This window comes from Sprattus sprattus (genome assembly GCF_963457725.1).
Source record: "Sprattus sprattus genome assembly, chromosome: 4".
Classification (NCBI taxonomy): domain Eukaryota; kingdom Metazoa; phylum Chordata; class Actinopteri; order Clupeiformes; family Clupeidae; genus Sprattus; species Sprattus sprattus.
The window spans coordinates 25,721,801-25,865,979 of NC_137923.1; the positions used below are offsets into that span (position 1 = coordinate 25,721,801).

Genomic DNA, 144,179 nt, shown 5'->3' on the forward strand with positions numbered 1-144,179 from the left:
GTACATCGAATGCCTAGAACAATTCTTTGCCGCAAATGAAGTGGAGGAAGATAAGTATGTGCCTGTTCTGCTCAGCGCGATGGGAGGAAAAGCATACAGCCTTCTTCGAAGCCTAACGGCTCCCGACAAACCCTCCGGTAAGAGCTATGACGAGATTGTGAAAGTAATGCAGACACATTTATCCCCCCAACCGCTTGAAATTGCAGAACGCTTTAGATTTCATAAACGGAACCAGACAAAAGATGAGACTATAATGGCATATGTTGCTGAGCTCAGAAGACTTTCTGAACATTGTAACTTTGGCGCTTACTTGGACATCACATTACGAGATCGATTAGTCTGTGGTACTAGACATGAAGGAATCCAGAAGAGACTATTAACGGAGGCTGCGCTTACGTTCAAAAGGGCATTGGAAATTGCGGTGTCGATGGAAACGGCTGCCAAAGACGCGCTAGAACTACAAGGTGGACTGAACTGAAAGCTTGAATCAGCTGGCCACGCGGGGAACAACGCGAAGGCAGTTAGATCAGGAAAAATGCTACAGGTGCGGTGGCTATGAAATGAGCTCTGTAGACAGTGTGGAAAAACAGGTCACATCCAAAGAGTGTGTCGTAGTGGAAAATACAACACTAAAGATAATCGCAGAGTAACCAGACGTGTGCACAATGTCACAGAAATGTCAGATAGTGAGAGCGAGGATGCATTAGCCAGTTTAGAACTACACAGTATGCATGGAAGAGATAAGCAGATGATCTGGCTCACTCTAAAAAATTAACGGACAAGAGATTAAAATGGAACTGGACACTGGCTCAGCTGTTTCAGTAATATCAGAAAAGGACTTTGACTCATTTTTCAGAAAATTAACATTGAAACCGACTTCCATCCTCCTCAAGACCTATACAGGGGAAAAAGTTGTCCCTATTGGGGTACTGTCTGTCCAAGTAGAACATAACAACCAGGAAGATGTGTTAGACCTGTATGTCCTAGAGAAAGGAGGTGCACCACTCTGGGGACGTGAGTGGCTGAGGAAGCTGAGACTTGATTGGAGCACCATAAAAAGCCTCAATGTTTTGTCCAAGGTACCATAGCCCACTGAGGCTGAGCTGGACAGGATACTGGATGAAGCAGCATAGGTGTTCATGGATGGAATCGGCACGCTGCAACACATCAAGGGAAAAATTACAGTGAAAGATGGCGTTCAAGCAACATTCCACAAGGCACGCCCTGTTCCCTATGCCATCCGGCCTCTTGTGGAGAAGGAACTGGACCGTCTGGAAGCCCAGGGGATACTTTCCAGAGTCGACTGGAGTCCTTGGGCGACCCCTGTGGTTCCTATCGTTAAGAAAAATGGCACAGTGAGACTTTGTGGTGACTTTAAAGTCACTGTCAACCCAGTACTTCAAGTGGAGCAATACCCACTACCGAGGATTGAAGACATTTTTGCATTTTTGATTGAAGACATTTTTGGGGGAAAGCGTTTTTCAAAAGTGGATTTAGCAGACGCATACCTCCAGATGGAAATGGAAGAGGACTCTAAGACATTTATGACCATTTCCATCAAGGGTCTATATCGCTACAACAGGCTTGTGTTTGGAGTGGCCTCTGCACCAGCAATGTGGCAACGAGCCATGGACCAGGTGTTACAAGGGGTACCAGGCACACAATGCTACCTCGATGACATCATCGTGACAGGAGGCACTGATAGTGAACTCTTAGAAAACCTGAGACAAGTCCTGAAGAGGCTACAAGAGTATGGACTACGAGCGAGGAGAGACAAATGTGAGTTTTTCAAATCCAGCGTCACATATTGTGGACACACCATTGATGTTAACGGGCTACACAAGTGTCAGGAGAAGGTCCAGGCAGTGTTAAAGGCTCCTCGACCCCAAGATGTTTCACAGCTGAGATCCTTTCTGGGGTTTGTGAACTATTATCACAGATTCTTGCCTAACCTGGCAACTGCGCTCCATTCGCTTAATCAGCTCCTCCAGACAGGACATAAATGGGAGTGGACTAAGGACTGTGAACGTGCATTCAACAACGCAAAGAACCTTGTGACATCACCCACAGTCCTAACCCACCACAACCCTTCTCTACCAGTAAAGCTGGCCTGTGATGCTTCAGCGTATGGCATCGGGGAAGTGATGTCTCACATTATGGATGATGGCAGTGAACGCCCAATAGCTTTTGCATCTCGATCCCTTACTAAGGCAGAGAAAAATTATGCCCAGATTGACAGAGGCATTGAGCTTGGTGTGGGGGGTAAAGCGTTTTAACCAGTATTTGTTTGGAAGAGAATTTACTCTCGTAACAGACCATCAGCCCCTCATGTCGATTTTCAGTCCCCAAAAGGGGGTTCCAGTGACAGCTGCTGCTCGTATGCAGCGCTAGGGATGCGCTAGGGATGCGGACCGGTTCTGGACTTGTAAAAACGTTTAGGTTCAGGTCCAGCGCTGGGCATTGTTTCTTGGAGGACATCAGTATAAGATAGAGTTCCGGAGGACTGGAGACCACGCTAACGCAGACGGATTGTCACGTTTGCCTCTGAATGATATCAACAACAAACAGGACGACTGCTGTGCACTGGATATGTTCACCCTAAGCCAGATCGAAAGCCCACCCATCACCGCTTAGATGGTACAGGCTGAGACTAGACGTGACAAGACATTGTCTCAAGTCTACCTGGCCACACAGGCTGGCTGGACTACAGCCCACAAAGACACCCTAGCTCCGTTCTACCAGCGTAGGAATGAACTTACCTTGAATACCGGCTGTGTTATGTGGGGAACAAGAGTCATCATACCAAGTAACCTCAGACCTAAGGTTTTGGAAGAACTGCACTCCGGCCATCTGGGGGTGGTGAAAATGAAGGCGCTAGCCAGGAGCTTTTGTGTGGTGCCCCGGAATTGACCAGGATGTGGAAAGCGTAGCCATGAAATGTTCTGGCTGCCAGCAGGTGCAAAATGAACCAGCACGTAGCCCACTTCACCTGTGGGAGTGGCCTGCCTCCCCATGGCAACGCATTCATGTGGATTTTGCAGGACCTTTCATGGGCACAAACTTCCTAGTAGTAGTGGATGCATGTTCCAAATGGCCAGAGGTTTTCACCATGAACTCCACCACAACAAACCAAACAATAACAGTGCTTCGAGAGCTCTTTGCCAGAACTGGAGTTCCACAGCAATTAGTCAGCGATAACGGGCCCCAATTCACGAGTGAGGACTTCCAAAGATTTCTGAGGAACAATGGGATCCGGCACATTACTTCAGCTCCCTGGCATCCAGCTACCAATGGCCAGGCAGAAAGGTTTGTTCAGACTTTGAAACAAGGCCTGAAGGCAATGAATGATGACCATATCAACCTACATCAAAAGCTGTGTAACCTCTTGTTCGCTTACAGAAATGCCACACATGCCACCACCAACCAGACACCAGCTATGTTGTTCCTGGGACGACGGCTTCGTTCACGATTGGATCTTCTCCAGCCAAACAGCAAACGCACTGTCCAAGACAGGCGAATAGGGCCAGTGACAGGAAACTTCGTCACTTCACCGTTGGACAGACTGTATTGGCTAGAAGTTACAGAGGAGATCACAAATGGGTCCCGGCCACAGTGAAAGAACGACACGGCCCTCTGTCTTACACTGTCGAAGTTGCATCAGGTGCTGTTTGGCGGCGCCATGTTGATCAGTTGAGAAGCTCTGGACTGACCTTAGAGGAAGACCTGTCCATGGTGTCCACCAGTGTTGAAAAAGGACGGCAGACTGCAGCACCTGAGTCTTCTGCAATGGACTGTCCATCAGTCTCTACTCCTGCGACGTCCACTGACACCAGTGCCCCAGGGGGTAACCAGATGGACGCGTCTGGTGAAGAGGAACGTTACCCCACCCGTGTCCATAGACCTCTGCAAAGACTGATAGAGGAATGACTTTACAGCTACCAAGATCATTTCTAATCTTTAATATTGAACAATGTTTATTACAGTTACTTAAGTAAAGTTTACAGTTACTTGTATTTATGTGTTGTTGACATTCAATTATTCAAAAATCTAGGAGGGCGGAATTGTAGTATTTTGAGCAGCCACATGATGGCACTATAGTATTGGAGTTCTGTTAGGATGTAGGATTAGTAATGCCTAGCTATGTGATTGCTCATGCCTGTTGTTACTTGGATTTCACGTGCAGTAAACATAGCCGCTGGCTTTCATGTCAACTGTCTCACATGCATATTCTTGTTCATTATGTACATAAATAACACCTATAGCCTTGTAAAAGTTAGGTTAACAAGTCAGTTGAGTATGAGCCGCATAACTTCTTATAATAAAAAAAAACCCGATCGTTTAAAAATAATAGTATTAGATAGGGATGCACTGATACCACTTTTTTTACAAACCGATACGAGTACGAGTATTTTTATTTGTGTACTTGCCGATACCGAGTACCGATACCGATACTTCCAAGATTTGGTTTCCATGAAAGATTTTATGTTATCCTCTGCAGGTTATGTCAAGCCTATAGTACAACATTAACAGAAGGCTATCCCAAGCCAAAAATAAACAGAGCTTTCTGGTTTAAACAAAAAAAAAAAAAAAGAGTCAATATCATCACATTAGACAAAATTTAAATATAGACAGATGGCAATTTAATTTGCTGCATAGTTAACAACACAGTCTGCTTAACAAAAAGTGAACAGAACTATCCTGGATGATAAGAACATGAGCACAGTTCAGTTACAAAAGGATCAACAACTCTCTTCCTCCCCTTCTCTCTCTCTCTCTCTGTCTGTGTGCGTGCGCGTTTTTTTCTTTTGAAAGACGTCAGTAAAGATTGGTTGCTTGGTCTCTTAAGCCACTGGCATGAGTGAACTATGTGTGCTTAGCACTATGGTGCGTCTTCAGATGTTTAATCAAATTGCTTGTGTCAAACGAAGTACTTTCCTTTCCGCCCCTCGACACTGTAACAGTGCAGGTCTTACACTGTGCCTTACTCCTGTCATCATTTATCTTAAAATGAGTCCAAATTGCTGTTAAGGCAGCACAACGGTATAGCGATTTCTTACTAGAGTTTAATGTTGACAATGAACTGGGCTACGTTCTTGCAGCCAAATTGACACTTGCCTGAAGTTTGACTGTGTTAGGGAAGTTGTTTGCAACCTAGCTATCACAATAACATTGCAAAGAAGTTAACGCAAAAGCACTTAATATTAGCATCAGGCGGAAAAACGAAAAAAAAAAACGTAATACTAGCATCAATGTCCAAGAGTGTTAAAACAACCTTGCTAACATCGCTAACGGGATGTCTTGCTAGCGGCTACTTGCTAGCGGGTGTTTATGACAAACTCAAGCCAACAAGATTCCTGAAAGACAAGACAGACGTCCTCTTTTACCCTCACATGTCCTCCTTTCGAGACCTAAATGCGTCCGGGTAAAAGAGGAGAAAACAAATACATTCCCGTCCCCGTCAATCAACCGTAGCAAATGGCAATAATATGTTATAGGCGCAGCGTCGCTAAAGACAGTAGGCTAGCCCCTACACTTTGCCTATGTAACAGCAGTTCTAAGTTAACTGCAAAACATAAAATAGCTGAAGATAGCACTTACCTTTACTGGAGGTCGTACGTGTTAAGTTTAAAATCTCTAGCGAAACCGTTAGCTTACGCAAGCGACCTCCACACATCGTATCCAAGCTGTTATTGAATTAATTTAAACTGCAAGTTCAACCTCAACTTATCTGTCTGCAATACCGCTCTCGGCCTCTATGCAACTCGCCGCTCTCACACCTGGCAGGCATAGACAGTAGAGGAGAAGAAAACACACGCGTGAAGACGCAACACTGGGTATCGGTTTTTGGTATCGGTAATTTAAAACGAGTACGAGTACGAGTATCTTAACGAAGTATCGACCCGATACCCGATACTGGTATCGGTATCGGTGCATCCCTAGTATTAGACAATAAAACATACATTTTTTTCTGTCCTGGTCAGATGACAAATTTTGACGCATGTATGATGTATACATTTCAATCTTTTTTAAACAACTAGAGATCGGAATGACTTAATCACTTCCGGTTTCTGTGCCTCATCAGCTAGGAACCTCACCGCACGTCACTGGTGTGTGGACCGGCACAGTAAGGTCAGTGATCTGAGGTGAGTGTGGACCCAAAAGTGGGATTATGCCTCATAATCTTCTCTATGCCCTCCAGACCACTGACTTTACTGTGCCTGACCAGCTCCAAGTAATTAGTTTAGATTATATTCAACTTTATTGTCATTGCACAGAGTACAAGTACTGAGACAACGAAGAGCAGTTATGCAGTTAAGCAGAAGTGCAAAAAAGCAATAACAGTGCTGAGTATGTGCATATGTATCTATAGTAAAGGTATTAATTATCCGACGGTGTGTTTTATCGGCAAACATTTGCGTTGTCATGTTAACCCAATATTAAACTAACCATATTGACCATTATTAAACTTAGTATTGTGATAGATGTTTGACACTGTCTGATAACTGATATAGCTACGCTAGTAACAATGCTGACTTTCATTAGCCTTTTCCAAACAGCTTCTCGCACTCAATGTCAAAGACAATAGCCAAGAGTACAAAGTGTGAGTAAAAAGATTGCTGTGTTTTTGCAGATGACAGCAGTAAGTTAGATGAGATGATTGTGGTTTCCTGTGTTTGCCTTTGTCTGCATTGTGGAGAGAGGTAACTGAAGTTAGCCCTACTTCAACAGCCTTTCTTTCGAGCCCACAAACGTTTCCATACAAACAGCCCTTTGCATGGCACGACACCACTCTGTGACCTCTATTTGGAGGATGATTGTGGCTGATGGAAACGGCAGATTCCGCCCGGACGGGTTGTCTAAACACCAGTGATAAACGAAATTGTCCACCAAGGATATTTTTAATATGGGAGTGGCAAAATATTCTACTTTGACAGGAAACATTGGAACCCGCTAATCATAAGCTATCCCTGCACAAGTCTGATTTATCTATCTGGCAAAAAGTATCACGTTGTGTTTTTTGGAAGAGTGGCGCATTATGCCTTAATTTCTCAAGGAAACAGGAGCAAACATGTGTTATGAGTTAATGCAATTAATCTAGTTTGGATATCCTCAAAGTAAACACATAACTTGGCAGGATTTTAAAAAAGTAAAAACAAAAAAAAATGCAAAGGTTAAACCCCATCTGGGAAGAGATTATAATTTGTCCGACTTGAATCAATTGTGTAAATATGCAATAATGATCTTGTAGTATCTATTTACAATGGCGATTCCCCCATTGAGGAAAGGGAGGAAGATCCTCCCTAAAAAAATTACAGAAGAAATTATAATAAAAATAAAGCATATTTATTAAATAATTGTTAGTATTTCATAGGTATTTGATAGGTTATTAGCGGTAAAAGTCTATTTTAGCACTTCTAAATCGCTAAACGGTCCGCTGAGGACCGTCCTCCCTAACCCCCTCATTGACTCCCATTATAAGCGCTCAAAACCTGGGCGAAGCGCGGGCTTCTCATTTTAACATTGAAGTGAATGGAGGAAAGGGAGGACGGTCCTCCCTTTGGGCGGGTCAGTTCGAAATGCTAGCCTGTCATCAAGCAGCCAATCAGCAACGCGGCATTCGTCGATGTGCCCAATCAGAATGAAGGGCAGAGCAACAGGTATTCGGAGAAGATGACAGTGCGGTGTTGTAGCTGATGAGAAGTGTTTCTAACGAACTGAAAGCTGTAAATCAAAAGAACCGGGGGACGGCTGGCGAGTCTTACTGAGAAGACGGCGTCGGAGTCCACGGTACACAGTGATTTGCACGGCGGGTTCAAGTGTATTGCTCTCTACTCTCTCCCTCCCCTCGTGTCTCCTCCCGTTAGCATTCTGCCACTTCATATTCTCCACAGTAGCACTGGGCTAAGAGTTAGCTACTGCTACGGCTAATCCTACCACCACCGCTACTGCCAAAGCTGCTGCTACAACTGAACCAAAGGTAACGATACGTGACTGACTTGCGTGAGTGAAATGGACACTTGACTGACTGGTGAATTGAGCAGCACGAACTTTATGGACAGTTACATTGCAGTGGATGGACTAAATGCCTTAAATAACATGTATTGAAGCTACTGTGATTTCATGTACTAGCCTATTTTGTTGGTTGAATTGAATGGTTAATGTGAAAAGTGATTCCCTGTGTTTTAAAAGAAAGGATTCCCTGTGTTTTAAGAGAAAGGTTTAGAAAGGATTCCCTGTGTTTTAAGAGAAAGGTTTAATTTGAAAGAAGCTATGTGATTTGTATTTGACTGAATTATTATTTTTATGATACTGCTGGGGAAAATAAGTTCTGTGTTTAGTTTAAATAAGTCTTTTATTTTTCCCGTTAAGGAAGTCTGGTCTATGGGAAGGGATGGGGTTATTGGGGTGACTACACAGCTAACACATCACCAATGTCTCGAACAAGACCCCCAGTGGTATGAGCATGTAATTGATACATTTGCCACCCAGAGATCCAGGAGACTTGATTACTTTTTCAAATAAATTCCAAATGCTTAGGCCTTTTAAAATACCTTAAATTCCACACAGCCCATTCAAATGTAAAAACATCATCTTCAAAAACATTTCTGCCACCTTTACTATATTTCAGTGTAAAAACAACCGACATGCCCACAACAACTTACACTTTTTATTAGGCCTACATCACTTTATTACAAACAATTCAACCCCTTTAACAGTGCCTCACCAAGCCCCGAAATACCAAGATAACCTCCAGGTCTCTCTCTCTCACCACCGCCCACCTCTTCACCACCTGTCCTCCCTCATTTTTATGACCAAAAGTCGCCACTGATTTACATATATAAGTCTAATTAGACTGACGGCAGGAACACATGCCAGCGACGTGAAACGCTTCCATTGCGTTGAGTGGGCGTGGCGTAGCATGTGGAAATGGCATAACAGACTGGACTAGTGAGCTAGTTAGCAGGCAAGCCAGCTAGTAGGCTATAGTCACTTGTCTTTATATCAAAACTGTCATTCTGTTAAAGTAAGCCCAGGATTAAATATCTAACATACCAGGAACAACAACAACCCCTTACAAGGCCATCCAAGCCTAAATGAAACGACCGAATCACGTTATAGTCCTGTAATTTTCAAACCGTCAGAGACAACACCAAACAATCTGATTGGCTGCAGCCGTCGAAAAATCGCTCCTCATTTGCATAGGATTAAACTTTCCCCAACTATTGTCGCTAGCTTCGCCCAAATCGCTGGTGTACATCAATGGATTGCCTCCCAACCAAAAATGAATGGGATTTTTGCAAATAAATATATATTTTTTTGGCTGCGACGGATTTCAGAGATTGCATTAAGGGTGGTCCTGGTGTTCAAATTCATCAACCTCAGCATCAAGATGCAAATCTGATTTAAATTTGACCGCCATCTAGGTAGTCACCCAAAAGTCAGCGTGCCACAGTTAAAAATGTTTTTGCCGAATGTACTTACTCAGACCCTCTTTTTCCCAAGACTCACCTGTTTGGTTTTCCTAGGATTCTGGATTACTGTTTGGTCCCAGAATAATTTGAAGTAAGAAAAGCCAAATAAATGATAACATTTTAGTCTAATTAATGACGAATACCACAGTTACCTGAAAATAACCTAATGCTGTCGCAGCTTAAAATCTTATTATTATTCCTTAGCATCACCACACAGTATAGCCTCTGCTATTGGGGAAAGTACTGAAAGTAAAAGAGAAACACATTGTGACTGCCTGCTGGCCTGTGCCGTTCTATGCATGTATTTAGCCCTCTGTTTGTGCCCTCTGGTCTCTGTGCAGTTGCTGATTGGAGGTGATGAGCCTTGATTGGGTGCACCTGGCACTCCATAAATACTCTGGCTCCTTTTCCTTCAGGAGAGATTCGACCTGCAGCAGACACTGCCTAAGCGGCTGTTCTTGGCCGAGCATTGGCGTGTTGTACTGTGCCTTTGTTTGTCTCTGACTTATCTCTGTTAGATGTGATTTGGAGTTGACGCAGACGTTTTGCTTTTGTGTCTGTTTGGATGATTGCACCGCTAGTGATTTAAATAAAAACCATCTTTGGACATGGTGAAACCTACTCCGTCCGCTATTTGTTATGTCACTTCAACCCCTAGTTGTGACACACATATAGAACTGTGAAGTGTGAGGCTGGGTGAAACAGTCCTAGTCAATTTATATTTGATACCATGGAAGGGGGTATGTTATTACTCCATTCAATGCATCACTCACAAATACAGTAGAATCTATGGGAGAATGCCTCTTCTGAGGGTTTCATAGCAAGATGCCGTCTTTGGACAGAACTGAGCAATGGCATGACTAACAAAGGTGACTGTGGTTTTCCAGTCACTTTACGCTCTCTTCCTGTTGTTCTGCATGGGTCTACAGTTTTCACAACTGCCTCTTCCTTTGACTGGGTGGGCACTCGTCTAGAGTCCTGTTGTTGCGGCTTAAGTATCACTATGTAGCCAACCAGTTCATTGTCTCTCCCTCACACAGGTGCGTTCCTATTTGTGTATTTTTAAATTCTCTTTAAAGTTATTTGAACAATGTTGACTAATGTCTGATGACTGAATGAAATATTTTATTCAAGAGTTATTAAGCAAAACACTGAAAACATTTATGTAGTTCTTTCTACATAATGTAGGACAACATAATGTAAGCAACAAAAAGACTTGAAATGGCTATTTTCAGTTTCTGAATTGGCACATGTTCGGTATTCTGTTTCACCATCAGAAAGATTAGAACTCACAAACAAACCACAGAGGGTGCCGTTTACAATCTAGGCTGCTGTCTCTGATGTCTGACCTCAGAGTAAATGACAAAATCAGCTATCTTATTTTTTCTTGGCTTGTGCCCCACAGTAGGAGGACTGAAGCATAAGTCAACTGAAGCATACATTAGATCCCCATCTTCATCCTGTAATAAACAAGAATAAATAAGACATGTTTAGTCATGATCAATGACACTTAAATAACCTATACACATTTTGCCTGAATATCTGTTCTTGCGTTTGCCCTAATCACAACGCAAATCAACACAACAATAGCTAGTGAAGTGGTAATTTAAGACATTAACACATATAACACAGGTATTGTACCTGTTTTCTGTTTCTTTTCACTGGCACACCAGTCCTGCTCAGTGGGAGCACATTTTCAGTTCCTGCAGACAAACATACAAATTTAAAAAATTATTAAAACATCATTAGTTTCATTTCTCTTTCGCAGTCTATGTGTGGGTGTGTGTGTGTGTGTGTGTGTGTGGCAGTCTACACAGGAAATGCAGATGTGTGAACTTGTGTGAGTTTGTGAGTGAGTAAATGAGCCCTTTGATGATCAAATACCTTTGGCAGTCTTGCGACAGAGGCAGTATACACAGGTCGAGGAGATGAGAGCAGATAGTAGCACACACACAAGACACAGGCTGCCCAACATCACCCAGCACTGACCACACTCCCAGGGAAACAGGTTAGAGGTAGTCGAAACATTCGGTGACACATATTCATCTATGACGAAGACACAAATGCAACACACCTTTCAACAAACAACCCGTAGATTACAGTTTTTCCTCAGTGGCTTTGGAACATTTCTCAGATCTGAAACCTCCACATCATCAAGTCACTTGTGGACATCATTTCTCATTATTTTGCACATTCATCCAAAAGGCGGTGTACAATCATCTGCTGTTTAGTCTTACCCCCAAAACATCTAGGGATCTATTAATTCGGTCATTACATGCCAACAGTTATCATTATGTGTCAACCATATGCTTCATCCCATGACAATAATGGGAAATACAATACTGTAAGCGTGCAGCACTATATCAAACAACAATATGTTTAGTCATATTTTCACCATTGGTCTTTATAGCAAACTAAATCTTACCTTTCTTAAAATCATCTATAGGGATCTCAGTCATAAGAATGACAGAAGGTTTGTAAGAGACAGCATGCCAAACTATATGTATGCGGTCATTTGGCTCAAAGTAAACGCTGTCAAGAAATGGTTTGTTGGCCTCAAAGGAATGCTAAGAACTGCTCCATCAATTTTGCTCTACACTTTATCCAAGGGCAAAAATGATATTCTGAATCATTTGATGGCACTAACATATTGATTGACATAGTTATTTACTTTTGACACATACATTAATCATTAAGAACAAGTTCTGTGCTTTTGAAAGTATTCCATATTGTGGTGCTGTTGTTTGTTCTGAGAAATTGACTCAAATGTACCAAAGAGACTGAAAACAAGTGCAAGAATCTGTTGAAAAAAAAAACTTTTTTACTTTTCATTTTTGATTATAATATAATATAATATTTTGTGTTGGTCTAAAAAGAGATTTTGTCAATCAGGCCTTTGCAAACTCTTCATTGTCTTGATTTTTCACTATCACATCATTTAATAATCAAATCAGTCTCAAACTATGTTGACTATGTACACTATGACTCACAAAATGTAAAGCATTTTGAACTGCATTCTGTGTATGAAAGGTGTTATACAAATAAAATGTATTATTGTTATTATTATTATACACTGTTGTTATGTACATAAATCTACATGGACTGAGTACATGCCCACCTGTAACAGAGACCCAAACAATATATTTGCTGAAGTTGTAGACTGGCTTCCATGATGTGAGTCCATGACGAGAAGTTTTGTCCTCTCCGGCACAGTAGTAAAGCCCCCGGTCGGATTCTGTGACTTTGTTGATCACTAGATCGTAAGAGTTATTCACAGCATTCCACACTGGAGTAAGGGGACTGACCGACCGATTAAAAACTTGATCCCTGTATACCTGGAGAGCTGAAATATTAATGGTTGTCTGCACATCTATTGAAAAGCTTTTGAACCACACAATGTCTTTTTGCATGACGCGATCACAGTACAAGATGACATTGTCTCCTGGTTTGACTCTTAGCTCCTCCATATCTATACTGGATGTCCTTTGCCAAACAAGGAAAACTGCACCTAAAGCAAAATGTATATTTACATAAACTGTAGATATAATACACACACACACACGAACAAACACACACACACACACAAGCGCACACACACACTTCTACATATAAATAAATATCATAAATCTACACAAATGTATGATGTGAATGAATGGATAAATGATGACTATTGTATTGTAACTAATAGTGACTCTCAGTATATGACATGGTTACAGCTGAATACATTTTCAATACCTTTAAGGTTCCTATGATTTTTTTTCTTTCAGGTAGTCAAGAACCATCTAATAGCATAATTTTATTCAAGGAAAAGTCAAACAGGTGAGTAAAATATTACTTACACAAGAATAGTATTGGTGAGCGATGCAGCCAATTCATCCTGAGCTAAAGGTGCCCTATACACAGTAGGAGATACCTCTGATTGAAATATCCAGGAAGATATATGAAGATCACCATGAATAGGAATCCGCACGATGATTGGTTTACATCAACGGAAACTATTTTTTTTTGGAAATGAAGGCCAAGGTAGGTGCCTGACGTCAGCAGCAGACATCAGATATTTTTCCTTGTAATTTTTTCTAAGACGTAAGACATGGGACAGAAATGAGCCTATGTATCTTCTATTTCACTGTGATTTTTTGTGTGATTTTGTGGATTTGTCTGACAATCGTTGATCGTTTTTCAGATAACAGTCATTGTTTGTGCCATTAGTTTCCTTTACTCCTGTGCTTGAGCTTTCTGGGTCAGAGACAGAGAGGCCTAGTTTCATACACACAAATACAGGCCTCTCTGCTTCAAAAAAACACTAGGAGGAAATGCAAGGTACCAAATAAATAACTCACTTTAGGGTGTGGAGCTGTACATTAATGAAAGTAATGTCCTATCCCTACTCTATGGGCAGATATTAAGCAAATTGATAGTTACTTTTTTATTTTACAAGATTAACAAAGAAACATCAGGGCCAAACAATAAACATAATTAACAAATTGACTGTTAAAGCAACATTATCTAAGAATTTTACCTCAAAATAACAGCAACAAAATCATTTTGGTGGTACACTGTCTCTGCCCCTGCCTCAGCACACCAAGTGTGCCTAGTATTGCACTATGTAACTTTGGCCCGAGACCTCTTGCAAGAACTACATAATGTTTTTTGGCACCACCTCATGCAAGAACAACTACATCCATCTGCTACCCTCTATGAGGAAGTTGGGGCAGTATCAGTGGCGGTTCTGCATGGAATTACGCCCCGGGCGATATCCCCTCCGAGCGCCCCCCCCCCCCCCCCCCCCCCCCCCTCAAGAAAAAATGAAATGTATCAATTGCACAAATCCTTCAATAGAACATTTGAATAACACACTTAAGAGAATTATTGCACACATAATTTACATTAATGTTAGCTAACCAGCCATCTGCAAGTTATGTTGTGCAAGTGCAACGCTTGCTAGTCTAGTGGTGTCAAAAGGAAATCTATGGTCTAACCAGCTAGCTATCGACCTGTTAATTATTAAGATTATACTAGTACTCTGTATGCTTTTCAATTGCACAACTCTTTCAATAGAGCATTTAAATAACACACTTTAGATAATCAATGCACACATCATGTGCATTAATGTTAGCTAACACCAGCTCTTTGCAAGTTATGTTGTGCAAGCACTCAAGATGCATTATAGTTAGTTGAGTTTGCTAATAGTGGCTAATGGGGTTTCGCTAACGCTTGCTAGTCTAGTGGTGTCAAAAGGAAATCTGTGGTCTAACCAGCTAGCTAATTATTAAGATTATACTAGTACTCTGTATGCTGTTACATTATGTTAGTTGTGGCTAGCGGGATTTCGCTAACACTTTAGCCTAGTGTCAGATGAATGAACATGTTCATACCCTATGGTCAAATCAGCTAGCTAACGCTAGCTAGCAAACAACTCAGTTGGTGCTCAACATTAGCTGGTTGCCTTACAGTAATAGGAATATTGGTTAAGCTACACTTGATAAAATAAAACACATTTTTACCTTGTCCACTCGAGCATCCTTCAATAGCTTTATCGATAATGTAATAGACTACTCTGTTAAAGATGTATTACATTTCCCTCGGGATGAATAAAGTATCTATCTGACTATCTATCTATCTACTCTGCTCACTATTACCTTCACCAGTTGGATAAATTGATGCAGTTAGTGGTCTCCTTCCACCAATTAACCTTGCCCTTGGTGACCACATAATCGTTCTGTATTACCTATTTTTATAAGCCATTTCACACAATTCAGAAAAACAAAAAGTATAGGGTAATTATAATGTTTATTGGGAGACCCAGAGCTGAACTGCCCGCCGCCCCCTCTCTCTTTCCCCCTTTCACCCAGGATTGCGCTTCACCTTCTTAGCGAGCAGGTGCGCCTGCAGCTGCAGGGGGCGCCAATTTGCCAATTCCTCACGCAGTGATATGATATATAGAAATAGAAAAGCGCTTCGCGGCCCAGATTATTATTACTATTTTTTTAAGTGCTCGTGCCGCCCCTCACGTGTCATGAAAAAGTGCCGCCCCGGGCGGCTGCCCGGGTCGCCCGTGCCTAAAACCGCCACTGGGCAGTATTCTCCAAGAATGTGTATGGGCTGAAAACACAAGCAGAATTTCAGCAAAACTAAAATAGTTGTTATTCTTTAGTTATGTCTTCAATGTCATAATAAAGTAAACTATGCAGTCATATTAATGCGAAATCTAGTGATATGACTCTACCTTATCAGGGCTCAGATACACATACGCGTTTTTGTAAAAACGCGACGCTAGGAATGCATTGATTCCTATGGTACGGGGCGCTTTGCGTGAAAGCGCGCCGTACCATAGGAATCAATGTATTTCCTAGCGTCGCGTTTTTACAAAAACGCGTATGTGTATCTGAGCCCTCACTCTACATGCTTCTTTGGATGCTGCCGTTGTCTTTGCCAGTTCAATATCTTTTCAACAAAAACATGTGTACACTGTCCATAAGGGGGTCTTTGAGGGCGATTTGTTTTTACAATGGTGGTGTAAAGGTGAGCTAATTCTCATGTAATGGGGCTTTAATCTTGGCTTTAAACTACAATCTTTGCTTGTATTAATACAATCTGTGGTATCTGTAGCATAAATTAGTGACAGATATGTTTAAAGAGGAGCCTTCTTATTGAGAAATGCTTTTAATGTAATAGGAATCTCTGCTTTGAAATGGTTTGGCTTAAATAACAGATGCAGAGGTAGAGGACACTTAATGACCTTGGGAGCATTTACTCATTTACACTTTCTGTTATGAGTACCACTGTTCAGAATATTTGCAACTGAACTATGACTTAACATTTTTGACTAAATAACTTAATAATGTTAATAATATTTGAAAATCAGATAGAAGTATTTTCCATGGCCTTAGTACAAGTAATGTGGTAGCAAAGTATAACGGTCGGTCACAACTTTATCATTACATTAAAAGTGCATAGACATGTACATTTTAGCCCATTCTCATTTTGGTTTAGTAGTTCAATTGTTAGTGGCCAGGAGAACATTGCTGAAACAGAAGCCTAGATGAGTTTGACCACCAGTGGGCAGCTTTGGGCGCTCATAGTCCAAGTGTATTTTAGGCAGAATATTCCTGAACAGTTGCTTTAGGGGTTGATATATGTTGAGAACTGTGAGAACAATATGCCATACTGGGGCCATTTTCCCACAGAGACAGTCAGATGCCTAAAAACAAAACACATACCAGCAAAGAAATAAAGCTTTGCAGAACCGGCATTAAAGTCAATCCTGAAAAGGAATATCTCATATTTATTCACTTTGATGTGTCATATTGAGTCCTGCGGCATCACAAAATGTTGCTGAATTGTCCTCACTCACAGTTTTCTTTGACGAGATATGGATCTTATTATAAACACATCTGTGGCTAGTGCATGTCCCCCCTACTTGACTGAAGGTGGCAGCAGAACACAGGTAATGATGTAAATGGGACCTGCTGGCCCCATGTGTGCATGTCATTGGGAAGTGAGTTGAACTACTGAATGCTCGTTAAAATTCAGTCTTCTGTGTGCTTTTTACTAAGAGTGAGGAATCATATGGAGCGGTGGACTTTCATGTAGCTGACATGTGGGTGTACGTCATGTCATATGACACATCATAGCTGTGGTTTTGTGTGATGCTCAGTTAAGTGAGTTTTGATTTCACAGACAGTCGGTTTTCTTTTTTGGTGTATGTATGTGTGTAACAGCTATGCGCTAGCAGTGCTAATTCTTTCACAGGTGAAACCTCCTTACAACCCCCCACCCCCGGTCCTGTCTTCTTCCTGGAGCCAAGCCAAGCCAAGCCTTCTCTCCTCCCTACCCCTTCCACCTCTCCTGCTTGCTGTGTGAACTCGCACCAGATCTGAGCGGTCACTCATCACGTCCCCCCTGGCAGGGCCCCGACTGTGACTCCTGACCTCACTACAGAGGGCTAAACAAACCTCCAGAGGCCCATGGTTCTCTCTCTCTTCTCTCGCTCTCTCTCTCTCTCTCTCTCTCTCTCTGTCTCTCTCTCTCTCACACACACACAGAAGAGAAGGAGAGATAGAGAACCCTTTTTGCACAGCACCCTTATACCTTATTCATTCACAAGAATAACTTTGTTCTGTTGTTGGATACCAATCAACTCCACGCAGAATCACCTTTGATCTGATCTATTCATTTAATTTTGTGCATGTTGCTACATAGTACATAGGCATGACACTGAGACATATGTCTGTGCATTGACTCTGCAACTGGCAGCCCTGTCAGCCAGACCCGTTTTAATGTAATTACTGATCCTGAATTTAACACTGTTTTACTGGACACCTAAAAGCTTGTTAAAAAGTGCAGTTATTAATATTATCCTATGATCAGGCTGTGATTAGTCTCTGTGTCAAGAACCCATGCTGTACTAGAGTTCAAATATACTGTCCAAAATCACACAGGAACCCATGCTGTACTAGAGTTCAAATATACTGTCCAACATCACACAAGAACCCATGCTGTGCTATAGTTCAAATATACTGTACTCAGAGATGGGCAAAAATACATCAAAATGTATTTTGATACAAAATACAAAATACCCCTCAAATAAATGTATCAAAATAAAATACAAAATACTGTTGCCAGAAAATGTAACAAAATACAATACATGTATTTTGTATTTTTAAAATACAGGAAATACTTTTTCTGAATTTTCAGTTCTCACAATTTGGTATAGCAGAACATTCAGGTTTGGGCTATTAAGTGGCGTAACGTAGTTACCACGCTACCAGGCTATTATGACGGGCCCTTGTCAGTGGTGTAAGGCAGTGGTTCCCAAACATTTGAGTCCTGTATCCTTTTTTTCATGTTTGTAACCGCCGCCACCACGCCCTTCCCCCCACACACATATTCCGCTCTGGTTAACCCAGTAAAAAAGGAAGAACTGTCACAGAATGTCAGTGTAACTAAGCAAAGTTATTAAAAAACAACAACTTGATTGATTTTGTATAAATATATTTTTGCAGGCAGCTGTTGTGTGACTTTCATGTTTTCACAAAACAGGGCTCTCATTGCAATCTCTATGGCTTCCGGGAGGGTTATCCCCCCGTGCTTTCGTCATATGTAATTGCGTATAAAGACATCATACGGCTTTGATCAAGTCACATTGTGTCAAGATGGCTAACGTTCAGTGCAACAACTCGATTCGCTCTTTGAAAGAACCTCATTTAAGTCGGTGTACTAATGGAGATAAATTGACAAGGATCAAGACAGCTTTCTAAATTTTCGACCACAGCCCTGTTTTGTGAAAAAAATGGATTTAATATGAGAGTCAATGAGAGAGATCTGGGGTGATTTCCTTTTCACCCCAAAAAGGGGCGGGCCATAAGAAGCACCACTTTTGGCAAATTGACTGATGCCTGATTTGACAATGACATTCAGAGGCAGATCAGATGGTCTAGTGGTAGAATCGGACAGAAAAAAAATCTCCTTCTGCCTAAACACTGGAGAAAGTAATTTGAATATTTTAAATACAAAATTACTCCACTCTAAAGTATTTTGTTACAAATTACATTCGATTTTTTATCTGCCCTATCAAATACAAATTACAAAATACTCAAAAGCAAATAAACTAGTATTTCAAATACAAGTAATTGAAATACTGCCCATGTCTGACTGTACTGAATGATCATACAAGAACCCATGCTTTACTAGAGTTCAAATATACTGTACTGAATGATCATACAAGAACCCATGCTGTACTAGAGTTCAAATATACTGTCCAAACTCACACAAGAACCCATGCTGTACTAGAATTAAAATATTCTGTACTGAATGATCATACAAGAACCCATGCTGGATTAGAGTCATACAAGAATGCAACAAAACAAGTACAGCCATGCCTATGCCAAGTTGACATACCATAATTGCTGGGACACAAATATCTCTCCACTATCAAGGCCATCAGAGATTTCTACTCCTCTCCTTTTTTTCACTTAAGCAAAGATTAAAATGATTACAGAGAGAAAAAGACGTGGACTGGTTGTACAGCACATAAAAATGAACTAATGTATCCACTAGACATCAGACTTCACCAACTTCAGCTGCACTCTTGAAGTTGCTTTGCATAGAATAGTTAGTATCAGCAGTAAGTGGCCATATGTGTGACCTCTTCAGCTTGGGTCGACCTCATAAAAGCCAGTTTTCAGAGAGAGCGCTTTTACAGTGACAGCCAATGCTCATTGTTTACAACGCTCTTTTGATGGGCTACAGATGCCCTGCCCTGTCCAGCTGAAAACACAGACAGATCTCCAGTTACTGCATTTGTCAAATAATTTTACAGTAAATCAATAAACATGAAAAAGAAAAAGAGTTCAACTTTACTTGAAAAAGCCTCATTATTTTATTACATGCGGGAAACAATGAAGGGACACTGGTTCAGATCAGGGCCTTAGGACTCCCCAAAATCTAATTTTCTGAGAGTCCCTGTTGCGTGGCGGCTAAAGTATGATTTGCAGTGAGTGATGGTGCACTGTCAGTTTTATCTTAACATGCCATGAGTGATTTACAGGAGTGTATCATACAGTTTCATTTGAGAGTGGCTGCTATATGTTCTGAAGCATGGCTGCTGTCTTTAGCATTTAGCACGGCTTTTGTTCTAGTAGTGGGTCACAAGAAGAAGACACTACTTAATCCTTTACTGTGTCTCAGGGGAATGAATCAAAACCTGGAATACAAAACCTGGTGGAGTAATTGTGGCTCACTGTCATCTAAAGCTTCTCAAATGTGCCAGCCTGCATGTGGATGTGAGAAACTATTGAGATGACCTTTTGACCATTCACACCCCCAAGGTCAAAGCCAGGCGTGCTTCCAGATGTTTCCAAGTCCATCTCAGCTTCTCACCAGGATAAACATAGCCACTACAGGTCACTGAATCAGCCCTTTCTGCCTCTCACCCCTGAGTATCATATTTAGATCTGAGCCAGTTTTGGGTGCTACGGCGACAGTGATTTTAGAGAGAAAAATACAAATAAAACCAGCCTGTGACCTTCATCAAGTGGTGATGCTAAATTGAAGCATTCTATATTTACATCATTGCAGCTAGCCCTGGACGTGTGGCATTCTAACAGAGAAGCGCCTCACAGGGCAGACTTAAATTTATCACGATGATCCTTATTATAAACTCTAGGGTTAGGAATGGGTGAACTACATCTAAGAACATAAAGAGTGTTGCTGTAATTGACTTGACTGGTCAGGGGTTGCTGAAGGCAAAACCTACTGTCAACCCTTACACCACAGCCACTTATAACTATTTATTCTTACACTCTCAACAGAGTCTCTTTGTCTACCACCTACTTACGTGTGTTTTTTTTAGTTAGAGAGGGGGGTCTACAGAATGATGAAAACCATTGAGTTACATTTTTGGTAGGTCAGATATATCTTTTCTTCCTCAGGAACATGTGGCTTCTTATCAGACTTCCTGGTCCAAGTTTAAGTTTTTTATATTGTGCAGTACTGCCAATCAGGTGAGTTTATATTTCACTGCCATCCAGTCTCAGATTGCTATTCTGATAGTCCAGTCACCTCCAAATATAATTTGTTTTTTTGTTTAGTTCATGACCTTATAAAATATATTTAATAACGAGTGTCCTGTGATCCTTCTTCAGTCATATTACTTTGGTTTATTTAACCTGTATAAATCAATGGGGCAATGCCTGAAATTAAGCAATAAAAGTCCAATTAGAAAGTTATTGGTATTTTGTGTTAGTAGTTTAATAATTTTGCCCTTGCCTGAATCCAGTAGCCTTTGTCTACTCAGGATGGAAAAAACATGGACCAGAAATTGCATTGTGCTTAATTGAGATACATTGCGTCCTTGCTTGAGTATTATAACAAGCATTGTATGTTTTATCTGTGGATCATGGGATTTTACACCAAGCAATTTAATGTTTGTTTATTTAATTTGTTATTTAATTTAATGTGGCTTACACTTACACTTACAGTGTCAGATCACAATGTTTTTTTGATCACTAGTCAGACCCCATGCTGCTGTGCATAGCAGTCACCGCAGCTCTTGAGGAAGTGTGGAACGCAATACTCTGGTTTGGCAGTCACATATTAGTTGATCTCATAGAATTTGCCAGTGTTCAGAGGTAAGGCAATAGTCCTGGGAAAACATCACTAGGAATTAACATCACCAAATACCCCAAATGATTTGTCTTTCTGTCTAGGAGCCACTCTGAGGAAGAGGTCAATGATGATGCACCAGCAAAAACAAAAAAAGAGAAGAAAATCAACACGGCCAGTAATAGTGCTGAGACTGACATGTAATGGCTGTTTGGCATCCATCTGCTGAAGGAACCCTTCTCAGATTCCACTCGAAGATTGAATACCACTGTGCACCATTTCTTGGGGGAGGTTAATAGACAGTTAGAGAGAACACAGCACGACCCCTGCCCTTAGTGCAGTTATTAGCGAAAGGAATAAGCTCTACTGCGTGACAAGACCTGCCTTACAAGTGCTGCTTTTCAACACCAACTAAGGGTATGCATTCGAGAACTCCATGAAGTGGGCTCACTTTTACCGAGAATGTATTCTGATGATCTCCTGCTATACAGCTGGTATAACAGTGTGCTAGCAGGAAGAGGTCATCGGTTCAAGACAGCACAAGTGCTGAACAATTGCCTGCTTTCACTTTCTGAAGCTGTTTTTCTTTGCTTTGCTTTGCGTGCCAGTTTAACAGAATGTTTAAAGCGAAGCTCCAGCATGGAATACAAAATGGTACAAAATAGAATCAAATTGCTTCAGTCCAGCTTTTTGCTAGTCTATGTCAGTGAACGGGGTCGCTTAAATGCTGGAGCTCAGAGAAGGGATCAGTGTGATTTTGTATACATAATCAGTTGATGACCAATAATGCTGACAGTTGATCACAGACCATAGCTGTTACCTTAAGTTTTAGGCTGTTGTAAAATCAAACAAAAGTCTAATATCCAAAGAGCACACAACCTTCCGTGTTGAGAAAGGCCTGTCCATTTATTTATCTTAAATTTATGTCAGTTGTTGGAGAGATTAAAGTAAAATTGGCCACCAATGGTAAATCTCTCATGTTTCAATGCATCAAACCCTATTCATGTTAAGTATCTCTTTACCTCACAAGCAATTCAAAGGCAGAACTGCCTAAGCAAACACATCTTGAGACAATTCTGTCTTTATGCTCCTCTGTGAGCCTCTGTCCTGGACATGTCATACTAGGAGAGGCATCTTCCACTTATCCCCGGTGGTCCCGTCACCTGTGAGGACAGGCCAGAGACCTCACTGCTGAGAGAGGATGCTATCATGGCACGTATGCTGAGTGAGGTGGCCCTGCAGTATGTGTGGCCTTCAGTACAGGACAGAGGAGTCTTCATGGACAAGGACTATGCATATACTTGTTATCTACATAATTCCCCCTCCCCCCCCCCCCCCCCCTCTCTCTCTATTTCCTCCTACATCTTAATTATCTTTCTGGCGTGAAAGAGTGAATGTTCTGACACATGTCATGGCAAATATGCGCAAACATATTTCTGCTCTTTTAGTTTGATTATGAATTTTTAGCTCAAAAATACAGTTGTTTCCACTGCTGGCAAATGTCATTCCGTTTATAACTCTTGTAATCTCCACGGCCACGGTTTTTAAATGTCTTAATGCTAGTTTATATAATACACTATCAAGCATTTCTACCAAATGCAAATCAAAAGTTTTCAAACATCCTAAGTATTCATTGGAGATTCTTTATTTTTTTGCTATGGCACAAAATCCCCAAAAATGAATTGACATTCAATAACAGAGTGTAGAGTAAAACAAATGGGAGCGGGCTCACCAAGAGGTATTTTCATTGGCCCTCCATTCAGTGTGATAGTGAACAGGAGAGGGAGGAGACGGGGTAAGTCTGTTTAATGGCTTGTCTGCTTCCTTGGCTCTGACGTGTGTTTGTGTGTAAAAGATTGGCTGCCTATTTGGCTGGCTTCTTAATAGCATAATGTGCTGCAGCTGACTTCATTCAAAAGAAAGTGGCAACTGTAAAAGAAAAAAAATCTCTTTTGCCTAAACATAAGTGTGATGCTGTAAATCATTTTGGTGTAATAAACATCGAAAAACTTGGCGAGGGAAACATGGCGAGTAGTCTTCAGAATAATCTTATGATGTTCTTTACAATGGGACTCAACGCAAATGATAACAAATCCATGAGGAGACAGCGTTTTTTAGAGGTTTTCTAGAGGTCCTAGGTTTGGTTTGTTCCTTCCTGGCTGAGAGTTTCCTGGATTTACGGCTCCAGTGCAGCCCCCAGCGCTGGCAGATGTTCAGGGCTCTTCGATCTCTATCTCAGGGCTGCACAAACACAAGCACAATATTTATCCGAACATTTACTCTGTGCACATTCCACCCCCACACTTGGGTGACTCCGTACCTCCTTCTCCTTCTTCTTTCCTCCCTTCCTCCTTGAGACTCATTCCCCTACCCTTGGAGGCCCTGGTCTAATCATCCCTGATCCAAATGGCCCAGCCGACCTTCAAAGACAAACAGTGACAGACGGAGCCATGGATCTTATCTGTGTTGGGAGGCCCAGATACATTATTCCGATGTCTAGGGTTCCTCTCTGAGAGGCTTGAGTATTTTTTTAATGTGTGGCCCCTCACTGAAGCATGCTGGTGTCTCTTCAGAAAGACCATTTTTTTTGCTGTTGCTTAAAAAAAAAACATCAGATCTGTTTTGTTTATTGGATAATCATCATGAACATAAAAAAGATGGATGGGACTGATTTTATTTGCAGTCCTTCATATTTGGACATCCTGTTACAATAGCCGCAGAGCGCAAGACAAAAAAAACCATCCTGATCCTGAAAAGTGTTACTCCTCCTCCTCCTTGCAATGTTACCCCCCTCCACACAGGCACACACACGCACAGACACACATACACACACACACACCACACACACACACACACACACACACATAAATCGAAACACATGCAACACCATAACACCGCTACACATAGATACAAAAGGGCTGCCACTCTGAGATCCTCCAGAGCCACCCCAGCATGCGGCGTGGCTCGGGCCCAGGCTGAGGCCCTGCCTTGTTGGCGAGTCCTTCGTGGCAGAGGTCATGCTCGCAGGAGGCCAAGGGGCTGGGAGGTGCCAGCAAAGGGAGGGGTAAAGCAGAAGCAGATGTGGACCGAGGGCCGAGCAGACCGGTGAAGGCCCGGCAAAGCCCAGGACCAAAGGGATGAGACTTTCCATCTGACTGCTCCAGCTGTTGCTTTAAATCGCTCCTAATTCAAAATGAAGTCCATCAGCAGGCTAACCCCTCCTCCCATGAGCAGCCCCAATAGCTGGAAGAAAATCAGCCACATAGAAGGTTTTTTTTCCCCCTTTTTGACAAATTATATTTGGTTTGCCATCAACATGATTTCTCAGCAGTTTAAAAAATAAGGAATTTACTTGATAATATAGGGTCCACGGCTAATATAGGGCTTCGCGTCGTGCCTAACAACTCCCTTACCTGTTCTAAAATCAGCGCAAAGCACGGCCTCTTGGGGCTTATTGCTTAATAATAGAATTAGAATAGAATAGAATAGCAGTGATTTCAGGCTAGACTCACATCAGCATGTGCAATCAGTGACGTCACGCCCATTGACTCAGGGTGAACACACGCCAACCAAACATAACATGACTAATACATTGATAAATACATAAATAAAATATTCAAAAAAATCTAATTTTACAATTACGTAAAAGAAAGGAATGAGTTTTCATGCATAGGCTACATGTTATCCCCTCAGACAGATCGAGACTCAGACATTTATTACTCCACACTGAACGTATTGTTCACGGATAAATCTAGTAATTAACTGATATGTATGGGAAAATGAAAAACAGGCATTAGTTGATTGCAGTTTATCATCTGTTGAAGTTGCAGTTTTTGTCAGATTCAGGCCCTGTCCACAGTTATTTACCCAGGTGAAATTGAAACTATAGCTTCATTTAGCCCTTCCGCCCTCACTAAAACAATTTTATCCATCACAGAAAATTATACTTTTAAAAAACACTCTCTCACACAGATGATTGCCACCGAGGTGATTTTTGAAAATGCCAGATTCATGTCGGTAGGTTAAATTGTTTGCGAGAACAGGGGCGCTGAGAGTTTAAGGAATGATGATGTATGTTTGCCATGACACTGGCGGAAGTTTGTGCTTGAGACATCACCAACAACAAACACTTGGCATTTTAACGATTTGGTGTGGACTTAGAAGATTTGGAAAACGGTATGAAAACTTTTTTCACATTAAATCTTCTTTTTCAAATGTAGTGTGGATGTAGCCTCAGTAAATTGCTCCACACAGTCACATGTTTCAGTGATTGCATTAAAAATAAAAAATACATTTTGTTCATGCTGTACAAGTCTCTGAGTATCTCCGGATCAACTTGGAACATCAAAAACTGTACATCAATCAGTAAATCAATAAAGAGAATAACTTTGGTTGTAAAATATTACATTTATAAAACCAAGAGCAATGTACTACTGCTGTCTCTGCTCTCCCTCAAAGACTCATGGTTTATGACTGGAAGAAGTAGCCTGACGTTGTCTGCTGGCATCTCGCCCATTGGAATATATGGAGTCGGGTTTAAAGATAAACAATAATAAGCCTGCACTTCCTGTTTCTGAGCCTAATTATATTTACCAAGGTGTCAAATTAGCTTTGCGGCTTCAGACAAGTCTAGTCTCAGCTTTCAGAAGCTGACAAAATGAGAGTCACATTTGATGAATTGTTTCACTGTTATACTGTATTCCCTTACCAAATATGTATCCACATGTTTAATCTTAAGCAGACTCATTCATTTAGAATAAGAATAGAATAGGAAGTTCCATGTGGTCAGAGTGTGTGTGTGTGTGTGTGTGTATGTGTGTGTGTGTGTGTGTGTGTGTGTGTGTGTGTGTGTATGTGACTATGCACTGTATCCAGTCTATGATTTTCTTTGCTAAACTGAGGGAGCTCAGACCACCATTTACGTCACAACGGTCAGGGTGTACTGCAACCAACTAACCTCATCCCTATCTGAACACTGACAGAGCCAAGTTTACACATGGCAATTTCTGCGCCCTGCATTTTAGGAGCACATCCAGATATCACAAAGCCATGATGAGATGAAAATGTGGACCCACTGAGCCTGCTAGGAAAGAGGTCCCACAGAAGAGTGACCATGATTGTTACATACAGCCACGAGCCCAGCACTGACTCGGATGAAAGGCAAGGATGTGACTATTTTAAGGCATTTGTGCCTGTCATTTTGCATACTAACAAATCATTTTCAAGTTTGTCTTCTTGTTTTCGTTGTCTTCAAGTTTCTCTGGCTATTGACTTACCAATACGTACCAATTCTTAGTAGTGGATATATAAGACAGAATAAATCTTGTTGCTAAATGTTTTATGTATAGCAAGGGGCTATGCGCGACCACCCTTTTAAAAAAACGAATCCATGCAAGACCTCATATTGGTCAGATTATGTATCACACTAACACATCCCTTTTCAAGTGGAGCACATTGCCCTGCTTTTCAGAACCAGAAAACCTCAGTGTGTGCTGCTAAAATCATTATTACACAGACATTTTCGTGGTACAAAGTATACCAAAATGTTGCAGCATTTAAAAGACTGCAATTATTTGTTCCAATGCTCTGCCAAATCCTCCCCCTACCACCCCCTTCACATTTCTTTTACTATGAATAGCAAAAACTGGTTATGGATTGACAAAAGCCATATGGTGAAATTCTAGCCAGATTCTAAACTTGCCCGTTGCTATCCAGGGAGATGTGGCGTTCTTGATTGAAACTGCTCTGGGTTTTGCTCCTGACCTCTGCTGTCACACAAGTGTTTAGAAAAGGAAGCCAGAGGGCCATGTGGATCGTGTAACAGTCTTATGCAGATCCATATCAAGGAAATGACTCACTCTAGTGTCAGTATAGGTCCCAGTTCTGGAGATATGGCAGAAAAGAAGAGAGCACTTTAGTACAGAGCCTATCACAAATGTTATTTTCAATTTGTATTTATTTTTTCACAAACACAAATAAGCAGCTGGATGTTGGAATGCAGCCTTATGTTTTATTTAAGATGTAGTTGACCACCAATGCTTACTCCCAGAAGCATGTCCTTCACCAAAGCATTGAAATCGCACTTTCCTTTTGAAAAAGCATTTTTTTTGTGTGTGCGTTAGCATCAGGTCTGAGGTGCTCAACAACAGAGACAAGAGAAAGAAGGAACCCATTGGGCGTATGCAGCATGTTGCCGTTCCCCCATCAAACACACCTCTGGACATTGTGTTTGACCTCTGAGAGGTTGTCCAAGTGGCAGCAGATGAAGGGCTCGGAGGGACTATGTTGTGCTGTGGTCATGTTGTGTTTTAGGAAACAGTGCAAATGCATTTTCTCAATATTTACATTTCCACCCTGTCCAAAACCCAGTTCAACCTTAGTTCACGGAGCACTCTGACAAGGTTAACAGGTGTCTCCTGACAAAATAAAAAGGCACTTGGCAGTGATGATGAATTGAGTAACGGCGGACCATGATGTAGAGGAAAGCAGACAGACAAGCTAACAGAGAGAGGGAAAGAGGCTGTGTCTTTTTTGGAGTCCTGTGAGGACAAAGCTGAAGTATTTTAGCTCACAAGTCAACCTCTACCCGTGACACTATATTCCGTGATGTTTTGGTGGAAGTAGTTCAACTGCAGCTCCTCTGGGCTTGGTAAAGTGTGTGTCATGCCACCTCGCCCTGTGTTGCATTTTTGGACTCCACACTGAAGTAAGCTCTGACAGTAATTTATGCATGGATGCTTTCAAGCTGGGACGTCATTTGGGTAAAAGCTGACAGGGAATGGCTGTGATGTAATTTAATGTCCACATGCACATTGTTCACTTCATCTGTCTGATCAGTGATGGCAGAGATGGCAGTGAGATTTTTACTCTGAAGTTCTGCATGTTACAGCCTTCACACACAGTAAACAGACACCTACTCCATTAACTCCAGTTGTCCAACAGAAAAACACAACAATCAAAAGAACAATAATGTTGCCATTAGCTGGGAAAGAGCAGAGCTTTTATTGGCTTGGATCAGTCATCACCTCCCCTGTGTGTGTGGTTGGGGGGGGGGGGGGGGCGCAGCATGGGAATGGAAAATGACATGGCGGAGCATGCAGTGTCTCCACACCACTCTGTGTGTGGGACGGGGAGCTGCTCCGCTTTTTCACTCTTTCTCACAAAGGCACCCAGTTGCCAGGGCTTTTCACGGTTATGGCACTCCAGACCAATGAAAACAATATGCCTGCACAGCCACGGAGAGGCAGGAAAATAAATGTTGCAGTTCCTCTGCCCTTCAGCTGGCCCGCCCTACCCCCACCCCTCCCCTCCTGAGAAGACGACGAGGGCAAAAGGGCCTACACTGTTCTCATGATTTCTTCACATAACACAGAATCATGTCAAGGGGGAAAAGGAAAAGAAACAAATTAAAAGGGAGAAGAGGAAAGGGTTCTGGTGAATAAATAAACTCCCTCCATCATTAAAATAAAGAAGTAGAAGAAAAAAAAAGGCAAAAAGGCCTCACCGCTCTCAGAGGTTTCATAGGTGTGGTGATGTGCCACTGGGTCAGATGTGTGTGTGTATTAGCCGGACATTCTTGGGATTTTTCAGATTGGGGAAATATAATTATTAACTAGTAGGATGGCATTCCTGCCACAAACCTTACTCACTGACACTGGCTTAATATAAACTAACATACCATGCAGGCCACAGAGTTTAAGAACATAGTTTACTCATGATGGCAGAAACAGACATTATTTACTTGTGTTTTTGTCTGCTGAACACACTGTGAGGTGTGTGTGCCTATGTGTCCTTCATGGGCCACTTAGTTGGCCACAAAACTAAAGGGAAACACAGTTGATTGATTTATTTAAAAGCACAAAAAAATGTAAACAAAATATTTATAATCCTAATACACTTTTTGTTGTTGACTTCGATTTTGTTATTGTTTGTTTGTTCAGTTGATGTCACTTTAAATGGAATAATTTTACACACCACTATTGTCAGTGGCTCAGGTGCTTGCACTGCTTGCACTGGTGACTCACAGCAAGAAGGCCATGGGTTCGAATCCCACATGGGGCGCTGTTGGCTCTGGGGGTCAGGTCCTCCCCAGACCTTCAGTGCTCAGGTGGAATATCTCCTGGGCCTTTCTGTGTGAAGTTTGCATGTTCTACCTTTGTTCACTTTCCTCAACTAAGAACCCCAACAGAAAAAACATGCAAAATAACAGAACTCATGTTCATCCCTGACCAAAGATTGACCGTTCACTTCACCTGGTCCCCGGGTGCTACAAGCTGCCCACTGCTCCTGGGGGTCCTTGAGGAAGGATGTTCCAGGATGGGAAAAAGCAGAATATAAATTCACTGCGACCTCAGGCCTGCCTGCGTGTTTGTGTGTGTCCTGTGTTGCCTCCATATATGCACGTGTGTGTTCCAGGGTGTTGTGTGTGCCATTAAAAACCTTCACATTCCTAATCCCTTTGGACCCCTTTGGCTGCCTTGTGCATTCTGTAAAGCATTTTGAATGTTGACAAGCAAAGCCAACTTTGATATCACTGTCAAAAACAATGTTTTGGCACGGCAGACAGGGCATGGTGATGGCAACAGAGAGATCTCCCTCTCTCTACCACAACAGCGTTTGCCCAGGCATGCTCACCTGAGCAACAAACAATGTCAACATTCTCCTGGTAAACAGGCACAGTGTGCTGTTCTGTTTCAGAGGTTCAACCCAGACAGACTTGTGTGAGGGCAGCAACTGAACTGATACTATATTAATGGAAGAAGTTCACTGCTGGGAGAGGACATCAAAACTTTGCTCTGTGAATTAGACCACCAAGTGAGGGTAGGGTGAAAGATGAAAGGTGAGAGGGTGAGAGGGAGAGGCGCAGGATGGTGGGGCCTGATCAGTAGCCTAGTGCTGCCTCAACTTTCCAGCATACGCTCAGACACCTGCCAACAGTGAGGGGAGTACACCATTTTCAGATGTTGCAAGGCTTCTGTAGTATTCCCGATGATCAAGCATAGAATCCCCCATAAGGAATCATGGTTGCAGTACATCTTTAGGTAACACTTTATTGATAATACCTTATACACAGTGTTTTTTTTCCCAAAGAGCATGTCGCAGCAATGAGTGAGAGTGAACCCCTAAACCTTTGTAATTTATTAAGGGATAGAGGGTCTCTTTCTGAGACAGTCTGCCGAGTCTCTACGGATGGAAAGAAAGCTTCTTTGCACAGATTATTGCCACCAACTTAATACCTTGGTTAAATGAATTACAGCTGCTTCATTAATGTGGGTTTAGACGGGGTAATAATGTTAATGAATCACATATTTTGCAACAGTAACCATTTCCCATTGGTTTGCCTTGCCAGTGGGAGCACATGGGAATAATCATGGCTGACGATGGCTCAGATCTGTAATGGGACAACACTGTGTACTGAGCAGCACATGCACAAAAAGCACAAGCCTCTCTGCTAGGTTTGCTGGAAAGACGTCTGCATGCACTTAAAATTCATCCCCCCGTCCGGTAGTAGGTTTGGAACAAGGCACTTTTTGAATGAAATGTTTCCATATTAAAAAGGGAAGTTCCTCATAAAGTGTCTCTCTCTCTCTTTCTCTCTCTCTCTCTCGCTCTCTCTCCAACACTACCTTTAGAGTGCGCATACAACCTTTTCTTTATGTCACCCTGAAAGAAAGAAATACAGAGAGAGAGAGTAACCCAGTCTTCCCCTTCTCTCTCTCTCTCTCCCTGTGTAACCACATCCTCATGCCACCAGACGATAGCTATGTTAAGTTGGCGGTGGGGCCCCCGGGGCTGTAGACCTGGTGGCCCATTTTGTGGTTCACCATCCTGCGCCTGAAGCTGGCCTTGCGCGTCTCCATGGCACCAGTGAGTCCAGAAAGAGTCTTGGGTCCTCTCTCAAGCCCCCTTTTGTTTCAGAGATGGAGTCGGGCCCACCACTGATTGCTCTCGGGGCAGGGCTGGCGGCTGAGGGAGGGTCCGGACGGAGCAGGCTTGACTGTGGTGTGAGGGCATTGTTTGGAGCAAACCGCTGGAGACGCACAGACAGACAGGCTGCAGCTTGAGCACTGTTGATGTGCTTATGTCTGACAAGGTCAGCAGTAAAATAGACTTTTTATTTTTATTTTTTTTATTCTAGGTCATGTGGGCCATTGACTTACTCCTCAGACCAGTGCATTGATTCAGGTTCAAAAGTAAACACGAGCAAAGACACAATGTTGTTTTGGAATGTTTTCGCTCTATATCTCTCTTTCTCACTCTCTCTTTCTCTCTTTCATTTTCTCCGTTTTGTGCATGCAGCATGCTTAGAGAGCATCTTTCTCTAACCACACATAAAATCATCAGACTCCATCAATATTTTTAGAGACCCAGCAAAGACAGGAAAAGCACAACTTTAAAAATAAGACCTTGAATTCATTAAAAGTGTATGAATGTGGCTTCAGGCTGTGTTAGTGTCATGGAGCTTTTAACGGCTGGTACGGGTGGCAGTTAAGAGGAGGAGTACGGTGAGGAAGAAAAGCGTGCTTTGTAGCGGCAAACACTCATGTAAAGGATACGGCTGTTTTCAGGGACCACAGCCATGTAGGAAATGAGCCAATGTTGTTTCCGCTGCTCATACTCTTTTTCCCATAAAGGCTTCCAGGTTTTTCAGGATGCCCAGAACATTAAGAGAGCAAGGGAAAAAGAGAGAGGCAATCGGAGGGAGAGAGAGAAAGAGAGAGAGAGAGAGGGGGAGGGAGAGAGAGGCAGGGGAAGAGCAAGAGAGAGGGGGATAGAGAGAGGAGGGGATAGATGCTATGAAAAGTGCTCTTAAGTGTACCTTTTTAAAGATGTTCTACTGGGTATGATTGTTGAATAAGTCAATATTGCAATCTTGTCTCCTAGGACCCATCGACTAAGACAAATGTTACTTTTGGTTCCTAATGGCCTATTTGGATGAAACCCATCAATGAGCCTTATATCCTGTAGGCTTATCTTTTTGCCCTATGATGCGGCTTCATGTTTGTCAACTTTGTGCCCGCTAAGGATTTAATTAAGCAACCACAGCATGAAACCTAGTCTCAGCCTACAGCCAAGAGGAGCACTTAATTGCCAAAATGCTTGATGTGCTGTGACATATTAAGTGTTTTCCAGCGCTGGTCTATAATTACATATATCATCAGGAAGTTTCCAGTGGTTCCAAGTTAACTCAGTTTGAGAAACACATGCCATTCAAGGCTCTTATCATGATTGTTGCCGTGTTTGTGGTTGTGTCACTAGCAAAATCACTAAACTGTTTTTTCAATTACAATGCTGTTTGTGTTACACACTGAGGTATGTATGCTGTAAGAACAATATGACAGCACAAGCATAGTGTCAACCAAACCAAAACAATCATACTGTTGATTTTTCCCCAATCTTACCTTTTGGTATTATAAGCATGTGACTGTTCCAGTAGGGGTTTAAAGAGACCTAAGGGAACAGTAGAATTTGATTTAAGATAAACAAACACGCAAGTGTTTTACAATTTCCAAGCTACCAAGGCCTGACGGAGTAGCAATACATTTGGCAATTGGCATAGTTGTAATGCTTTAAATGTGTAGGTTTAAAGTGATATGAAGGTCTAACAGGTCTTTGAAGTAATCAAATGTCTTTAAATGTCTTTTAATAATCAGAAATCATGGATACCACATATTGGAATAAGACTGGGAAACCCTCTGATCCGAGCAGTCATTTTACATCCATGACCAGGGTCCAGACTGAGATTTGAACTGGTTATGCAAGCATATTGCCAAGGTTCTGCAGTGGCTTTGTAAGCGCTGATGCGGTCTGGACAGACCAGTTTGGGCAGAGGAGTCCCTGCCCTGCCCACGAGCCTCATTAGACGTGCGAGTGGAGTGGCCCGGAGTTGATCTCTCTTACTGGTGTCAGTGCACAGACATTCTTTCACCCGCAGATCTAATCAGCCGGGGAAGTGGCACCTCCAGGTCTCCAGGGTCAGATAGCAACCTTTCCCCCCGGGGCCACCTCTGTCTGTGACCGTCACAGGGCCCTTATCCCACCATTCAACAGGGCTTTTCTTCTCTCTCTCTCTCTCTATCTTTCTCTATCTCTCTCTCTCGATCTTTCTTTCTGTCCCTCTCTCTTCCTCTCTCTTTCTGTCTCTCTCTTTCTCTCTCTCTCTCTCTCTATCTCTCTCTGTCTCTCTCTTTATGCTCTCTTTATGTTTTCTTGCTACTGCCTGCTTACGTTTTTCTTTTTTCTCTCTTTCTTTTTCAGACCTTTTGTGCACCCTGTTGATGAATTTCTTCTATTTCTCTCTATGTTAATTTAATAGATTTTTTTTTTTTAAATGTATTTAATCTTAGTAGTTTGAAGTTACAATCTGTCCACTTCTCCTGTCTTACAGTAACAAATGTGCTTCTCTTTGGCATACCCTTGACTGTCATGTGTCTCTGGTGGCACCCTCTAGCCTTGCCAGATATATATTGGATGTTACTGTAAATGTTTAACCAACTCATCTGCAGAATCCAGGTATTGATTTCTCAAAGCACATACATTTGATTTTACTGTATTAGACATAGAGCAAAAGAGAGATAGGGAGGGAGATCTAAAATCACCATCTCAAATCATCCAAATTATCATCTCAGTGGTCAGTGAGATGGTGGGTTGAGAGAGGGAGGGGCAGATAGAGGATAGAGAGAGAGAGGGAAATCCACCTCTGTAGCCTGGTCATTGATTTTGGACCAGAGCTGAATTGTTGTTTGTCTGTCTGGAGCTCTGGAGCCACCCTTCTGATTCAATAATCAGGCAGCTGCCCTCTCCTTCAAAGCCGCTAGCGCAGCTCAGTGTGGTCAAGGCTCTCAGATGATTACCTCCCAACACCCAACATCACCCCTCCTCTCAGCTGAGCTATCTGTCAAGCACACATTTAGCCAATCACCTGCTTTATTTGTGCACCTGTGTGGGAGCGAACACATTTTGTAAGGCAAACTGGTTTGTGCCTTTGCGACAGTATGACACAGTGTTGGGACTCAGATTGTGAGGAGGCCCAGTAGAGGGCGCTCTCCTCAGCAGTGAGGTATGGAGAGAAGTATAGCATCTCAGCCCACACTGCAGCCTTCATTTTCTGGACTTTTTTATCTGATCATTTGTGAAGCACTTTGAATTACCAATGTGTATGAATTGTGCTATATAAATAAACTTACCTTACCTTGCCTTCATAGGCTATGGGATAAGCTACAGACCTGCAGCTAGCTTGTTATCGTTTGTAATCACAAGTGCTATATTAGCTATAGCATCAAGCATACAGAGGCTGCTACTGTTCTAAAATAGTGCAGTTATTCGGGAATAAAGCGATATAGAATCCATAGATATAAGTGTGAAATACACACAGTTTTTTTAGTGGTTTTTGTGAAGCTGATCTCTCTACTAAGAAATTGAAAATGGCAAAGTGAGTGCCAGTAGACAGAGCTATAAACAGACCTTTTTTGCCTGGATTAGCAGAACATCAAAAATATTGATGTATTTGTGCAGGCCTCGTAAATTGGACAGAAGACATAAACATCGCTGTGGTAATTAATCCACAAAGAACCAGGGCTGGAGAGAGGTAAATAAATCAACACAAGATGTGTTTGTGTTGGGTTGGAAACAAATTGAAGGAATCCCGATGGAATGTGTGTCAAAAGGAGCCAACCAACTGACTGGCTCTCAATGGAAAAAATAGATGAAAAGGTCACTACAATGACCTTTGAATGGACACCGTCCTTGATCAGTTTTTGCTAATGATAAAAAGACTAAATAAATGTTGCTTGCATGTGTTTGTTTGTGTATGTCTGTATATGTGTGTGTGTGTGTGTGTGTGTGTGTGTGTGTGTGTGTGTGTGTGTGTGTGTATGTGTGTCTGTGGAGGTGTGTGCGTGTGCGTGTGTGTGTGTGCGTGTGTGTGTGTGCGTGTGTGTATGTGTCTGCCTGTTGTTGTCCCTATTCAATTCAGCATATAACCACATCTGACATGCATGACAGTAAGTGCTTGCTAATTACAGCTCAAATGTTGCAGGACAAGGTTCTGTGTCACCAGCTTCCCGGAACAATCCAGTGATTGTTGTGTGAGTTGATTAAGCAGACAGGGCAGGGCCGTTTCCCTCCAATTATCCCCATTTGCTGGAGCATTTTCATGCCTCCATGCCCATGACAGAAAGAGTGTGTGGGGGGAGGGGAGGGGGTGCAGAGGGACGAGGAGAGAAAAGGAAAAACCAAGAGGGAATTTTAAAGAACTCACTTGATGGACACTGTGTTTCGAGGACACATTTTGGCTCCTTGTTTCATCTTTGGTACGTTTGGCCTTGGAGTATGGTTCAGCTTTTCTGCTTTGTCAGCTGTGAACAGACAGTCATCTGTTTGTAGTCTGCTGCCAATGTTGAAATCACACAGGCTTATTGGAATTAGGGCTGGTTGACAGTTAGTTGATATTTACTTGATAACTGATAGAAAGTTGAGTTAGGTGAAAAGCATTTGATAGTTTGAAAGTTTTTATATTTATTAAAAACCCACTGATTGTAATTTTACTTAAAGCAACAGAGCTAAATAATCTTTCTAATTCAGTTACAATCTCTTACAAGACGCTGAAGACATTTTGTGACAAAGATGTTTTCTTCCATGATAAGCAATCATCTGATTCTCCACACAGAAACTATTGCATTCAGCCCCATAATCAGTTTGACCCCACTCTGAAAGGCTGGCCTTTTAGCTCCTGTTCGTTTGGTTTGACTCAGCCTAACGCCACAGACACTCGTCCCCTACCCCCACCAGGCCCTGCCTCTCTCTCTCCCTCCCTCTATTTGTCCTCTTGCTTAGACTGTCTCCCTCTTCATCTGTGTCTCTCTGTCCCTTCTGTTCTTCTTTCTCTGTCTCTCTTTCTCTGTCTTACTCTGTTCCCCCCTCCTCTCTCCGTGCTAGAGCTTGCCCTACCTACCACATCCACCATAGGTGTCCATTTCAGAATTTTCCTGCCTGTCTGGGTTGTGTGGTTGCCTTTTTTTAGGCGAGTGTGCCCTGTCCTCTTCTCCTCTCCTCGTCTGTTTGTTTTGCTGTGTTGTCAGATCTTTTTTGGACGATGTGCATAATTGGCACGGACAGCTATTTGGCCCGCTGAAGCAAAGGGCCAGGGCACTCTGTGTTCTGGTGCCTGCTTGCCCTAGGGCCTCCTGAGTGAGGGGTTATTGAAGTGGAAGTCCTGGTGGGAAGCAGGTTTAATTTAAAAAGCCTGTGTTCCTCTTGCGGGGCCTGTAATTATGTGATTTACAGCCAAAGGGGCTTTTTATCCCCCCCCCCCCCCCCCTTTTTCCCGCTCCAGTTTACCCACCTCAATTTTTGCAGTGACATCCTTAAATCTGCTGCTGGCCCAAATGAAAGAGAATCAAATGAGGAGACTGGAATGACAAAGGGGTGGGGTTGGGGGGGTGGTCAAAGGCGGTAGGTAGGTGGGTGGGTGTGGAGGTGGGGGGGTTAAAAAACATCACAGCTACTACCACTTAAGGGCTAAATATTTCCATCTGTTTCTTCTAATTTGTTATTTTTTCCTTCTTTCCTCTTCTTCCTATTCCTCATCCTCCTCTTCCTTGCTCCGTCCTTCCATGCTTACATTCGCCCGTTTTTTTACTGTTGTTGAGTTTGCGCACATGGAGGGGGTTGGGCTTCGCACGGCACCTCATGGAATTCAGCCAATCAGAGTATGCTTGTCTAGGTTTGCCTCTGGCCTGTGGCTCTTTGAGCTAACCGCTCCCGGTCCACAGATGGTCCCACCGTAATGATTTTTTCTTTACCCATTAGCTTTAATAGTTGTTTATGGCAGTGAAATACAGGAATGTGGCCCACTTAAGGCAGGCTGGGGATGGGACGGGGAGAGAGGGGTAGCAGGCAATAGCCCTGCTGCATTAGCTCCTCCGGCTGCTACTGGCCACATCAATATTGAGAGGTCTCATATTAGTCAGGTTAGGACTGACCAACAGCATGTACCACAGAAATGCATTAATGGCCTCCCTGCTCGTGTTTTACTCAGACACACTGTTGGTGGATGTGTCCACACACATCAAGAGGTGCAGGTCATTCTTCAAATGTGTACATTTCAGACAATGATACCTTACATCTGGTGGAATCCAAGCGACATGGAATTCCTTTGGACAGGTTGAGCAATGCACAAAATCCAACTCAGTCTTGCTGTCTCAGTTCACCACACTGAAAGTGAATTTAGTTAATTTAGCTTTAATTAGGTCTATAACTGCATGAATATGGATACTATGTTTCATGTTTAACCTGGACAGAGCACCAGAAAAACAAACCGACATTGAGGACCACATCCAGACGTGTTGTGAAAACTTATCCTTCCTGTATACAGCATCTACAGGCACTATTGGTAATACCTTGGCATGTCTCTAGGTCAGAGTAAACCCCCAGCAGAAGACTCTTTCAGCCCTCAATACTTTGTGAATATGGTGGTCTTCTCAGGCAGCCTTTTACTTCAGGTAACCCTTGAATATGGTGCTCTACTCAGGCAGCCTATTACTTCAGGTAACCTGTGGATATAGTGCTCTACTATTACTACCTATTTGTCATGTTTTGTAGTTTGGAAGGACATAAGTAGCACAAAAGGTTTGAAATGTATGATGCACTGGACTAACATGAAATGTATTAACTTTATTTATACATAACTTAACTTGTGCAAAACAACTAACAAGTTCCAGTGCAGCAGTTGAACAGGTGCCATCTAACGCCATTTGTACCCGAGGATGTGCCCGGCCCTGTGCCCTCGAGAGCAGGGACCTGCTGGAGGAGTCTCCGCCCGCCAAAGGCCCTAATGAACTCCAGGCGCACCGTAAAAGGACCGGGGGACTCTCTTGTGTACAGTTGGCGATGGCGTTAACACAAACCTCCTGTTCGAACCAAATAAAAAGGGGCCCATCTCAGAGACGCTTTATGGAGAATGCGGCAGGAACAGTCTCTGATTCATTCATCGAGAGAGCACGAGGAATGCTCTCGACTCATCCACTTCTGTCCTTTTGCCTGAGGGCTGCAGATGTTCTTGTTTGCCATTTCAAGTACATGCCAAAAAAATAAATAAATAAAACAGCACAATGACTAACTACAGCAAGAATGAGACAAAACAATCAAAAAGATACACATTTCACTGTGTTGAGAAAGACACGTTAACGTGAATACATCCCGTCTTTGTTGAATGACTAAGATCCCTGCTGAGAGGGCAGTCTGATAACTCAACACAACAGCCTCGAGTGTTTGAGTCGCGCTCAGGAAAGCAGACAAAACTGCAAACAGATGTCAGCTAACTGCGATGGACCTGTTTGTTTTTACATCGCAGCCCTTTGGCACACTGGTAACAAATGGAAAGCTGTATTCGTTTGCGGGGTAACCACAGTCATCCACCGACTGGGATGCCATGTTTGAAGATACACAGTAAAGCAGTGGCTGGCAGAGGTAATTGAATGTAATCTTATTAAATGACTTAACATACCTATGGGGAGAGTAGACTTTGTTCACATACATGCAATCTGATATTTGCCTATTTGAGAAATTGCCATCATTATATATGACAGTGAGTGAGTTTGTCAGCATCTTGCCAGTTTGTCAAAGTTTGTGAAATATGGTCAGACATTGTGTATTTATGTACACAAGGCTGGAGTGTAAATTCACCACGTCACACGTCTGCCTTCCCTCGCCTACCCTACCTTGAACAGCAGGCTCTGTTCAGGTGACGCACGCTTCCTGCTGTGGCTTTGAACTCTCAACTGTCACAGGAGCCTCGCTGCAGACAAATAACAGGGGCGAGGGCTCAGGGCCGACTCCTCCCTCCCAACCCCTGCCTCGGGCGCAGCCTAAGCCGGCCCTTTTTCTCTCCAGACAGCCTGGCACATATTTAATTATAGGCCTGGGCCCGTGCTTCACATTTAAATGGAGGGAAGAACTCAGTAAATGCAGCACAGAACAGGAGCCTCCAAATGGCAACTCCCACGCAGAGATACATCACCCTGACACACAACACGCCAAAAGCAGTCTACATGAAACGCTCCAGTACAAAACCTGACTTAATGCGGAGGAATAATCGAACTATATATTGTGTTTTTTTTATTAGATTTATCGCTTATGTACGACTATTGCTTCTGTACATGCTATTGATTTACTTACAAAATCACCTGGACAATTGCGCAAACACACTCTCTTATTCACATACACACACACACACACACACACACACACACACACACACACACACACACTCACACAAACACACACACTCACACACACACACAAATACAAATGCAAACACACAAACAAACACACACATACACACCCACCTGATGAAACACATTTTCTTTTTAAATGCAAGTCTATGCAATACATCTGCTAAACAATCCCATTGTCTCAGTTTATAAGGAGCAAGTTTTCGGAGTGTGAATGACAAGAAAAATCAGGAAGCAGAGGGTGTCAGCAGGAGCCAGGCTGTACCAAAGCAGACATGATCCTGTCACTGGGTTATTTGGGAAATGTGCTCACGATGCGTCGTGGAGACGCGTTTGTTACAACAAGCTGTCAGAGGAGAGGAGATGGATGGCCTTTTTAAGCATCCAGACAGAGACACTTGACTGAGAGGCTGTCACAGTTTCACCGAAACCTGCTTTTCTCTGAGAGGCCTGAGTGCTTCACTCGCATCCATCTCTTTCTCTTTCCCCAGCTGTCAAAATGCAGAAAGATGCCATGGAGACAACTTTTGTCCTCCTCAGACTTGGCGATTCATTTTTTAACTGTTGTCCACTGTCTGAAACAACATTGTTGACTTCCAGACAGAGAACAATGAAGGATTGAGTCAAAATACAATAAATCATGAATATTTAGGCCCAATGTCACATTTAAAGCCAAAAAAGGGGCACAAAATTACTATCCAAAAATACAGCATGCAGAATAGTTTTCCCTTTGTCCTGTCTAGAGTCTGTAACTTGCCTCTGAGATGAAGCACTGTAATCTTGGCCAGGCTTTGGAGATGACTTCAAACCTTGCAATCGGCCAACTCCATAATTAGACCCACAGAGCAGCCTGTTGTGAGGCTCTGTTGTGAAGTACAGAAGACTGGTCAGAAGCCCTATTTTGAAGGCTAAATTATACCTCCGCACTCAGGTAAATTTTCCTTCTTTTTTGCTTATCTTTGCAGAATCATTCATTTATATCTATCCAGCATTTTGTTTCAAACTTAGATTTGTTCAAAGGACATTGTGTAAAGGAAGTTGTGTAAAAACAATTGCTTCTTATAACTTAAATCCTTTTGTACACAGGTTTCTTTTATTTGAAGATTCACGGTATGCAGTATGCTTTTTTGTATGCGTTTGGTTCCAGGCAGCAAAAGTTTTGGTGATTTGAATGGTACGGCATACCACCAATATTTTCATTTTACTGTGGAATTATGACAATCTCTTCAAAAACACGAAAGAGGGAATAGCCTGGCGATAAATAAGAGCTTGGCGAATGCCCCAACCCCATACACGCTGAGATGTATATATGCAGACATTTTTTCTTGAGAGAAAAAAAATCCACCTTTAGACCGGGCTAATCCCATTAGTGTGCTGATAGAATCTTTTTCCTGTTTCACATGCCCAGTGACATTAAAACCAGCTGAATTCTTCGTGACCACAGGGCCCTGCTCTACAGGGTGACTGTGATTACCTACATCATCAGGACCAATTTCAACCTATGGTTAATGCACTTAATAAAGCACTCAAACACGAAGGGGGAAAAATAATGGATGACATTACGATAACAAAAAAGTCTCTTTCCTGGTCCAGGCAGAAAGATGGCTCTCCCTTAGCCCATACTTAGTGACTTCAAATCCACTTGGTGATATTGCTGCTTTTTCTTTAAAGCCACTTTGCTCGGAAAAAGGAATCATGTTTAATCTTCCCTGACCTCCTTTTGATCAAATGACTCCCTAAACAAATAAAGCAACAAGAAAGCCAAACACATCACGCCGGCTTACATACTTTGCCTTGGATCTGGGAGGCATTCCCCCTAACTCAAACCAAATGTGAAGAAATGAATGGGAATGTTTCAGTAAGGGATGTCCGACATCCGATAGCCCCTCTCGCAGAGTACATTCAATCGCCCATATCTGTGTGCACTTAGCATATCATTCGTACCCGTCATGAATTTTGCACAATGTTCTGTACTGTGTGTGTCACTTCTCCACGGCCCTTCTGATGCACAAACAGACTCCGGGGCTGTGAAGGAGAGGCTGAGGCCATCTGCTATGAGCTCTTGGCTGGCCGATCATACCAAAGCATTAACCCATTCCCCCATTCCCCCATTCCCCCATTCCCCAGTCCAACTGAGAACAGAGCGGAGCACTCTGCACAGAGGCACACACTCTACCCTGTCATTAAGTCCTCCACCACTGGAATCCACTTCAGCTCATGTGACTGGGAACTGCAATTTTATGTCCAGGGTGCATTTGTGTATGTATGTATGTATGTATGTATGTACGTATGTACGTATGTATTTATGTATGTATGTATGTATGTATGTATGTATGTATGTATGTATGTATGTATGTATGTATGTATGTATGTATGTATGTATGTCTGTATGTTTTATGCACATATTTACATGTACTGCTGAGCAGATGTGCTTGTGGTCATGGTATTGATATATATGTTTAAATCTATCTGAGTGTACAAACACTTTGTGCTCACATGCAAGCTCACGTGTGTGTTTGTGTGTGTGTGTGTGTGTGTGTGTGTGTGTGTGTGTGTGTGTGTGTGTGTGTGTGTGTGTGTGTGTGTGTGTGTGTGTGTGTGTGAGGCTGATTTTAAGCCGTAGGTAGAGGGCTTTATGTACAGTAATTATTGTGAGCATGACAGAACATGATAGGAGAGCATGTCATGTCATCTTCAGCTGGCCTCTGTGAAGGAGGAGTCTGCTTTGATCTTTCGCTGCACTTCTCCACCCCGCGCCTCAACACCCCCCGCTCCTAGAGATCACTAGAGCTGCCTGAAAACTGAGTTTTTAAGGGCCAAACTAACAGGCTTCCATAGTGAAAAAAAACATCCCTCCAAAACTATTCAGGCATCGCAGCTCTGCATTGTTGCTCTATAACTGGTTGTTTATGGAAAATGGAACATGGTTCAGCAACCCAAAATCTCACCAAAAATCAACATAACTGTGTCTTTTGAACCAACTTGTTTGTCAGTGATCGACTAATCATCTAATTGTTTGTCAGAAAATGGTTAAGTACCTTTTAACCCAGAGGGAGCTTGATGTGAGCTCACTGAGACGCTGAGACGTGTAGCGGCGTGGCGGATAACACAGGGGACTGTGCAGCTGCTGTCTGTGCTTCCTTAGGCGAGCCAGCCGACTCCGACACCAGCCGGTCTGAAAGAAAAGCCACAAAAGCATGGTGGAGTCCCAGCCTTAGCCGTGCGTGGTGAAGGAGGGGGAGTGGCGGGGGAAGGAAGGGAAGCGGGGGGGGGGGGGGGGGTCAGGCAGCTCTCTGCGCTGTTTTTACAGACACAGCTCCCAAAATGAGAGGGTTTTCTGACAGGCAGGGCCGGACAGGATGCCTTTACGAGTCGGAGCGTGGAGTTGTGGCCTGCTGGAGAGCTGTGGCTGGGCTGGGGGAGGCCCCTTTTGTAAACTGCGACATTGTTGCTCTTCTGCCGTGGTGAAGGCATCTGTTAAAGGACTGGAACGTGGTGCTTTGCCGTGGGGGCAGAGAGATGTGGCGCGGTGGCCATCTCTGTCATTTTCGTTCTTGCATTCAAGACTTTAATCTTCATCCCTTGAAAATTACAGCTGTGAAAATCACTCCCTTGCCGAACGCACAGGAAAGAAAATGAGTGGCCTCGCTAGAAGAGGGGACGAGCTCCTCTTCCCTGCCTGTCATTGTCCAGCCAGTTCGGCAAACATATAATTACAGCAGACATGTGATCATGGTACTATTTTTTTTTTTTTTAATTCCCATCTGTTGACAAGTTGTACAGTGAGGGAAATATAAAGTAAGTGTATACAGGACATGTAAATGTAAAATGACGATTGTCTCCATTTCTAACTACCACCACTCTGTTGCTCTGACTCAATGTACCAGCATGCCTTACATACATCATATAATTGTATAGTTACTTATTCAGTAATGTGTTTACTGTCTAACTCCCACAATTGTTTTAGCCTCTGTAACATCACTGTAATTACCATTAACTACATCCTTGAAATCGTGTCAAATCATCAAAGAATGATGCTGAAAGACAAGTCTCTGCTGGTCTCCCCATGTTTACCCTGTACACTTCCTCTCTTGTAATTCACTCTTGTAAATCTCTTGTAAGGCTCACATGGCTGACTGGAGCCAGATTATCTGTCTTTCTTTCTTTTTTTTTTAAAGATATTTTTCTCTTTATGGGCATCTTTCCCTCACTAACATCAGACTGACCATATCTCACCCAGATATAATCTGTTCTGATGTGAGGCTGTGCTCCGTGTCGCAGTAGCGCCATGGTCCACTCATACTCACACACCTCTGATCACCACACAGCTGAGTAGCTTCCAGGCCACACTGTTGCCACGGCCTGGACAGGTCAAACACAGACACACAAGCAAACACACACACACACACTGCCCCCAGTACCCTCACACAGGCAGACACCTTGGTTACCTCAGTTATGCCTTATGTTTGTTACTCAGCTTCACAGAGAACACACGTTGGACGCCATTACGGCTCTCTTGACCATGTTTGCTCTGTTTATACATTTGAGGCGTGAAAGTGACTGCTGAAGCCAGTGCAAGCACACGACATGGGCAGCGCAACATTGGCAACCAAATAATCGCTCTGATGACATTTGTGTCTTTCTGACAATTCAATCAGGAGCAGAGGGCAAGCCATATTCTTTCTGAAAGTAGCCTTTGTTTCTGAGGACACGACGATGCCAATCACGACCATGTTCCCTATTATCTCTGGCTGCCAAACACTGCTGTTATCTGTGCCCAGTGTTGTGTTTTGTTGTGCTGGTTCCCCCGGAGCGGCGCATCTGTCTGGCCCCGTGCAGCGCAGTGCAGCGGCTGTGGGTGAGAGAATGCTCCCTTTGCCCTTGAAGAGTGGAGTCGGCGTGTACTCATACAGTAATCCACATTCCTCACACTTCAAGTTCAAAGTGCACGCTCGCTCGGCTGATCAAGATTCGCCAGAGCCCAGGATTTTCAGGGAGTTCAGAGGCAGAGGCAGGGGGGCATAACGGCTTTACAGAGAGGGAGAGTGTGTCCCCCCCCTCCCCCCAAGAAAACGAGCTAATACCCCATACCCTACAGGCTCTTTCCCTCCATAGATCTCTCATGTGATCTGAGGACATAAGTGTGATAAGAACGAACATGTGTTTTGAGAACATGTCAGTGGGAGCACTGACAAGCCCCTTACTGTTCCAGTGCTGCATGGAAAAAACAAAAGTTGGTTTTGTCTCGTAGTTTCTTTAATACATCCTCTTTTTTTTGTCTTTGGTGGTTTTGGAATAAGCCCCAAGAAAGTTTTTTTTTCATTCCATTTAAAACTCTTTGAAATAAGTCAGCAAGTCAGGGCAGGCTTATATTCCATATGCTGCCGTATAGGCTAGAGAGGTTACTAAAGAGGAGAATGGCTCAAAGATGCTTTTACAATTACTTCTTAGTAGGGGCATGTTCCTCTGATGTATCCAAAAGCGTTAATACATCCGATAGCAAAAATCATATTAGGATGTACACTAATCTCAAAACTGGCAAATTACTCATCTACAAGTGCCAACAAGCCATGTATGAACCAAAGTGGAGTTGAGACCATGCTGAATGTACCTTTCTATTCAGCGAGTTGAAATGTGCAGACATAATCGTTAAATTACCAGAAAACCTTTCAGGCTTTTTTTTCTGTGTAAATTGCCTCCTATGCTGTCAGAACAGATTGTGAAACCACCATTTTCTACACTTAATTGTATCTTTCATCAGATGGGTCAAAAACAGCCTTGCTACACCGCCTCTTCACATGATGTTTATGCAAGCTGAAGCTCTATAGCTATATATATAAAGTTGCAATAAAATCAGGTTTTCTATCTTGGTTACACGTGGAAATGCAATTAATTTAGCTGTAATCGAGAGGGTCAGGCACAACATCAGTTTGTCAAGCTTTGATGTGAACCAGAGACCAATTCAATCTGTCCTTTTACTAGAGGGCAAATCCCATTGAAGCACTTAATGTGTATAACTGACAGAGAAAAGGAGAGAGCGAGCAAGAGAGAGAGGAAGAGAGAGAGAGAGATGGACAGACAAAACGCGCAAAGGAAAAAGTGAGCAAACAAGTTTAAAAAACACTCCTTGTGAAGCCGAGCTCCTGTGGCCTGGGGGAGGCTCTCTCCACTGTGAGTCAGAAGACGTGTAGTGCTACTGTAAAACAAGACATCAGTGTAATAGCTTCCACACTACTCCAGCATGCCCCACAGGGCCTCTAATGATTTCAAGGCTCCAGCAGGAGTGCATAGAGACAGTGTGTATGTAAATGAGAGCGTTTCTATCTGACGTGTGTGTGTGTGTGTGTGTGTGTGTGTATGAGAGAGAGAGAGAGAATGTCAGACTGCGAATAAGCAGATGCAGTTGGCAGAGGACCACCCTCTCGGCATGTTCAATATTTTTGAGTGAGCATAAGGGACACTCCCAAACTATTTTGAAAGCCAGCTAGCAGTTAGCCATGTCGTCATGGAAATTAATTACACGATGATGTGGGGGAGCGTGGTTATTGAAAGAAGAGGGAAAAGCTGCTGTGGGAAATGCAAAAAGCACTACAACAAACTCAAGCACTCGTCTCAGACGTATTATATATGTATATATATAAACACATACAGAAATCTTTGTGTAAAGATCAACTTGAAGATATTACACGGGAGTTGATGCACACATAGAAGCAACACATTTCCTCTCTCATGGAACTGGAGTTTTCTTTTGCCCTGCAGTCAGTCAGTGTCATTTTCCTAAAGCAAAACAACCCAGTTTTCTTTTTACAAAAGTGCAACTTTTTACATCTGTAATTAGGAAATCCTTCAGTGATTACAGAGGAAGATTCAGCTACTGTACAGTTGACTTCTATGCTTATGAGCCACAGCTCAGGCTCCTCCAGATCCAGCTTCTGTTTTCAAGTATAAAGTGCCTCTAAAAAGCTTTAACCGTATGGTTAAAATTTCCGGAAGTTCGAAGTTTTTTTTGTCCTTTTTTTTTTGTCTCTTTTTCAGAAAACCTAAAACAGCCACAGATGTAGAGAAGCTCCATCTCAGTCCAAGTGTAAAGAGGTCAGACAAACTCCATCTTGCCCCGGCCTCCGTATTTCCCCCAGTGCACCAGCGAGAGTAATCGCTCGCCAGCCAGCTCCGACGACTGCCTCATCTTGTCGCAGGTCAGGCAGCAGTTCTCGTGGCCCGTGACGGGCACCATGCACTCCAGGTCCAGCTTGGCCACGTGGCCCTTCTTGAGCTGGTGGCCATGAAAGCTGTAGTGCAAGCGCGACAGCATCTCGTGCCGCTGCTGCCGCAGGCGCCGGCTCTCGCTGCGCAGCATGCGGAGTGCCAGCACGATCAGCAGAACCAGGATGAGCCCGCCGGCAATGGGCACAGCGATCACCGCTGCCCGGAACCACACCTCCCGGCTGGAGGGCACCTCCTGGACGCGTGCTACTATATGACGGCCTCCACCTTCCGTCTGCTTGTTCCGGTCCCGCCGATCTGGAGGAGAAGAGAGGGAGGTGAGAATGAGAAAAAAAGACACACCGGGTTGTGGCTGGGGACCTTATGAGGACATGACACAACTTTACAAGCAAGAGAGGAAAGCGGGAGTGAGGAGGAGGAATGCAAAGCAGAGGAGGTGTAAAGAGATAAGAAAGGGAGAGAGGAGAGGAAGTATGAGTAGATGGGTCAGAAAGAGAGGAAGGAGACAAGGCAACGCTGCTAAGAAAAATGCAGTTCTGGCAGTGTGTGTGTGACCTTGATGTCACACTTGAAAATAGTAGATGAGAATGGAACCGCTGACCTGTAAAAATTCTACTGAGGTAGAACAAGTAAAAAAAACAGGTGTCCATTAGACTTTGTTCTATTCATTCTATTGCTCGTTTCCACCAAGGTCAACACCTCCATGTTATTTTCTTTTCATTGTTTTTTACAAAGGTGAAGAAAGGCCTCACATGCAAGATAAATGTGACTACGCAAGCGAGTTCAGAGCAAAAGGTATCCATACCTAAAGTTTCTCTCCTGCCGTAGGCCAGGTCTTGAAGGCCTCTGTAATTGCACATGTCCTCATGACAGCACTCTAGTGTGGAGGAACCCCGGCCAGATGAGTCCGAGGCTGTGTCTGAGCGACATGTGTCGTCTGAGTTCAGCAGGGGATTGCAGCAGCCGTGAGAGAGCAAGGAGCGAGGGCTGCTGGGGTCCAGACTCCGCGTGAAGCAGGCGTTCACCTCTGACTTGCACATGTAGCCAGTGGCCACACAGTGTGGAGCATCACAGTAGCACCTTATTTCTCCTGTGAAACAGAACGATGGATCTTTAAGGGAAATAATGATCTAGGCAGCACATAGTGAGTGAGTAGCTAATTAAAAATAACACAGTAACCATTTTATGAATAGACAAAGATACATCAGGAACACTGTGACTGTGTAGTAAAACCTTATTCCAAACAATCTAAAAACACATACTACACAGAAAACAGTACAAAAAAATCCATATTATTTGGAACAGGCTCTTCTTCAACAGCTTATGAAGGTTCTTCTGACTGGCAAGTATCTGCCAAGTCTCCTTTCTTTCTTCTCACTGACCATTTTAAAAGTATTACATGTATCTACGGACTCCCAGGATAGAAGTCAGATTTCTTGAAATGATGAATTTCTGCCATTTAAAGCCATAAAGAAGTCATATTTGAAAGGCATTCAGTTATATTTGTATACATTTTTTTTTCAGCATTAAGAAAGTGGATAAGCCATAGCACAGGGTATAGGCTGAATTAGGCTTCGCAGGCTTCGTACTTGACAGACCCCACAGCAACAACTATGCTGATATGCGCTCCAGGACAGAAATCCAGAGCGCAGAGAGTGGGATAAAAGGCCACTAGTTTTGTCAGCCTCCTTTTTTTGTAATTGTTTGTGTTAAACAGTGTTAAAAGCATGTCAACAAAACGATAGAGCGATAGATGTGGAGATAAAGCGGTTATGGTGTATCCAAGACGAACCTTTCGTCAGAAGAACAGCCATCGCACAAAGTTCCAGTTGTAACCACATGGAAACGATACTAAAATGCCGATCCATTTGTAAAAGGTTTTGTTTCCTTTATCCAAACTGTATGAGTACCTCACGGTGCTAAGATTTGTGTTGATTCACGCATACACAAAAACTTCCAAGACCAACTGATTATGGCATTTTACAATCATATCACATCGAAGCTGGAGAATCTGAGACTCGTCAACTTTTAGATCGTTGCAATGACCATCGCAGACGCTACAATGTAGTCATTTTCAATAGTTCAATGAGTAGTCCACAGCTTAGAGGCATTCATCTTCAGAATGGCCTTTTGATGTTCTCAAAGTCTGTTAGATTCACAACAGTAGCTCCGCAAACGTCCTGGTACTTCCGTGGCACTGGTGCAAAATAAGGACAGCTAGGTTGAGCGTAACGTCTGCGCATAGCCGACTTCAGAACCTGCTTGTCATACTCCCCGCCTTTCAAGAAATTCATTGGATTGTGCATACTTGCATTTGCATGAATGGGCCTGCCGTTTTCCGAATCTTGTTTCAATGCCCGAATGGAAATGTTATTCATTTTTCTTTTTTAATCCAAAAACCGACAACAATGACAAAAAAATAATAATAATCATATAATAGTAGTATAATAATAGTTAACACTTCGTTAATGATGCCACCTTGTTTAATCTATCAGCAGAATACCTACAAATAGCCACCAACACTATTTGACACGCAAGAATAAAATTGGCCACATACTTATTTTTTTTGTCCAACCAGTGTAATGTAACATTTGGTGTTCCTGAGCATAATGAATGGAGTCACTGGAAGAACTGTATCTATGATTAAGCTAAAAATAATACATTGTTTTAAAAAAAGCAGTTTACAGTTCCAGACATTTTTAGGAGTTTACAATCTCCAGATCTTGCGTAGTAAACATAATGTTTTCCACAGGGGGGCGTACGAGGCAAATTTTCGAAAGAAATGCCACGGAAGACAGATGCCGAGGGCAGGGTTTCCAACTTTAAAGATCGTCCCTTTATGGAACGTTTTCATAAGACATAATTCATTTTAGTAACATCTTTAGGTTGTGCCCCGAAAAACACAGGCAGTTCAGCATAACAAGTAAATATAAGGTTTAAATGATCATGTATCTGCAAAACCTTCAACACAGACCACTTGAGGCTCTATTGCAAAAAAGTAAAAAAAAAATTAAAAAAATTCAAGACTGACATTTGTTAGAATAGTCTTTTATTCTTATATACTTTAAGAAACCATATACAAAGCTATGCCCTTCTTCCCACCCTGTCAGTCTAATGCACTGTGGCTGGTGGGAGCTTGACATTACAGCACTCATCAGGCGAGAGAGAAAAACAGTGAGTGCAGTGACTACAGAAGACATGGACACGGAGCAGCCCCAAAGCCACACATTTCCACTACCGTATAATTTTGCTCATCATTTAGAAAAATCAGATTCGATTTTTCTGGAGACACCCACATTTTTTTTTTACTTCCAAGGAAAAGAAAAAAGTGCACAATATCTTTGATGTTCCATGCAAAGGCAGAGCTGTTTGGACCCACTACACCTCACCAACGCCGGTTGGTGCATGCTGATGACCTCACAAGGCTTGCTGTACCAAGGGCCAGGCAGCATTGTGTCTCCATCCTCAGCAGGCGCAGTTACACATGTGCAAATGCTTTTACAAAACCATCTCAGATCTGTTGGCTTCACAGATCCAACCTTTTCAGTTTGATTTGCTTCTTTTTTTTTATTAACTCAACATATGTTAGCAACTGTACATAAGGAATGAAACTTTGATTGGCCCCAAGGCAGTTCTCTGAAGCCTAGAAGTAAAAACAAACAAAAACAAAAAAAACAAAAGGTACAGTCGGGGCGGAATGAGAGAGCAGGGGCGGGCTGACTTGGGGTAACCAGTAGGGGGCAGAAGGCAGCTCACAAGCGTGTCGCTCCCTGGCTCTCGCGCAGGGTTCTGAGGAGGAGGGGTGGGCTGGCTGCTCTGGTGACACTGGGCTCAGGCCTCCGGATGGCTGCCGGTGGTCCTCTCGCTTTCTCTTGATTCTGCTTCCATATGGGGCCTCGATAGCCTCGAGCAGCAGATCGCCCCTACCGCAGGGTTCCACTGCTCAGAACAACTGAACAGCCCAGCTCACGGGCTCTGTGGGGGTGTGTGTGTGTGTGTGTGTGTGTGTGTGTGTGTGTGTGTGAGTGTGTGTGTGAGTGTGTGTCTAGGTGGTTTCTGTTGTCAGAGCCTGGTCTTGTAACCAACTCCCCTAGGCCCTTAAATCATGTAGGAGTTCTGATTCTTCATCTTATCCAGCTCCTTAATTTGTTGTCTTAAGAAGAGAATCCTGAAAAAAGTAGGATTTTATCAAATTCAAAATGTCTCAATAACTTAAAACAGTAGAAAGTATTCAGCATGTTTTCATGTGGTTTACCCAGGTGGGCCATTACTACATAGGGTGTCCCAATGGTCTCAGTAGTTCTTTTGCAACTGGATGGAGCCCTTACCTCTGTTCTCTGAGAGTGGCCTGGATCTCACACACACGCACTAAAGACCTGAGGTTCTTCAGCTCGGTGCAGATGTCCGACATGTGCAAGTTCCCCATGTTGTGGGCCTCCTCCCTCAGCCGTGAGGCCTGGAATGGCAACAGCAAAGTCACATCCAACGACTACTACTACTACTACTGTGACGACTACTACAACAAAGACTGCAACTGACAGGGAACACCACATGAACCTAAAAACAGTCACTCAGGTGAACTGCTCGTGGAACAAAAGTAAGGTCCAGTATTTAGCAGATGCTTTTATCCAAAGCGATTTACAAACCACCTGCAGTGGCTGAGAAACGCACCAGAGTCGGCCAATCGGAGGGCAGTGATGCTAACCACCAACACCCATTACATATATATTACAAGTCTTACCAATGCCAACACTATTAGCACAATTGACTAGAATTGTTACTTATAACTTGACTTTTGAGGCATTCTTCTTCTGGAGGCGAGTGCCTTTAACTGCCTGACCTGAGGCTGCCTCTCTTACCTGTTTCTCCACGTGTTCAGTAGGCCAGCCCTGCACGTGTCTGATGAGATTCTCGTTGAAGTGGGTCACCAGCGAAGGTGTGAACCCACTCTGAGGACGGCCAGGGGTTCCAGCAGAGGGTAGGGTGCTGCTGGGTAATGTACCAGTGCCACCACTGCACACTGACGCTCCACCAGCCACATGGTTGGAAGCCGGCGAAGTGCTGCCCTGACTACTGCAAGGGAAGTGGGACAAAAATATACATGATTTGCAGCATACTACACGTGGAAGACATGCCTGTGAAACAACTGCAATGCAAAAAGACAAAATACTGAATATGCTTAAAGCTGATCAATTTATAAAGGCATTCTGATTAGGATTGTTATTATTACTAACAAACGACAGGTAGTCCACCAAGATCCAAACACTGACACAAGTCAACGAGACAAGTCTAATACCTGCTGTTACCACAGGCCACCAATAGAGGGGGCTGAAATATAGCCTACCACTAATAATTCAATTTTTGTTGTATATGTTTACACTGTATTTTTTGTTTATAAAGTATATGAACCAAGAACAGTTTTTTAGTGTTTGAATTAAGATGTTATTTGAGAATTTCAAACCATATATACCACAATGATGTAGTATCACATTTTTACATATGATTAAAATATATACTTCTGTCGGTGCAGACGTGGATCCTCCAATTCCAGGGCTTTCTCGGCAGGGGTGAAGGCCTGTGGAGCGGCTGATCCTGGCTTCACGAGCGAAGCATTAATCTAATACCGGGAATGGAAAGACAGATCAAGCATGGATATGGAGACCAGTCTTGAGATGTAAGGTCTTCAAAAATACAACTTGATCCAACAGTGGAACACGCATGCCCACTCCGCCCACGCAGGAGGGCCAGGCCTCAAACATCCATTAACACTACAGGAAAAATATGCATCCAACAGGCTACTTGAGATTCAGTATCTGAACACTAACGGAGAGTGCCAGGGCTCAAACTGTTAAGGACTAGGCCATCTACTGTTACACCAAACCATCCAATCTGAGGCTTTTGATCACAGCCACGCATAATCTCTTGTTCCACTCTCCAGTCTGGCCAGCCCAGTTGGTGGTTTGGTAGAGATTGAGTGGGTTGTGGGACAATAGAAGAAAGGTTGTCTTGTTTTATACGAGTCAGAAACATTTTAAATCTGGTTCTTTAACAGTCTTTACATCTTTGTTACCATCAGGTATTATTGTAGATAGCTCTTCCACTTTAAGTTAAGTTATATTGCGAAGATAGCTACACATGGTAGACATGCAACTTAGCATTTTGCTTGCCGTATTGCAGCAATGTAGTGGTCACTGAACTACGGCCTGCCTTCCACAATTGGGCAGCCCCCAAAGCCCTTCATTGCCATTTTTCCCAGACAATTGGTGTCTCTCGGCACGGCTTTGCTCAGTTTTGCCTGTTGACCAAACACAGCTTTGATTTGCTTTTCCATACATCAGAGTTTCGCTTTAGGGCAGGGGTGGGCAATTATTTTCCCCAGGGGGCCAAATGAGCAACTGAAAATATTTTGGAGGGCCGGGCCAAAATGCCGAACTCAATTATGCATAATAAGAGTAAGAGTGTATGTTATTATTTGGCAATTCAAATGTGATGTTAGCTTTCAAAAATATAATTAATCAAATTGAATTTCCAAAATGATAAACAAAATGTAACATTTGACTCATTTTCATTCACAATAATAACAAAGGGCATTTTGAGTTTCATATACTTATGAAACAAGGATTTTCTTAGCTTTCTAAAGACATCAGATCATCTTTGTAGCCAAAATAAACAAGACAACAAGTCACTGATCTGTGTAACTGTGTAAAGGAAATTGTCCCAGTTTTGTTGCCTTTTTGACTTTATATGCCTACATCAGTGGTCCCCAAACTTTTTAGGCCTAAGACCACCAACCTTTGCCTTGGTGAAGGCAAGATCTACCTATTGAGGCGTTGAGTAAAAAAGACTGTCCAGACTCCAAACTGTACTTACAGCTTATCTTTGTATTAGGCCTTGTTGTAATTGAATTAAATCAAACACTTTGGTCCAGCTTTCAAATTGATGTGTCCAAGAACACATTTAACCAGGGGTTCTCAATTATATCAATTATCAATCCATCTCAAACTATAATTTTTCTAAATTATTTCCACAGCCCATATAGAACCACAGACAGCAATTATTTTTTTAGTTCAACGCTGAAACTATGTGGCAGATTTCATCTTCATATCCAATTTGAAATCTCTGTCTGTCTGCAATACCGCTTGCGGCCACTACGCAACTTTGGCGCTCTCAAACTTGCCATGCATACACAGTAATAGAAAGCGCACGCAGCATCTACCGTTTGGGCAAACCAACAGGTGTTTTTCGCCTGGAAGTCTCTAGATATCTGGCACCTTATTCAATTTCAAGTTCAATTTCAACACTTCAGCTGTGTTCAGAGATATTTTCTGACTATGGTATTCCGAAGTCCTTAAGAAAACAGTTTGAAAATGAAAATGATTTTTTTGTTAAAAAAAAAAAAAAAAAAAAATTCGAATTATCATCTAATCTTTCGCGGGCCGGTCAGAATCACCCGGAGGGCCGTATTTGGCCCGCGGGCCGTACAATGCCCAGGTATGCTTTAGGGTGTTTCTTTAAGTCGAAACAAAGAGCACAACCAGAGAGAGTGTAACTCAAATATGCAAAAGACATCAGATGGTAGATTGTACTGAATAGATCTCGTACAGTCATGAAAAGCCTACCACAGTACATTTACGACAGATTACAAAGATAATACATGAACTTGCTTCCTGGACACTTTGGGACTTTTTGCCCCTTAGTGGAAAAAAAAAATGAAAATGTTATTCCTGTGTCCTGGTCCTGTAGTTCTTACACAATTCAACATATTCTGTAACTGTATTAGTGACAAGTTTATTCATTCTTTTTACCGCCTGGTTTACTTGTATGTGAAAATGAGAAGTTTGGCCACCGTGGAAAGTTCAAGAACAATTAGGGATGCAAATTATCGATTAATTCATTAATCATTAGTTGATAATCTTATCGATCGACTTTCGATTAATTGATAAGCGGCGTTTTTCAACTGAGTTTCAGTGCTTCAATAGGGCCTTTAAAAATAGGCCCTATTATTATTATATTACATTACGATAATTCTATTCTATTCTATTATACATTCCTCAAGTAATTATGCATTAGGAAAAGAAAGCAGAAAAGTTTTTTTTATGGTATAACAAAATCCATTCATTAATTTAAAAAAAAAGAAATAAATTATGGACTGGCTCAGTTCTTGCATTTGAAACAGACATAAAACAAAAAAGAATAGAAGAAATTAAATAGAGCCAAAAAGAATATTATTGAGCCTATAGATTATGAAGAAACTGCATCTAGGCTATTACAAGCTAAATAGCCAACACAACTCTCTGAAGTTTAACTCGCGCTCACGGTAGTGAGGGATAGAGTAGTTACATTCTTAATGACAAGCCATCAGGCAAAGGTAAGCTAGCCCGCTAACGAGCTAGGTATCTAATCATTAAGCCTGAGTGAGCTAGTCCGCTATCAAGCTAAATAGCCAACTCAACTCTTACTTACTTACTTACTTACTTACTTACTTACTTACTTACTAACTCTCATGAGCCAAACTCGCGGGCACACGTTAGCGCGGGAGTAGACAGAGATATTCACATTCATAGCAAGGTGAGCTAGCCCGCTAACGAGCTAGGTAGCTAACTCTATGAAGTCTCAGTGAGCTAGCCCGCTAACGAGCTATTAGCTAACCTGAGTTTTAAGACTATAAGCCATAACTCGCGGCAGTAAGCGAGAGAAGGTATAATACAGTGTAGCTGTGATTTTAGGTTGACCAGGTGAACTGGTGGTGCCATGCAGGACAGCAGCATGCCTGGTGTTCAAATGATAACTGAGGGAGCTAGTGGAACTATTGTATTTCAATACCGCATTAAACAGAGAACATTTGTTTTCAACCGGTCTCTCGCGCTAGCGCCCTCTAGCGATTAATCGTGATTAATACATTTTGATCGAGCAACCTCTTAAATCGACAATTAATCTAAAGTCGATTAATCATTTGCATCCCTAAGAACAATAGTGCAATTCAACATCTTCTCCTGTGTATAACAAAACAAAAATGGTAATATAGCTATTCTTTATGAAGGCTTGTAGAACCTGATAATGTAATAATTTCCTGATAATGTAATAACCCTGATAATGTAATAAAAAATCCCTCATAAGTCCCTAAAAGATGTAATAAAACCTGATAATGTAATAATATCCCAATAATGTAATAAAGTGCATTTCCCAATAATGTAACAATCGCCATACCAATAATGTAATAAAATGTTACATTAATTGGAAGTTATTACATTATCAGGTTAGCCTCAATTTTGCAGAACCATAATGTAATAGATTCCTGATATTGTAAAAACTTTGGTCAGTGCTGAAATGTTGGGACACCAGTTATTCAGACCAAGTAGTGATGCTGTGTAGACAACCACCCACTATTGTTTTGCTCATATTGCCACACAAAATCAAAAGAGAATTTGATATAACTCAAATAGCGAAATGTCAGCTATTGATGATCAATGAGGACTTAGAAACTCAATGATCTATGTGCCCATTAGCTGCCGGTCTATAACATACCAAAATGTTCTTATTTTTTCTCTATTAGTTGATTACCACTGAATATCCCTTTCACCATTGTAAAAATTGTGCATTCGCAATCATATAAAATATACACTGTATCTGCTAATAGTGAAGCAGCAGGTCTCTGGACAGCTTCACTGTTTGGACCTCTGAAACTGGAGACCTGATGCTACAGCACCAACCAAAGTTATTACAATATCAGGTAATTATTACATTATCAGGTTCTGCCAAATTGAGGCTAACCTGCACTTTATTACATTATCGGGGTATTATTACATTATCAGGTTTTATTACATGTTTTAGGGACTTATGAAGGAATTTGTATTACATTATCGGGAGTTATTACATTATCGGGAAATTATTACATTATCAGGTTCTACAAGGCTATATACTGCCTTTCTAACAAGAGCCCAAGCTATGATCAAGTTTCAAGTATTGAATTGAGTGTCTGAACGGTCCTTTCCAAGGATGTCAGTCACACAGATGTTGACACGGCAGGCGGTCATCAAAATTGGCTTTACTTCAGCCCAACATGGTAGGATTCGCACACAGTAAGCAACATAAGAAACTAAGACTGGAGTGCTTTCAAAGTGCAAAGGGTGAAAGAGAGTTGGAGGCCTTGTGTATAATCTTACTTAAATAAGCAATAAGACCCAGGCCGTGGTTTGCGCTGATTTTAGAACAGGTAAGGGGAGTTGTTAGGCACTAATTCATTAAATAAAAACAATTCAATTTAAGAACCATAGTTTAATGATGAACCGTCATTCTTCCGCCACTACAAAATATAGTTCCTAAATAAATCGTTGCCACGCAACCCTTGAAGCAACGCAACAGCCAGAAGGAACACTTGCGCTACAGACAAAAAAGGGGTGCTTATATATTCACATTAATTTGTATATCGCCATTAATAGTGCAATTGTTGAAATAGTTTTCAAACGGGCTCCTCTTTGCTGGTGCAGCGACAGGGGTATCCTGATTTTGACGCTTCAGTGTCCCAGATGATGTTGCTCCACATGTGCATGAAATGCGCTATATGAATAAAATGGCCTTGCCTTGCCATTCGCTGCGCAGTAATATGGAATGTTATCATAGAATGTTATGAGGACAAACTGTAAGGTTATGCTGGATTTTACAACGGCTTTTAGCAAATCACAATCAAGGATTTGAACAATCAGTTTTAGAACACTATATAACACACGGCCTACTGAGACTGAGCTCTGAGAAATTAAATGTTATTGTTCATCCAGATGTCAATATTAGAACAATTAAGAAAAACTCGCTGCGTTTGGATGTTGGCTACTGCAAGAACCTGGAGCAACCTCGCTAACATCATAGAAATACAGCTATAGCAATATAGGGTAGTTAGTTACACGTAATGTGTAGCCTCGCTATCTTTGTGATAAAGCTTATGAGACTTGTGCAGAGCTTGTGAGACCACACTTGTCCACACGTAGCAGAAACGCTCCCTTGTGAGGATGCCTTTCCACTCACAGACACTTTTCTGTGCAATCGTATCGCAGGCACATGCGTGGTCTTTGAGAGCAATCAAACAAATGTCACGCCCAGAGTGGCTCACCTTCAGCTGGGAGGACAGCGCAGCGGTGCTCAGGTGGGGCTTCAGGGTGACTGCGTTGGTCTGAGGGGTGCTGACCCGTGGAGACACATAAGACCTTGGAGACGAGGCATCTGACGGCAGCGACATGGGGGACTGGGTTGATGTCTGGGCTGTTGATTAGGGCAGCAAGGAAAGAGAGAGAAAGAAAATCTTAAATCAAGATGGAACTCAGACTTAATTTAGTCAAAGCATACCGTCATGCAACAGTATGGCTGAATGTAACCACATTTACGCTGTGTCTTGTGAGAGCTGACAGAGGCCATCTTACACTGATTGACATAATGTGTTGAGTTAGTTACAAATGGAGCTCCAAAAGGCGAGTTTTCATAATGTTGCAGGGAAATATATAAGAAATGTTTCCTGGGTATGCTGCATTGTGTTCACATTAACATAGGAATACATTATGCCACATGATGCATTACCTATATGGATACAACCAAAATTTACGAACCATGGTCTCCATGTACTCTGACAGAGGCATGAGTAAATGCCTATGGCATAAGGTCTAGTGTTTTTCTTGCAAACGCGTGCCAGAGGCTGGGGAGGCGGAGTGGGAGTAAGTCGGACTGTGGCCATACCTTGTGTGGAGAGCTGCGCAGCTTGTGAAAGCAGAGTAGTGATGTTGAAAGCAGACGGTCCAGCAGTGAGAAGTTTATGAAGCATAGACTGTAAGGAAGCTTGTGTGACAGCGGCGGTGAGAACTAGAGGAAAACGAAACAAACACACACACACACACACACACATAAACAAATCAAGACACTCAAGACTCAGAGTCTTAAAGCAGCTCCTGACATGAAAAGCCATAAGGTAGCAGGGAGGACTGCAATTACCTTTGTTCAGAAAGAACTGGGGGTCTGCAAGACAATTCAAATTTGGCCATTCCCTTTTCTTGAAGTGATTTTTAGAATGTTAAAGAGAAAGCTAGTTCATTTAGGGTCAATTCCCTATACACAGTCTGTGAAATGACGCTCACATCCATGTTTGTTTCTCTTTCATTCCCATCAGACGATGTTTGGGCGCCAGCTATTACCAGTTGAGTCATCACCAGAGGGCAATAAATATAGTGCGGCCCGCTCCATTTTAGCATTGCTGGCTTAAGCGCGCCAGACTATGCAACCACTTTTAATTGAGAAGTTGACACCAAAACTAAAACAAACCTAAATGCATCCTGAGAAATTTCATCAAAATCGAAAAAACGAAAGCCTCCCCAGACGTGTCATCAGCTTAGAAACCACAAGAGTCGAGGTAACGGCGATGGCTCACAGGAGTCTGATGTACAGATTAGACGGCAAAAGTGTACACTTAGCTTTGCAAGTGACTCCGTCCCTTTGTTTCTGCCCGTATAACACCTGAGGGTGGAGAGATCAGGAGCAGCAGTCACAGGGAGAGCAGGATCACACAGTACTAGGAAGCTGCCCGGGGGGGCAGCAGAGAGCCAACCCTCAGGGAGGAAAGATCCCAATAGGGTGGAGACTGCTAATGCTAATGCTAATCCACTGCTCAAGACCAACCACAGAGGAAGGGTCAACAAGCCACCAAAAAAGCCATCTTCTCGTCCAGCACCCTCTCTGTAGCTTAGTTCCAGCTCCGGCTGTTCAATCGGAACTGAGAGTACCCCCCAACCCTTGGTTATCCCCCACCACCACACACTTTGGACCCTAACACCCTCAGGGCATCCGCAGAGGATATGACAGGATGTCAGGGGAAGGCCTCACCTTCGTTGAGCTTGGCCACATCCACGTTGCCATGGTTGAGGTGAAGCGTGGCCTGCAGGGCAGGCAGCAGCTGCCGGAGCAGAGCCGGGTCTTGCAGTAGGGCGGCGCTGGAGGACTGGAGGGCGGAGGACGAATGCATCGTGGTGCTGGAGGAGGTGGAGGCAGGAACTGAGGAGAAGGAGGTGGAGGAGGAGGTGGAGGCCCCTGAGGAGTTCATGCCCTGTGCAGCACTGGAGGAGGCAGATGAAGAGGAGGAGGTGGAGGAGGACTGTGATGAAGCTGGATGGCTGGTGGGGTTGTCCGCTGCAGCACTCTCTGGTGAGGGAAAAAATAACACAAATGTAGCATATATGATGAAGCAGAACAGAATCTGAACCTCTGCAGGCCAGCAATGACCATGTGATATTAACCAAGTGCATACAAGGGCACATCCATAACTTTGGCTGTGATTTCAATCAATTGGCCTTGGAGCAGACCGAAAACAGCATGCCATTATGCATCAGGCTTCTTTTCAGTATTGTGGAAAATTCGAAAGGGTATGTTCCAGCCTAAAAGGATTTATCAACAATCTCTGAAGGTGGACTACTACTAAGGCTGCTATATAGTCGTAAGAATTTTGCTGTGCTGAAGCAATTTGGTACATGCAATAATAAACACACTTTGACTTTGACTAATGTGTATTACTTTCCAATATTCAGTTCATTCTAGGAAGTGAATAATAGTTTGTGTAGATGCCCATTCTGAGGCTGGTTAGGGTTAGGGTCATGGCATGGCATGGCCATGGGCAGCAAGCATATAGCATAATGTTGATTCTCTCAAGTAATGCCCTCACAAAACATACCATCACACTAGTGACCACCAGATGTGGTACAAAGTCATTGATTGATTGAGGATTGAGGATTACCAGGTCCAAACTGAAGTCCAAGGGCCGTATTCTCCCAAGTGTGCAAGCAAAAAAAGCTACACACAGTTATTAAGTATGTGATTTGTGCACCATGAAGGCAACAACGCACTTTGGACAGAGCAAATGCATAATTTGGGTGTTTCTTATGTAAACACTATTTCATCTTTTTCAGATTTATTCTACCCTTGACTTGCGCACTTTTCAGCTACACACCTATTAGGGATGTAGTAAGGGAAGGCCACTAGGCCATCACCATATTGCAGCAGGCGTATTTCTACTGTTATTTATCTGTGGCTTTTGCAACATGTTTAGTGAATATGAGGCAGGCATGACTTTTCACAGATATATTCTTGTGTTGAATTTGAACATTTTGCAAAATGAGTCATGCACCTCCTTCAGGACAGCATTAAATAATTTTTGGCAAACCGGTTGTTGGGCTATTGCTCAAAAAGTGCTTCAAGCCTACCCCCACCTCAGGGGGTGCTAGCTTTCAGGGAGAAGGCGACCCAGGGACACAAACCCCATGTACAGCCACGTGGAGGTACAATCATGGCAAGTTTCATGTGAATTGTTGAAGTCTAAGTACATTACCACAAACAAATAAAAATAAAAAATAAAATAATAATAATTAAAAAAACTAAAAAAAAATAGTGACATACACTATATGACCAATGATGTTAATAATGATGACAGTCTATGCAAAAACAGCCATTTGGCAGGCATACATCTGTAGCCTATATGCCAAGTGCTTATCTGCTAACTGAAATAAGCCCCTCATTCCTCTTAAATGTCTTCAGACATGAAACAAATACTAATGGTCCTATAGCACTACAAGGCAAGGATCTTGATTCACAGTAAATATAGCAGCACTTACTGGTACTGGGGAAGGCGCTGGTGGCTGAAGCCTGCATGGCTTCTCGTCTGTAGTCCCGGTCTTTGGGAAAGCTGTTGACAGTTAGCATTGATTTAGAGGCTTCTTTCTGTCTCTGCCCCCTAAGTAAGTAATACCACACACAATACCCAATATTTAATATTAGCATTACCTTTACCAACCCAAAAGCTGAAACAGCTCCTAAATGATTTAATGTATCACTAAAAACCAAGGCCCTGCATGTATACTTGTAACACAATACTTCCCCTCTGCAAAGATAAGATCATCTGCTCCACTGCAAGTGCATAGCACCAGGTATGGCATGCACATGAACTTGTGACATACAAGCCTCACCTATAACCCGAAGTAACTCAAACGCTTGAGGAACCTGTAAAAGCAAAGAACCGCTTCATGCATCACCTCTCAACCCAATCCTTTGGTTTCTCCCATTGAGAGACCTCGGTTCTGCAGTTGTAGTAGTACTTCTTTCCAGAGGAGCTGATGTGCTCTGACCAGTCATCTGCAGGCTCGTGCGGCTGGGAGAGGGAAGGCAGGTTGCAGTTGACATGCAAGAACATCACAGAATACAGAATACACAGAAACCATCTCTGTTGTTCACCTTTCATCTGATGCAACTGCCTGCAAATGGGCACAGTTTACCCTGATCTTGACGGCATCAAAGGTAAATGAGAGCTTTAAAAAATATAGATTTTCTCTTGTTTTTACCAGTACCTGGTAGCAAGTAACATGTAACTACCGCCAGAAGGTGGCGGTAACACCTCTCAAAGCCGCTTTCCAACCGTCATTAAACAACAAAAGAAGAGCATGTTATAGACTATAGTTAGGAGAGTAGGGAAGAGACAAATCACTGATGGCCAAATTAATGTGGAATCAGGGGGGGAATCTGTAATGCTAAATATGGCGTATGTGTATCTGGAAGTCCTGCACTGTATTAGAAAGAGACATTCACATTGGTGGAACCGGCAATAACTGAGATTTCACTTCACCTGAATGTTTTGTATATTTCCACTGCTAACATAGCAATAGTCACGCCATGAAATAAGGTACATGTGCAGAGAGCAAGACAAGATGAAAGAATAAAGTATTTTTTTGCCAGAATCACAACTGGCCGTATTTTTTTGTCAGAATCACAACTGGCCGTCGGCTAAACCCTACTGTTGAGCGAAAATATCAACAACTTTGGCGAAACCTAAACTGAATTGCGGACTGCATCTTTAATAGCCCAATTCTCTGGAGTGGGAGTTAACTGTGTGCATGGTGTGAATAAAGGCAACTCAGAGGCTGCTTTAGATCAAACGATCAAACTTTTGAATCTCTCTTAAATAAGCACTTAGCTTGAATTAAAATAAAAGTTCAAACCCTTTTTTTGCACCTAAAACGGGCATTTATCCCCCTGAGAAAATCCATCCAGTTAAACTACACCTCATGAGGAGCAGGTTTGGGCCATACAAGGAGTCCTCCAGCCAAACTGAGCCGTTTTATCCCACTGCAAGATTTGAACTTGATAGGTGGAGTTTTTTTTCTGTGTAGACATCAATGCTTCTGATCCAAATATTATTCAAACTCCAGGCTGTTAAGTGCACAAACTCATCAGATTCAACAAGCACACGTCGGTGCAAACAACTTCAACAAATCATAGAAGGCTGTATACCCTTCAGTACAATAAAATCCCTTTAAGATCTCACACTGACTACATTTTGGAGTAATTGGAATCACACACCAAGAGGAGAGTCTGAGCTTATATGAGTTTTCCAGATAATGACTTTAAAGGCAGCCTGGGCCAAATAGCAGTGTCGTTACAGAACACTTGGCACGCTCACAGGACTAACCAGAGCTTTAGCTGGGATGGCATAGTCTGGAATATTCTGCCAGCCATGACGTCCATTATGCATCCACAGACCGGCAGCTAATACCGTTTTAGCCAAGAGACATAATTCACACCAGAGCCCCTACCATGTCTGAAGCTTTGCTTGTGTGGGAGTGAGAGTTTGATCCGTGGTGGCTGCTGTGGCTGACAGAGTTCTCCTGTGGAGAGCAGCTGGTTCCTGGAGCAAAAGGAAAAGCACAGAAGGATGCATTACGACATGCTGTGTCTCTTAGGAGCACCCTACAAGCTCAAGGCAGTCCCCAGTTCCAGTCCCCAACACAGGCCAGTACACAGGCATATTGGAGTAAATTGTAAAAGTTTATAGAACTTAATGACTTCTTAAAATGTATATTTTTGGTAACAGCGCTAGCAGCCTTAATAGTGTAGACTGGAGAGGCTGATGAACATTTTGGTATATGGGAAACATGTTTTCTATAGCTATACCCACTTACCGCCATCTCTTTCTCGTTGACGCTGTGTATGGACTGCTTTCGCCTTGCTAAGTGCTATAAGGTCGGTAGGTTTGCCGTCGGGACTGTCAGAGCGGCGGAACATTTTGCTAGGTGGGGTGGAATCTGATGCATCTCTTGTTTTCTCATGACGTTGGTCAGTGACTGGTTGGTTCTTCAATGGATATTTGTAGGTCTATAAATGCAAAGGAACATTCTGTAACAAACTGTTTTGTACTTTACCTTCACAAATTACCATATACCTACCACATTACCACGATGATGTAAAATATAGCGCAACTGCACAAGCATTACAACACAATAAATATGTTCTTCTCTGCACAACTCTTTAAGACAGCATGCACCTACATCTTGCTCTGTGCATACCAGAGAGTTGAGAATTGCATTAAGCAAAATGTTGACATGCTTTCAATGCTTTTAGGCCGACAACTAGAATCAGTGAACCAGTTTGTAATGTTCAGCCATATCTTTGAAAATGATTTGCTTACAAATACACAACTTCCAAATACCTTTTTAACAGGTGATGTTCAACCCATTAGCTAAGAGGGAGCTGTGCTGTTTCCTATTGTATGACCAGACTTCTAATTACTGGTTAAAGTCCCTGTGCTATGCCAGTAATTTGAGAAATGTCAAGTTTTTTTTCATCGCGCTGTCGTATTACATCGAGGCCTGTGTGTACGTCTAAAGCCTGCGCCCATACACCTACGTCAACTGGCTAGCTACGTAGCTCAACGATAACAGGAAAATCCAGTTAAATTGTGTTTATGGACTACTTAGTCAGCCATATCCATACGCTTACCTGGTAGGATTGAGAATCCCTTCGGTCACTGCACCTACAAAGTGGAAATAAAAGTTAATGGTTTGAGGAACACTTAACAAGCTTGCTAAGGTTAGCTGGCTAACTAGCAAGCTAGTTCTTAGCTAGTTAGCTGAAGAGCGAGCAAGCAGGAACTTAACCTGCTGTTTTAAAACCTTCCTAAATCCTGTTAGGTCAATCCGAAGATGTGACAATTAGGATCGAAGCAATTAATGTAAAAGAAATTACACAGCGTATTTGCAAACTCAGCGGGGGAAACCCAAATGTAAAGTATGAGTTGTTTACCCATCACTGAATCTCGGTGGTTTCCTTGCATGCATTACCATCAATGCCGTATTAATGTGTGCAGGCGTAGAGGTGAAAGAAGTACAACTATTCTGCTTGTCTTTAGTATATTCAGCAACTCGATGTGTGCCTTAATTTCACTAAAACAGACTGGGACTTCAGCAAGTGTCACTGCTTCGTTCCTTCGCTTCTCGGAAGTGCACGGTCCATCTCTCATTAGTCTATACACTGCACGACCTATCTATCGACATAGACGCTGTTTCCTCTTTGCAAATATCAGGCATGGGAAGTGGTGCCCCCTAATGGATTGAATCCATTGCAATAGAGTTCCTGCGCCTGTCGTCATAGTTGCTGGTCGCCTGCCGAAAAACGATGGGCGTAGCCATTTTGGCAGTAATCGCGTCAGTTATCTGACAGGCACTGACTGGCAGTCACGGCTTCAGTTGACTGTCCTTTAGCCGTTGGGAGTGATTAACCTATGTATGAAATTCAAAAAATATAAATTAAGGTTGAAAATCACAGCCACTTAGGTTGGGTACGTTCAAAAACACAAACTAGCAAATTACAGATGCACTGCAGTAGCTACCCAAGATAATAAACAAACATGCTAACGTGACACTGCCGTACCTAGTCAAGCTAATAAACAAGCAATGCTAACGTGACACTGTCTATCAAACTGGGATCATTTAATACTTACCCTTGCAGTGATGATGCCGAAGTTTTTGGATGCAAGACTCCACAGTCGAAGTTTTGTTACGAAGCCGGACTGACACCATTTATAAGCCTCCAAGCCTTTGTATGCTCTGAGGGAGTCCCCAGTATAAACTAAGGGAAAATTGAGCAGAGAGCTGTGGATGTCAGCGTAGTGCAAGTCAGGTATATATTCTTCGTTGTAGGATGTTATGCTCTTGAAAAGCACCCCAGGAGCGTTATATGGGTCACTTATATTTAATCTCTGTAATTTTGGCATCATCACTGCAAGGGTAAGAATTAAATTATCCCAGTTTGATAGACAGTGTCACGTTAGCATTGTTTGTTTATTAGCTTGACTAGGTACGGCAGTGTCACGTTAGCATGTTTGTTTATTATCTTGGGTAGCTACTACAGTGCATCTGTAACTTGCTAGTTTGTGTTTTTGAACGTACCCAACCTAAGTGGCTGTCATTTTCAACCTTAATTTATATTTAATTTATTTATTATTATTAGTTATATACGTATATTCGCTCGGTATGAACTCTTCAAGGCTGGCGCCGGTCGTAATGTTTACTGCCAAAATGGCGTCCGACGATCAAAAGTCACGTGACGCAGGAGCTCTATACCTCGTAGTAGCAGATTGTTGTTGTTTTTTAATCAATTTAGACCAAATCTGTACGTGCCACGTGCGTGTCGGATCGAATTAAACTAATCTGATAGGAATCTGTGAAATATGTTGGCTATCCTAATTTATAGACACCCCTGACAACGATATAAATTGCATAATAGTTCCTTTAGCCTATACTGGCCAACTAAATCTCAAATCTGTTTCAGATCTAGGAAGCCACGCACACATAGGCTACACACACGTGCACACTAATACAAAGCTTAAATAGGCTTCAAATAAATAAATACACGAAAACACAGACAATTACATAGATTTAACTAAAAAGTCACTTTTTTGTCATTACCTCATAGGGAAATGAGCTAAAGATATTATCATAGCCTATTATAATTTAAATTGTGTGTTTGTGAAGAAGTGTAAAATACATACAATTATTATATTTGGTGCAAAACGTGTTTCTGTTGGTGTGTGAAACAGAAACTGCACTCTGTCCAGTAGAGGGCATCAACCTTCCTGAGTTTTCAGACTTAGACACTCACTCAAGATTTTTGCTGACTGTAATTTAGTTTCACTTTGATGATGATTTTCCCCCTTGAAACCCTCATTCACTGTCACTGCTGTGAACATACACTGTTGTACAGTATCTGACTCATCTATAAGCACATTTACAGTTTTTCCCAATAGTTTTCAGGCATTTAGCGAATCATGGGTCAACTTCATCTAATGCTCACATCTTCTTTGCACAGCAAGAGTCTTCTCTGGCGAATGGGTTAACCATTTCTCATTGCTTTCACACAAATTTCTTTGAGTTTTAACACACTTTTCAAAACAGTTTACACACTTCTCAGAGAAAGACACAAAACCTAATTGAATAACCATGTCAACACATTGCAGACACTTTTAGCAGCCTACTGGCACTGTTCTCTATATTCTAAATATCTTCAGCACCTGTGTGAACTCTCTGTGCAAAACTAATCAAGCAGTTCTCAACCTCTAAAAAAGGGTCAATAGATCGAAGTTGATACTACAGTAAGCATGTATCGAATAGGCCACCAGGATGAGGACAAGGAAGAGGTTGTGGTAGAGGTAGAGGGGCCCCTGTCAGGAGATGTGGCATTCGTGTAAGATGCTCAAATGAAATTAGGGCAAAAGTCATTGATCTATAGTGAATCATGACCACCATGAGAGAGGCTGGTCAAAGGGTTCTTTCAAACCTGAGCTGTCATACTGTGGCATCAATTGTTTGTACGTTCAGCAATGACAATGACACTTTGCTGGCCTTCACAGTCAATATAATGTATTGTGTTTCACTGTATTTGCACTCTTGGCAACAACAATTTCTATACTTTTGGAAAGTATGTTGTCACAATACAATGTATACTGTAGTTTCACTAAAGTTTTTTACAACATATACAGTCGAATTTTGATTACTTTACGTAAATTTACAGTATTTACAGCCTATTGCACTATTTTAACAGAATCAACACACTGGCCCAAACTGGTGGCAGGGGGAGATTGTTCACTGCAGAACAGAGTTGACCTCATTTTGACGTACAGAATATACATGTATTGTGGAAAAAGGACTGCAACACTGTAAAAACCAGTAGAACAAATGTTACGTAATCATATACAGTATATCATCATGATATAGTGTTTAGCAATACAAAAACAGAAATACAAAATTTTACTGTATACAAATGTTCAGGTTTCGAATACTTTCTGACAGTATTCCTTCAGCAAGAGTGCTCAGTACAAAACCCAAATTGTAGTACGTTGTCAGTGGTAAAATAGTCAATACTGGGAGGGTGTTGCACAAAAGTTGAAGTGATGCTTTCATAGGTTGATATTGAAAGCTGTATTTTGAGTTTTGCTATCCATTGTTAAATAAATGAGAAAACATACATTTTCAATTGAGCACAAATTGTAGGTTTTGAAGGAATTGTTTGGATTTGATGGGTGTGTGATAAGTTTTTGAGAAGGTAGTGTCATTCTGCAACCATCATATAGTGTTTTGGTAATTTCAGCTTCAGTTAAGGGCTGTGTGTGAGCTGTTTTGAAAAAGTAAACAGTGAATGGAAAAATTCGCCAAAGCGATTGAGAAAAACTGTAAACATCACACTTTTTGCGAAACCATACACACAAGTGATTTGCAAAGCACTAAACACACTTTTATGCTTTAGACATAGACGTATATCAAGAGGTCAATTCCTTGCAATTCCAAAACACTCTGTTAAGTTACCACACCTATGAGCCGGTCAAATAAACACAGCCATCAAGTGCCCAATCACAACAAACAGGTTTAAGCACTATAAAAATGCAGCAGATGAGTAACTGTAATCTGTCTTCAACCAAAATGGAAGGAGTCAGAAGAAGAAGTGAGGGTGAGAGGGGGAATCCACAGAGAAGGAGAAGGAGGAAGAGGAAGAGGCCGAGGCCATGCCATGAGGCTGAGGTCAAGGTGGAAGTAGAGGAAGAGGAAGATCTGAAGCATGAGGGAAATGTGCTCAAAATGTATCAAATATTGTAAACTTGAAAGGAGGACAGGCCCATATTCACGCAAGAACAAGATAGAGAGATCATACTGTAAACATGCTTTTGGCAAATATGTAATGCTTTCATAATGAATAGAAAAAAAGTGTGAGGGGAGGAGGACAAGTAAACACCACGTTGACTCCTTTGGTTTATGTCCCTTTTACTGTGGTAGTGTATTTTGTTGTAGGCCTACAGTGCATTGTAGGCTGTATAAGGACAAAACGTAAACAAGTTGTATGGCCCTGAACATTGTGCTTTCTATTTGGTACAGTAACAGTACTGATTGCTCAATAGATTTTGACTGGTTGCAGGTTCATATCAAGGAAGAACAAGAGTGAGTTGTGAGTAGTGCAGGGTACAGTACTATAGGGGTACAAGAAGGAGAAAGAACCAACACAAATTAGAGCAAAGCAAAGTAGTAATTTCTGATACATTTGTATAGCTACTATGAGAGAGAACATGTTTTCATTCATCAAAAGTCAATGATAGATAAATATGAAATTTGTTTTGAGGTTAAAAAATGTTTTAATTCTCCCTGAGAACTATATGTTTTGAACAGTGTGTTTTCTATTTTTTTGGTGTATTGTTTACTGACTGATTGAAAGTGTATATAATTTTGAACACTTTGTTTATGATTTCACAGCAGTGTTGGATTTTGAGCACAGGTAAAACTGTTTTGAGGCGAAAGTTTCATTTTGCAAGAGGATTCAGAGGTTTTGTAAATAGTGCTTGAAGATGAGGTTTTGTGTTTAGAGTTCAGAGAAAATGAGTGACTGTTTCAAGAATGTGTTTTAGCAATTGTAAAAAACTGTAAATGAGCGTATAGATTTTACAAGAGTGTTTCATTTTGCAATGCATCTGATGTCATTGCTCATTGGGTGTGTGGTTGTGCTTATTGTGTGAGGAGATTGAAAAACAAAACCAAGCAGTCAAAATTGTGTGTATGCGATCGTAAAAAAACTGTAAACCGATACTTTTAAAACAAAAAATAGCAGGAAACTACGATTGACGACATTAAAGAAAAGGCTTTTTTATTGGCAAGGCAATTTTTTTTCTTCAAATTGAACAATATATTAACTGTTTAAGTTATACTATATAAATAAATACAAAACACTTGGCTTCAAACTACAGCTTCAAGCCTTTTAACTTCAAACTATGTACAATATATTAACTGTTAAAAACAGTTTACAGTACACTTAAATAAATATGAATACATACGAAACACTGTAGGCTACATACTCTGTGTACACACTACAGCTTCAAACTTCAGCAATTCTTTTGCAGAAATATGAGCATATTTGCCTTCGGAGTCAAAAATGTATTATTTTGTTTGCATTTATTTCATGAAATTTCACCATTTTCTTATTTGTTCATACCTATCTTTTTTATCTTGTTTATACTTAATCTTGATATTTGAACCCACTGGGTACGTGAATTAGTACTGCCCCTTTAAGAGACTAGGATTCGTTTTGCTGGCATCTGCGTTTAGTCTTCATTCTGCGGTCGCGGATCTGCCTGTGACTCTTGCCATCTCTCCCCCCTCTACACACAATTGTTTTGCTGCATTTGCTGCACGTCTTTTTTTAGTGCGAAATACAGCCACACTTTTGACTACTTACCTTTGCCATTTTCTCTGTTAAATTGATGGCTAGCTCTGTTTGTGTTTGCTCTATGAAATACTGCCTGCACTTCGCTGTCATACTCTTGATGTAATCACCAATGAGTGTGAGCGACACATGCCAAAGTTAACATTGGGAGATTGGGCAGCAGTTTTAAAAGTGCCCCACGAAATCTGCCTAGCCACCCAATAAAAAGTATTCATACAGATCTACGCCACCAACGTTACTGCACGTTACTACACGTTAGCTATAGCTAGTTTTGTACTGTTTTGGAACCAGCCTCCGTGTTTCATGTTGCAGCCTGGAATAATTCCTGTTTATAAGGCAACATGTTACATACGTTTTGTTCATGAAGCTGCATGAATTGTTGCTGTTATTAATTTCAATCGGCTCAGGAACCGAAAGGAAGCACCGAAATCTGCGTTGCATTTCGGTCCGGGTAGCTACCTGTTGTATTGGAACCAGTTCTCGGTACCCAACGTTTTGTATGTGTGTGGCTGACATGGCTGCCCAACGTGTTTTACTTAATGGGGTGTAGGCTACTCAGGGGCGGACTGGCAGCTATCGGGGATACCGGGGAAATCCCCTGTGGGCCGATGGGGTTTGGGGAGGTTCGTATTCACAGCACTATGTTAAGAATTAGAAACAAGTCTTCATGACCACAGATACTTGCCAAGTGCAAATAAGGAATCTGTTAGTTGCCTACTCCTTACTCCTTTGTATTAAATATTATTTTTAAAACACTTTACTTGAAGAGTGTGCAAAAAGCCTGATATGACATGTGCCATGAACATGAAGGAGCATTTATGAATGTTTATCACTGTCAGTGTTGCCAGGTGGGAAATGTAGGATTATCGTACGAGGGACATCAAATTATCGTATTTTGAGGGAAATGATCGTACACCCGTCATAATCAAACTAACAAGTCTATTGCAGGCATTGTTTTATAGATTGTTGTGTTGGCGGTAATATCTTTTCTTTCTCTGTGTGTTTTTGGATTTGCTGTGGTTTTTTAATACGGTTATTTCGGCCACCAGCTCTGTCTTGCAGCACCGGCAAAAAGCTTTGCTTTCCGAGCCTGCAACAGGTCTCAACCACCCGGCAAATTGGCTCTCCCACTTTCTATAAGTTTGTAGGCGCTTACTTCGACTCTGCCCCGCCGTTTTCTTAGCCTCTCCGTCTCCTTCTCCTCCAGATTCTCTCATTTTTTTCCATGGTTCTTCCAGACCACCTCTGCTTTCTTCGGCTCTGCTTCTTCTAATTTTCCTTTTTTTCATGGAGCGGGCGCAGTGGACTATTCAGCCAATCATTACCGTTGTTCTGAGGCAAGCTCGCATTTAGAAAAGCAGGATTGGCTTGAAACTTGTCACTTGTCAGATGCCGTCAGAAAAACCGACAGACAGTTGCGACAGGCTGATTACAACCGATAATAACCACACATTCACGGAATGGTCAAATTATCGTATATTTGGCCTTTTTTGGGATTATTGATCGTTTATCGTACAGACGGCAAAATTATGGTACACATACGATAATTACGGTACGCCTGGCAACACTGATCACTGTTGTCTTTTAGCCTGGATACCAGCCTGAACTCCGCCCACAACATTTTTGGTCTGGGAGATTCAGTCTGGACTTGAGCTAGTTGGGAGAGATTAAACGTCTCAGAAAAGTGATCTGAACAATCAAATTGTAAGGGCGGGCTTTATACATTGATGGACAGAATGACCAACCAACGCTTGAGTTGATTAGATAGATGGAATATACATCGAACAAAGATGGCGCCGTCTCGGGAGCTTAGTGGGACATATTTTATATGATTTAAGCTATCTAAACGACTTTTTTTTACGTCTACATTGACTCGGTTAGTTGTGTGTGTGCAACGCGAATGTTGCCGAGGATTGTAGGTCTTAACTGAAGCACTCTAGACCATTATTGATAGGTTATGCTAACGCGTAGACAAAAAAAACATTGAAACAAATAGTAGCTTCTAGCCTTGAGTGCTAATTAAGTAACGTGAGCAGGCATATCTCAACAGATATTGACAGCGCATTCATTTTGAAAGAGGAACAGAGAAACGCGATGAAGGCATTTGTCGATTGAAAAGATGTTTTTGCCGTTCTTCCTACGGGATCAGGTAAAAGTTTAATCTATCAGATGGTAATACTACGTTGCTCTGATTGGTTCTAGGTATCCAATTCAGCGAAGAGGAATTTCTTTCCTGGTTCGTTGAAAACACGCCCCATAATCACAGCCCAATGGTTCAGTTTCAGACTCATATTCTGACTAGAATTATGAGTATGACATCGTCAGGCTAGTTGTCATTAAGTGTCTGTTCATAAATTGTCATTTTGAATATCAATTTGACATTGTTTGGGATGTCTTTGATATAACGACTTGACATTAACCAAAGAAACATAACCTGTCATGAAATATGCCATGACAGGCCCAACTATCACACTAGCTTTGGCTTTATGTGATAACATTACATTAAACTGCCATTTGTGGTTTGTTTTGAAATTGGCATGTCAATTTCATCTTTGACCTCAACTACAGTGGTACAATTTGGACCATACATTATGATGTATTTAAGTTTTGTTACACTTTAAAGTTGTCATAAACCAATTCCCTTGACCCTGACCCAGTGCCTTTGACCCTCATTTTAGTCTTAGTGTTACCAAAATATGTCACCCTTGTAAGAAATGATAGAGGTTTCTTTGTTTCTGATGCAGCAATCTTTATTCCAATAATGTGCAGTGACGAAGCAGCCTTACTCCGGATTCAGCGGTGTAGGACTGAATAACAAGCATCCACAATTCTAGGCATATATACTGTTTTAAGACCACTCCTAGGCTTCTAATGTAAATGAGCTAGGCTTGTAATGCAAACAGGTCTGGCAACCTTTTGTGTTGTATATGATAATCTGGTTTCTCTGTCTGAGATGGTTCTCAATGGCTTCCCCCATTCCCATACTATGATTAATTGCAGTCACTCACACCTCAGTTTGTTTCCTGACCCCAGGTGTCTGAGGAAATCCAGTGTGGGGCCTTTTCCTTTGTGACCATGATAAGATAACCATTTTGGGTATTCCGCTGGCCAACTTCTGGTGGTCACAGCAGCTGCTTGATCATGAATCTTACACCCTCCAGCAAAGCAAAGAGTATAACATCTGAGGATGTGACCTCATCTGATTTGGAAGGGCTGATTCATTTGATTGACTTTAATGAAATGCCTCATGGCAACTGGGACAGAAGATTGGTTTTAATCATTGACAGGAAAACAACAGTACAAGAATAAAACATGTCTGTTAAAAGCCAATTCCATTGATCCACTGACTTTTTTTTTCTCTCCAGATGCATTCCACGAAGCGGGTCTCTGTATGGCCAGTGGGGCTCATAGCCGCCCGTTGGTACGAGCGTCCAGTGGTTCGCAATTGGAAAGTGGTGGGCTGGTACACAGGCTTTCATGGAAGGAGATTCGGCATAGACATGGCATAGTCATTTCCCAGTTCATGAGTACATGATCTGTAAACTGTTGAAAATTGGACAAAACATTTGTTTTGATTATTAATAAAAATCATAATATAGCCTACTGGATATTACTGGGAGAAATGACAAAACGGGAGGGGGTCGGGAAATTGGTCAGAAATGTGGAAGAAACAGGAGACTTGGCAGGTCTACTCATTAGTCCCTAGTTGTATGGTCTGAACACAACATGGCAGTTTCTTATCTCGAATATCATCAGTTTTAGACTGATGACAAGACTTCTCTGTAGACATCCTCTGGCAGATAATGTATTGTGTAAATGGGGAAAACTGTTTATTTGTCAACCTGTAAATAAATAAGCATTTTAAATTTCTGATAACAAAAGAAAGTTTAAGTAAAGTGCAGCAGGGAGGCTATTGTCTGACTGGACTGACTGGGAAGGATGTAGGCTGCATTTTAGCTCAATACAATTTCATCTGTGGCCTGACCAGACTCACAAAAAGATGTTTAGTATAGTGCTTGGTGTAAAGAGAAAAAAAACTGTGTCCTGTGGTCACAAGGAACGTACGTGAGGGTTTAGATATTGTGGTGAGAAAAAGTGAAACACTAACCAACGAAACACGTTTCATCAGTGTCCATAGGGTGTAAAAGACACAATGTGGTCACGTGTTCCTCTCTTCCATTGCGCGTTTGTGCTCGCTTGGACAATTTGGGTCAGTATTGATGATTAGCAACCAGGGCAGTGTTGTCTGTTACATTCAGTGGCTCATTTCTACTGACAGTGGCCTCTGTTTGCCTTTTCTGGTCCTCTTGAGGCTTGGTTAAGGCCTGAGTGGAAAGAAGCTCCCTATAAAATTCTCCTTTTCCGATGTGTAATATACCTCCATACCTGTGGTTGCAGAAGATTTGATTTGAAGATTTGAACAAGGAAAGATGAGTGTTTGAGAGGTGAAGCCTGTCCACCCTTCAGATGGAGAGTTGGTAAGTTCCTTCAGCTTGGAATCCTCTTATTTTCTTATTATAATTTTTTTATTTGAACATTGTTCACTTTGTAATTTAGTGTTAATTCAGTTCTTTATAAGTGCCATTGGTGAATTCACAGTTCTGAATTGAGAACTGCGGATTTTTCATCAAATTCTCTTTTTCCTGGATGTTGAATGGCTTTAATGTATTCTTCTCAATTGTTGTTCATAGTATTACAGTGGAAATTGAATAATCAAGTGGTGTAATGCAGCATCTACTCACGAAAATGTGCAATGTATTCATGTTGTTCATGTTAGATGTCTTATGGCCAGTATTTTAAACCCTATGACATTGTTTATTCACCAGATTTACTCTTCATATGTAGTTTAGAAGTATTTTTGCACACATCTTAATCTTAAACACTGGTGATGTCCAATAGGACTATGTCTATAAGTGCCAACATCATACGAATAATCCTGGCAACACATTTCACCACTAGGTGTCACAGACTCCCCATGTATTTAATGCTCAAAACAGCTCATAGGTAAAGTAGAGCTGAACAATTGCATATGAGTTAAATGACTGGAAATAGTTGAAAAATGGTTGTAATAACCATGTGTCATACATTAAAACCAATATGACAGTGATCACCCAGTATCCCTCATTAGCTCTACTAATAAACTCTCTATGTATTTATAGTATCTCTCTCTCTGTTCTCTCTCTGTTCTCTTTTACCAGTAACTGACACCTTATTATCATCCACTGCATTATTTGCATACAAAGGAGCATGCTGAGCCCACCCACCGCACAGGGAAGTGAGTAGGAGACGGGATATTGGACATGGATCATACATCACATTACAGTGGGTCAACATTTCAAGGCAGCAGCCCCAAAATGTGTGAATAGGCAGCATAGATAGTTGCTTGGCTGCCGTCTAACGTTGGTCTCGCTGTATCTCCTCGTAATCCATGTCCTCATTGGCTCTCAGTAGAGGTCATGCTGAAATGTGTTTCTGTATAATAGCAGCGCAGAAGCAGGTGGGCAGCAGCTGGATTTCAGCATGATGAGTTTTGGTTGGCCTGAGACAATGGTGTTCCATTCTTTAAAAAAAGGGGGACTGTGCGCGTATTTAGTACAAACTGCATTCAGGACTTGGCCTGCTTGGCTGAAGAGCTGCATCTGGTGATAACAGGGAAAGCAGAACTCACATATCTGGATGTGGATACACAGCAGAACTAACAAGAAAGTCATGTTATGAAAAGATAATCCTGACGGTGTTGTAATATTTGCTTATTTATTTATTTATTTATTAACCAGAGTATGGAATCTTTATTCAAGCTCCCACTTAGCGAAATGTAAGAGACTTGGAAGGATGAGATGAGTGGAGACAGAAATGCAGTAGACAGACACGGAGGGAAAGAGTGATCTGACGTCCAGGCCATGAAAACGGTCCTGCACACACATCTAACCCCCCCGGGGGTGGCGTTAACGCTGGTTATCAGATAGACTTTTACAGTGCAGGTTAACAAGAGGCTTTGTTACATTTGGAAGCTCTACAGCCGCCTTCCATTTTGTACGTCCTCTGAGACTTCCCCATAATCTCCACAGCCTCCAGCTCTGGTGTGTTTCTCCCTAAATTGAGTTTAATAATCCATTCAGTACAAGCTGGCAGCCAGACATCTGTGGACATTATCATCTCTCCAGTGTTTTTGAATGGTCCTCGTATGACTTAAAACACCAGAGAACTATTTAACTTGGTTCGGCATGAGCGAACTAGCAACATGCCGGAGGAATTCTGCATTAGTGACGGAACATATCAGAGAGGCGATGACATGGTATTGACAGTGAAAACGGCTGAGAATAAACAGAGCTCTGTGATACATACCCATATTCTTCTGCAGCAAGGAAATAGAAGCGCAGATTTTATAAAGGCGTTGTAGCAGACAACACTACCAACAGAGGATGACAGCAAAATGGTACCTCGTAATTTCACATTATATACTTTACTATTGAATTTCAAAGTAAGAGGTTTGCTTAGAAATGCATTACTTTGAGTGAAAAATTACATATTGAGTGTGGTCTAGAGAATTAGAGGTTTAGTTTCATTGCCATTACATTGATTGCATTGCCGTTATTGTTTAAGAGTTAAAGAGTTTGCTTGTGTGTATGGTGAGAGTTCTTATTTGTGTGTTTCATGCTTATCTGCAGGTGTGTGCAGGCTCCTCGCCTCTCTGCTGTATGGGCTGGAGTCTCATATGGATGACAGTGAGGACAGCAACTTCCTGCAGGACACACTTATGGGAAACACACTCCATCTGCTCATCAGGGTGACCTCTCAGTCTGTCCATTACTGAAATACTCTCTCTCACACACGCATGCATGCACACACGAATATACGTACAAACACACACATGCACACACTCTCTCTCTCTCACACACACACACACACACACACACACACACACACACACACACACACACACACACACACACACACACACACACTGTATACACATATATATGAGACATATGCTCACTCTCATAAAGGCACGTACAGGCACACAGATGGACAAAAACAGTCATAGGCTTGCATGTAAAAGAGAGCCCTTATTCAGTCCAAGTCAGGTTTTATGTCTGAACTCCAAAAGCAACAAAAAAAGACCTGCTCCTTTGCTTTCTCTCTCCTTCTTACTCTCTCTCAGTGTATTTTTTCCCTTTTCTTTCCACATGCAATCGGTAATAATTCTTTGTTGACAATTCATAATAACCTGATGGACACCTTCTGTGGAATGATGACATTCCTCAGTGACAGTCAAGTGTTTGGAAACGAGACTTCCAAAAATACAGCCGGGCGAGCACACCCAGTAGCATCATCTGCTGGCTGCCTGGGCTGATGGCTGAAACAAATGTTGTCTGGTGCTGCCTGCGCTGTAGTGCTGTGGGGGAATGTGTGTGTGTGTGGGAGGAGGGGGGGGGGGGGGGGGGCACAGAGGAGACACTGCTAGTAAGGGAAGGTTGAAAACAGGCAGAGGGGAATGTAGAAAGCTTGAGATATATAAAGATCCAGAGTGTCTCTATGGGATGTTGGTGTCTTCTGTGGTGAATGGGGTAGCCACGCTTCCTATCCTGTGGTGATGAGGCTATTCCTCGTGTTCTGTCCATGGCGTGAACCATGCACAACAGGGAGGATTGTGGGATTGGTGATAATCCTCAGAGCAGCCATAGAGCGAGCACCTGCTCCAAGGCATGATAGGAGAGCTAACGTCTGTTGCGTTGAGGGGAAAAACACATTTTAGAGTGCAAAACAAGTGGTGAAGTTATTTATGGTCACGCACTTCCAAATGTCTCCAAAATAGTTTGGTTTGAGATATTATGTCTACACACACAGACTCTTGTCCAAGAGATTTTACAAGTCACTTTGAGAAAACATGGATGCTTCTTAACTGAGCTCAGACCAATTTAAAATGGCATACTATAATGCTGTAAAGACAGCCATACTTATACAAGACTGCCTAATATATTTTATGATGTTTGTTTGTTTGTATAATGTTAGTTGTTTGATATGAGGGACTGAAGGAGAAGTGATGTTCAAGAGAAAATGGGTGATTTTGCAATAGTATTATTTAGAGTTATAGTGTAATACCAATTCAAGTAAAAAATAAAAAAGCTTTAAAACATTGTTGTGGTCAACATGCAGTGTACACTTTAATGCAAGTAAATCCTACCCTTATGGGCATTTTGTTTTTATTTTATAAGCATGTTGGATCCATAATGTTATTATTGTTCTTTTTCATTGCTGAGAAATTCCACAACTTCATTGTCACAGATGGGACACAGCCATTCCTATCTGATGGTGGAAAAACAGGATCAAATTCATTAGATTATCAAACAGTTGGATCTCCCAAAAAGTATTACTGAGGACGAATGAAATGGGATGAATTTCTCTGGACGGGCCATTATACGAGGTGCAAGACTTGGCAGATCCACGTGTATTAAGCAAGCGACACCGCCAACACAGACCGCTTTATGAGCACGGAGATGCAGGCTGGGCAGGAGGACCCAGACTGGGAGAGAGAGAACATAAGCCTAACTGTTCAAACGTATGGCTGCTCGGCTAGTAGCATGAACACTTAAAGAAAAAAAATACTGACATTGTCTCAACAAATCCAACTGTGATAAAATCCAACTTTTTTTATGAGGGCTCTCAGCTATGCAAGGGTCGTAAATATGATTACATATTTCTCATGGACTAATGTGATGCTGAGTTTTCTTTCCCCTCCGCTCCCCCTGTGTTGAGTGGCAGACAGATAGACGTACACACAGACAGCGCCCGGCCAGCCGGCCAGCCAGCCAGCCAGCCCCTGCTTCTCCTAAAGCAGCTTCTCTGTTATTCTTTTGACTGATTTAGCATGCCGGGACGTGCTCTGCTTGTCAAATCATCCGTCCTCGGCCCCGTGCCATGATGTATTACTCAGACAATACAGAGAGATTCTTGTTAACAGACACCACTGTGTCTGGGGTTTTGTGGGTTCATGGGTTCACTCGTCTATGCAGGGCAGTGCCCGCCACCTCCTCACTGGACCCATCACCCCCCATGCCCCAACACCCCCTGCATCTACCGATCAACTGATGCAGGGTTCAACCACCCCCTCTCTCTTTCAAAGTCTTCTTTATTTCTGCATCTATATCAAATCACCTCATCATCCACTGTCTTTTCCTCACTTATTCAACCTCTCTCTGTGTCTCTTTCTCTCTCACTTCTCTCTCTCTCTCTCTCCCTCTCTGTCTCTCTTTACACTCACAGGTCTATGAGAGACTGCTTCGCTTCGGAGCCCAGAGACTCAAACCCATCCAGGACAGTGCAGAGTGCCTGGCAGGCGAGGTTAGTGCTCCCTGGTGGATTCTCCTCCACCACCGCTCCCTCTCACAGGCTCCTGGAGGCGGCAGGTCGGTGTGTGGACGGACGGGGGCGGGGGATGAAAAGAGTATCCAGGGCGGTGGAGAGGAGTTGGCTGGAGTTTGAGGTTTCACTGCTCTAGCCCTCTGTTTGTGCTGTCAGGGATTATCAGTTAGGTCCCAGGACAGCAGCGTAGGATCAGCCTCACACAAAGGCAAGCTTGCGCACACACACACACACACACACACACACACATGCACACACACACACACACACACAGACATACAAATTTACAAGCAGACACACACTCATGTTAATGCAAATGTGAATGTGTACCCACACACATACATAAATGAAGATATACAAACGTAAAAAAGTATATATGTACTTACAGTTTATCCCTGCTGTCACACACACACACACACACACACACACACACACACACAATAACCATCACATGAAAATGTAGTCACGCACCATACGCTGATGACAGTCTCACCCCCCCCTTCGGTTAGAGTTTTTGGCGACTTTGGGGTATTGGAGTATGACCAAGAATGCACCACAAAAGTACAAATCCATGCTCTTCATCGCTTAGCCCGGCTCTGACTGTTCAGCTATAAAATGACAGGTCACAGTAATCTGTCCCTGGTGTGAGATCGAAATCATACAAAGCAGTACTCGTGGTAGGATGTATAGTGAGAACTCCAGTATTCATCTGATTCCTATTTAATCTTGTGAAAATAAGAAGGGCATCCAGTCCAGTTTCACTATAACCCATTCATTTGGACTATGAACATATGCCTGATAAATCTGTCTACCTTGGTTTGGGTGATTGCTATCAAAACAGGCCTTGTTTGTCTGTGCGTCCAAAAAAAAAAGTATTACCAGTATAATTTTGTGACGCTCACTCTTTCAGCATCAGTTTGGCGGACGCTCTCTTCCTGTCTACACCCAGACCACGGATTGTTTTTTTTCCTTTTAAAGAGATATCACTTTTCCAGCTCCCTGCAGAGTGAGACTAGGGAGGACATTTTTGAGCATTAAGCTGTTAAAAGCATTTCCCTCGCAGAGTTGGGTTTCCAGCGCAAGGAGCTAAATGTATGTTTAATGTCAGGTGAAGTGACACGACCGTCAGTGCTACTGCCATGGTTAGTGGCCACTGCTGCTGGAGGATGTTCAGCAGATGAGGGTTCCATTTTCCTCACAGGGAAGGGCTAGCCGCTCTTTGGGACTTAGTGCAGCTGCTGCTACCGCACCACCACAAACTAAATGTGTTTTTTTTTTTTAAGTCTCAGTTTATGATGGACATTATTGTTTGGGTTATTTCCAAAAATCTGGAACAGTTGACATTTGTGAGACATTTTAGGGGAAGAGTGATTGAATTTTGTTCAGCTTACTGGCACTGCGGCTCTCTTGGATCATATCCTAGTTATGAGCAACATATTTAACATCCATGTCTGATTTGAAGAAATTGCATTCAAAATGTCAACAATTGCTCTAGAGTATCGATGATTTGTTGTCCAGGGACCAGACTGAACCTAACAGTGCCAACCCACTACACAACTACTTTTCTTTGATTCTGGCTGAGTATATTGTAAGTTTTCTCTTATTTGTGTTATTACCAGTTGGCTGTAGAGCTAAGGGAGTCGTATGCCAGTCCAGAGGCTGCTGAGCTGTACTACCTGCTGTCCAAACCCCACCTTAAGGTAATGAATGACAATCACAGTCACGCATAATTTAAGCCTTATACACTGGCACACATTTGACTTAAATTTACATACAACTACATCCAGCTCTCCAACATCTAGCCAGGCTTTATGCCAGGCACATAACTGCTGTAGTAGGATGGTGATGTATTACTCATCTGACTTTTAACACCCAAATAAACCTTCCTTGATTATTGATCTCACATGCTACAGTAGAACAGTTGAACTTCTCCAAACCCTTTGTTAAAATGTGCTTTCTTGTAGTCCACTGTCTTTAGGCAATCAAGAAAAACTGTAATATAATTAGGTCCCCGTCACAGTCAAGCAGTGAATATGGACTTGAGCATTGACTGCATTAAGACTTGAAGACGAGGACTCTGACTTTTTTGTTAGCTTATTTGTATTAGGCCATAATTATATAGCATCAAATATTGACAGTTATCACTGTCAAGTATGTATTGCATTGTATGTATCAATTTGCCATTAGAAGCATTTAAAATTCAGATCAGATTTGCCATTGACGTGAGGTGATAAAGTCAACAAGCCATGGCAGTGTGATGTTCACTACACGTTAATGGCAATTATAACCCGGAGATGAGAAATACAGGAGCTTTTTTTTAAATGAAGAACACATTTCCTTTCTTTCGGATTAATCCATCTCATAGTTTGTTGATAATTTGGACTTGACTCGTTCTTTTCTTTAGTGATTCGGACTAGGACTCTGACACAAACACCGGGGGCTCGAGACTGGACTCAGACTCACAACACTGCATTCAAGAATGCATGCCTATAACTTGCATGCTGTTACTTAGCATATAGTTGATCTTAAATCAAACTTAACATATGCTAGTGGAGCTCATATCAAACTTAGCTAGTCTTTCATAGTCATCTTCATGCTGCCTGTGGACATCATTCACACAGAAAATATGTACTAACCAAAGTCCAGGTTTCGGTTTCAGTGGAGCAGATGAACTGAAAGGAAGTCTTTACTGGGCTCAACACTGTGAACGAGTTTGGATGGAATCCTCTGACAATTAAATATAATCAACTGAAACAAACAAGGGCTACATGAGTGCATGTTCAATATCTGCCCACCTGCCTATGTACCTAGATTATCCTGATTCAAAGCCACCCACAACACAGCAGCAAATGAAGGCACTCACTCTGTGATAGAGGGGCCTGTGGTTGGAACAGACACGGCCCATTTCTTGGGTGGAAAATCAATCAAGGTGTGATGTGTTTGTCTGGCTTCCCCTTTATGGCTCCCAGGCGAGGGAACAAATGTTCTCCCCATCAGAGTCATTAGCAAGGCTAATGTGCACAGTGATGAAACCATTCATTATGACTATTAAAAGGGCCGTTACACACTCCTAAAAGGAACAGTTGCCTAGCCCCCCACTCTTTTATAACCTTACTCTGTGCATCTGCAGAGCCGAAATGGTCCCGACCAATTACAGAGTCAAAACACAGAGTACCTCAATATTAGAATAACAGAAGATTGCTGATGATGAGGGTGTCTGCTATATGACAGGATTTATTTTGGACAGGTTTAATGATCTGTTGGCTCTTGGATCCTTTTCTCTTTGGCCCAGGAAGGTTTTTTTTATGGAGCATGATACTCATAAATCTCTGTTTGTTGTTTTGGAAATGTTAAAAATTCATAGAACCAGCTGAAATTAGTTCTCGAGGCTCCCAGACACTCATACATCAGGGCTTTGTCTTGTGTCTGATCGCTAATGTAGCCTATTATACGGTCTGAATCTTAATTGTACTCTCCCCACAGAGTCTGCTGTCTGTCCATGATTCTGTGGCACAGAAAAATTACGACCCTGAGCTTCCACCTCTGCCCGGCAACATTTGTGACGAAGAGGAAGACTCAGTGAAGATCGTTCGGCTTGTCAAAAAACAAGAGCCTCTGGTGAATGAAGTTCACACAGTACTCAAACATGATAGTCAGAGACTTTATTCCACATGCATTGGTGTTTTGACTGATTTACTCATGACTCTAGCAAGTTCCAAATATGCAAACGTGACCAGGGACTTTGCCATGTTTTTTTCCAAATTACGTGTGGTAGAGACGATCCAAACACACAAATTTGGCTGCGGCAAATCCTGAAAAAGTATAACCTTGAGGTGGGAAGTCTCTCCAATTCCAGGAAATCTCCTGTAATTAGGTACTAGTAATGATGTGTTGGGTTAAGGTGAGGGTCATGGAAATGAGCTGATTTTCAGCATGCTTTGTGAGAAGGAGGAGGAGAAGGAGTAAGAGGAGGAGGAGGAGGAGGAAGAGGAGGAGGGGAGCTCCCGCTGTAGTGGCTGGCCAGTGATTTCAGCCGGACATGTGGCAAGTGAGAGAGTGGAGAGGGGACATGAGACACGGGTCAGAGAAAGATCTGGATCACCTCTGTGCTCCGGAGTTTTCCGCTCAAATTTTCCATCCCTGACCAGCCAGGATATGCACTGATGCGTCATGTAGATATGGCACTGTGCACACAAATAGGTAATATTGGACAGAGGAGCAGGCAAATTATAAGCACTCCTTTATCATGCAAGCCAGAGAGACAAGGTTGATCCCACAGTGCAGTCCTCTCTATGCAATCCAAGCATGGCATTTGTCCCATTTTTAACGCAAAACTTATAAAGAGTTTTTTTTTTCTATTGTTTTTTTTTTTTTTTTTGCTTCAACTTGTTCCACTGTACATCTGGTGAGGATGGCTGAAGCAGATCCATTTGATTTCAGTTGATGATTTCCAAGGATGAAATGGAAAGTATGAAATGTCATCACAGAAATGTCAAGTTGGTTTGCATGGGACCAGGTTGCCTTGCTGTTTTCCTCTCTTTCTCTCTCTCTCTGTGGGATCTTCTTTCTTTCCCTCTCTTGTCTGCCTCTACCATTACTGTTATTCTTATGGACACAAACAGATCAGATGGATTTCCCGTATCTCTATGCAAATGGTTACAGATTTGGGCCAGACAAAAAAAGATAAAAATGCTTTTGCTGCATTTCTGCAAAGTTTATGCACTATGATATTTTATGTACATGAACTACGACCTCTGCTGTCTTCATTGGTAATCTATTACCCTCAACACAGTGTACTGTTACCTGTATGTCTTAGTACTTCACTGCGGCCCATTTTGAGAGTCTGCTACCCTTTTCCTTTGTCTGGAAAAGTCTTGCTGGACACACTGGTCATAATTTGTCATACACTCAGTGGCAAGTCGATCACCCGATACCTGGAGATATGGCTTCAATTCTCACCACGCAGAAGGGGCAGCGAGTGTGTGGAGTGTAACGCTCAGGGTCTAGAATAACAGCCAGGAGTGATTATGTGTTTGAAGGCCTACAGTAGTAATAGCCATCAGGCCTGCTGCCTCCCCATATGGATTCCATCACACTGGCCATGCCAGGCGCCGGTCATCTTACTGATGATGAGTAATTTCACTGCCACAGAAGAAAGGGCCCCAGACTCGGTCCTTGATTGTTCACTCTCCAAGCATGTCAGTCCAGCCAGAGACTATGCTGCGACGGAGAACCTTTGCTGAATTCTTTTGTGCGCCTCCTCACCCCTAACCCCCCCATTCGTAACAGGAAGTCAGGAAGTAAACAGGTGGCCCCCTGGGTGTGCCCCACGCAGGATGACTCAGGGGAAAGTGCATCCATACCCACTCTGGGTCCTGGTGGTGGTGGTGGGACCCAACCCTGTGATTAGTGTTGGGAAGCCATCTCGGCCGGTGCCTGTGGTTGAGGAGCCTTGAGGGTGTCTGTTTCTGGTGCTTGCCGGTAATTTAGTTATTTTCTTTCATTCAGGCACTTAGGCCTTAGTCTGGCACTTCATGTCTTCCTAAGCAGTGGGTCCCTGCTAATGGTGATGGTGCCTCCGCGAACCAGTTATTTAAGAGGCCCTTCCACCGCTGGTTGTGTCTCTTTCACTAGTGTTTGGACTGGAGCTTATTTTGGTATGGCGGTTGTTGACATGTGTTGACATGTGCAGTGGGCTTAACCTAAACTGTTGAAGTTGGACCAGCGAGACTGATTATGATGTGTTGATCAGTAGTGAGGCGGGCAAACAAGGAGCAGCTGGAGGCTGAAATCTGCGGGCGTGTTGAGTGCTAGTGTTTGTGTCGGACGATAGTTAATGTGATAAGCAAATGGTGTACCCTGATCAATTGGCATTAGGTACAGCAAAATAAGCAGTCTGATTCTTCGCTGTGGATGTATGCTGGATTCTGTCTGATATGAAATAAATCTGTTCCCTGACTTTTCAGAAGTGTTGAAACGTTAGTTCTTATTTGATTAAGACTGATATAATGTTTGACAGACGTTGTCAACAAACACGAAGGTGTTTTCAACAGTAAGGTCCTTTTCTTTCTCAACTGTATGCATCCTTGAGCAGTGTTCGGTGTGCCCTTGTCTCACAGTGGGCTAGAGCTAACTTGACAGCATTTTGATGAGCCAAAACCATTTTCTTTGTGTTCCCTGGATATCTGACACGTCCCACTTTCAGCTTAAACCCTTGCTGCCTCTGAAAAAACCTTTGCCAGTGCTGGAACAAATACCACATGGTTGTCATCAAACTAAATAAATGTGGTCTTTTGTTTGACACTGGAAAGGGGGAAATCAGTTGTCACATTTGAAGGTAACCTGACAATCCATTCCATGTTCATTCCATTTCTCTATGCCTGTGGTGATGTCTCATGCTGACTGGAAATGTGGAGTGTGCTGGGAAATATTTGGAAGCACTATGAACATATCACCTCTTCTCCAGGGTGCCACTATAAGGAGGGATGAATTCACTGGTGCTATCGTTGTGGCTCGAGTTATGAGGGGAGGAGCAGCAGATCGAAGTGGTAAGCAGACTTCACTCATAAAAGGATAATTACATAGTTACATAGTTACTGATACTCAGTTATTAGTACAGAACAGTTAACAAAAAGAATAGCAGCTTACCACACATATTTTGCTTTAAAGAATATTGCCAGTACAATTAAAGAAGACCTTTTATCAACTTGTTTCCTCCCTGGGGTTGAACTGACGACCCTTGGCCACACTAGCACACTGCTCTATGACTTAAGCCTCTAGAGGGTATCATCCCTGAAGATTTAAGAGAATATGGTGTCTTCCTCCAAATTAAAAGGACGTTTTTTTGGGAGTTCTCCTGTACTCCCAAGCAGTCTTTGCAGTTTTTTTGTTTTAGTGGAAACCTTAATCCACTGTCCAATCCTCCCTTCCCTCGGCTGGTCCAGTTCAGGTATGCATATTGTTGTGTGTTTATGTTGGAGTCTTATACTGTGTGTCTGATGAGGAGTCTCTTCATTGAAGGATTAATTCGTGAGGGAGATGAGCTCAGGGAAGTCAATGGCATTCCAGTGGAAGACAAGGACCTGGAAGACATTATCCCCATACTGGTACAGCAGCATAGAGCTATGCATTCTGTTTTCAAGTTCACATATGTGACTCGGCTAGTAGTGGTTAAGCAGTATGAGTGAAGAATATACGTCTTTGTGTGGTGAGTGTGTGTGTGTGTGTGTTTTTGTGTGTGTGTGTGTGTGTGTGTGTGTGTGTGTGTGTGTGTGGTTGTGTGTGTGTGTGTGTGTGTGTGTGTGTGTGTCTGTGTGTGTGTGTCTGTGGTGTGTGTGTGTGCAAAATTGCCACAGATCTGCTTCCTGTCTTTGTCTCTGTGCATAATGCAGGGTGAAACACAGATATGGCAAAATGAGAAATCTTTCTGGAAAGCTTTCGAGTCTCTTGTTTCCTTCTCCTGCAGGCTCAGGCGGATGGGGCCGTAACCTTTAAAGTGATACCAGGCTCCAAAGAAGAGCCAGCAGTCAATGACACCAAGGTACGCCCCCTTCAAACAGATTTAACTGTCTTTTCTTTTTATGGATGTTTAAGTGGCTGCATGTGTACAGTAATGTTCATATATGAACCCCATGTATAGTATGTGTAACACATGGTGTTTTGACATAAAAATGATCAGAAACCACAGCTACCCACTGTGCTGGGAGCAAGTTTATGGAATCAGTGACAAGGCAACTCTGTGCCAACGTTGGTGTGTGCCAGACCTTTGTCAGAGCTCTCTTTGACTACGATCCTGAAGATGACCCAGCGATCCCATGTCAACTGGCGGGTCTGGCATTTAAGAGGGGCGATGTCCTGCAGATCATGTGCCAGGAGGACGAGGTGTGGTGGCAGGCCAGGCACCATGGCTCAAACTCTCAAGCAGGGTTGATCCCATCCAGAGACCTTCAGGAGAGGCGAGTGTCCCATCGCACATCATCGTCTTTACACTCCCGCAAACAAACAAATACAAAAGGACACGTACACCGAGTGTTGTGCACACACCACAAGACTGGTTCTTAATATGTGGTGCCACCTTGTAATGGTTGTGTGTACATGATCCGCCAAGTCTGCAGCAAAACTCCTAACAGTCACGCTCCAATTGTTACCTGCAATATTTGGTTAGGAATTATTTTAACAATGACAGGAATTTTCTGTCCAGAAAGCTATTCCAGCACTTTCAAAGCTGCTAAACCTCCCTTTGCGAGTGTGTGTGTGTGTGTGTGAGAGAGAGACAACATCTGCCGAAATGAATCATCACATCAAATGATGGCACAGGTGCTGATGTGTGTTGGCCAGCATGGACTGCATGGAAACTGCCACAGCCCTCAAAGCCTCCATGATGTGCATTACAGACCTGTAGACTAAGAGCTCTTTCTTGGCAGACTGAACGCCTTCACTGCTCCCTGCACTAAGCTCTCAGCAGGTCGAATGTAGGATTTTGTGTCTGAGATGCTGTCTCTTTGTAAGGTTCAGTAAACCCAGAGCTGTAGGTTTTGAAGAGAGATGAATACTGTTCCCAGGTCAGATTGTTTGACTGTGTTGCACTGGTTCCCCTGTAGGAGAGTCACCCTCCAGAAGCCTGAAGCACTCTTCCACCCACGGAGAAGCTTGAGTCTTGGGCCAGGTAAATTCTGTGATGAAAAGCAGGACAAGAATGACATGAGACTGACCAGGTAGACTCCATCTTCTGTGATGACAAACAGGTGTCCTCTGGAACCATCGATAAAAATTGCTAAGCTATTTCATATGAAATGCGTAATTGATCACTATATTTTGTCTCTGTATAGCCAGTGGAGGAACAGCGGCAAGCTAAAGTTGTGCTGGGAGGACTGAGAAAACTGTTTGCTAAAACAGTTTTTTCTATACTTAATTTATAATCATATTAAAGCTGAATTGTACTGTGATGGAGTCTTAAGGCCCTTAACCCTTTTGACTGGCTCCGTTCTGGCTTATTTGTCTCACTTTCACGAGTGTCTGGAGTAAAGGCACTGATGGTCAAATGTTCTCTCGGAGCTTGAACCCAGTGTCCTCGAGAGTCAGGCAGACGCTGAGTAGCTGAGATGAGTCTGAGGGTGTTATATAGACTGTGCTTAAGCCGAAAGCGTCTCCTGAATCCCGTCCAGCAGTGGTGACCTGGTGGAGGTGAGGGAAGTGTGTGTAAAGTGCAGTGGTTCTGCTGGACACGTTAAAAAGTGTTTTACTGTGTGTGAACACATCCACCATGGGCTGCATCGTGGCCTGGCTACAGACGCGCTCAATATATTATAGAGTACTGGAGGATTGTGTTAAAGAAAGTGAAGTTATATAGCAGGTCTACCCACATAGCTGAGAATGTCAGAGATGTCTTTGTTTTGCCAACCAGTCTAGCAATTCAATAATCTATATGTATTTCATGATCCATGATCCCCAAACAGATGTCCTAATAGAGACCGAACAGAGGGATTTTACATTTGTAAAAATGTATATTCCATTCCTATACAGACTTTTGTTTTTCATAGATCAAACGCTATAGATTTATTCAAGGGCGTAACCATGGTATAGACATTGGGGGGGTCCAAATAAAAAATAAAAATGATGTGCATTGCCTACAATTCTATATTTATATATGAACATTCGCACATTTAGAACATAGTTTTTCGAGGACTACATTGACCACTTGAATTCACATCTAAAGGAATAGTGTAATATCTCTGAGATATTATGTTCTAAATGTGCGAATAGTAGGCCTAGATTAAAACTAATGTTGTAAGTCTAGTCTTACATTCAAATTTCACACCTGATCACCCGCATGTCCAGAGCATGTCCCTGTCTAGTCTGGCCAATGCTTTCAGCATGCCTGTCTTGTTACCACTTGTCATTTTATCAGAAGAACAGCAACTAACCTTCATGGCAGGGGCAAATCTAGGTTCCCATATTTTGGGTCGGCTAAGCTCCTAGATAAAACCTATTATTTTTCCTGTTACCCAGCAAAACTAGGGGGGTCAGGGGGTCAGGGGGCATGCTCCCCCATAAGATTTTTTTGAAAATATCCTTTTAAATAGTGTCCTCTAGTGGGTTTTAAAGAGAAATTAACACATTTATAACAATACAAATGTTGAAGACATCTGCTTAGAAAGGTGCTAATTATACTTTAGCATGATAGGGATTTGCAGCTCAAATGAGTAGGTTAACGTTGTAGGCTAGAGTTCACTAGCTAGTTATAGCTGGCGGAGCTATCGTAACGCGACCTATTATCCCGCGGGCCACCAAAAAATCCGCTTAACAAATATGTTTTTATCAATATAAATATGGTTTAATGAATCAACCTTACATATTTCAGAAGTGACAGGTGTGTAGAACATGCACGAAGTCTTGTTTGACTCTCAGCATGAACATTTCTTAACGTATTTTCCGATTTGTTTTGTACAGTCGCGAAATGGCAACAAAGTTGGCGACGACCTATTATCCCGCATTGATGTAAAATGCCGTTGGGAATCAAGCTCAACAAGAAAAAGAATTTACACCGAACGTCGCGAAATCAAAATTCTACTATTTGTATCAGGCTGGTTTGTACACGCAGTATTACAACACTATCTTATACACTTCAATACGCTGTATATGTGCCATTTTTGCTACAAAGCTAATTTAAATACCCTTTTTGGGCAGGGACTTAAGTTTTCCGAAATCTGCGATCCTGGATGACACCGAAATCAATACTAAGTAACGTGTACCAGCGCTTGCGGGATAATAGGTCGTGCGGGATAATAGGTCGGGCTACGATACTGAGTAGGCAGGATTCAAGAGAGCAATCTACCATTTGCTCGTGATGATTTAACAATTTAGTTTCTTTTACTATTTTAAACTTCATGTGCTTTACCTTTATATCCAGCATCTGGTTGTGGCAGCTTTAACCAGCTTGGGTCAGGTCTCCTAAGTCTGTTTACTAGACGTTATCACTGACTGCACGCTGGCGAGGCTCACTCACGACCAAATCCGTGCACTTGCCACAATAATCTCATACAGGCGGGAGTCCTGTGCTTCTCGGGACTATTTTATTTCTAACTCTTAAAATTAAACAAAATAAGTTCACTAAATCGGTTGCCAGGTGCCCCTGGTTTATGATCTATCATTTTATATTCTGATTTTAGGAGGCTACACGTTTTATCTGCTTACACATTAAGCTCGGTATCAACATCCTTACTGTCTGGAAAAGTGTTAGGTAACCATGACAACGCAGAACGACGCAAGGTGGATTCAAACTAATTCACACAAGTGAGGAGGGGGGAGTCACGGGAGACCGATCCATTGACAGGGTTCATAAAAGGAGAACAAATATTTAATATATTTTCTGTTGTATATTGGGGGGGACAGATTGGTACTTTCTCAGTATTGGGGGGGACACGTCCCCCCCAAAGAATGCGTGGTTACGCCCTTGGATTTATTTATCTATTTATAACAGTATCTCTTGTTAAGGTCATGAAGCTGCAGTTAGATTGACACAGCTTCTCACACCGTACCAAGCATTCTGCAACTTTTTTTTAATTAAAGTCGGTTTGTTTTATTTAGTCTTATTAAATGTTAGAAGATTGTATATCATGGCCCTAGTTTACTGAGCAGCAGAACAGACATGTGATTAAGGTCCTTGCTTTAATAATTGTGCGGTGTGTTTGAGGCAAAGCACGTACATCTGCAAACTTCCATTACTTCATTAATTTCAAGTATCCCTATCTATCATGTTGTAATGCCAACTAGCCAGTCAATCAACTAAAGTCTGTTTACTAATTTTAAACCTTCCCATCAGAATTGAGATGAATCTTCTTACTTAGAGGTAGTCTACAGTTGGACATATAATTGGACCTAGAAACAGATGGATAAAATTGGATCTTATCTGGAATATCTTAGCAGCCACCTCATCTTGAAAAGCCATTTCAGGACTGTTCAAAGTGACGTGGATTTCCCATAAAACCCCATCTGCCTGTTGGCTTGGAAGTAGAGTGACACCTGCCCGTAACTCAGGGCCCATCATATGGCGATGATGGAATGGGGTCACTTTACAGCCTCTCTTGTAGCACACACACACGCGCGCGCGTGCACACACACACACACACACACACACACACACACACACACACACACACACACACACACACACACACACACACACACACACACACACACACACACACACACACACACACACACACACATACTCACACCTCACATACTCACACACACACGCACTCATACACACACACACGCATTCACACACACACACACACACACACACACACACACACACACACACACACACACACTCACACACTCACGTTCTCTCTCTCTCTCTCTCTCTCTCTCACACACACACACACACACACACACACACACACACACACACACACACACACACACACACACACACACACACACACTTACTCACACTCACATTCTAAGACAGACATCTGTGGGTCAAGCTTGTGCCACATGTTCTGCTGGGGACTCCATCCTCTTGTGTCCCTAGAGCATAAGATACCCTTGTCCGTTTTATTATGTAGGTGATGACATATGGTTAAGCTGGTAGGGTCACCACTTGATTTCATGGACCACTAAATGGGTGCAAGCGTATCTACAGACACTTTATCACTCTCTGTTGATAGAACTGTTGTTAGAACTTTCTTGTAGAGGAACTGCTGTCTCAATAGAGCTTTCGAAATAAGGCCTGTCTGTGAAATAGTCAGGCGGTGGAAAGCAAAGATGAATATCTAACTTGGTGTCCCTCTCATTTCTGCATGCTGTACAGAAGAGTGTAGGGGTATGCAATCACTCTACATATCTATGTACATACAAATGTATTTATTTACTGTTTTTAACCCACAGTGCTGTGGCAAAATAGTAATATGTTTTCTTGTTTTCTCTTTGCTTTGCTCCCACAGAGGATGCAGACTATGGAGCCATATCCGGGATCCACATAGGTGAGAAGCACACCTCTCAACTCTCATTTGTCTCACTATAACTATGCTGTTTGGATGAAGTTCAGTAGAGGGACCTGTAATTCTGACAGATGTGGTTGGGGCTGCAGAGATGTAATCATGGCACAGGATTTAATGCCTCCTGATTGGGTGCTTTGTGCCGCCCCATTAGTAGTGAAGCACATCAGATGTAAAATGCGCTCATCTAGTCGCTGCTATGTGAGTGTAACAGAGGCTACAGAAGCTACTCCTACCGCCTGCTCCTCCTAGGCTTGGCACTCCCTGATGAGCTCAACATCAGGCTCCTCCTGTGGAGAGACACAATGGCAGAACATGCATAAATCCAAGCGCTGAATCCCAGGTCTCGGGAGAAGTAATGTGTCTCAGAGTTCAAGTTTTGAAGAAGGATTACTGAATTCTTCTGCACAAGATGAAAAGTCAGAGATTTATGGTATTTTAAAAAAGTGGAAAGCTGAATGGCGGAATGTGACGATGAAGCATGTAGTGGCATTAGTTGTTTTTTTGTGCAATCACCAGAATTCAACCGTAAATCTCCTCGGCAAAGACTCCTCAGAATTAAAAAATGAACCCAGGACAATGTCAAGATCAGGAGTCAAAAGTATTGTTGGATGTGAAAAGGTCACCAAAGAGGGTGGGGAGAGGAGGGGAGAGTAGAGGAGAGGAGAGGAGGGGTGGGGTGGGTTGTATTGAGAGGGGGAAACCTGGAAAAGGTATCAGCTCCCAAGTCCCAATAAGATCCAGACATGGAAAAACAGGGACACATTAAAAACAGGCTCTATTTACAAACCAGATTATTTAATCAGTATGCAATCCCACAGGCCAAGGGGAGCCAAGACACTAATGCATGGTCTAAACTCCAGATCATTTTCCTACTTCTCCAGATCCTTGGATGTTTTCAGTGTCAGGTAGCCGCAGCAAGCCTGCGTTAGCCGAGGCCAGTTATGGGGCAATCAAAAGGCTTCATTAAACAGATAATGGCTTTCCCAGGCAAGCTGATGCAATTTCAAACACTGCTCTTTTTTGATACTGGAGAATTTCTGTCAAACATTATTGTACATCGATTTCAGCCGAGATAGACCGATTCATTTCTGCTCTCTTAGTCAGGGAGCAAGATGAATCTGGGGCAGTGTGTGATTAACAGTTACCTCACAGGCTATGGCACGTATAAGTGCACTGGAGAATGCGGGAGCCAGGCTTCACAGGATGAGTCGCGGTTTTCCGCAGTTGCTACGGGAGCCTGCTCTAAATCAGCATTGATGATATGATCGGTATCAGATGGGTGGCCAGAATCTAGCATGAAGGATGTTTAACGTCTTTTCCTCATCATGTGTTCAGAGGAAAAGAGAGGGAGAGTAAAGGGAGCGAAAAGACAGACTTCTGCCAAATACTCAACACCCCACTGCGGGTTAACCCATAGAGGCCTTGCATGTGAACAGCTGCATTGCTGCGCTTGTAACTGACTGGTGGTGATTAAAGGGCAATGCTCTATTGTTGACAGAGCATCCTTCTCGGCCTGTGCTGACACATCATCTCCCTCTCAGCCACCTATCCGCGCTAAATCTGCTCTCACTGCACTGTTGATTTGTGGCGTGGCTTCTCTCCTCTGCCTCTGTATCGTGTTTCCCTTCTTATTACAGGCAGTACATGCTGTTTTCAAGCTAGCAAAACATGGGGAGGAGAAATACGGAGGCCAGAAGAGGCTGGAATTAATTTTATTATCTCCTTACCACCCGTGTTCTGTTAGCGGCCACCGTAACGCGTTGGCATGGTTTGTCTGTGCTGCCCTTGAATGCACGCCTCAGCAGCTGGATCCAGGGAGCAGAAAACTCCTTGTAGCGTGTAATGAGAAAAAGAGCCCCGTGCACGCTTTCTGCAGCTTGCATCCCCACGGTGGGCGTTTCTTGTTTTTTAACAAACGGGGGCGAGAGCGAGGTGGAGGTGCCCACATCATTACGCACAGACATGCTGGGTATCTCAGCTCCTGCTCCAGCTCCTGCTCCAGCTCGAGTGGCCACAGTGTGGGGTTTGAGTTTGCGATGCCGCAGCTAACCACACCACCTAACCACATCCATGTGCTGAGCGCTCGCCTTTCGCTTAGCTGACGCGTGAAAACGCCGAGCTCGCTTTCCGCCTGACTGCTCTGCAGGCAGGACGGCTGGCAGAGGGGGTCTGGTGGTCGGGCCTGATCCCTGTCATCGAGCGGCCCGCCGAAAAACGCTCCCATCCGCAGGGGTGGCTGATCTCAGATAAGACCCTGCCGTTGACAGTGGGGGCCCGCTTGTCGTCATCTCAGTGGCCCGTTGTCTCCCATCCCCCTCTTACTTTCCAAAGAGGAAGCAGAGGGACATGAGCAATCAGTGTTGCATGATCACTCAAATCATCCAGCTGCTTCTAGGGTCTGTGCGGAACCAGATATCCAGCTGTACTTCAGCTTTCATCTGTACCTCTAGCACATTGATGATAATGGTAATGTTGATGATGATGATGATGATGATGATGATGGCCTGAAGAGCTCCCCTCTGCCACACCATGCAGTGATCCTCTGGGTTGCCTGACTTACATGGGTAAACACGCTTGGGCCTCTGATAGACACAAGCGCAGTAGGAGGGGATGAGTCTCAGGGAGTTCCATGATAGACTGCGCCTACTAAAGTAGTAGAGTGTTTTGGGGCTCAACAGGTCTAGCCCATTTCCTCTGATATACAGTTCCTCTGGCAGAATGCCCATCAGGCTAAAGAGGCCACACACTTTTCAGCTCGGACATTCCTCCAAAGCAAAGCACAAACCGAACATTGTTATGGACATTTCCTTAAAGAGCGCTTTACACCCCTCTCTACCGTTATCCCGTCAGATATTATAATCCCATGACCTTCGAAAGGAGATTTGTCACCAATAAAAATGCAATACCTCAACAGCCAAGACAAGAAGAAAAAAGGCTCCCAACTGTCACACCAATCTGTCCAGATGAAATGAATTTGCAGGCCTTGGATTAATTATCTGAGTGTCAGGCCTGCCTTACTCCTGTTTGATTTATTTACACAGAAGCCGTCTGGCCACGGGGATGGTTATTACTCTCAGAGTAGAACTCGGCTGTCTGGAAGAGTTTAAGGGATTCTGGGAGATGTTTGGTGAGGCCCATCAAATGGCAATGTGCATTTCAGGCTACTGCAAATAAACTTGAATAAGAGCTTCCCCACGCATCTGCTTGTAAGGGAGAAGAACATACGGTGAATTCCAACCAGCACCTTTACAAAATTACTGACACGTTTGGTGTAATTAGTTAATAGCTAATCCTCTATGACCACCCACACTGTTGTTATGGTGCATTTGAATTTCTGCTTAAAAGTGTACTACTTGACTCAGTCCCAGTAACTTGTTATTAAATATTTCAGCTTATTTCATAACTCTGCTCGATCTTTCCAACCAAAATACCCAGTATTGGAGAGTCCATAATTAGCAAAGGTACACTCCATTGAATTCATACATTTGTAATAGTATGTTTGACATACAACGTGTTTTGTTTATATGCCTGGGCTGGACAGTCAAATCCACTTTATGGCTCTGGAAAGAACAAGAGCTTCATATAGTTGATTTCTGCCTTGCTCCATGCTCTAAGCCTGTGGTTTTGCTATGTTGTGGAAACTATTGAAACAATGTGACGTTTTTTCTCCTCCAGTTCAAACTCTCTGCCTCCTCAGAGCATACGGCAGCATTCTGGTGTCATTAATCATGGTGTTTAAGGCCAGAAGTGGAATATCAGGTGTCTTGTGTATGAGGGTATTAGTTAAAAGTTACATCTGTCACTGTGTTGAGGCCGTCTATCCCAGTCCAGGCTGCTGCCTCTCTTCACAGAAAGTAGGCCTTCTTGCTCAATTGTTGAGTTGACTTAGTACCATGTGTCTGTGGTAGACTACGTACCCTTAAACCCAGGAAAACTAATTGATGGTTACAGAGGCGAAAGGGAGGTGGGGGGATAAATGGGTCCACCTGGGATATACATCTAGTGCCTCCAACTGGAGTAAAATGTGCACCTCTAGTTGGTCATAAAACAAAGTGCTCTTGAGGATTTATACTGGGCTACGTAGACAGTGTACCAATTGATGACGCATTAGTACTGGGCCTGATGATCTCTCTGTCCCCTGAATATGAATTCTGAATGTGATGACACATGTGAATACATTGCCTTTTCCAGCTGGCCTCAGGAAGAGCTTCCGGCTGAGCAGGCGAAACAGCGAAAGCGACAAACAGTCAAGATGGAGGAAGTTCAGGAGACATCGCCATGGCCTGATTCCCACCTATCTGGAGGTTGTGCCCTACCGAAGGGGACTAGCAGACCCTCACCGCATGGTGCTGATGTTCGGTTAGTGTGAGAAGGCAAATTTCATCTTAATGGTAACACCGGTAGGGCTCCCGTTTTCCAGATTCCAACGTCCCCTCTTGCTGCCAAGTGAATTCTGAAAGAGCTCCATGTTCCCTATTCTCTGAAAAGGGATGGAAAGTGATGTATGAGTGAGCGAGCCGGAGGGAGTATGAGAGCCACAGCATTCCTCCAGGTCCCTCCAACAGAAGTACCTCACTGGACTCCCAATGTAAACGTACCCAATTAAATCTCCTGTCGCCAGTCCTAAAGTTAATAATGTCAATCAGCAGCGTGTGTACTTTGGAGAACACACAAGGGGCTTGCGTTTCATCCAGTGAGTGAGGCAGTGGTGAGGGAAAGGGATCTCTGCTCTGTGTATCTGCTTTCTCCACTGCACCGGGCAGCTCTTGTTTCTGAGGTCTGCTCAGTGTTCGCCTTAATGTCGTTGACGAAATGACCGCCCTCTTAACGAGGCAGGGCGACTGGGCATGCATGTACCCTCAAACCAGAGGGCACACTTGAAAAGCTACTTCATCGGTTCTTTAAGATCATTAAGGCTGTGAATAGAACCATTTCCACAGAAAGAACTAATTTCTGGCAAAGAAGGTTCTCATAGGTTACTCAAAAGAGTTCTTCACAGATAGAACATGCTATAAAACCTATAATCAAACCATACATCAGAGGATGCTTAGTATAACCTTCAAATGTTCTCATGTGAAGTCAAACCAAAAAACCCTTAAAGGTTCTAGTTGGCATTTATTTTTCATGGTGGGTCAAGTTATAGCTCTCATCAGTGCCCTGTCGACCGCAGGCCTTTTCCATGAACTCACTCTGCTGTTGTTTTGGTTTGAACTCATTGAAGTCCCCTGACTCCATAATCCATCAGGTCAGGGTATGGATTGATAATGAGCATGGTGAAAAGACTTTTGGCTGCCACTCTCACAAATAGTGTTGCGGGGCGGCATGATGACATGTACATTCAACATTTCTAAAGTGCTTTTAATGTTCATGCCACTCAGTGTACTTGACCATTCGTCATCATGTTGGTACTGTTTGAGTAAGTGAAGTGCCCCTTTTACTGTGTTCTGTCTTTCAGAATTCTGTCTTTAATACTGGAGGTAAATCAAAGTTGAAATGGTCTTGGAAAGATGCAGTAAAAGTACTGTAAGACACATTGAAATAAGGAAAAGTGAACAGCGAGAGAGAAGAGAGAAATGGTAACTGTGTTTCAGCAGAATCACTGTAAGGAAGTGTGAGTCATTTCTCTTCCTGGACAAGCTGCTCAACAGAGCCTTGACCATGGCAGAATCTTTAGGGAGAGCATCAGTTCTTGTAAAGAGCCATCATCTCTGCAGTATGAAAACCGGACCTGTCTGGAAAATCCATCCAAACACCTTGCTTTAGTCAATAGATTCCAACTGGTTTAATTATTGTGAATGATTGTATTTCTTGGGATATTTTGAATTGGAGATGGTATTATTCCAATGCCAGTATACATAATAACATATACCAGTAAATAAATACTACTTGACCAAATGTTTATAATGAGACATTATTTTCTTTTATTATCTCTATCGGTCTGGGTCTAGATGACCGGCTGCTCTATGTATGACTCTCTCTGTGTGCATGAGTGACTATATACAACTACTCCAACAAAATGCAACTCTCATATGACAAACTTATCAAGACACCAGTTAGGCCACTGAGCATGGAAAGCCAACTCATGATGTGGCATGCATATAAGTGACTGGCCTTCTAACGGCTCCTACCTCCATTCTCAATTAATTCAACTCAAAGCAGGAAGTTAATGTCAAGCAGTTTGATCAAAATATTGCCGCTTCTCTGAGGTGAGCCCACATGACGTCAAACGGGGAGCGATTAAGCTCCTCGTTTTTTTTTCCTTTTCATCTGTTCTCTCATTTGATGCCTGATTTGTTTCTTTTTGCCTGGGTGTCCTGTGAAACCCATTATCATTGAAAAGGAATACAGAACCCTGTGCGAATATGGAGTCCGGTGAAGCAGTTTTATGCATGATTAGAACGGCAGGCATCCCAGGCATCCCGGTCTGTATCAACAGTCTATTTCATAGTGCTGCATGCTGGGACTTCATACTTGTTGACTTTGACTCTTAAAGATGTTCCCGGAGAAGTAACCCTGTCCCCCTGCCGCTCAAAGACAGCAATGTTGGTTCGCTTGCTTTGATTCGATATCAGACAGACTGTTCATCTTGTGGAAATAATGATATGGCTTTTCCAGATAGCAGAGGCAGAGAGAGAGAGGGCAAGAGAGAGTGAGGCAGACAGAGAGAGAGGGAGAGGCAGGGAGGGAGAGAGTGTGGGGTGGGTTGGGGTGCCTGGCCAGGACAGAGACAGGGCTCTGTGTTTTTGGAGAGGCGCGGCAGACTGAAGCCACAGACTGAAATCAATACACCACTACCCCGTCAGCCTCGCACTCGCACCCCTCTGATGGGAAGCCCAGATGCCTGCTGGGAGAAAGGGCCGTTTCATGCCTCTGGACGCACCCAACACCGCCCTACACACACACACACACACACAGAGAATCCACGCAGAGATGAGCAGCCCGTGAGTGGGGCCTGTTGTCTGGCTCTGAGCTGTTGGTTACAGCAGTCCTCATGCATGGGCTCCAACCACCCAGAAACCCCAGCTTTGCTAAGGGCTTTGTTGACTGCGATCGGAGGTCCCCTTGATTGCACGGCTGTGAAATGGAAACAAACAATGTTTTATTAATGGACAAAGTGAAACACCATGTGCTCATAAATGGGAATGTCTGTGCGATTAAAGATGTACAATTAGGCATTGTGTACACAATGTACTGCTGCTCCTGTGGTGCTGAAGCCCTGACCTCGGCATGGCTAGAACTACTCAGCGCAGGAGATTTGGTGATTATTCTGTGCTAACAGTGTTTTAGAGAATGGCTGAAGTGGAACCCTATGTGTTTCACGATCGGGACGTTGGGCAAGTTGCGTGAGGTGATTGTTCCTCTTCTTCTCTTCCAAGACGAATGGAAAGAGTTCCTCAGCTCTTCAGTCCTTCAGAGGGTCTTGCCATCAAGCTAATTAACCGAGATTCTCCTCATGAATCTTCTTCAGATTTGGCAACAGTGGTACAGTAGGTAGAGAAGTCATTTAGTAATCAGAAGGTTGAGAGTTCGATTCCCTGTCGAAGCAAGACAGCAAGACACTGAAACCCTAATTGCTCCTGATGTGCAGTGTGCAATCAGTGTAAAAATATAAAATGTGTATACTTCCTTGTAAGTCGCTTCGGATAAAAATGAATTGAAATGAAATGACCTAGTGGTATGTTGTAAAACTGTAGTAATGCTGTTTGCCTGTCTTTCCTCAGGGCCCAGCGGAGTAGGGCTGAGCGAGCTGAAGAGGAAGCTGCTGCTGTCTGACCCTGAGCTCTACAGCGTCACTGTGCCACGTGAGCCCCCACTCCCCTCACTTACACACACGGAAGGTGACAGCCACAGGACACATACATGGAGCACCCATTCAACAGGAACCTAGTCTTAGTCAGTGACTTAACTAAAGGGGTTCATATAAATAGTGTAGGTAAATCAAAAAGTCAATCAGCGGGATGTTTATGTGATGGATAGTGAGAGAATAGAAGGAAGGAAGGACCGTATGAGGTAAAGAAAGAAAGAAAGTAGTGGGGTAGTGAGTGTGTTTTTTCACAGCTGGACTAACAGCACAGAGAGAGGTTTTCTCCTGGCTGGATAAGTGCCATTTTTCTGCCTGTGACTGGTCTACTACTTTCTCTCTCTCTCTCTCTCTCTCTCTCTCTCTCTCTCTCTCTCTCTCTATCTCTCCATCTCTCTCTCCCTCCCTCTCTTTCTCTCCTCCTCTGGAAGGCTTTAACTGACAGCTCGCTATATTTCTGAATGGATTCCAAGCATGAGCCCTGCAGCAAACAGACCAAACTTTGACTTCAGACTCTAACTTTACCTGACAGATGCATTTATGTGATTTATGCAGTTAAGCACACAGCACAAGGAGTGATAGGGAAGGTCAGTTGTTGTGATTTAGAGTCTCCCCCATTTGCCATACATGACAGCAACAGTTGATGACTGGAACCACTCTCCGTTTAGTAGATAAACCGTCGACTTTCAGCCAGAATTCCTATATTTTTCACGGTATGTCAGCAACATACTGTAGCTTATCCAACAGCAATATATGCCTGGACTCATTGATCTCTCGTGGCTCTCTCGTGGCACTTTATCCATGGCGGATGACATGTATGATGTTTAATGGCCACGATGCTCTGTCTCCCCTAGTGATATTGGCGTGTTGATGGGTTCAGTGCCTATATTTGAGATATCCCCTCCAGTCCGATTTATTGAGCTAAAGCACAGTTTTACTTCAGCCTGGGCTCAGGAAGTCAGTTTATCACATACCCATGAATACCACTGGCAAGCTTCAGAATCTATAGTGTATGCATACATTTGCACATGGGGTGTCTGACAGACTAGAAGAGAGAAGAAGAAAAAAATATATTAAAAAAATAATACTGGCCTGGCATCTCGCCCCCGCCCGGGGCACCGGTAAAAGTTTATAGCTTATTTTGGAGTATGCGGGGAGTGTGTGTGGATGATTAGGGGTGGGGTGTGTGACGGGCAGACCCTGTCCTTGTTAAACTAGGCCCTGGGCCCTCAGCATGCTTTCGCTGTGACTCAGTGCTGCTGTTAACACATGACTTTAACTGGGGCTCGTCCTGTGCCATGACCAACACATGCTACCACAGAGCCCAGCCTCAGTCTCCACTCAGACTCCACAGAGGGCTCCGCAACGTGCTTTTGAAGACTGGGTTTCACCTCCAGCCTCATGTGCCATGAACAGAATCAGTGTTTTATGACTTTACCCTATTAACCTTTTGTTTTCTTTCCTTTCTTTTCTTTCTTTCATTCTTTTTTCTGTCTGTCTGTCTGTCACAGACACCAGTCGCGAGCAGAGAAAGCACGAGAAAGAAGGAGTGGAGTACCACTTTGTCTCGAGGCATACATTTGAAAAAAACATCCTTAACCACAAGTAGGCACCACACAGCTAAACATTACATGGTTTCACCATAGTATGGCCACATTTTCCCGTCTGACTGATTGACTTGCACCAATCTTCTGTTTGAGTCCTCTAACAAGTTTTTCCTCCAGACTGAAAATATTGAAACCTTATGTGAAAACTACATGAAGTTCGGGAACGGCGAGAGACATCATCATTTGACTGAGCACCACCAATTTACAACATTGGCTTTACAACAACTTTGTCATACTGTTTTTGTTGGCTAACGTTGTTCATTCGTTTTTTAACTTTTGTATTATGTTATAATGCTGTCACGCAACTGACATGCACCCATAAACAAAAGACTTGATGGTTATTCAGATGTTATTTGTAAAAACCCTATGTTGTATTTATGTTACATCCCTTGGTCGAATTACTCTATTAAAACATGGACATTTTTAAATGTAGACTACTGGTAAATATGAATCATTTGCAAAAAGAAATATGCCATTTTTGTTTGTTTTCTCTCGCAATAGGAGACCTGGACAAAGGGTTTGGCAGCTACACTTAAATGTTAGAGCACACAGGTGGCTCCAATTTCTAGTGTAACAAAGAAGATTAGATAAAGCTGCGCTGTGCCAAAACGTCTGGAATGGTGTTCTCCTATGTTACAACATACTCAGAGTTATCCTGCTATCCTCCATGGCCAAGCCAAAGCTTTTTTTTAATAACAGCGGTTATTATCTCCAATGCTAAACCAGAACAGGAGATGAGAGAAGTAAGCTGTGGCATATTCAGCGATGGTTTGGGCCGCTTCCCATTTTCCTCTCCTTCAGCATGAACACATCTTCCCCAAGCCAGGACAGTTACCACTCTCGTGTGCCACATATACAGGGAGTGAGCAGGGGGGAGTGTGTCGGCTGACCACAGCTCAATTGGTTTCAGCTCACGCAGTGCATAGTGCATAATGCACTGGCCTCAGCTTCATCCGGGACTTAAAAGGGCTGTCTGTCAAGCGGGGGCTGCTCGTGGCCAAGCAAAAGTTTATGCAGGACTCTCCAAGATAATGAAGGAGATTTGGATAAGAAGTCCCTGAGTTACATCCATTGGTTATCGCCAGTAATCTACAGTTTTTCATGCAAGACATTGATTTTGATGGCCTGTTGCTAATGCCAACAATATCAACAAACCAATTACTCTCCCTCTCTCTCCCTGTCTGTTTCCCCCTTATCTCTCCGCCCCACTCTCTCTCTCTTTAAGGTTTATAGAATATGGTGAGCATGGTGGAAACTATTACGGAACAAGCCTGGAGTCGGTGCAAAGGGTGTTAGCGGAGGGCAAGGTGTGCCTGCTGGATGTGGAGCCTCAAGTAAGCAATGTATACGCTGAGTCTAACCTAAGACTTCAGGTCCACGCGGCCTGAGATATGACACTCTAGATTAGCCTCTGCATGCAACACTCTGTTTTCCTCAGCTGTCTACCTGTTTTTCACAAACGGGGAGGGAAGGATTGTGGGAGGAAGGAAGGATGGAGGGGGGGTTGAGAGGGGGAGAAGGGAGGAGAAGGAGGGGTTGAAGTGGGTATCTGGCATTAGAGTGCAAACAGCGCTACGTGTCATATTTGTTGACTTTGGAGCCCCGGCACTAATGGGCAGGAATTATGTCATTTTGGAACCAGTTGCATCTGTCAGCCCTCTTCCAAATGGCACGTTCCTCCCCAGCCCGATTATTTTTCATCAGGGTTGTAACATTTATAGAAAATGTCTCGCTATATTAACAAACACACTACACGGGCACCCGTGGCTGAAATGATGTGTGGCCGGCTGGCTGGCCTGGCCCAGTGGACCCGGAATGCCTCAGGGTAAATGATTCCATGCTGCAGCCGCCGCTGCTAAGTTACGTGCGAGCTGACAGTAAATTGGGTTCCCCCTGACACTGCCTCGCTGGTATGAGTTGCAAATGAGTTGTCCATTAAGTTGTGGGCCAGGGCAAATGTGCTGGGGGTGGGGGGGGGTGGTAGGGGTGCAGCCAATACAGTGTGGTCCTGGGAGGCAAGACTTTGTCTGCGACATTGTTTTATTAGTTGTCGGACAACATTTGTGTGGTGTGTGTGTGATTTGTGTTCAGTGCATGGGAGTAAATGCTGCCATGTTGTCCTCCTAGACTGTGGAGAAACTGTACACCAGGGAACTCAAACCGTATGTGGTGTTCCTGAAGCCGCCTCCAATAGAGAGCCTGCGTCTGAGCCGAAGGAAAACCAAAGTCATCTCAAGCAGAGATGAGAGGACGCAGACCAAAACCCTCACGGTAACCTGGAACCACACACACACACATGCATGTAGACACACAAAAAAGGAGAGGCGTGCATGGATACACACACATATATATATATCCTCATATATCTCTGCCATGCTACCTCACCCACACATATATATACTGTATATATATACAGCCGCGGAAAAAATTAAGAGACCACTTCAAAATTATCAGTTTCTCTGGTTTTACTATTTATTGGTATGTGTTAAAGTAAAATGTACATTTTAGTTTTATTCTATAACCTACTGGCAACATTCCTACCAAATTTCAAATAAAAATATTGTCATTTAGATCATTTATTTGCAGAAAAATGACAATTGGTCAAAATAGCAAAAAAGATGCAGTGTCTTCAGATCTCGAATAATGCAAAGAAAACAAGCTCATATTCATTTTTAAACTACACAATACTAATGCTTTAACTTAGGAAGAGTTCAGAAATCAATATTTGGTGGAATAACCTTGATTTAAAATCACAACTTTCATGTGTCTTGGCATGCTCTCCACCAGTCTTTCACATTGCCGTTGGGTGACTTTATGCTACTCCTGGCGCAAGAATTCAAGCAGCTCGGCTTCTTTTCATGGCTTGTGACCATCCATCTTCCTCTTGATCACATTTCAGAGTTTTTTTTATGGGATTCAGGTCTCGAAATTGGGCTGGCCATGACAGGGTCCTGATCTGGTGATACTCCATCCACACCTTTACTGGCCTGGCTGTGTGGCATGGAGCATTGCCCTGCTGGAAAAAACACTTCTCAGAGTTGGGGAACATTGTCAGAGCAAAAGGAAGCAAGTTTTTCTTCCGGGACAACGTTGTACTTTGCCTGGCTGAGGTTTGTAAAAGACCATAAGGATTGAACCAAAGCGGACTGGAGGGTCTCCTAGTTCGTCTTCTCTGATGAGTCCAATTTCACAGTAGGTGCAAGACTCTGTGGCTTGTAGGCCTCTTCAGGTCTCCGTCTAACCATCAGACGACCATGTGTTGGGCAAAGCTGAAAATTGGACTCATCAGAGAAGACGAACTAGGAGACCTTCCAGTCCGCTTTGGTTCAATCCTTATGGTCTTTTACAAACCTCAGCCAGGCAAAGTACAACGTTGTCCTGGAAGAAAAACTTGCTTCCTTTTGCTCTGACAATGTTCCCCAACTCTGAGAAGTGTTTTTCCAGCAGGGCAATGCTCCATGCCACACAGCCAGGCCAGTAAAGGTGTGGATGGAGTATCACCAGATCAGGACCCTGTCATGGCCAGCCCAATTTCGAGACCTGAATCCCATAAAAAAAACTCTGAAATGTGATCAAGAGGAAGATGGATGGTCACAAGCCATGAAAAGAAGCCGAGCTGCTTGAATTCTTGCGCCAGGAGTAGCATAAAGTCACCCAACGGCAATGTGAAAGACTGGTGGAGAGCATGCCAAGACACATGAAAGTTGTGATTTTAAATCAAGGTTATTCCACCAAATATTGATTTCTGAACTCTTCCTAAGTTAAAGCATTAGTATTGTGTAGTTTAAAAATGAATATGAGCTTGTTTTCTTTGCATTATTCGAGATCTGAAGACACTGCATCTTTTTTGCTATTTTGACCAATTGTCATTTTTCTGCAAATAAATGATCTAAATGACAATATTTTTATTTGAAATTTGGTAGGAATGTTGCCAGTAGGTTATAGAACAAAACTAAAATGTACATTTTACTTTAACACATACCAATAAATAGTAAAACCAGAGAAACTGATAATTTTGAAGTGGTCTCTTAATTTTTTCCGCGGCTGTATATATATATATATATGTGTGTGGGTGAGGTAGCATGGCAGAGATAATACATAAATATATATATACGTGTATGTATACATATATATATATTATGGCATGCCGTTCAGGAAATTAACATTTGAATATATATATATAAAACTCTGAATATATATACAAAAGTCTGAATATTTATACAAAAGTCTGAATATATTTACAAAACTCTGAATATATATACAAAAGACTGGATATATATATACAAAAGTCTGAATATATATACAAAACTCTGAATATATATACAAAAGTCTGAATATATATACAAAACTCTGAATATATATACAAAACTCTGAATATATATACAAAAGTCTGAATATATATACAAAACTCTGAATATATATATACAAAAGTCTGAATATATATACAAAACTCTGAATATATATACAAAACTCTGAATATGTATACAAAACTCTGAATATATATACAAAACGAAGTCTGAATATATATACAAAACGAAGTCTGAATATATATACAAAACTCTGAACTCTGAAGCGCTCAATCGGTCTTTGTCCGCCATATTGGATTGAGCGTTTCCTATTAAATCAATGGTACCAAAATGTTTATAATTACGTATTTTCTGCTTCATGAAATACTGTATTTCTGTTATATTGTTCAATTTTGACATTGATTTCTCACTAGAAATGCAATAATAACACGTTTATTTTACACCGTTTGACTTCACCCAGGATATTTTTAGAGGCAATTTCTCCATTCACTTGACTGGGGTCTTGTCAAAACCTTCGTTCTTCCTTGTCTTCTGCTTCATGAAATACTGTTTTTCTGTTATATGGCTAAAATTGATTAAACATTGATTTCTCGCTAAAAATGCAATAATAATAACACGTTCATTTTGCATCGTTTGACTTAACGAAGGACATTTTTACGTTTAAATGGGATAGCCTACATCGTATCCTCTCGTCACATGATCAAATAGGGACTTGACATTGGACAAAAAATTATTACCCAGAAATCCTCATTGCATATACCAATGAAAATAAGACATTATTCATTGAATTGAATAGGTTTTTTTTTAATAGTTTCCATAGTTTATGTAGGATAAGCATATAATTGTGTTATAGATTGCTACTGACCATTTCCCTTCTACAAAATAATACTGACCATGACCTAGATAGGTTGGCCATTCCAAGGGTATAAATAACATAAGGTACTTCATTAAATTACAACGTATTACAACTAACCATTGGTCGCGGGTGTCTTTCCAAATATCTCCTCTGACATACTCGCAGACATGACATTTTGTGAAGCACCCGACGAGGCAAAATCCCGGACGATTTGGGAATCCCTGCCGGACGCATTTTTTAGGTCTCAAAAAGAGGGCATGCCCGAAAAAGAGCACGTCTGGTCACCCTACCATATGAACAGAAAAACAGTATTTCATGAAGCAGAAAACAAGGAATTACGAAGGTTTTGACAAGACCCCAGTCAAATCAATGGGGAACCTGCCTCTAAAAATATCCTTCGTGAAGTCAAACGGTGTAAAATAAACGTGTTATTATTGCATTTCTAGTGAGAAATCAATGTCAAAATTGAACAAAATAACAGAAAAACAGAGTTTCATGAAGCAGAAAATACGTAATCACAAACATTTTGGTACCATTGATTTAATAGGAAGCGCTCAATCCAATATGGCGGACAAAGACGGATTGAGCGCTTCAGAGTTCAGAGTTTTGTATATATATTCAGACCTCGTTTTGTATATATATTCAGACTTTGTTTTGTATATATATATTCAGACTTCGTTTTGTATATATATTCAGACTTTTGTATATATATTCAGAGTTTTGTATATATATTCAGAGTTTTGTATATATATTCAGACTTTTGTATATATATATTCAGAGTTTTGTATATATATTCAGACTTTTGTATATATATTCAGACTTCTGTATATATATTCAGAGTATTGTATATATATTCAGACTTTTGTATATATATATCCAGACTTTTGTATATATATTCAGACTTTTGTATATATATTCAGAGTTTTGTATATATATTCAGACTTTTGTATATATATATTCAAATGTTAATTTCCTGAACGGCATGCCATAATATATATATATATATATGTATATACATGTATATGTATGTATATATACTGTGTATATACAGGTGCATCTCAATATATTAGAATATCATCGAAAAGTTGATTTATTTCAGTAATTCTATTCAAAAAGTGAAACTCATATTTTATATAGATTCATGTCACACAGACTGATATATTTCAAGTGATTATTTCTTTTAAATTTGATGATTATAACTGACAGCTTATGAAAACCCAAAATTCAGTATCTCAGAAAATTAGAATATTACTGTAGGCCGATAGAAAAAAGGATTTTTAACACAGAAATGTTGGACTACTAAAAAGTATGAACATGTACAGCACTCAATACTTGGTTGGGGCTCCTTTTGCATGAATTGCTGCAGCAATGCAGCGTGGCATGAAGGCAATCAGTCTGTGGCACTGCTGAGGTGTTATGGAAGACCAGATTGCTCTGATAGTGGCCTTCAGCTCTTCTGTGTGTTTGGGTCTGTTGTCTCGCATCTTCCTTTTCACAATACCCTATAGAATCTCTATGGGTTTTAGGTCAGGCGAGTTTTTCTGGCCAATCAAGCACAGGGATACCATGGTCCTTAAACCAGGTACTGGTATCTTTTGAAGTGTGTGCAGGTGCCAAGTCCTGATGGAAAATGAAATCTGCATCCCCATAAAGCTGGTCAGCAGAGAGAAGCACAAAGTGCTCTAGAACTTTCTGGTAGATGGCTGCGCTGACCTTGGACCACACAGTGGACTAACACCAGCAGATGACATGGCACCCCAAACCATCACTGACTGTGGACACTTTACACTGGACCTCAAGCAACTTGGATTCTGTTCCTCACCTCTCTTCCTCCAGACTCCGGGACCTTGATTTGCAAATTAAATGCAAAATGTACTTTCATCTGAAAAGAGAACTTTGGACCACTGAGCAACAGTGCAGTCCTTTTTGTCCTTAGCCCAGGTGAGACGCCTCTGACGTTGTCTCTGGTTCAAGAGTGGCTTGACACAGGAATGCGACAAATGAAGTCCATGTTCTGGATACATCTGTGCGTGTAGGCTCTTGAAGCACTGACTCCAGCTGCAGTCCACTCCTTGTGAATCTCCCTTGAATGGGCTTTGTTTCACAATCCTCTCAAAGATGTCGTTATCCCTGTTGCTTGTGCACCTTTTTCTACCAAATTGTTTCCTTCCATTCAACTTCCCATTAATGTGCTTGGATACAGCACTCTGTGAACAGCATGCTTCTTTAGCAATGACCTTTTGTGTCTTACCCTTCTTGTGCAGGGTGTCAGCAGTCTTCCCCATGATTGTGTAGCCTACTGAACTAGACTGAGAGACCATTTAAAGGCTCAGGAAGCCTTTGCCATTGTTTTGAGTTAATTAGCTGATTAGAGTGTGACACCAATGGTCATCAATATGGAACTTTTTCACAATATTCTAATTTTCTGAGATACTGAATTTTGGGTTTTCATTAGCTGGCAGTTATAATAATGAAAATTAAAAGAAAAAAACACTTTAAATAGATCAGTCTGTGTGTAAACAATCTATATAATATATGAGTTTCACTTTTTGAATAGAATTACTGAAATAAATCAACTTTTCGATGATATTCTAATTTTTTGAGATGCACCTGTATATATATATGTGTATATATATATATTTATGTATTATCTCTGCCATGCTACCTCACCCACACATACAATACACATGCACACACACACACACACACACACACACACACACACACACACACACACACACACACACACACAAACACAAACATACAGAGGGCATGCTTTCAGGTGTTTTTTACCCACCGGTGATGTTTGAGGTCATGTATCCTGACCATCCCTCAGCTCTTCTTGACGTTTAATACGCCAGAGGTGACAGAGGTCAGTGCTAGCACAGCTCCAGGGTGGCCTCCAGGTGCTCCCCTCCCAAAACAGTCCCCAGAGAGGGCTACCCCCCTGCCCGTGAGTCTTGGGTGTTGGTGGGTAACTCCATGCACTCCCATCTGTGTCCGCTCTCTGACTGTGACTATGAACCACCTCATTGACCCCCGGGCCTTATAAACTCTGCCCGGTATGCTGTAGAGAAGGTACGAGCTGTGCTTTGGCCGCCGGACCATGCACACCTGAAACAGGTTTGCCTCATAAACGGGACAGGGTCATCCCTTGCACACATGGATACTGTTTGGTGAACTGTTGGAGTGTCCCCCACAGTGTGTGAGACTCTGCCTATTTCCTTGGCAAAGGCCATTAGACTGCATCAAGACCATGGATTTAACCATCCACGTGTCATATGTACTGCTGTGATTATGGAACTGCTTTTATTGCCTTGCAAAGCTTTTATTTTGCAATTACCTAAATGAGAACAATATGTCTCACAGGGTCAAGTCTTTTTAATGACTCATAAAGACGGCACTGTCAGGTTTCTGCACCTCGCATGGCACAGGCTGAGGAAATGCTGTCCAGTTAAATGTGGTTGTGAGTTCCCCAATCGTTTTTTAAAGTGCGGGAGAACGCCTGTATTATATGGTTTGAATTACAAACGGGTACCTGTGTGAAGGGCACCTGTTTGAGTCCTCTTTAGTATATCAGACTTTACAGCATTGGAAATGAAATGCATAGTTTAGCTGTTGATTTATAGTGAGTTTTTTTGGTCTGGCCAGTCATTTTGTTGACTGGCAGGCAATCCCGAGTCATAAGAACTGAGACAGACATTTTTATGCAAAGTAGCATGCACTCCATGCTTCACTCGCCATTCAGAAACAGCAGGGTGTCAGTACAGATCATAATTGTGTCAAGTGTTTTATAGCTGTTATGTGAATTACAGGGTTTAAGGGAACTCTAATATGTTTCCCAGGAGGAGGACTTTGAAGACATGATCGCCTCTGCCCACGCTATGGAAAGCCAGTATGGACACCTGGTTGAGGAGGTGATTGTCAACGATGACCTGGCTTTGGCTTTCACCGAGCTGAAAAATGCACTGAGAAAGATCGAGAAGGATCCCCAGTGGATCCCTGCAGTGTGGGCACAGGACTAAAGGAGAGGACAGAAGATGTAGTCTAATCGCTGATCAAAGTGTGTGTTGTGATTTTCAGAGATTTATGACTGAATTAAAAACTGTACGATAACTCAAGTGATGTTTTAACAATGAGTTGAACACAGTCTTAAAATGAACCTTCCAGAAGGGACGTTGAGTGTGTTCCTTCGAAGGACTTTAGACAGTTTCATGTGTTTTTGAAAAATCCTTGGTCTCCAGCCTCTAAATAAAATGCCTGTGTGCTTCCTCACAGTCTGTGTCATACCTGATGCTGAGGCCATATTTTCTCCCCTGTGTTCCTCAGGTCTCTGTGTAATGTTGTGGTCCATGTTTTGACATTAAAAGCTTGCAGGCTTTGGCACTCCCTGACGAGATGTGTTCTCAATTTGAGGCGTAAGTGGGTTGAAGCGGGGTCTCTCTGATCCTCCTTAACCTCGCGCAGGAGGAATGAGCTCAGGGATGAGGGCGCTGAAACGTGTCCAGGTACACAAACTCGCCACACATTTCCTTCCATCATACAGCATCAGAAATAAATGGGCTTTGGCCTCACATTCACTCCTAATGACTGGCCTGGCCAAAGATTTATGTGTCGTCTCACCCTGAGAAACCTGGTGCTTGGATCGAGATTCTGACAGAGTGAGCTGTAAGTCAAGTCCTGAAAGGGGCAGATAACATCAAATCATCGTCGCTTTTTTTAATGTCATCTGGCACTTTTTTTTATCCGTATCAGAGAGCCAACGGTGTTAGATGCTCTCTTTATGTCTGCAGAGAAAGTTTATTTTGATCTGAAAGAGAGAAGCGAACTCTGAAAGGAAGTAGGAGAGGAAGAGCGTTTTTGGAAGGTTAAGGCAGGAGCTTCCACAGAAGCCAAGAGGAAATAGAGTTTATTTCTCCAGCACTCAGTATATTAAAGGGGAATTACAGAGCGACAGGAGAATTTCTGGGGTGACCTTGGCCAGAAACTAGGGCACTGTTAAGGAAGGGAAACCCCACGCATATCTGAATTTCACCTCCTTGGGAGAGTACAAGAGAAAATCTTTAAACATTTTCTATTTGTGTAGTGGACATTTTTTAGCATGTGTCCTCTCCAAAACACATTAGAGCTCGTCCGGGAAAGTTCACAGTACAGTTCACAGGGCTAAAATCAGCTCCTTTTTCCTTTCCTCTTCCGTAATTTCATTTTACAAAGTCAAATGTCTCTTCAATCTGTTTGATTGCTGAAAATATAGTCCCTATAGGAAGAGAGGGATGCTGCTCCAGTACTCTAGTCCAAGTTTCCAAACACCTGCAAAATCACATGCAGCTTATCCATACTGTAGGGTCGATCCTGATCCCATCCAAAATGTCAATGTCTGTCAGCCGAGTTGTTTTTCTTTTTCCCTTCTTAGTAATTGATTTACAGCAATGGGAAGAGAAAGACAGAGCGAGAGAGAGAGAGAGAGAGAGAGATTGACAAAGTATCTGGGAGAGATGTGTATGGTATTCTCCATGTATGGCTTGGAGGCGGAGAAGCCCCATGCTTAGTGATTTTAACAAGAGGTCAGGCTCCCTCACGAGTGATGTCATCCCCAATAAAGGGCTATCTGAGCAGCGAGTCGGGAGAGTGTCGAGCAGAGGAGGCAGCTCTGCACGGACTGGGTCACAGGTCCGGATGATATATGGCCTGGCTAGACTGGAGAGGGCCGGTGAGTGGGTGGAAGAGCTCTGCAGGTTGGAGAGAAATTGGTCTTAAAGTGTTTGTTTGCAGTGCTGCCAGTTGACTCTTAGTGTTGTGGTGGTGGTGTTGTGGCCAACAAGCAGGCACCAAATTGATGTAACTGCTCAAACAGGTGAATAATTTGCAAACAGCTGTAGGTATTGGTACACACAGAAATATCCATATTCTCTCCAAAAACAGGGTGTGGGTCTGAGTTCAATAAAGATGCCCCCCTTTCTCCCCCCCCCCCCCCACCACCAACTCAAGCTGATGTGCTTCTCTATCCTAGCTCTTAAGGTTCAGGACCAGTACCTTACTTCTTCCAAATGTTCAGTTGAAGCTATTGTCATCCTCTCATCCTGCTCCCTCAACAGAGCCCGTTCAACTGCAGCAGTATATTCTGGGAACAGGACATGAGGACGGGGGGGGATTTGAAACAGAGAGATCTTTTCAGAAACAGAAATTGGTCAGTTATTTTTTATGAAAAAGACTGGGACTGGGAAAAGAGGCTACTCATGAAGGTCATATCTTAAATAAAATAAGTGCAGTTGTTTATCCATCTCTCCATGGGGCAAACCTCGCAGCATTTTCTAGAAATGGCTGTGCTCTGTAGTAACTTTTAATAGGCCACAAAATGTCCAAAAATGTTTTCCTATGCTAAATATTTGACTATGTGGATGGTTGAGGCGTATTAAGTTGGATCTGAACAGTCATTTATTCATATAAAGTTATGGCACTTTGAGTTTACAAAAGAATTTACTCAGCAGTGTGCCACGCCAGATTTCCAGTTTTTACACAATGATTTGTTCATGTTGTCTAACAAAAAACACATATGAATCGTAAGTCATGGCTTTTTATAAAGACAGAGAAATCTGAATTAAAATAATAAGGGGAGGAAAGTTTGCTTACCACCAGCCTCCAGTTACAAGGCCAAGTATGAGTGGCGCAGAGACACAGGGCTTTTTGTGCAGCCGAAGGGTTTTATTTAGATCTATGCAGAGCCCCGCTCCACCTCACAGTATTTCTGCTGGCTCAAGGTTGAAAAGCTTAAACAATGATGAACACTAGAACTCCTCTGACTTGCTAGAAAGCTGTGGGTAGATTCCAGAGGTGGTTCCTATGCAGTTCTGAACGTCTCAGAATGTTCTGTCTGTTCTGACAGCAATTACATTTCTTGTCATCCAAATTTGAGTCTATGTTGAGATTACTGGTGTAAGCAGGTGCCTGCCTGTTTTTATTTCATCCACTGTAGGCCTGATGTGTTGGCTGGAGAAATACAATCTCTTTCCTCAAAAAGTATAGTATAGGCCATAACTGCAGTCACCTAGGCAGCCTCTCTCTTGGCAGAAGGCAACAAGCTTAAAGTGTGTGATGATTCAGACAGCTGGAGTGCTTTAATGAAGTGTTATTTATGGGGGCATGAAGTGCAGAAGTCCCACTAAGGGAGCGGAATCTCCAAATCACAACAGATCCAGAATGGGAAGACCCTCTGTGGCACGGCCCTGTTCAGGCCAGATGAGAGCTCAGCGTTGGGCCTCTCCAGTGGTGTAGTGGTCCCTGGAGAAGTGTATACTCTTCATTTTTTTAAGCAACCCATACAGCACAGGATAAACGCCCTGTTTTGAGTAGTGGGTATACACAATGCTGACTGAAAAAGAAGTGGGTATACTCCGTATACCTGCGTATACCCTGCACTGCACCACTGGGCCTCTCCACTGACAAGAGCAAAGGCTTGAGGCTAGAGTGGTCCACGGCGCAGCATCTGTTCCGACGCGGCAAACAGTGATCAATATTCCACACATGCATTTCTGATGAATGAGTCACCAGAGTGTCCTAGTTGTGTGAGGGGAAATAATCTGTCATTAAGTGAATCATTATTATGGCGGGTCATACGGCTCTCTCTCTCTCTCTCTCTCACACACACACACACACACACACACACACACACACACCAACTCCGCAGTGGAACTGAACTAGGAACATCAAAACGGATGCTAACATGAGTGAACAAAACATATGGTCAAATAAATCCTGTTGAATTAGACTACTATGCTGTGATCCTTGTGTACTACCACATGGCCCCTCCACAAAGCCGCTGTGAGTATTCTTCTTTTTTTAGTGCCATAAAGTATTTCACCCTCCGCTGGTGAATAAGAGAACTGCACCCATTTTTCTGTACTCTGCTTTCCTGAACAGGTCAAGAAAAACCAGCTGGGCCACACTTTTAAGCAAGAGTACTCTCACCTCTCTTCTCTCTCTCTCCTTAACAGACACAGCATTGTTCTTAGTCTTGCGCCAGCCTCCGCATTGCCAGCGGTGGTTTTTGTCTCCTTCTTTGCGAGTAATATTGAACAATAACACAGAAATATGCTCATCAATCACCCTCCTCCAAATCACTCCTGCAGACGGGTGCGGAGTGATCAGTGGCTCTCAACATGTCCACTCGCATTTCACCTCCTCCATCCAGTACCTCGCAATACCACAGGAACAAACATTTCTTTTCTCTCTCAGTTTTCTGTTCTTTTTCACGTATCCTCAGTCTGTGATTTATGGCGATTTCCGATCAGGTCTTATTAATGCCGAACTTCCAGGGTAGCATGTGTGTGCCTGTGCTTTTTATGGGGCAGAACTGGAGGGAGTGTAAAGGGCTTGGGAGACCTGCTGTTCACCTCTGACCACAGTGCTCACCGGGGCCTTTAGCTCCTGGCATGGGGACTACAGGAATGTGTTTTTCTTACTGTACCTCAGGACCTGCCCCTGTGCACTGTATGTGCCGTGTGCATTCACTGCTGCTGGTGTGAATGACCATAGTGGGTGTATCAACAGCAGGACTTTGCTCCCGGTTGACAGATGATGGAACCAAGTTGTTTTGAGAGAAAAGCCGTATAGGAATATGTTGAAAGAAGAGTAGTTTGTATATGATACATATTGCAAATAGTTGCTGTATAGTGGTATATATGTAGCTATGTTTTTTATTTTTGTTTTTTATTCAGGGGTAAGAAAAAAGCAGGTACCCAGCAACACATAGGAAAAATAGCTCATAGTTTCCACAAGAACATTATTAATTCCTTTCAGTTTATGACAGAAATTTCCATCATAATGGCTTGTTTTTGATATTGAACAGCAACAACACAAAAACACAAATAGGAACACTGGAGAACTTAACTGGGAAAAGCTAAATATGAGTCAGTTGAACTTGACTGTTCCTGACACTTTTACTGCACATTTATTGTTATGACCTGCTTTCGTTGTTATTTATCCATCACCCCTTTGCCAGCTACTTCATGAAATCATGCACAGAGCTACAGGGAGAAGACAGCAGGGATGGTTATTAGTCAATAGCACAATATGAGACTTTGACTCTGGCACTGAGAACATCCCAGAGCAGCCAACCAGGTCATAGGTGGTCTCGAAACCCCTAAAATCTGCATGGAAGGAGAAGAGGTGGACTCTGAGAGTCGGAGATCCTCCCTGGCAGCACAGACACTCAAAGATAAATGGGACAGCTTCACAGAGAAGACCAAAATAGGTCCAGGTCAACCATGACTAGTCCAAACAAACTGAGTTGTGTGTGTGTGTGTGTGTGTGTGTGTGTGTGTGTGTGTGTGTGTGTGTGTGTGTGTGTGTGTGTGTGTGTGTGTGTGTGTGTGTGTGTGTGTGTGTGTGTGTGTGTGTGTGTGTGTGTGTGAGTGTGTGTGTGTGTGTGTGTGTGTGTGTGTGTGTGTGTGTTTGTGTGTGTATGTGTGTGTGTTTTAAAATAGTTGCAAGGTTGCAATTAGGTCCCTTTTTAAATAAAATGTCCCCCTTATGATTCTATTTATGTTCACAAGTTTATTGCCAAGTTAACAGCCTTCTATTTTAGGCATATCCTTTCCTGTGAACTTTGTAACTGCGCCTTTGGCCGTTGCAGACTTACACTTCAGAGGTTTTTCCAAACACCCAACATTTTGTGGTAGTGTTTTAATTAACAGGGAACAAAGAGATGCTTTTAGAATATTTCCTCTGAATATGCCATAGGTTGGTTGCTGTACGTGCTTTCAAAAAAGCCCAAACTTATGAGGTGAGAGCTCACAGGTGGAGTAACACTGAAACTGGCATCAGACTGCAGCCCTCTGTGACCATCACATACCTGCCACTTCCAAAGGCTGCTTGCCAGACATACAAAACCTCTGTGTCTGTTCACTTGATGTCATGTCAAGAGATTTCTGCTTTTAGTGCAGTCCATTCCTTGCAGTCTAAGTGCAGTTCTCTAAGGAGGTGCGACTCCTAGCATGACTTCAGTGTTTTTTGGACCTCGAGGAACTCCCATCATGGTGATTTAAGGATGTTTATTTTCCTATGCAAGGAAAGGGTTAGTGGCCATCTGGACTGATCCTCACTTGGGCATTAATTCACGCCGCCCTGTTAACAAAATGGTGCGGCCCGTGTTTACACTGCGCATCAGGAGCTTGGGAAGTTGCTGAGGCTTGCCAAGACTGGAGCAGGAGTTTTTCATGTGTGAGGACTGCAATAATTTAGCCAATCAGGGTTTGATACCTACACTGAAATCAGAGGGTGTGAAATCCCCATGCAGTCCCAAGTAGAGGTGGAAAAATAAACTTGTTTCAGTTTTAACACATGTTGTATAAATGGTAGATTTCTTTGCAGGATTGTAGAGATGGAAAATCAAGAGAAACAAATCCACTTGAAATGAAGGCCAGTGAGATGAATGTGTAGTTTTTAATTTGGTCTGTCACAAGCTCCATGGATGTCTGGGTTGAACGCATGCAGCATGAAAGTTCTTCCTTAAGAAATGTTGACATTTCAATATACATTGTACAATATACATTACATTCACTGAATGTTACTATTAAATATAAATTAATGAATGACTGTAATCTAATTAATTAATTAGATTTACATTGGTCATCTATTGTGTTAATCCCCAAATTGCCTACAGTTAATCAATTCAACTTGGCAATTTAATTATAATGATTTAGAAGTACAGCGTTGGTATCCATTTGAACAGTTTTTGGGACCTCAGCATGGCTAGAATGTCTCTCCACCAATTCATCTCCAGAAACATTTAGCCATGACATGAGAACACCTGTGAAAGACACAAGTTAATATGGCGGCCCCCCTCTGGTTTGGTGCACGGCTGCTGATGTGTCCCACATACACAGCATCAGCTGCAGCAGCACCACCATGTTGAGGTGACAGCTGTGTCACACATGTGGGGGCCAGTGACACACTAAACACAGTGACTCATCGGGGACGTCCCCCAGAGAACTCTAATTCCACTGATGCCATCATTAGGGCCAGCGTGACCCATTATGCCCCATTAACATCCACTCACCTCTTCTTTGTCACGCTACCACAGGAGGGAGAAATAGCACCGATGTCATTAACAGCTGCAATTATCACAGTGGACTTTTCCCAACATTTTACTTGAAAGCGTGACAGATCATTAACCAAGGCCTACCCTCTGGTGTATCAGCAATCAATGAATATAATGAGGAGGAACTGTTTTTTGGGAGGGCTGTCTCAGTCCTGTGCATAATAGAGTCAATTAGGTGTGAATGCCGTAAAATTGGCCATCACCTGGATTAACGAAAGTCGTGGGACCCAAGCCTGGCGGAGAGAAGTTAATGTTCTACAACACAGAACACACTCAGACGTAGAATGTCAGGCCTCTGGCCAGGGCTGGCCAGGCGGGTGGGGATGACCGAACTGTTGCCTGTCAAATTAGATTAGCACCCGCAGGATCATAGGAGTCTGAAGTGGTGTTTACAGCACATACGGTGACGCTAAAGCCCATGTCAGCGGAGTGATGAAGTCATTGAGAAAGTCTCATAAGAACACAGTCAGGGCATATCATCAGTGATCACCCTCCCCAACAAACATGACCCAGTGGATGAAGCCTGTGAAGCATGAAGAAAGCCACGGTGCAAACAGAGCACAGGATGCAGGTTGTGCATGGCGGAGGGTGTGTGTGCTGGGGGAAAGGCACATGGAGGGCAAACAGCGCTTGGATGGCGAGACTGGGCAGTGAGGGGGGCATATGGGAGCGATTTGTTAAGTTAATGATGCATTTGCGTGACATGGTGATTGATGACAAAGTCATAATTGTATGATAGAGGCACTACAGTATTTTAACACCCGCAGAGTTTCACAGCAGATGTGGCACAGAGCAGCACAGCTTGTTCACGCAGCTATCGATCAAGGACAATTCAGCCAGGGTGTTTGGAGCAGCACTCCGGGCTCTTCTGACGGGACTGAACATGAGCTTCAAACGGGGGAGTGAGAGAATGTCAAAGTGAGAGGGAACTTTGTTTTATTTTGTTTTTCAGTGGAACACTAAGGATGGATTGCCTATTAATGACCAGAGTTTCAAATTATTACATACAGACCTGCAAAAACTGCAGGGAAAAGGTCATGCCATTGTCAAGGCCTTAAGTGTATATGTACCATTTTCCAATTTCCATGTGACGTACAGCAACCAGCCTATGGCATATTCCCATTTTCCAATAAAGAGTTCACAAATCTCACTCTAAATTAATACAAAATATTTAATGGAAAATGTAAGTATAGCGTAGAGTTATAATCCTTGTGCAGATTATGGTGGATGGATTTCCCTGAGGATTCAATAAACATATTGTTGTAGTTGCAGGTTTTTACAATAGTACCTTTAGTGTATGTCATGTTTGGGACTGAAAAACTCAGTGGCTTCAGACCAAAAGTCAAGTGACATTTGGACACTCTGCACAGTCTGTGCTGCCAGGAACAGTAACAGTGAATCAAAACACAGTCGTATAAATTAACTGTACAGCAGAGAGTTCTGAAGGCGCCCTCTGAAATAACAATTTCACAAAAAAAAAATTATAATGATCCCAAATAAAAATCCCTTCCTTGTGTTTACTCTAGTTAAGAAGTCCTAAGCCCCTATTTAAAAGAGCATCTTATTCGTATTGGAAAACATGGCCATTTCATTTCACAGAGCGCAGGCCGGTCCATGGTAACGTCTGTCCCGGGCTGTTTTTAAGAGCTACTATGAAGAAGTGGGCATGCCATTTTGCCAGGATGGTTGCACTGACATGCAAAAGGGTTTCAAAACATCATCAAGTCACTGGGTCCGGTTATACTTAAAGGTCCCGAAAGCTCATGAAACTGCTGGAGGAGACAAACCCCAAACTTTCTTTGATGGCCCTGATGTCTGTGTTGGTACACGAGGTCATATCTGCTGAAAGGCTTCAGAAGGCGGGGTCATTTTATTTTTTTCCGACGCATGACCACTGAGTCATGGGTGGAGGCTCTGAAAGGACAGAGTGACTTCCAGTATCATAAAATTAAAAAAGTGGGAATTGTCTGATAGCTTGTATGAGCTTATTTCAATAACATACCACTTCAATAGAGCGTCAGCCAACCCTTATTTAAATGTTTAATTAATTCCATAAACAGCCTCTATTCCTTTCATGCCTGCCTTTCTCAGAGGTCGGTATGTGGATATGCTGCACTATGTCTAATGTCAGACATCACTTTTAGATTAGAGAGCAAACACGGTCACTAACCACCAAACACCACCGCACTGAGCAACTACTAACTTGTCCTAAAGTAGTCAGCTCTCCTTTTCCAATGCTTTAGTACTCGTCCCAATTTCTGAAGATCCTTTACATGGGCATGGCACTCTGCTATTTCCATATACTGAAGAAGACCCTTCGCAAGGTGGGTCAAAAGGGAAAAATAAAACATTCTGACAATTTGCTTTTGGTGCCATTAATCTTGTGGTGTAGTTCCTGTTTGGTGGTGGGTGTGCTGCTGAGGACCGGGACAGCTGTGCTGCTCCTGAGGTGAGAAATGAGATGAGCCACTGAAATGAGGTTTGGACCCTGCGGAGTTAGCCACCAACAAAAACCCTGGACCGAATTAAATCTGTCCCACTTAGTGTCCTTACCCTCAATACCTCAATAGACATGCCAGAAGAACCTTTTCATGGAAGGAGTGGGTCAAAAAATTAACACAGACCACTTCTCTGTGATATCATGCGTAGGCTAGACTGGTGATTATTTTGGGTAATGTGTTCAGCACGAACACAGATTTATTGGTTTAAAAAAAAGCAAGGAAAGAAAAGAGCAAGGAACAACAACTTCAATCCACTTTCTTTTGTCTTTTGCAGAAAGAGATTAAATCTAACGATGTGTTTGGGGTCCCTCAAGTCAATGAACTAAACAGCATGCACGGATGACAGCATGCATGCTAGACCCCACAGAGATCAGTAATCCTTGATTGACTTGTTAAAAAGGCTGAAAATACATGACGTAAAGGCCCATCCTAATGGAACTTAATATTCCGTTAGTCATGGAGACATTTTGATTAGAGATTGTTTCAGTGATTACAACAGCAGACAAGGTTTCTTGGTTGAACACATGGAAATCATATTGGTCTTGTCATGTAGCTGGCATGATACTTTTGTTTATTTCATACAGTATCTCAAGTCTTCTACACTTTAACTCATTAGAACAAAAACCATGAGCTACTCAGACACCATGGAAAAAACATCAAAGTGCCTCTAAGTAACGATGCCTTAGCTTCCAGTGAAACTGATGTATGTGCTTACTTGTTTAACACCTGGTGGAAGTGAAAAATCTGCAGCGCTTAATCAAAATGATGCCTCATGGGTTAGAGCTGTGCAGCTGTTGTGTAATTTCATTTGACGTTTCTTTTACACTATTTTTGTAGCTCAAGGACAAATACAATACAATGGGATTACTAAAATAAAGAAGGCAGAGCATCCAGCAGAATCACGCAGTGGGGCTGAGCATAATTGTATTTCTCTGACACAAATGGTACCAATATTTAATATGTCAATGCCAATTTGCCTAACATATGTATGTCTAAACCAATGACAAGCTAATCCGTATGTTTGGCAAACGCCATGAAGAAATGTGATAGGCCCAGGCGTGCTGGTTATTTAGATAAGACATGTGGATTTGGTTAAGAGTTAGTGAGCAGCTGATGACGCTTCTTCTGTAGACTTTATGAGAGAGAGAGAGAGAGACAGACAAAGAGAGAGAGACAGAGAGAGAACAATATTTGACTGACTCAGAGTGTGTCAAAGATAAATCAAGTTAAGCGTATGACAACTAACTGCGATCAAACTGTGACTAAAACCCTCATCAAAAAATACATTATATTCCCCTTTAAGCTCATTTTATTGTCTGCCATATTTCTGGCAAACATGTTTGTGGTTAATACCTTTGAATAAGTGTTGCTGCTGAGATCTCATGTTGTCCTAAATCCACTCAGGTTTATAGGCAACAAAAGGACTTAGCTTCATCTAAAAGGGCTTTTTGTCACATCTAGAAGACATCCACACCATGTGTTTCAGTATGGAATCTGGATTGTAATGAACAGGTATTAATGTCATTAAGATATTAACAATTTCAGCTCATCCAGATATTTAGGATATCTCTAAGAGTTATTATCTTCTATTCCATTTTCAGATGCGGGAGCTTAATGGTGGGCTGTATACATGGTATTTCAAGGTGAGACAGTTGATCAGTTTTCAAGGGAGTGTTTTTGAGAATGTCTGTTGAATCTGGATGAATGGTGTCCTTGTCTGAGAGAATCAAAGGAAAGACACAGACCACATGATTAATGGTTTCCTTACTCTGTGCAAACATATTCAGGTCTATCAAAACAGGCTTGGATTTCCAAAAACAAGAAGGGAAATCAACAGTTGCCCATCATGCGGAACACTTTTCAATTTCAAGCATTGCACCAATGCAAACAGACTTAACCCGAATCTTTTCCTGAAATTATCTCCTGAGCAAGAGCATAGACTGTGCATGGTTAATGTCAACAAGTGCTATGGCCAGTTGATCGCAGAGGGAGGATAATTTATTATGGTGTGTGGTTTGTTATATGCCTCAACCACAGTGGAATTGATGGAGTTTAAGGTGTTGTATGGGGACTTTAAATGCTATAGCTGAAATACAAAGGATCTCTGACACAGGCAAGTCTGTAGACTGGCTAGAATTATGATTAGACTTACAAGTGCGTCAAGAGGACATCGTAGATGAAGGACTATCAGTTCTTACACCACATGCCATTATTTAATTGATAGACTGAACTCTCTGAGCACAACACTCTACTTCGGCAGTGACTGTTTAACCGGTAAGGGGGAAGACAAACACTACAGTTATCACTTTAAGTATTAAAAAGGAATACATGCAGGCAGAAAGACATACATACAGTATGTTTTAGATACATCGTAGATACATATTTGCTCTCAGTCAGAGCGAATAACAATGTTGTGAAAGTAAAATTTCGAACAATGCCTGCTATTTTCATCTGCACTTAACTCCCTCGCCGAGCTGTTGGAGCCGAGCTGGGCTGATGCTGTACCGAGATAAAAAATACTATTCATAAAGCAAGACTGGGATGAATTGTCCCTGCTGAACGGCAAACGCTCCCCTGAGCTGCAGGTCTATGGCTGAACTCCAGCGACCTAACAGCCAGACATACAGTAGCTCCGCGATACTCGACTTTCTCACCTGCGCCGAGGAACAGGCATTCATCATTCCCATGTAAATTCAGGGGCTGCTCATTTTCGCTGGGAAACATGAGATGGACACCGTATTCATTTTCCGGGGCGCATTACCACCATCGTTATGTTGAATAAAGTAGGGGGACTGTCGAAGATTGCACAGCACACGCACACCAACATTCTGTCTTCACAGAGGGAGGATGTTCAAAGGGGGTCAGACTGCGCGCTAGGACTCAGTCCGTGACAGGATTACATTCAGCTCTTTCTTCAAGATAGATGAACAGAAGCCCATGCTGTGAACTACCGTGATTATCTTGGAGTACCAATCTTGAAGGATTCTATGGGTTGTGCCAATTTAACTTTTGTTCTGATGAATTTTCAACGTTTGTGAACTCAAGGTAAATGTTGATACACTTTTATTTAGGCACTGGGCGTGTTACATCTGTTTGCTCTCAGTTTGACGTATGCACGCATAGATCATTTTTAAAATATTCTTTAAATGTTCAAAATAGTACTTTATAATGCGTAAATGGTCTAATTACCTCCCTCTTCCGTAGGCTCGCCACCTGGACTGTGACGCACAACTTTGCATCTTATAAAAAAGGCTTAGTATTGTAATATAAAAATGAGTGCGGTGATTTTCAATACATTTGATAACCATATTATGTTTGAAAAGAATGCTAAAGAGGTGGAGATGAAGAGCCTGAACTATTTGGAAGTTATCGAAGGACAGCATTCAGATTTGTTGTCAAATCACAAAGTTATTGATGACGAGCCTTCTGTCAAGCACAGGAAGAGTGGGTATGTAATGGATGCTTTTGTCACTATAAATATGTTGTCAGACAGCCAAAAAGAATAGAATGACAGAATTATGTGTGTTTGTGCTTTTCATTTGGCATGTTGGAACTGGTATCAGACCATGCGGCTGATTACATTTTTACAATTAACTTGATAGAATTGCAGTTTATGTTTTCATTTAATTACATTAGAGAAGTATTGTGTGTGTGTGTGTGTGTGTGTGTGTGTGTGTGTGTGTGTGTGTGTGTGTGTGTGTGTGTGTGTGTGTGTGTGTGTGTGTGTGTGTGTGTGTCTGTGTGTGTGTGTGTGTGTCTGTGTGTATATTCTCATGTGTTTCTTCATGCTTATGTCAAAAAGGGTGACTAATGTTTGGTCTAACGCTTTGCCAAACAGAAACTTTACATCAGTTTACAGTTTCAGTAGTGCTTTGGGAGGGTATAAAAGAGCAAGCAGACTAATGATTCAGCCAGCGGAATATTTCTCTAGGTGGGCATACATTAATATAAATGGATATATGTGCCAAATGCTTTACATGAAAGTAAATGGTCTTCAGGCTGTACATACAGATCAGCATTACAAGGTAAATATTGGCAGAGTGTGACCCCTTGGCTAGCCAGAGGTGGAAGGGAATGTGTTGCATTTACATAGCATTGTGTTGCAGTCAGAGCACCAAATATCATAGCAATGTAGAGAGCTAGCTCCACAGTGACCTCTGCTGATCATGTAGGGTTAGGGTTAGCATATAGAGGCAAAGCCATGCTTAAGCAGCTCCTGAAGAAAAAAAAACCCTGACAAATCTTTCAACAAAATGATAGCAAATGCTTGTGCAGAACAAGTCTGGAAGCACGGGTAATCATGATTATTGAAGCAGGCAAGATAAGGCAGTGACATTTTGCAAGTGATTTGTGAAAATTGTGACAGTCCAATGAGCCTTCTTCGCTGCCCACAGGTCACGGTCTGGTGCGGGGAAGGTTCGGCACAAGCGGCAGGCTCTCCAGGACATGGCCCGTCCTCTCAAACAGTGGCTCTACAAGCACAGAGACAACCCTTACCCCACCAAAACAGAGAAGATCCTACTGGCCCTGGGGTCCCATATGACTCTTGTGCAGGTTGGTTGGGATGTAGGACATGGGAATATGGTCGCATCTTAGCACCTTTGAGCACACCTCTGTGGAGTGTGTGTTACACAGGATGAACCATTTGGTGGTTCCTGGCAGCAAGCTTATGGTTCATTCTCAACTTTTCTGAGAAAAATAAATAAATAAATAATGGAATCTTTACGGGGCTAAAGGGTGAACCATAGGTATCGTGTTTTCTTTGGAGATACTTTTAAAACTTGGGTTGTAAATGAATGGCCTTACAGCATTTGTAACAGTGTATGGCCAGGATGCTTTGTTCAGTGCGTCCTGTGCCATGTCTTTCAAGGTGCACAGTAATTGAGTTTATGATATGTTTCAAAGGTGTCTAACTGGTTTGCTAATGCACGACGAAGGCTGAAGAACACAGTTAGACAGCCTGACCTTAGCTGGGCTCTACGCATCAAACTATACAACAAATATGTGCAGGGCAACGCCGAAAGACTCAGCATCAGCAGTGACGACACAAACTCCGAAGGTAGTGTGTGTGTGTGTGTGTGTGTGTGTGTTTGTGTGTGCGCATGTGTATGTGTGTGGGGGTGTGTTTGTGAGGGAGTGGGTGTGTGGGTGTGTTTATCAGGGTTCCCACGGGTCATGGAATTTCATAAAAGTTTTTTCAGACCTGGAAAGTCATGGAATTTTACCATTTTGCATGCACAGTCCTGGAATATCATGGAATTTTCTTAACAGTTGTGTAGAAGCAAAACTCGTGTGCATTTTGTTGCTTTACTTTTTAGTTTTGTGTACAACTTTGTTTCATACACTTTGCAAATCTGACGGAATATGCACAGTAAAGTTAGTGGTTTGATGAACATCAATTTAAAAGTTGATGTTAGCAAACCACCAATCATGGACTGTTGTCTTTTTTAGCCAGCTATACGGTCTGGTGTTTAGCCAGCTATACGGTCTGGTGTGTTCATGAACGCTTCGACAGTGCTTCAGTGGTGACGTTGGTGGTGTCAGTCACAAATATTGGCATTGGTTTTGTTTGGCAAATCTCAAATTTCAGCCAAGAAGGGTGGTTGTTTTTGACATTTAAAGTTAAGTTTTACATATCTGGTTGTGTAAAGCTTCGTATAGGCAAAGAACTGCTCTAGGGGTGAATATAATCTTCAGTTTTTACACTTTTTAACATTTCTTTTTACGGAAGTGGTCATGGAAATTCAGTTTTTTGGGTCTGGAAAGTCATGGAAAATCATGGAATTTTATATTTGACTTTGAGTGGGAACCCTGGTTTATGTATGTGTGACTTTGCATGTGCATTGGTTGAATGAACTTGTACAACTGTGTGCATGTGTGTGTGTGTGCCTGCACTGTCATTTTATGAACTGCCTGAAGATTACCCTGCCCTGTCCTGCCTTCAGATGGTGAGAATGCCTCCCGGATGCCGTCTGGTGATGGAGAGTTCAGCCGACCATCGTACCAAAGCGTTATCCAACAGGACAGGCGGGCGAAGGGGGCGGGGCTCAGGACTGACTCCGCCCTTTGTGATGATTATGTCTCCCCCCCCAAATACAAAAGCAGCTTGCTAAACCGTTACCTGAACGACTCCCTACACCATGTCATGGCCTCAGACAAAGTCATGGACTCCCGACGGAGGAACCACTCAGGATCCTTTAGCTCCAACGAGTATGACGATGACCTCCTCCTGCCCTCATTGTCTGAAGTTGAGGCCAACCGTGTCTACAGAGCTGGTAAGAGCCTTTGGTCCACATATATGGTTGTTTTTATCTCTCGGAGGATTCTGGGAGTTCAATGACAGTGACGTTGCTGCTGCATGCCTTTGGACACACTGAGTTGGTTAGAAATGGCGGGCTCACGGCCTCAGTTGCTGTGTTGCTGTTTGAATGTGGAAAGTTGCTCAACAGACCAGTGTATAGGAACACCTGCTGATGTTTGACGCCCGCTAGAGCCCCATTTTGCCAAAGTAATTGGTCTAATTTATCGTTTACATAATTTTCACCCTAGCGACTTAACATGTTCTTCTGTCTGTTGGTTTTGTATATTTGCCATCATGGAACTGCCCTCTTTAGAGACAATTAAGGAATGCCTGAGAATACTATTTTCCACTGCCAGGTATAAGCTGCAAATGGTTTGAATCACCACCGCCTCCTGTACCAGTAGGCCAGGGTTAGCAAGTCAGGCAGAAAAGGAAAAAGAGACTACAGTTGTAAGTGGCAGGTACCTGCTTAACGCAAAGACTTGTCATTAATAATTTGGACATTTTGAATGAAATGACTCACATTGGTGCCTAATGTATCTATAATTCTATACTTAATGGGTATATACACACAATGTTTACCCGAAAGGTACAAATTACAATAGGTAGAAAATACTAATGTATGGTTAATATATTAGGAAATGATATAATAGTATACACCAATGTTTTTATTATTATGAAGGGTTTTTTTAAACATTGAGAGAATATATTGATTTTGGAGGACATATTGTATTGAGAATATATTTAACTCACTATAAACAACACTTCAGTGTATTCTACTCAGACATACATAATAGTTCTTACTGTAACTAGAATGCGTTTCGTGATCGAACTGCGAGAGTGTGCTTGCTCTGTTTTTCTCTCATGTTTGCTTGTTTATTGTGAAAGGGTCTAGTGTGTTCGTTGGCATAAAAAGTTAGTCTTCTCTTATAAACCTAGTTAGTACATCTGATTAGAGCTAGCAACCATGCATTGCAGATTAAGGGGTCCCCTATCAGTGTTCATTTTGGCAGCTATTTTAGATTCAGTCTTAAGACAAAAATGCATATTAGTTTTAGTCACATTTAGTCATAGTTATCCTTCTTAGTTTCAGTCTAGTTTTCGAAAACTGAGCACACTACAATACTATTACTAACCATTTCACATTTACAGACATAAACCTATAGACATGACACAAAACATCTTCCAAAGACTTTATTATCTCAGCTGCATTATTCAGTAGCACAAAGTAGCCTATTACATTCATATTTACTTCATGTAACCCTGCCATAGCGATACAACACCTTTTTGACAGCCTATATAGCCTAATTGCAAAATTAAATATATAAAAAAATACTACACTGAAATAACGCAAACAAAGTGAATCTACAGTGAGCCAACGCTCGTCCACTGACAGTGTGGAAGAATGACAGCGACGCGAGCCAGGCTACATTCCAAGATTACGTTACTAGAAATGTCACTTTACATGAGCTTTGTTCATAAGCCATGCAGTCCATAAAATAGGAATACTCTGTGTACTAACACAGTATAGTAAGACCGGTCATATGTTCAGAGAGCTTTCTAGCAACCAACAAGTTACAAGTAGGATAAACATCCTAGCGAAATCTGCGTTGTCGACAGACCATCGTTTTGACTGGAGTTTTGATGTGCTTGCTAGCACCAAGTGGATTACCTCATCTACAATACATATGGGCTTGGACTCAAATCACTAGTAGGCCTACTTCACGATCTTCTATGGTTACCAGCAGATAAGGTAAATAATAATCGCCATATTTGCTTTAATGTTTTATAGAGTAAGAGGCTGTGTAGGCTAACTCTCTATTGAAAGACACTGACCGGCGCATCAACACAAACTAGGCTCTGTGAGTCAAATTAGCGTAGCTAATCAGAAATGTTGTAGATGCCAGAGTTGGCAACTATGGCTCAGATTTAGGTTGTTATCCATCAACATTCATTTTACAACTTACATTAGTTTCGTTGTCATTCGACTCGAAAATCTCTGGCTCAATTTGGCAAAGCACTACTTCTCCCTTCAGGGTAAACATACGTGGACGTTTCGGTGCTGTCATTTTGCCGATCTGGCTGGCTGAGGTAATCGAGTGATTAGAGAAGGCTACAAAGTGGAATACTAAGCAGTTTGTAGCGGGAAATATTGAGAGTGAAATGTAACAAATTATACTGTATAATTACCAATGTCACAAATAGCTTAGCGGTAATATGAATAGCTTAAATGGGATGGCTACATTAGCCAGCTAGTTAGGAGAATCTCCGCTCTCTTTCTCTTATACCATCCTGTTCTGCAGCGAAGGCACATCACGTAATAACGACGTGATCATTTCTCAAAATAGTTAAATACAAATATATAGCTTTTAAGATAAAAATATGTTCAATAAGGCTTAAAGAATTAAATCAGGTGTGTAGATGAAGTTCAGCAACAGCTTTTCTAGTGTTTATATCCATGATTGTATGCTGGTCGTCGCTGGCCGTCAACGGCCGTTACAGGAGAATACAGAGCTTCGCCTTAGTGGGTGACGTCACAATGGCTCAACCTTTCACCATGTTAGTCAATGAGAGAAAAAGGTGATGAAAAAGAGGAATAAAAAAGGAGTGGCAAGGAGTACCGCCACGAAAAGTCATAGCGGCTTGCACCGGATCGAGCCGGACATTTCGGTGTTTGAATGGCGTCTCTATCTCAAACGGGCGAGGAGTAGTTAGCTGCAAGAAAAACGGGGAGAATAAATAAAGAAAACTTGACGATAACAATACTGTGCTTCCCTTCGGGCAAGCACACTAATAAATAAAGAAAACTTGACGATAACAATACTGTGCTTCCCTTCGGGCAAGCACACTAATTACGATTAAAAGTACGGCTGTAGGAAATCGTGGGGAATATTACTTTTAGAAACATTTGGCCCCTTCAGAATTATACATTTCTATGTAAGATGGTCACTTATGTGTAAATATTTCTCAACTACTGTAAATGAGAAGAGGCAAAGACAGACATACTTAATAATGAGTTTGTTTGATGCCTGGCTGACTTGACACATCAAGCAAAGCAGTATTGTCTTGTTAAGCATTTAAAGCTTTCTTGTTTGTGGTATTTCCCTTGTTACTACATATAGTAAAATCATAATTATTTCTCCTGGCACTCACAGATGCTGACAGCGAACGTCTTATCATTAAGTCTTGATCTAAATTACACGGACTACTGACAAGAGAGTCAAGAGTGGCACTGCTAAGAAATGTGTTAAATTAATACTTCTATTTAGCTGGGCCACAGAGACTCGTATGCAGCATTCATATTCGGTTGCTGTCTGGCAGTTATTGAGACCTGGAGTATTTTTGCCGTTGCACTTAACCTGCTGAAAATTTCATCATCCTGGAATGTCAGTGGAAACATTTTACTCAAAGCAGAGTGGAACTATGGCACAGGAGAACTATGAAAACTTTCACACTGTTTACTCCAAGCATTTACTCTACCCCAGAGTAAAAGAACCATAAAGAGACTTTCCATAGATCTGGGACAGCTAATGTGTTTCGTTGTGCAAGCATATATGAAATTAGGGCTGACACCACACAGACACATAGTTTCCTGTGTAGCATTTGGGCATGGAAATAAAACATTTTTTTTAAAAAGGATGTTGGAGATGAACAGGAAAGAGTGGATTCTTCACATTTCCCAGCTACAAATGGATCAGCTCATGCATGAGACCGGTCCATTTGAAGGCAGTTCTCCAAATTCACTGGCAAGAAAAGTGAGAAAAGTACATTAAAAATCAATGCTGCCATGTTATCTTCAATGTGTCCACCCTAGTTTGGACCGAGGCTCAGTTATGATCTTTTCTTCATAGGCTACTACTGTCTGCGGAGAACAAGAGGGGCACTGACAGGACTTAAGAGAAAGAGTAAACCTTGAGGTGCAGAAAGCCATTTAGGGTCATTAGAGCACTCAGGGGAGGCAACCTGAGACCTCGCAATATGGCCAGTGTTTAGTTAAGGCAATAGGGTGTGAAACTAAAGGCCAGGTCAGGTTTTGTGTGTGTGTACGTGTGTGTACGCACGTGTGTGTGTGTGTGTGTGTGTGTGTGTGTGTGTGTGTGTGTGTGTGTGTGTGTGTGTGTGTGTGTGTGTGTGTTTGTGTGTGTGTGTGTGTGTGTGTGTGTGTGTGTGTGTGTGTGTGTGTGTGTAGTGTGTGTGTGTGTGTGTGTGTGTGTGTGTGTGTGTGTTGGATCGCATTCAGAGGCATTCCTACTGTACCACTATTACCACTGTCAAAATGCACTGTTTTTAAGCTGCTTTCTAACAAGGGCCTTTGTAGAGGCACTGGAGATTGCCTGAGACTAATAAAGCATTTTATTAATGTTAATTTATTCAGTTAAATATTCATTAAATGAAATCAACGAACTTGAGGGAGAGAGGAATGTTTTTAATCTTAAAAAATGAAGAGGAAGTTTATTATCTTTTAAAAAAAAAATGATCTTCCCCTTTCCCAAATATTTCCCCCTGAAAGTAAAGTGTGTCCGAAGTGCCACAGAGCTACAGCTAGTTTGATCTGTGAGACATTCAGTAGCTCATAGAAGCAAATGGTAAATTATTTATTAATGGTTCACAGTAGTTCTTGGCAGGACAGATGTTTTAAGAATCTGCCTTGAATGTATTTCAGGCGAAGTATATTGAAAACTCTGTTTTGTTATGTATTAGTTTCCAGTTTTTCTCCCTATGGTTCCCTAAAGATATTTTCCTCTCCACCAATCTGGATCGCTCTCAAAAGAGTGCAGAGCTCTGAAAATCAAGGAGCTTAGTGTAGCCTGGCCCCCTAATTGTATATGTGCCAAAGAGGGGGCTCAGAACTGTTAGTCTTGCGTGGCAGTGCATATGCATTTTACCCACACTCTTTGAAAGATCTTGTGGTAACAAAAAGGTAGAGATTTAAGGTAAAGCCAGTAACTCTGTCTTAAGTGTTTTAACTGGTGGCCCAGTTACATCACTCACGCTGACCTTAGAGCAGCCTGTCTAAGCTTTAAAGCAGGAGCAAGTCACAAGTGCATGCAGATTTCTCAACAATGCTCAACATATATTGTATATGTTAGAATACATTGAAGTATCATGAAATTATTCCTTATGAAATTCTAGGTATTGAATCATTCCCAATTCAATAATTCAGAGCTTTAGTCAATTTTAGCAGCTTTACCTTAATGAACACAAGAACATAAATGCAGAACTTTTAGCAGAACACAAAAAACTGTATTTACCCTTGTTACAGTGCGATCCATTCAAACGTCTTTGTAATTGTTGTCAGTTGAAGGAGGTGGTGGGGAAATAATGTTGTTAAAGTGTTTTCTTACTTTCTTACTATAATTTTGCAACACTAAAATTAGGTTCTCTATATATACAGTATATATATAAATTCTGTGTGTGTGTGTGTGTGTGTGTGTGTGTTTGTGTGTGCGTGTGTGCGTGTGTGCATTTCATATGTAAGGCAACCAGGAGACTTGGATGTGCATTATATGTAGGCTATATTGTCTTGCTGTATATATGTATACATACATATGCATTTAGAATTGTAAGTGTGCAAGTGTGCGTGAGTTCCACTGTAGAGCCAAGGAGAAAAGTGTGCCAGCCTTGGCTGGACTCGGTAGCTCCCGCCAAAATAAATGCAATTATGTTTCTCCAGTGCTTTTGAGACGGAAAAATGATATCTGCAATGTGTCAGCATCACGGGCGTTTTGTTCCAGCGCTACACAGCTCATTTGCATCCCTTAAGTTATTACATTTTTCTTCGAGCAGAACTATTTTCAACTCGGAGTCCTTTGAGCGCTGTAAAATGTCACCAGTGAGATGCGCTCGGAGACTAACTGTCCCTATTTTTCCCTGCTGTGTAGTTGTTCAGGAATTATCATGACGTAAGACACAGGCACCTGACATTAGCTGTTAAAAGCCATTCTGGGGCCGTTCGGGTTTGACGGCTGAAATAACTGAACCGTTAATGTGAATTGATTGCATTATACTTTGAAATTTTCTGCGAGTGGTTTCTTTCTTAATGAATAGGATGTCTTCCCTAATAAAAGCTTACACATGAGACAGAAGACATTTTCAAGTAGAATTCAAATGGCCATGCAGTGAATTTAATGTTAAACTCTTCTGTTTCCTTCACAGAGCCATTGGACTGCAGCTCAAACAAATGTGACAGGTGAGAAAGTACATTGTGTGTGTCATGCCCTTTTAGTTTAGAAGCAAAAACCAGAGGTCCTCTCCTATGTTTGCTAATTAGCACATTTCTTTATTCAGGGGGTAGAACACATAAAATCAGTTGGAGAAGTGCAAGTGTGGATAGTGAGGATTTATTATTTATTATTTCTTAGTTCCTATCATTTGAACATGCGTGTGATGTCAAACTGGTGCTTCACTAACAGCCTCTTCTCCCATTTTCTCCCCATGGCAGTTATAAGCGAAAGGAGGGTGGGAGAGGGAAAGACGAGACGTACTGGAAGGAGATCCACGCTGCCATGGCCTTGACAAACATGGCTACCCAGGGGAAAGAAGGAGGGACGGCAGCCACAGGGACAACCAGTTGTATCATCCAGAAGTCCTCCCATATAGCCGAAATAAAGACTGTCAAAATGGTGCCCCAACACTAGCTCAACTGTGCCCTCATTGAACAGTCCTTGTGGCGAGAAGAGAATGAGAGGGAAAAAGAAAGAAAGAAAGGATTTTTTTCTGTTCCACAAAAAAGGTCTTTACAAAAGGGATTCTTACAGAAAATGAGAGACAATTCCCTTGGTTCTTTTGATATGATTGAGACAATTTTCAGAGAGACATGACTTCCTCAGTTCCTCAAATATGGATCTGTTATGTTACCAACTACAGTGTTTTTATGAAAAGCAATAATTGTATGCTTGACATGCATTGCATTCACTGGCGTGCCTTTCCATGACAGAGCTCAGAAAGATGAAGAAGTTTCTTGTAATTTTTGTTCGTTCATTTGGTCATCTGAAGTTTTAATCATCAGTGTCATTGAACCTTAAAGCACAACGGCTGTCTAGTCGGAGTCGGATTTTCGTCTGCAAAACCATTTCTTTTTAATCTAATGGTCATTCATCATACATGGACACGAAACCTCATGTCTGTGGTCGGAAAATGTAATATATTCTTTGAATGTTCACCATTTCCATAAGTTATATGACATTCAGTGTTGGTACAGTAGACTCTGGATTTTTGTCCTGTGATGAAATGCGTAAGACATTTTCAAGTTTCATCTTTTGCATAAAACCAATGTTTTTGTAAGTGTTCCTGTTGTGGATAGATTAAATTGTGTTCATGTCAGATTCATTTCTTTACGTACTTTGATGTTGCAATATTCATCAGTATACATCACTGTTAACATGTCTTTGCCTATCTGCATGAATACCGCTCTGGAAATCACCACTAACCACATGTTGCTTTTATAACTACTGCTCCTCTCCAAAGAAAGTTGAGCGATCTCCGAGAATGACAACTTTGTCTCTCCTAAGTGTGTCACATAATGGGGACTGGAGTGTTCCATTTTGGACATTGTCACTGTCATTTGGTCTGGGCTTTAATATGGCTTCTGTTCCTTCGAGATTTCACTCCTGTCACCGTTAGCCACTTTTTCCATAGAAAACAATTGTCCTCAATTTACACCGCTAGCCTTGCTTGTGTAAGAACGTGTTCCCACAAGACTTGCCACTGGAGAGAAACCAGTGTTGTGGATGGTTGCATGGAAAGGGCTAATTATTTCCACTTTAAATTTAGTTACATGTAATGTGGAAAATAGAGAGTGTGCAGGACATTTTGAGTGGTAATCTAGGAAAAAGCCACATCCAATCTGATAAACTACTCATACTGAAACAGTTAGACCCCGCTACATCTCAGCAACACACCGACGCTGGAATGGCCTGGTCCGCCTTGAGTTCTGAACCACGACTCCAGCTAGGCATTTCCATCTGGTGTTAATAATAATAATGGATTATATTTGTATAGCACACTTTAACATACAAAGAGGTCTCAAGGTGCTTAAAAGAAGTGTTACAGATCATCTGCATCTGAGCAACACATTGCTGGCATGGCCTGGTGCACCATCGACCGGACTTAAAGCTATTTCCATCTGATGTTACAGATAACAGATATCAGGTTCTTTGCAGTAAAAGGCCCTTCCATATGCTCATCTAAGGGAAGTCATCCAAGGGCAGTCTCCAAGAGATAAACTGGGTGGAAAAAAATCGTCACACCAGATCTGACTATACTCAACATCTCCTTGTCATCTGTTTTTACAGGACACTTTGTGCTGGTGTTCACATTGTCTTCAGAAGACAAAACATTGAGCTTTACTCTGATTGACCCCCTACTATACTGATAGTATGCAGCAACTCCAACCATTCACAACCCTGTCAGTGATCATGTACCTGGACCTGAAGAAAAGTTAGCACTGGAAGTCATCAACCTCAATTACCATGCTGCTAAGGCATACACAGTACAGTCATGTCCAGTCATAATCTCAAAACACTCTGAGAGGCGTTACCCTTTTTATAATAACAAACACCACCTCTGGGGTCAGCTGATATAATGCACAGGCCTATGACTCAAACAGTAATCTAAGCACACAAAAGTCAGGATATAAAGGGAGAGGCAGTGAAGCATACATGCATGCATGCCATGAGGACATGGCTGTGCAGATATGATTTTGCTGACATAGAACATCACACTGTCACATTGGTTCAGGCCCTGGGCTCTGTAAATCGCCTTGAGACAAATGTGTTGTTTTTGTGCTATATAAATTAAATTAAATTGAATTGAATGTTCTGATTTACACATAAATGTCTGTATATGGTATATCATGTGTAGTCTTTATGCAGACTAAAGAGTGTTAGGCTTTTGTGTAATCACATTGGACTCATGACCCTGCCTACGCTGGCAGCATTCCTTCGGCTACATGGAATTTAACAACACAATTTCATACAAAAACATATATCCATATCACATACATTCATCCATCTCTGGAGTGGACTAGAGAATGTCCTAGAGTGTAGGCTAGTAAGTGAACTGATTACGGAGGGAAAAAAATATTTAAGATACGAGTGAAAACTTTGGAACAGAGAAATTACAGATTGATAATTTTGTACATGTTAAAGGGAAGTTCACTCAGGAAGACATACAGATCAATTTCATGAACATTTTGGGTGTCTAACAAAGACAAGATCGGGCTCCCGAAAACATAAATAAGCTCAGCTGTGTTATAAGAGACAGGAGGTCTACCATAATATCACATTTATTTTCTTAAGGCTAACATCATCTAATCACCGTCTTATTAACATTCTGTAAATAATCAATGGCCGTGGAACTCCTCCAACATAAACTCTAGGAGGGATACCAGCTTTGACTGACTTATTCTACCCTCATTTAACAAAACAGACAACTGTAATGGGTATGTTTTCATTCTGTCGAGAAATGAAATATGAAATCTGGGGGATCTCTCTTTGATGAACAGAATGACAGATGACCTTCAGAAGGAGACAGCTGGGTGGGTGCGCTCGTGAGCAGCCTGTGGTGCACCACACATGACTTCAATAACAGAGGGCTTACTGGAACATGAATAGCTGTACTCATGTCATATTTATTTCTCTAGTATGGCCCGGTTTAGGGTCACCCCTGAACTTGTTAGCCCAGTAAAATGATACTGGACACAGCATGGGGTTCTTCTGTCAATCGAAAACAAAAAATGGTTGTGAATGAAATGGACTAGATCCCACTCAAGTCCAGAGCGTGTACTGGACACACCTACAGTGCCCTCCACAAATATTGGCACCCCTAGTGAATATGAGTCTTTGCTGTTAATCCTCTTGGTTTTTCACTCAAAATATTCACAAAAATCTTACCTTTTCATTGAAGTGAAATTATATATATAAAAAAAAACATTGACATTAAATAAATATTTTTCCCCAAAACATGTGTGCCACAATTATTGGCACCCCTTAATGGAATGTTTTTTTGCAGCCTCCATTTGCCAAGATAATAGCTCTGAGTCTTCTCCTATAATGCGTGATGAGGTTAGTGAACACATGGCACGGGATCTGAGACCATTCCTACATGCAGTATCTCTTCAGATCCTTCAGAATCTGAGGTCAACGTTTGTAGACTTGGCTACAGCTCATCCCACAGATTTTCTATGGGGTTTAGGTCAGGGGACTGATGGCCATGGCAAAACCTTTATTCTGTGGTTGTTGAACCATTTTTGTGTTGATTTTGAGGTGTGCCTAGGATCATCGTCCTGCTGGAAGGTCCAACCACAGCCCATTTTAAGGCTTACTGGAGGGGTTGTTAGGTTTTCATTTAATATCTGCTGGTATTTGATGGAGTTCATGATATGTATTCTAACAAGATGTCCAGGGCCTTTGGAAGAAAAACAGCCCCACAACATCAAAGATCCGCCACCATACCTCACATTGGGTATGGGGTGCTTTTCTATATGGCTATCTTTCTGTCTACGCCAAACCCACCTTTGATGTTTGTTGCCAAAAAGCTTTATTTTGGTCTCATCTGACCACATAACTCGGTCCCATTGAAAGTCTGACTTACATTTGGCAAACTGTAGGCACTTTATTTGTTGTTGATTGACAGCAGAGGCTTTCTTCTGGCAACCCTCCAAAACAACTTGTGGTGAGGTGGCGTCTGATGGTAGTTTTGGAGACTTTCTGACCCCTAGACTCAACTAACCTCTACAATTCTCCAGCTGTGATCCTTGGAGATTATTTTGCCAGTAGAACCATCTCCCTCACGGTGCGTGGGGTCAATGTACAGACACGTCCTCTTCCAGGCTCATTTTTTTTATTGTATCTTTATTGAGGCCAACAGGTTTCAAACATTGTAGGATACTTTTCGTTTTACATAGTTTCTCTTATGATTTACAGGTGCCTGATAAATAGGAAAAACAAAACACAATAAAAAGGGAAAAAAAGGACAAATACAAAAATATAACTACAAGGATTTTTCATCTGTGTCACTACCTCATATCAATAAGTTTTCTTTCCAGGCCCATTTTTTTATTTTAACAATAAGAACAGTTCAAACAAGGGGGAGTTTCACTATGCCTCTCTGAGAGAGATTAAATAAAAAGAAAAAGAAAAAGGACAAGCATATATACAGTACCTTGCATAAGTATTTACCCCCTTGGATGTTTTACCTTTTTATGGCTTTTATAAATCAGTCATGGTCAATATAAGTTGGCTTTTTGGACAAAAAAAATCACAAAATAGCTCTCTTTAATGTCAAAGTGAAAACAGATTTCTACACAGTTATGTAAATTAAATAAAAATATGTAATGAAAATAAGTGATTGCATAAGTATTCACCCCCTCGCCAGTATGAAGTTAGTACTGGGCAATCCCAGAAGATATGAAAGTGATTGGCGTCATTTGCTCCACAGGTCCTCCAGGCTGATTTTTAACATCTCCTGTCGCTTTAAACTTTTTAATTATTTCCATGATAGTGGAAATGGGTATTTTCAACTGTTTAGAGATTTTCTTGTGTCCATTTCTTGATTTGTGCAGCTCAACAACTTTTCGTCGCAAATCGTCATTGTGTTATTTGGGTCTTTCTCATAGTGATGAATGACTAATGGAATTTGACCTGTGTCACCTCATATTTGTACGCCAGTCATGGTTGAGCTCATAAGAGTTCCTTATCAACTTAAAAATGCAAAATATGACTTGAAATATACTTCAGTTAAATTTTAATTAAAGATTTTTCTAGGGGTGCCAATAATTGTGTTTTGAGGAAAAATATTTATTAATGTCAACAGTTTTTTTTTTCTTTCAATAATTTTACTTCAACGAAAAGGTAAGATTTTTGTGAATATTTTGAGTGAAAAACCAAGAGGATTAACAGCAGACATATTTTTGTATAGCATGTTTAGCTCATATTCATCTGGGTTGCCAATATTTGTGGAGGGCACTGTATATTAAATGTGAATGAATCAGTGTAGCTATCGACAGTATTTTATCTGTTAGGTCAGCGTTAACCATAGGAGATTGTTTCTCTTTTTTCTAAAAAGACAAACGAAAAAGAAAAGTGTTCTCTGACTGTGCCTTGTCAGAAATGAAAGGTCTGGAAAGAATTATAAGCATGAACAGGGATGGCACTGTTTGTTATGTTAGTAACTGAATAGTGTTTTTCGAACCTTCACATAAAAAGCAGCCCAAAAGGTTCAACAGCACAGCAACTAATCGCCAAGCTATTTTCAGGCATCTTAGGGATGAAGAGTTGCATTACATATCACTTATCATGAAACAGCATACAACAATATCCAACAGTACCAAGAGTAATTACAACTACCTGGTGAACATCAACATGTTTTATTGCAAAGTAAAAGAGCTGATTTAGTGTTCCCGCACACAGTCTTACATCTGACAAGCCACACCCAAATACAGGAATGGTTCAATCAATACCTTTTTTTTTTTTTTTATGGACCAAGGCAAAGTATTACAGCATTGGCCAGAAAACCAGCAATTACAATTGCCTCCATTTTTGTCCAAACTGCTCAGTGAGGCAAAAGACAGATCAATAATCTGTTTTAACAGGGAAAAACTAATATCACCTCACTTATCTACTTCCTCGATCTACCACCTTTCTGATGCATGCGGATTCTGCTGAATAACAAAAGAAAAGTGGCCCAAGTGATACACAGATTATCATGTCACAGTCAGATATTAAGGCATAATTGTTTTCAAGAGTCAAGTATGGATGGAGACAATTCAAACAATAAAGGTCACCAACAGAGAATATTGCTTTAAGCAGGATTTGCAAATGAGCAAAAACAACTACATTCAAATTATTTTCTCTTAACTCAACAGATTAAAGTGATATTATGCCAATTTATGGAGTATGAATTAAGTATGAGATGTGGAGACCTATACCCTACGACAAGGAAGGCTTTTGTTGTGAACACAAATATTTGGATGCTTGCCTTCTTCCATAAAACTGTACGCTTGGGGCATGAGCTCTGAAGTCCAATGTCTTTCCCTATATGGCCTGCCAGAGGTATTTTTTGTCATACTTTATCTACAGTTCCTTGTCAAGCAGAGCAAGAAATGAGAAGTTTCAAAACAAACACTGTTGGAAGAAAAAAATGCTTTAGATCTGACATAAGAGGCATGCTCGGCAAAATCCAAGTGGCTCGTTCTTAAAGCCGAATACAAGACAGCAGGTTTCTGTGATTGCTTAGAAAAGTAGTGCTGATTATAACACCTACTGATTAAAAGTCCAGAGAGAACAGGCAAAGTACACAGACATAAGGCAATGCCTTCCAATGCTGAGAGAAGCAATGATAAGCAATACATAAAAAGGATGAAAAGCAGGTTCTATTATAGTCAATGAGTACATATATCTCTGCAGTAATGTCAGCTGACCTAAAGATTCCTGTCTACTGCCTCCCCATCCCCTCTTATTGGCCTCTGGACTGGATGGTAAAGGCTGCATGTAGAAGAGACACAGGAGATGAACCCACCGCGCTGTCCACAGGTGATATTGCAGACACAGAAAGTGAACTGCAACTACATTGTACATGATATATTTAAGATTGAGCATCCCACAGGATCATGGAATAACAAGAAGCCTTGTTTTGTTTTTAAATAACACAGATAAAAGAGAAAGTACATTAGACACGGCCCATACAACATGATGTGCAAGGTGTAGAGTGTGCAAACAGTTGAGTCCCTCTGCACTAAGCTTCTGAGGGAGCGGACCCTCTCGACTCGCTGAAGGGGAAGGAGGGAGCAGAGAGGCTACGCGCGTTCCGTCTTAGTTGTCTTTTTTTGGGTGGAGGTGGGGGCTGGCTAGTGGTTAGAGGACAGAGCAGTACCCCCCGCAGCTGCCCCCGCCCCCGCCGGCGTGCTGGCCCTGGTCCAGGCGCACGCCTTGGCTCTGCACGCTGCTCTCCCACAGGCCCGGGGTCTGCAGGATCTTCTCCACCAGCTCCTCGAAGGCACACTGTACGCCGTCACATGTCTTAGCACTTGCCTCTGAAGAAAGAGAGAGAAGGATGAAGATGAAGAAGGATAAACAGACACTCATGTACCTGAATGTATATTTGTGGGGACAGAGAGTAAGAGGGGTACACGTTTCATCCTACCAACTTGAACATGAGCATACGGCACGTTTGTGAGATGAGGGAATGGACATGACCTTCCGAAGTGAGGGAATAGACATGACACTCCAAACTGAGGGAATGGACTAAAACTACTGGAAGTTAGCTCTTGGCCGCACACTGATGAAAATGCAAGCAGTTGAAATGAATGTAAATGTGGAACTGTTATATCTGACTATATTCGGAAAAAGAGCCTTGACTCTGCACTGACGCGCTGACTGAGACTTCAGGAAAGAGTGTGAACAAACAGACATATGTAATGCAAAAAGTAAATAAGGGATGAGGCATGATGACAAACTCTGTGAAAGGAAACATTAATGTTGTGTGACAACACGACAGCTCATGTCAGGGCTGGCCGTTTAAACATGACAATGGAAAAAGAGGGCATGCAGCAAAACAATGTAATGACTGGTTTTAACTAGCATGTAATCAGCGCTCAGCTCTAAACTTGGAGTCTAGGCAGGCGTATACTTATTTGCCCTTAAATAACTGAGACCTGTGATTATTTTTTATCCATGAGCCATTAATCAACTTACATGAAAACACTTTTTTTTTAAACAAGCAAGGAACAATCTTTTAAAAAACAGAATTCCTTCTGCACATGCAATGCGCTTCCTGAAAGGACACACTCACCTATAAACAGCATTGAATGCTTCCGTGCAAACTTAAGGCCTTCATTTCTGTCAACTTCCCGATTGTCCTAAGACCAAAAAAAAAAAAGGGGAGTCACGATCATAGAAGTGTCCCACAGTATATGATGTCCAAACTTACTTTACTTCGAAGGGACATAGTAAAAAGCTAAAACAATGGAACATACCTTATCTATCTTGTTCCCAACAAGCATTTTCACAAGGTCATTACGTGTACAGTACGTCTCCAGTTCATTTAGCCAGTTTTCCAGTCGGGTGAAAGTGTCCCGCTTTGAAACATCATACACTACGAGAGAGAAGGCAACTACAGTGAGACCTCAGAAAACATTAGGAATTCTTCTAGTTTGATGTCAGACTAAATATGGTTGAACAGAAAGTCAGAGAGAGTGCGAGTAGCAGTGCAGGTCTGCTGGCTGGCATCAAATATGCAGATAGTTGGCTCATGCCTCCTGAAATCTTGAATATTCATTTCAGTCCTAAGGAAACAAACTGCCAAGGAGAAGCAGCTTCAGACATGCACTACAATTACCTAATAACGATAGACCGCTGAGGTTTTGAATCTTGTGTCTGGCTTAAGCTGTTCATGAAATTCGGCGATCTAAATATGGAGTCATTTTTTTCCTTCCCTAAAGAAAAACATCCCAAATGGGGTAGGCACTAAATGGAGCCTCTTCTCACTTTATCTGGTCCTTTGTTCAAAGAATGAGCCAATTTTATTCGTCAATTGTTTTCTATTCAAAACCTTATTTTATCAACCCAATAGTATCTTTGCTTAGCTATCGGACAATCTGCTGACAAACAATTCAACACTTTCTAAAATGAGATGAAAGCCCTATATCTGCAGAAGTAAATATCAGCAGTCTCAAAGCAGTCTGGGTGTCAGCCAAACAATTAAATGTGTATGCGTCTACATGAACTGGAGGAAACAACAAAGTTTGAAGTTAGGGTTAATTTACTGAATTATATAAGATCATACACTGATGGTATCAATGTGAACCAAATTACATTACATCACTGCTGTATGTCACTAAACCTACTTGCAGCTTGACAAAGGAATTAATGCCACACATACAGCCGCGGAAAAAATTAAGAGACCACTTCAAAATTATCAGTTTATCTGGTTTTACTATTTATTGGTATGTGTTAAAGTAAAATGAACATTTGTGTTTCATTCTATAACCTACTGACAACATTCCTTCCAAATTTCAAACAAAAATATTGTCATTTAGAGCATTTATTTGCAGAAAAATGACAATTGGTCAAAATAGATGCAGAAAACAAGTTCTTATTAATTTTTAAACAACACAATACTAATGTTTTATCTTAGGAAGGGTTCAGAAATCAATATTTGGTGGAATAACCTTGATTTACAATCACAGCTTTCATGTGTCTCGGCATGCTCTCCACCAGTCTTTCACCTTGCCGTTGGGTGACTTTATACTACTCCTGGCGCAAAAATTCAAGCAGCTCGGCTTTGTTTGATGGCTTTTGACCGTCCATCTTCCTCTTGATCATAATCCAGAGGTTTTTAATGGGATTCAGGTCTGGGAATAGGGCTGGCCATGACAGGGTCCTGATGTGGTGGTCCTTCATCCACACCTTCACTGACCTGGCTGTGTGGCATGGAGCATTGTTCTGCTGGAAAAAACACTCCACATAGTTGCAGAACATTGTCAGAGCAAAAGGAAGCAAGTTTTTCTTGCAGGACAACGGTGTACTTTGCCTGGCTGAGGTTAGCAAGAGGCCATAAGGATTGAACCAAAGAGAACTGGAGGTCATCTTCTCTGATGAGTCCAATTTTCAACTTTGCCCAACACATGGTCGTCTGATGATAACACGGAGACCAGGAGAGGCCTACAAGCCACAGTGTCTTGCACCTACTGTGAAATTTGGTGGAGGATCGGTGATGATGTGAGGGTGCTTCAGCACGGCTGGAATCGGGCAGA

General features: G+C 42.2%; 5 protein-coding genes across 6 annotated transcripts in view; 2 read left to right on the forward strand and 3 right to left on the reverse strand.

Moving 5' to 3' along the window:
- Positions 1–46,904: 46,904 nt before the first annotated feature.
- Positions 46,905–48,903, reverse strand: bambib (BMP and activin membrane-bound inhibitor homolog b; the record flags this gene model as incomplete). Its single annotated transcript, XM_080837899.1, has 3 exons — positions 46,905–47,332; positions 47,841–48,125; positions 48,828–48,903. 3 exons carry the CDS (start codon positions 48,901–48,903, stop codon positions 46,905–46,907), a joined length of 789 nt encoding a protein of 262 aa, XP_080694025.1.
- Positions 48,904–50,067: 1,164 nt separating this feature from the next.
- LOC308363302 (WW domain-containing adapter protein with coiled-coil-like) lies at positions 50,068–65,312 on the reverse strand. 2 transcript variants are annotated; one of them, XM_080836114.1, is made up of 13 exons: positions 65,129–65,312; positions 64,826–64,859; positions 64,009–64,201; positions 63,643–63,734; positions 62,089–62,204; positions 61,672–61,742; positions 59,894–60,208; positions 58,757–58,879; positions 58,140–58,288; positions 52,552–52,652; positions 51,895–52,105; positions 51,364–51,491; positions 50,068–51,203 (listed from the first exon to the last, which is right to left on the reverse strand). In XM_080836114.1, exons 1-13 carry the CDS (start codon positions 65,167–65,169, stop codon positions 51,134–51,136), a joined length of 1,644 nt encoding a protein of 547 aa, XP_080692240.1. In that variant the 5' UTR covers positions 65,170–65,312; the 3' UTR covers positions 50,068–51,133. The 2 variants fall into 2 exon arrangements, with proteins under 2 accessions (XP_080692240.1, XP_080692239.1); XM_080836113.1 differs by having other exon boundaries at positions 51,895–52,108.
- Positions 65,313–77,018: 11,706 nt separating this feature from the next.
- mpp7b (MAGUK p55 scaffold protein 7b) lies at positions 77,019–111,551 on the forward strand (the record flags this gene model as incomplete). The annotated part of the gene is made up of 17 exons (XM_080836240.1): positions 77,019–77,028; positions 77,254–77,372; positions 79,850–80,062; positions 81,568–81,648; positions 83,432–83,566; positions 86,415–86,496; positions 86,969–87,054; positions 87,414–87,488; positions 87,710–87,909; positions 88,549–88,613; positions 92,899–92,937; positions 97,147–97,314; positions 100,677–100,757; positions 102,268–102,361; positions 103,589–103,697; positions 104,491–104,634; positions 111,372–111,551. 17 exons carry the CDS (start codon positions 77,019–77,021, stop codon positions 111,549–111,551), a joined length of 1,881 nt encoding a protein of 626 aa, XP_080692366.1.
- Positions 111,552–124,043: 12,492 nt separating this feature from the next.
- On the forward strand, positions 124,044–134,509 carry LOC308364881 (homeobox protein Mohawk-like). Its single transcript, XM_080838161.1, has 7 exons — positions 124,044–124,170; positions 124,330–124,573; positions 125,520–125,679; positions 126,031–126,184; positions 127,071–127,400; positions 133,583–133,616; positions 133,869–134,509. Exons 2-7 carry the CDS (start codon positions 124,398–124,400, stop codon positions 134,062–134,064), a joined length of 1,050 nt encoding a protein of 349 aa, XP_080694287.1. The 5' UTR covers positions 124,044–124,170; positions 124,330–124,397; the 3' UTR covers positions 134,065–134,509.
- A 5,268-nt stretch (positions 134,510–139,777) lies between these two features.
- Positions 139,778–144,179, reverse strand: part of LOC308364135 (ras-related protein Rab-18-B) — a 7,168-nt gene continuing 2,766 nt past the window's right edge. Inside the window, exons 5-7 of the mRNA XM_080837150.1 lie at positions 142,401–142,519; positions 142,217–142,283; positions 139,778–141,458 (exon numbers count right to left, since the gene is read on the reverse strand). Of these exons, the coding sequence (XP_080693276.1) occupies positions 141,280–141,458; positions 142,217–142,283; positions 142,401–142,519 (365 nt within the window). The 3' untranslated portion in view covers positions 139,778–141,279. The remainder of the gene's footprint in view (positions 141,459–142,216; positions 142,284–142,400; positions 142,520–144,179) is intronic.

Bases quoted from the DNA above. Each gene is read 5' to 3' on its own strand.
- LOC308363302 (XM_080836113.1), bottom strand. From the start codon at position 65,169: ATGGTAATGCATGCAAGGAAACCACCGAGATTCAGTGATGG. The intron at 61,743-62,088 runs GTGATGCATGAA...AACTGTCAACAG, and splicing joins CCAAAGGATTGGGTTGAGAG to CTTTCCCAAAGACCGGGACT. The intron at 51,204-51,363 runs GTAAGGGCTCCA...TACTTTTTTCAG, and splicing joins GCCACTCTCAGAGAACAGAG to GATTCTCTTCTTAAGACAAC.
- LOC308364881 (XM_080838161.1), top strand. From the start codon at position 124,398: ATGAGTGCGGTGATTTTCAATACATTTGATAACCATATTATGTTTGAA. The intron at 126,185-127,070 runs GTAGTGTGTGTG...TCCTGCCTTCAG, and splicing joins TGACGACACAAACTCCGAAG to ATGGTGAGAATGCCTCCCGG. The intron at 127,401-133,582 runs GTAAGAGCCTTT...TTTCCTTCACAG, and splicing joins CAACCGTGTCTACAGAGCTG to AGCCATTGGACTGCAGCTCA.